The sequence below is a fragment of the Delphinapterus leucas genome, chromosome 7 (assembly GCF_059928025.1).
Source record: "Delphinapterus leucas isolate spDelLeu-1000000601 "Yukka" chromosome 7, BTC_Dleu_Yukka2, whole genome shotgun sequence".
Taxonomy (NCBI): Eukaryota; Metazoa; Chordata; class Mammalia; order Artiodactyla; family Monodontidae; genus Delphinapterus; species Delphinapterus leucas.
The window spans coordinates 75,273,507-75,417,685 of record NC_143135.1 but is presented as its reverse complement, the minus strand read 5'-3'; positions in this window follow the sequence as shown (position 1 = coordinate 75,417,685).

The following is a 144,179-nucleotide window of genomic DNA, read 5'->3' as shown; positions in this document are numbered from 1 at the left end:
CGGGATTAACAGTATTCCTAGATTTCAGTTAGGATTTTAGTCCTGGATTTTAGTTCTTTTTTGTTTCTGATACCTGGGATAATTTTGTCTTTCCTGTGAGCTTGGCTGTATATTGAACTTTATTTATTATTTCTAAATTTTGGGAAAGTCTCTGGGTTGGCTCTGTCTATTGTACTGATTGAATGTCTAGGTTTCATGGCTTTATGCAGTGCAGACTTTCATCATCACAATTGCTGTAATTGATTCGGTGTCACAAAGCAGATTACCCTGCCTTTGCTCCCTTGACACATAAGATGATTACTTAAATGACATATTTCTACATCTATAGGGTATAAAAACAGTATTAACCATATGGGCAATGATGTTCATTTCTTATAACTGTAGTGCCATTAATTTAAAAAAAGAAAAAGGGTGAGAAAGGGGAATGAAACTGGATACTGCAGTCTCTGAAGTCTTTGTAAACAATTTCAATGAGTAATCATATGCAATTCATTTCAACATTCTTTAGTATAACTACAAGTTAGAAAATAAACATTTTTCTTCCTAATAATGTGTGTTATTAGGAACACACATTATTCTGCTTCTGTTACAGAAGAAGCTTTGGGTCAAAAGATTTGGAGAGAACACGATGGATGTAGCAATTGATTTGTTCACCACCCAATTAATAATGCAACTCTCCCAGGGAACCTAGTTTCTTTATCCTTGACAGCTATAAAAAGGAAAACCTAAAAATCAGAACCTTCCCTATTTTTAATATATGCTCAATTTCATGGTTTATAGTAAAATTTTCACCTAATGGGCTGTACTTACCAAAATTCCTGGTCTTTTCCATTTTTGGTTATTCCTGTAATGTGAGATTTAATGTTATATCTGTCAAATAGCTATAATTATGATTTATTCTTTATTATACAAGTGTAACTTTTTAGTTTGTTTTTTAAATAATTTAAGTTTTGTACTGTAGTTTGATATATTTTTTGTTAATTTTTACTGGCTGCTGCTTAATAGAGTGTATGTCATAAGCATTTTAATATTTACTAATTGCTTTGTAATCATTTTTGTTTTTACAATTCCATTAACCGTTATGACTCCTTTGCCTCCTGTTTTGATGAATTAATTGATATGAAGATACTTAAATAGTGGAAATTAGTAAGTTACTGGCCGAAACAGTACTGCTTTAAAAATTGGTACTATGATTATTTTGTTTATATAAAACTTTTAGCTGATGGCTAGCTACCATTTTGAGTTTTGGAATTAAGGACATCATGAAGGAAATTTTAGAGAATTGTACTATTAATTATCCATTACTACTGAGCATAAGGGGATACATCTGAAATTAGAAGGCAATATTTTTTTTACATTGTTGATTTATATCTGCATTGTGATAGAAAATGTCACTATTAGCCACATTAAGTACTCTTGGCAGGGTAGAAACTAAATCTACTGTCTTCACCACCATATCCTTAGACCCCAGCTGGATGCCTGGTGTGTGGTTGCTTAATACATATTTGATGAAAAAATAAATAGAATAAAATATCTATACATGTATTTTTATAAATCTTTCTAAATTTAAGAATAAGAATAGATATTTTTCACTTTAATGTTCTCATTGCAAATTTTCTCAGCTCTACATGAACTTATTTTGGCCTTTAGAATATGAATCTAAGATTATGTTTGTAGTTGAGCTAAAAACAGGCATTGAGAAGTAATGCAGGCAGTTCTAAGAATCTGGAATGTACTGTCAATGGACAAGAGAGAAAGCCTTGCTTACAAAGTTACTATGAAGTATTTTTGTGATTTATTCTATTAGGTAAATTGGACAGAGATTGAGGGGAGCATTAAATTAAATGTGATCCAAACTCCCTCTCAGGTTAACAGCTTCCATGGTGGTCAGTCATTTAGCCTCTGCTTGAACATGTCACTGACACTGTTGAGGAAGCTGATTTGGCAGCTCAGGTTACTAAACAGATCATATGTAAAGATTATTTTGGCTGCTGGCTTTAGGATGGGGACTAAGATCAAGACAACTGGGAGTATCAACAAGTAGGTAGTGATACATTTTTATATGCAAAGCACTGTTTAAGATATTATGGAGATGTAAGGTGGGGTTGGGAAAGGAACTAACTTGAGAGCTTACTATGAGTCACACACTTTGCACATTTTCCCACTTCTCCCAGCCACACACATACACAGAGATTAGAAGGCAACATTGTGAGTGAATAAGACCATGGACTTCAGAATCACAAAGACCAGAGTTCCAGAGATGGCTGCATGATCCACTGACCTATGTACCTTTGGGCAAACTATTTAAATTAGTCTACTCATCTGTAAAATGCAATTTAATGGAGGAAATTGTAGGTTAAATGAGATATTACATGTAAGGTTAGTATTACAGAACTTGATGTAGTTATTACCATTATTACAATCATCTTCAACATTAAAGGTCTGAGGCACAAACAGGTGAACCAGTGGAAAATTATAGCTAATAACTTTCAGAGGAAAAATTCCAACTTGTCTGACTCACTCTAAGCCTATATTTTATCATTGTATTATTCTGCTTTGATTATTATATTCTAATCTTGCTGAACCTCAATTTCAATATCCTTAAAATGGAATAGTAATATCTATATGATGTGATTGTGCTGGGGATTATAGATGCCACTTAAATGAGAGTGTTCAACATGCAGAAACTGCTCAGTAAGGATAGCTATTGGCTTAAGATAAATTACCTAATATATTGCAGTAGTATTTGGTACAATTCAGATTCATCTTGAACCTTGTACAGTTGGGTTTAATTTCTACATGTGTCAAAAATTTCACCTCTAAAACATAGCCAGAAGCAAGGATCCTGAGAGTAACAACAGAGTAAAGCTGTCTAACTGACACTTGGTTAGCACCGGGAGAATCAAGATACTTTAAAAGATGTTGTGAAGAATGCAAGAGAGGACATTTGTATGTTTTAAAAATCAAATTACCTTAATACAAAGGCAGGCTGTATTATTACATTAAATTTCAGTTATCTTGGTTGAACAAAACAAAGTACTAATTCTTCTTTTTTATAAGTTTTTGAGACATGTATTTTCATATGTTTATTACCTAGAGTCAGAAACAACAGAGTTCTGCTTAAAAATTATAATATGTCACTGAGACAAAATAAAATTTTATGTGCCTATAATTCAAAACACCTTTAGTAAAACAAAAGATAAAGAAAAGAATATTTATAATAGAAACAGTAGTAAACTGGCATTCTCTCATGATCCACAACTCAAATGACTCCAAGTAAGTGAATTCCAAGTTCTAGAGTTCAAGTGATTATACCTACTGAGTGACAGTATCTATTTTTATTTTCCTTCGGGAATGTTTCACACTACAGAGGACTTTTTTTTTTATCCCAGGATCCCTGTGCCTAGATGTAAAGGTCATTGCTAACTCTTCTCAAAATGCAACCTAAATTTCTTGCTCTGCTAATTGGTTTTAAAATTATTTTTATTGAACTGCAAACTTCATCAAGTCAGAGACCAGCATTTTCTCAGCAGGGTGTGATGGTCCATGGCACAAGTTCACCTTAGGCTTCAAACTTTGCATTAAAAAGCATTCATGTTACACTTCTGACAATTCCTTGTTAAAATACACAGATCTCAGCGCTTAATGAACAACAGAATATCTGTTTCCTAGAATCTTGCCAAGAAATATGACCTGGCATTTTGTGCCTATCAAAATTATGAAGAGCTTAGCTGAAAGAAAAGATGCATGGAGAATTACTGGAAGACTGTGTAGTTAATCAATTATATATGACCAAGGTAATCTAAAAGTTTATCCTCATTAAATCAAAACATTAGACAGCTTAATGATAACAACAACAACAGTAACAGTGAACATTTTATGGTCTTAGGTCAGTTTCCTAGAAACAGAATCTGAGAAGGGGATTCTTTTGAATGTGATTTATTGACAGTGTTCCCAGGAGAAGGAATAAGGGAAGCAGGATTGGGTAAGGAAAAAAAAAAGAAAAAAAAAAAAAACTAAGCAAAGATGTGGTCCCCTCCAGAGATTGGTTTAAGACTAATCCCACTTACGGCTCAAGAATACAAATTTCACTGTAGATTTGGTAAGTCAACAGAAGGTAAAGAGAACCAGTCTTTTATACTCACCTCCCCTGCATCAGTTGGTTATTGTCTACCAGGTGGGGGAAGTGAGGTGCAATTAGGGCAGGGAGCATAATTTCCTAGGTAAGGAAAACTCTGGAGAAGGTGCAGCTGCCCGATGGGTGCATTAACCAGATGAGAGAGAACTGGGTGTAACACCAATAGGATCTAGTAAACCTCCATAGCACTTTAATGGGCTCCAGACAGTGTGTTCTATGTATATTAACTTATTTAATCTCTACAGGGATAAGTAACCCCATTTTATGAATGAGGGAACTAAGATACAAAGATCAAAAACTTGACCAAGAAGCCTTGCTGAGCACAGATCTCTATTTGAAAAAAGAAAAATCTGATTAATAGTTATTTCAAGTATTTATTAAATTGAGTTATGTATATTATGGGGTCTAATTTTGCCAATTTAAACTTTGATGCTTCAAATAGCAACTAATCAGAGCAGTGTCTAAATCACCAGACAAAAGCAGGTTTCTAGATATTCCTATTAACTACTGAGTCGCAATTGAATTAAACTGTGGTCAGAGCCTTAAGTATGTAAAAAGGTAAGAATGTGTCCTGCTAGCATAGAAACCTACTGTAAAATGGAAGGACAGTTTGCCTTACATGCAGATGTTCCTAGGGATAAAAGCAATATTATTGTACAACTGCCAACAAGGATATTTATTCCTGCTCCCCTCTTACATTAAGACTTAGAGTTTTCCAAATATTTAACCAAAAAAAAAAAAAAATCCCATACATAAATAATCCAATATTTTCTGGAATTAACAGGAGCCCACAAGATGGCAGTGCTTGATGAGTAGAAAGCATTAATCTTGGGCAATATTCCAAAGGGAGGAAAATGGAAATCTTGATTAGTAAAAAAAAGTTTACTCATTTTTCTGTGTTTTATTTAGTAAAATGTTTTTTATCCAAAAGGTATTTGTCATTTGTACATAAAATAAAATAAAATTTAATTTAGCTATAGGCATTGAAAGCAAAAGAAAATTCATAAAGTACATATTCAAAACACTCAACATTTTTCATTGACAGTGAATATTTTAAGAGATATCTTTACTTCTTTTAATTTCATGCTATGCAAATTTTATAGTTAAATTTGAAGATTTATTGCAGGATAAATAATAACAGGAAACAAATATGAGTTTAATAAATTATCTCTCCTTTAGGTAGATGAGTTCACAGAAGACAAAATCCTCTAGAGTTGTGATTAGCCTAAGCTTCACATGTTAAATGTGGAACTTTGGTTGCTTTGGGGTTACATTTATCATATAGGTGCAGTAGAGAATATTTAGATAAGATAAATTATTATAATGAGATTCTCTGCTGCTCAACTTCTTACATTCAATGTAATTTTTCATAAACATTTTTGTGCTTTAACTGCTTAACTAATGCTCATTAATCCTTCATGCAAATCTTTAATGAAGGTAATTTATTTGTCACATTGCTATGCATCATATAGAAATAGTTGATATTATCTATTTATCAAGAGGCACTGAAATGTTATATTTTCTGCTCTGGGGGTTTGTCCCTATGGTTCACCTGCTTCAGAAAAAAAAATCCTAATCATAAAATACATATTTATACCTGTTGATATGTAATCACTGTAATAAATCTTCAAATTCCTACTCATATGAATTCACATAGCATAGAACTCTGGCTAGAACTTTTTTAGTTGATTTCTTTGAAAAAAATAGAAAAGTTGGTATGAGCTATACTAATAATACAAATGGTATAAAAAAACTATTTAGAATTTATTCTTTTTCTAATTCTACAAGAGATTTTTCTGCAAAAATCAGATTGTTTTTGATTTTTTATAATTATGTTTATATCTTTCCTGTCTTATAATTATTATCAAAATAAACTTAATGAACTAGAAATTATGATAAAGTCCAGTAATGATTAATAGAGGTTTTTGAACAATGAAAGTACACATTAAGAAAGAAGAACTATGCCTTTGAAATTGATATATTTACAGTAATTAAGAGTGGCCATTATTTTGAGCCTAATATTCATGTTAAATATGAATGTTAGGTGTTCAGAGATATGTAGTACGTATCAACTATGAAAATAAAAGATTTCAGTGGAAAAAAATATGTTGGTTCTCCCTGAGTCAATTATTTTTTCATGTTTGCCTTGTTCTTTTTTTTAATTTGCCCAGAAATTTTCCAGACTTCAGTTTCCTAAACTGGCTATTCTTTGGTCAGTTCCTATATTGCCTGAATCTTTAACACTTTTTATAATTTCTGGATACAGAGGAGTTTACTTCTTAAAAACCAAACTTATTCAGACTTCTTTATTGAGTATCAATTACTTAGATGTATTCTGAGTATTCTCCACAAGTGTGGGCTCTGTGATGTATCTTTCCCGATAAGCCTCTATTCCTAGTTTGTTGGTCAATTAAGGTTTCTGATGATTGATTCAAGATATTTTCTAAAATCACAAGACTACTAGGAACTATAATAGCTAAAATTAAAACACTATAATAATTTTCTTGGAACCCGGGAGGATTATTCAATATTATAGTTTTAGAAATAGGAAAACTGTATGTTTGTAGGGATTACTGTAAATCTCAAGAACGTAAACCAGTTGTTAGATAGATAAATTTACTCAGAAACCACTGATTAAGGAGCTGATTGTTAAAGGTGAAAAATGAGGGATTCTGATTTATAGGGATCACCTAAAGAAACTGGATGCACACAAATTGTTTAACTGAAAATCAGGAAATATCAGGATATACCACATCAGAGACTGGGTAGAGCAGGAAATTTGATTTTTTTTTTAAATAAATGCTAAGTACTTATCCCTTATTCTTAGTTGAAGGAAGTGCTTAAGACACCAGTGATACTAGCATGAATCCAAATATAGTAGAGTGACATGAGATGTGTACTAAGTACCCAGCTTCCTATTCCATTTGGGACCTCTGTGCAAGAACTGAGCCACATGGGGTTGAACTCAGTGAGTGCATGCATAGGTGTAAGGTAAGGTGGCACCATGAACAAAATCATGGAATTCATACCAATGCAAAACTGCGTTTGAACTTTTGCATCTAGCAGCTATGCAGTCTTCAGCTAATTACCTGACTTCTTCAGTTTTGCTTATTCATCTGTAAAATAATCAAAATAGCACCAAGCTCTTAGGATTTGGGGGAAACATTTACAAAAATGTTAACATAATTTCAGGACTATATTGAGTGTTCATAAATTATCATTATTATCTAAAATGCTAACATGTATATATATATACACACACACACATATATATACACACATGTATATAATTTTTTCTATGTTTACCATCTTTGTCAAATCAATCTAGCAGTCACTAAAATCCTCATAATGTGTCTCTTTACACACATGCATAAAAGAGTGGTTTGACTTTACATGTCAGTAACATACCCATATGCTATTCTTGTTCCAATTTATCATACAACAATATATAGATTATGCAGAATTAAAATATCTGTACATTTTATAATATACGTGGCTCCATAATATTCTCATCTGACATCAAATTGGAGTTTAGGAGTATTTTTACTCTATGCATGCCACATGCTTACCAATAGACCTTAAGTGATTCTCTTGTATGAGACTCTTTTTCATGGAACTTAAAATATATTATAGTCTGCTCTGCTTTTACACCTCAACACATCTCTTTTTTAACCATCCAATATTATCTCTCACTCTTTATAATCATTAATGCTTCATCTTAGATAGAATGATTCTCATATCGGTATGCCTCATAATGTCTTTTCCCTGGACTAGAATGCATTCCCACCTTCCTTCTGCCCAGTCACATGCCTACATACAAGCCAAGTGCAGGTGCTATTTTCTTGAAGAAGGTGTCAGGAGTCACTTTTAACTCTTCTTTTCTGAAATTCTATGGACATATCATTAACTTGTGTCCCGATTTGCTTGAAACTGTGACAAATTACACTATTTTTTCCCAGCAGGATTATTAATAGTCTCCCCTTTAACTTTAAAAAATGTTCCAGTTTATATATTAAATATAATATATGGTCTCCCACCTCCCCACACATCATCCACAAAAGAAACTCCTCTTGTATTGGTACTGACTATGCTCTCTCATTGTTCTCTGTTCTATGTGGATTATATATTCATCATAGAGCAGGGGCTGTGTCATATGCTTACTGAACAAATGTGGCATCAATTAAATTAATTTAAAAAAATAAATTAAAAATAAAATTATTTAAATTAATTTATATTTAGAGACTTTAAAAAGAATGTCATGTTGCCACTAAAGATACTTGGGGATATCTTGAGTGGCACCAGAGTATTCTTGCATGTCATTTTCCAGTTGTCTAAAATAGTGTCCAACTCACTATAGTGTCCAGTGAGTAGTTTATAAATCCTTTTCTGATGATGAATGTAGTGTTATGTCATTTCATCATTAGTAAAATAAGATGCTTTCTTATATTATTTATTTAACCCTTGATAATAGAGTATTTTATAAATCCTATAAGGCCCTATATGATTTTGCCCCTGGATATCGCTTTACCCTTAACACTGTCTTTCCTTTCTTCACTTGACCCAAGCCGCACTGGCCTTCTTGCTGTTAATTTTTAACCTAAGACATGCACATTAATTTTTACCTTAGCCTGAAACATTCTTCCTCCAGATGCTTGTGTGGCTCACTACTAAACTTCTTTCAGGTCTCTGCTCAAATAGCTTCCTCTGGGCAGTCCTCGCTAACCAACTCACCTAAATGAGCCCTAACAATCCTCTCTCTCTCTCTCCCTCCTCATATATATATATTTCTTATTGGTTGTCTTCTGCACCAAACTATGAGTTTTCTTACAGTGGGAACCTTACCTATTTTGTTCACCACCATACTCAGTATTGTAAAAAGTGTGAGGTACACAATAAGTAATGACTGAATGAATAGAGAATGAACACAATAGTGAAAATGTTTTCTACTAAGTGTCGTAACATAAATCTCTTGGAAATTAAGCTATTGGGTACAATTTTCCCTTTTATAAGATAATAAACAAAATATTAAAATGATTTATGAGGAAATTTTTTAAGAACCCCTGGGAATGTATGTATTTTATTATACATGTAGACATGTTATGATAAGGACATGAGACTTGAATAAATACCAACATTCTAACCATTTGGCTGGGTTTTTTTTCCTTTATTTTATTATGTATTTATTTATTTATATTAAAGTATAGTTGCTTTACAATGCTGTGTTGGCTAGATTTTATAGGAGAAATTTGGTTGATACAAAGTAAATAAAATTTATAGAAGTAACAATATGATTATTAGTTGTTTTCACAAATGTTAGAAGTGGAAGAGAAAATGAAACTAGAATTTTAAATGATGAATTAGGAGAACCTGTAAGCACAACTCTGTTATATTTCTTTTGTGTTGTTTATTTCATTTGAGGCTACTGATTCAAAATTTGTTGTGAAGACTTGTTAATAAAAAACATGTCATCCTTTTTTTTAAATTAGTTCTTTTGCTATCAGACCAACATTTTGGGATTTTTGCCACTTTGTACAGTTTTTGCATTATTACTTTTAACTCAGCCTGAGCTTTTACTTTAATCATAAAGAAATGCCACCAGAATGAATGTTTTAATCTATCTAGGGAAAAAGCACATGCTTTCCAGTGGTGGGTCTTTGCTATAGAATGACAGCAACACAGCACTGATTTTATTAACTCTTTAATGAAGTCCTCAGATAGAATTGCCAAAATTTTAAAGCTCAGCCTGATAGCTATGCTTTACAAGTGGTCAAGCACTATCCTATACCAATATTTCCATCAATGATTGCATCAGGGGAAAAAAGGAAAATGCATATGTGGAAGGTGACCAAGGAAATCCTAATAATGTTGACATTGTTGAAATACTATACCTAATAAATATTTATGATTAGATAGTGTCATAGTATCTTTATGAGAACACTAGGGTGCTGGCCTATATGGGGCCATTCCAATTTTAATAACTTTGAAATACCATACTCTTTTTTTTACTTATCCCCTTTGGCTTTCTTTTCCAATTGTACTTTTGTCAAAGAGTAGTTCATTAGTTTATTCAATATCTTTATTTCTGAGAGTGAGTCCTCTTCAGTAATACTGATATTTTGAGGATCTTAAAAACTAAAGAGTATAAACTGTATAAACATATTACCAATGTAAAATATTATCTTGATGCAGTAAGTTTCCTGTTATCTGGATCTAGGCTTCTGCATCTCAGTACCATTGGTATTTGAGGCCAGATAATTTTTGTGAGAGACAGTCCTGTGCATTGTAGGATGCTCATTAGCATCCCTGGCCTCTACCTTGTACCCACTAGTTGCCAATAGCATCTTGTCCCTCTCCACTGCCTGTCCCTACTCCAGTTATGATGATGAAAAATGTTTCTAGACATTGCCAAATGTCCCTTGTGTGGGAAAGCATTCCTGTTTGTGAATCACTGCTCTAGATTAATCTAGAAGTGATGTATTCTGATTAACCAACCATTTGAGTTATTTGGTAATTATTGTATTTAGTTCTACTTCATTTTATAAATTATTAGATAGATAGATAGAGAGATAGATAGAGAGATAGAAAGATGAAAGCTAGCTCCTTTAATTTCAGTTTTATTTTTAAGGGCAGAGTACTATGCCTCCTTCATGATTTTAGTTCTACAATATATATATGTAGACTAGGTAATCAGCAGTTTGCTGAATTGAATTAGAATTAGGAAACAATCATATCCATAGCACAGAACGATGAGAAACTATTGTTTACTTTTGATTGAATATAGCAAAATACATCAAAAATTTTGATACTGTTCCAGGTTATTTTTTCCCTATTAACTGTCAAAATAATTTTAAAAAATGTCAAAGACTGGGTTGACTATATATTGACTCAATGACACAATATAGACACTATCAGATTGTCATTTTTCTATTCCTTATATAAAAGGTAGAAGGGTCTAGAAGGAAGTTCAGTTTCATAAGCAGTCCAGTTGTTTGATTCTGCATAAATAATTCACCTTGCAAGCATACAGACTTGTAAGTTGTGTGTGAAATCTGAAACAATGCATTTAATTTACTTCTTTTTACTCAGTCATTTGAGATTACTTTTTCCCCACATTCAAAAAATAATGAAATATGTATTTCCAGAACTTATTTGGTTGTATTAAAAATGAAGCCCATATAAATTAATTCAAGATAATGGAAACAAAATGCAAATTTATAGTAGAAATAATATAAAAGGAGGAAAGAGTTTGCATGAATATTTAAGGTACATGGGGTCTGAACTAATCAGAGAAGAAAGAAATAGGTTTCTTATATTGTTAGAGAAATTTCCAGATCATTAAATCACTGTTTTAAGGCATTTTATTGGCATGACTCATAAGATCCCGTATTTTTTACATTTTTTTGAATACAGAAATTACTGTAGAAATTCTGGATGGCTGGTAAATCAGTTCAGTTGAAAGTAGTCTACTCAAGGCAAAGCTACACAAATGTCTGTGTTTACCAGAGGTAATAAATCCTAAGAACTCACAATCTAGAGTGAGTCAAATCAAGTACACACTAACTCAGAGACAAGACAGATCTTTTCTTTCACCTAGGTTTCTAATTTTTGATTGTTTAAGCCTTGCCTTCACCATTTATTCTCTGTGTAACCTTGGGCAAGTTACCAAATATTCCTCAGTCTTTATTGTCCTCTTTTGAAAATGGAGGTATACGTCGCTTCATATTATTTTGTAAAGATTAAATAGAAGTAACTTAAGCAAAGTACATAGCTTCATGCTTGGTGCCTAGAAAACATTTAGTAAATGAAATTATGTTATTAATTCAGAATGTCTTTTAGCTAAAGAAGATTTTTGAGACAGGACAAATCTATATACAAGGACAAAAATTACAAGGTTATCCTAACTCAATTGGTATTGAATTAATAACCTATTTTTTTCCCATTTGGCTTGGCTTAAAATAACTCAGGGATTATTCCCCAAGGAGACACAAGATCCTATTGTTGCAAAGAATGAAATTTTCTCTTAAATGTCACGTAGTAAGTGTTTTAGTACCTATAAATATATTAAGCACTTACTATGTGCCAGGCATTTTGCTAACCATTCTCTATTATTTGTAATAATATTATTGGTTATCTCAGTTTTATAGAATTGAAACTGAGAATTGATAAAATTAGTTTGTTTGCTTGTTTGTTTGTTTTGTACAAGACAGACAGAAAGGGATATAGTTCCAACTAGAATCTTCGGAAGTAACTGAAACTGTGAAGACTTCTGTAATTTAGGGAGTCCCTCGGCCTACGTGAGAGCAGTTTTGCAAGCTCTAATTAGCACAGAAACTATATTAGCACAAATCACACCCCTCCTCCATAAAATCATTCAAAATCTGAGTTCTTTGTTGATTTCTTTTCAGTACCATCCTCCTCCATAAAATCATTCAAAATCTGAGTTCTTTGTTGATTTCTTTTCAATACTGTTCTTAGAAAAAGGTGACAATATTTATTTTAAAATCTTTAGAGACCAATTGCATGATACCAGCTTACCCAAAACAGAAAGCAAAATTCTATATCTTTAACAATAGGTTTTTGGAAATTTTTATTTATTAAACACAAGGAAAGATATAAAATGAATGGTATGTATTTTCAGTGCAGGATAAACCTTCTGCAGTTTACTGCTGCCTGGTTCAATTTCTAGATTAAAGACATTCGATTAGTTAAACTTCAGACTGAAGCACTGTAACATTTAGGAGTATCAGTTTCCATTGAAAAAGCTGTGCTGCTATTATAGCATTGTCCTGTCTTCCTGACCTGTTTGTCAAGCTTCAGACTGCAGCTGCACACAGGTTTAGAAAGAGCTCATTTCCTAAAGGAAAAGCAAAGTTCTCAAGTACATTAAAAAAAAAAAAAAAGTCCATAGTTTTCCTTTGTCTTTTCCCCTTCTGTCTTTCTCTTGTGTCCAATAGAGAGCCGCTGAAATGGCACCCAGAATGATGTTGACGTAACCTGGATTACAGACCAGGAACATACATCCCTGAAGCACAGCCCTGTCACTGCCGGCCTGTTCTGCCTGCATCGGTACTGTGTTAATTGGGCGAGGTCAGCCAGTTATCTCTCTCTCCAGACTTTCATTCTCCCCAAGGGGAAGAATGGTTCCAATGAATGATCTGCCATGTCTAAGGGAACGCATTTTTGAGGCTTGTTAGCTTAATGCCTCTTTGCAATATGTAAGAACAGCGTAAGAGAAACCATTTATATCAGTAACCTCCAGACCAGCTTTACAATTTTGGGACTGCAGCTCTTATCAGCTGACTTGTCCTCTCCCCAACATACATGGGCATATTCTAATTAGAGTCACACTGCTTATTATATTTTTATGGGTCTAAGGGAATTCTCCTTAATAAGATACTAAAAAAAATTGAAAAGTTTATCTTAAATACACAAATTTAAAAAAATCATAGAACTAGCTAAAGAATTATTTTACCCTTTTCTCCTCATCTACAAAATAAAATAATAATATAAAGACCTATTTTATAGGTATTGTTTTAATTTGATTAATCCATGCATGAGCTTAGACTCGTGCCTCTTATGCAGTAAGAATTCTATAAATATTGTTTTCTTTTGCTTGTTTTTAATGAAGGAATAGTTTTCTACATTTCCCTGCCTAACATGTGCTTAATGTTTAAGGAGAACCCCACACTTAAGACAATGGACTTCTATCCCAGCCTAGGCTGTTTTGGTTATTTACATGGTGAGACAACAATGACAGCAGTGCTTGAGATCTTACTTTCTTCATTTCCTTAGTCACATCTGGCTGCTGATCCATAGAGACTATCATCCTCCATATTCCCTGACCCTGGCTGGGATGCCAGCCTACCAGTGGGCTAGAGAGAAATAAGGCTGTGAGATCTGATATTGTTTGGACTTTTTAACAAGGTTCACATATAACCCTTTCACTGTTACAGGAGAGTCTGGATTTCTTCTCATCTAGTCCAAAAATGTTATTTGCAGCTAAGCACCTAGCAGCAGGCAGTGTCCTTTTGAAGAAAGGAAAAAGAAAAGTTGAAGGCATTCAAAGGACTAATTAGATAATGCTTGCCTAACTCCTATTACTCTCTGAAGAAAAAAAAAAAAGGAAACTAGATATAGTCTTAGAACTTTACTAAATGGAAACTGACAATATGTTTGCTTAGGCAAAGTGCTAACTGTATTTTAAGTGAATCAGCCAATGGGCAGGAGAATGTTTATTTCCTCCCCCCCTGCTATTTCTCATCCTTGGTAAAGATTTTTTTTTTAACCTCTGCAAATGTGTTCAGCAGGAGGTAAAAATAATGACGGTGCCTCTGAACAGTGAAGAGAGACTGGAGCTGTGAAGTTGGAGCCCTTCTACTTTGTAAAGTATCTTTCTTGAAATGGGTTTGATGGAGGAATAGGAATCTTTATTCCTGTTAGAAGGACAAAATGAAACTAGAGAAAGGCAGTCAGAGCACATGTGAGGGAAAGGCAATGAATGCCCTTTACAAAACTAGGAGAGAACTGAGTTCCAGCCAGCCAGGATGAAAGAGGGGCCAGGGAATATAGCTGTACCTTCTGCTCCACACAGGACATACTCTACAGAGGTCTAACAAAGGCCAACAATTTGAAGTTCAGAGGTTTTGCAAAGAGTAATACTAAATAGAACTCAAGTGGACTAAGGAGAGAGCTTTACAACTAGTGCAGGGGTGACTAGATGAAGCTAATTTACATTGTTGCAGTATTTTTGGAGAGCATTTTGACGATACTTGTCAACCACCTTACTGCTGATTCTCTCACAAGGAAATTCCATCTCTTGGAATTCAGTGTAAAGAAATAATTTAGAATATCTGCAGATATCTATAACTGTTAATGGCAAGGCTATTTACAGCAAAAATAAATATTTTTATAAAGCTCAAATGTGAAACATCAGGGTAGAGGTTAAACAAATTATTTTTTGAAATACTGTGCAGCTATTAAAATAAAAATGGAGATTAGACATGCCATGATGTTTCCAATATATTGCTTATTAAAAAATCTAATCTCTAATGCCCTAAGTCATGTACTGTATATAAAGAATTAACTTCTATCCTATTCATTAGAATTATACTAGCTATGTACTATCCTTGAAAGAACTGAGAAAACAGCCATTCAAATCATCTTCTGCAGAGTTTAATTTCCTTGTGGAACTCTGATTGAAAAAGGCTAGCTTTAATACACTACTTCCAGGTCACATTTTTTTATAAACTCTAAAGAATATCAGGAAGTTGCTGATCTGTTAATCTCCTTATATCTTAAATAAATTATAAAGATACTGATATAGATATAAATATAGATATATATGAAGGTAAATATGGGTTGGAGATGTAGTTTATCCTTCTTGATATTATGACTTTTGCAACATAAACATTTGTATGTTTTCGGGATTTACAACCTTTACATTATTTATCCTTAGTTTATTTTTCAATTTCATCATAGATTATGGCAGTTTTGTTTGAACCATTATTTTGTCTACTTCTTTGAAAGGAATGGAGGTAGGGAGGAAAGTGCTAATAATAATTTAGATAATGTTTACATGGGACGAATATAAATTCTGATGTTTTATGTCATGTATGCATGGTGCTCTAAGATAAATTGGGATTTTTACTAATTATCAGTTGGTATTCAAACTGAAAGATATACATATATCTGAAATATGTGCAGCTGGTTAAAATTTCAAATGATTCTGTCTGGAGACTGCATAGATATAGCTAAAACACTCTGGGTTCTTCAGATTCTTCAAAAGATTCTTCGAATAAAAGAAAGAAAAAGAAATACAACCACTGTTATTTTTATAATCATTTCAGTGACATCAGCATTAGTGATCTTCTATTTTTTTTACAGACGTGGAAAGGAATCTTAACTCTGAAAGGAAGCAAATATGTGTGTTATAAAGACTCCATATTTACAGAAAAGACAAATGTATTTATCATTCCAAAAGGAAAGAAACAATAGATACTAGCATTAAAATTATGTACAAATTTTCATAGAATGATAACAATATAACAAGAGTAGGAACAAGATTTTCATACAGCTACATATATATATATACATGCTAAAAGCAAGTTACATTCCTGGAGAAAATGAAGATTATGTATGTACCTGTAATATGAAAATTTAAAAAATCACACGAGGACATATATTCTTCACTCAAAGATTTATACTCCAATGCTCACAGCAGATTCATTCGTAATAGCCTAAATTTGAGAACAGCCACCATCATCAACTAGTGAATGGATAAACAAACTGTGATACATTGAAACTATGCAATACTATTCAGCAATCAAAAGGAACTAGTTACTAACTCAGTAACATGTATGGACCTCAGAAACATTATGCTAAGTGAATGGAGCCAGGCTTATAGACAACACACTGCATGATTTCCTTTAAAAGAATTTCTGGAGAATACGACATTTAAGTATATAAGGTAGACATTAGTGGATGCTAGGGATGGGCATTGGGGGAGGAAAGTGATTGGAAAGAGGCATTAGGGAACTTCCTGTGATAATGGAAATGTTCTATGGCATGATTATGACTGTGTTTATATGACTCTATTCTTTGTACACTCTATTCTTTGTACACTAACTGTACACTTAAAAATGCTAATGTTCATTATATGTGAAGCTAATTTAAAATCATATTTAATAAGTGATATAAAATAAAAAGTATTAATGATTAAAATGTTAATTTTCCAATATAGAGCATTATTTAAATTCCTAGGTGAAGATAACATTTTCTATTTATTTCTATTCCTCTACAGTAAGATTTATATTGTGTGATTAAATAACTATATCACTACATTTAGTTCCTTGAAAATAAAATTATAAAGAATGATCTTTTATCTTCTGAAAAATATAGAAATGAGCTATTTAAGATGGGTTTGTTGGACAACATTATAAGTTGTTTTAATAAGATTAATTAGCAGTATTTATTGAGCAGCTGATACATTCAGGACTGTGTTAGCAGATTATAAAAGATGCAAGGACTACCTCCATCAAGTAGAAAAGTTAAAATGTCAGAAATGACTGTCACGCAGTGGAATATGTGATAAGAATTAGACTAGAGAAGGAAACTTGTTTGTAGGCACTTAGGAAATCTGATAAGAGAGTGGGAGTAGAGAAGGGTGAATCGTTTCTTAGCTGATCAGAAGATAAAGTGAGGGAGGTATCATCATCAGAATCACTATTATGGAATATTTACTATTTATCAGTTACCAGGTTAAGCACTTTACTTGCATTATCTCATTGCATCTTTTCACCTACCATACACATGTAGAATTTTGAAAATAGGAATTAGAATAAGAGCAAGTTGTATTACTTTGCCAAAGTCACACCGTTGGTAAATGACAGAGTTGAGCCTTTCTGACCCCAGAGTGCAAAAGTTAAAAAAAAAAAAAAAAAAAGGTGTAGGAAGGGAATTTGGGGTTAGATCAGGGATTGACATACTCCAGCCCACAGGCCATATCTGATTTGTCACCTGATTCTTTTTTTTACTTTTTTTCTTTTCTTTGTTTTTTTTTTGCGGTACGCGGGCCTCTCGGTGTTGTGGTCTCTCCCATTGCGGAGCACAGCCTCCGGACGCACAGACTCAGAGGCCATGGCTCACGGGCCCAGCTGCTCCGTGGCACGTGGGATCTTCCCGGACCGGGGCACGAACCCGTGTCCCCTGCATCGGCAGGCAGACTTTCAACCACTGCACCACCAGGGAAGCCCTGTCACCTGATTCTTTATGGACTGTGAGCTAGAAATGGATTTTATGTATTTAAATAGCTGAAAAAAATTGAAAAGATCAATGAAAAGCATATAGAAATCAAATGCTAGTGTCCATAAATAAAGCTATATTACAACAGAGCTACCCTCATTCGTTTTTTGCATGGTCAATGGGTACTTTTATGTTACGGGGCAGAATTTAGTGGCTGTGACATAGGCTATACGACCCACAAAGACAAAAATATTTACTATTTGGCTATTTACAGAAAAACTTTGCTGAACTTAGATTGAGAGGAATTTAAGTTTGGTGAGATAATGCTTAGGTAAGTAAGCTAAATTCAATGCAAGTAGGAAGATTTCTCAGAGTAGGAAGCAAAGATCTGGACTATGGCATTGTTGACCCTATTATTTTCTGTGATGATCAATTTTCATTTTAAAGCCAGCACCTGCTATTTACTTTCCTTGGCTTTTCTGTTTTGAATTACTGTGATTGCTGTCTGTTTCTCTCAAAGATCTATGGTATTATTTAATTACTTGAGAAGAAGTTTGGGAAAAGTAATACCAAAATATTACTTTAAAGTATTATATTAGATCAGAGCTCTTTGTATTCCTATTTTTAAGGGTTGAAACTGAGGCTAAGATAAGTTGTATTTCTTGCCCTGTAAACCAACATTCTAGTTATGGTATAGTTAGGATCCACACTCAACTACATGACTCCATTATGTGTGTTTTTCTTTTTATCATCTTCTTTATTGGGTCAGAGTCAATGAGAAAATATTGTTTCTTTGGTATATCAAAGCATATGAGAGGAAAGAAGTATTAAATTTTTCAAAAAATATGAGGAATTTTAATTTGTAAGCTCATCAATTCAGTCTACCTTGGCTGCATTTTACCACATTAATTTAACTCGTTCAACTGCCTTGCCCAAATCAAAGTGGGAATTTATATCAGCACAACATGAAAACACGAGTTATTTCCAGTAAAGTAATAACCAAAGGAGTGAGCAGCTTGATTTCCTGGCCCACTATTTCCCACACTCTTCCATGTAGAGTAACTTATAAAAAGGGGGAAAAATAGACTATTTTAAAGGAGCTGGAAAACATGGTGAAATTTAATTAAACAACCAAAAACCAATAAACTTGGGCTGCTATATGTAGAAACCAAACTCAATATGATAAGAGAAAAAGAGGGTCATTGCAATGTTCTACATTTTTTTCTCTTCTACTGTGTCTAAATATTCTAAAACAAACTCCAGGTTGAGGTGTTTGCTTTGTGATATTTAGCTTTCTATGTATAAATTTTGTCAGATGGAGTTTAAAAAAAAAAAACACCAAATATTCCAAAACACGTTGAGCTTACCTTTCCAGTGACATCTAGAGAACACAGTACAACAGAGTGCATGATAAAAACATATATTTTAAAACTGATTTGTAAAGATTTTAAAAGAATGTCAAAATTTATCTGTTGATAAGAGCCAAGTTCAGAAACTATTAAGCAACCAGGTAAAGCTTTTATTATAAATGTTTTACTGGCTAGCAGTGTTTGGGTGGAAACAGTCTTTTTCTGTATAAATTTAAGGGTATAAAATATGTATTGTTATTTATTTGACTCACATAGGAAAGCATGCATAGTAAAAAATACATGATTCCTTTATTTCTCTATCGTTTCATTCAATATGATTCTATTATCACGTATCCAGATACAAACTTGAGCATTGTATTATTCTGTTTGGTAGAAATATTAAAATTTCTATATTTATACTATTTACTTTCATATATTGTTTATACAGTTGATTTTGGCAGTGCTGAATGTTCAATTCAGTTAACAGTTTGGTCAAGTCGGTAAAAATAATTGATGAAACTACTTATTCATTTAAATTGGTGTAACAAACAGGTTGACCAGTGACCAATATATACACAAAATAGAATTTTTCAATAAAATTTCAGAATGAAGCTGTGAAAAGCCCATATTATGTAAACAAAAGGACACTGGGCTTGGGATTACACAGGGGTGAATCTCTGTCATGTTGTTTATTAGACATGGACTTTAGAGAAATTTCTATCTGAGTTTCAACATCCCTATTTATAAAGAGGAGGTAACAATAATAAACATACAAAGCAGTGATAAAGAAGAAATAAGATACTATATAGAAAGTGTAAAATATTGGTTTCCTTTCCTTCTCTTTATTCTAAAGAAGTGGATGACACTCATGAGAACTTGACAATGTAGTTCTCTGTGTCTGTGTCCAAATAATGTAAGTCATGCCCCCTTGATTACAAGAGATTTTAGGGAAGAAAAATCATAATCACATAACAATAATGACAAATTAATTCATCACTTTAAAAATTAGTCCCAACAATATTCTTTCCTTCTTAGTACTAAAATCTACCTTTTTCCATCTTGCCAATCTCTTTTTCTTGTCAGTTATTTATAACAAATGAGGATACAACGTTCATATATTGCAAAGTGAAACTGCAAATCTTGAAAAAGTTGTGGATTTCAAGGCAAATTTGAAAAATGGCTTTGATCATTAGAGCATAGTTACTAACAAATGAAGATGTGATGAAGTGCCCAGAAACTGCAAGAATGTGGACGTTACATGATTGAATATATAGTGATTTGAAATTGAATATTGATAGAGGCCTTGGGAAGATTGCTGAATTCCTCAAGTATTTGGGGAACAATTATTTTTTGTGATCTTTGTAGGTACAAAAGTTAAATATGGAGCATGGGGTGTCATGCTATCTTAAAATTTTGTAGGAAAAAGATGCTAAAAAATACCTTTTTGAGTATTTTTTTCCCTCAGAGTTGTAGTTATTGCAGAATTTTTAAGTTATGAGATTCAGATTTTAAAATGTAAAATTTCATTTTTTAAAGAATAAATATCAACCAAAATATTTTGTTTTCAACTCTGTGAAATTGTGTTCCTGTTTTATATAGAGTTGCTTTAAGTGAGTAATTTCTGGTACCAACTAAAGATGAAGAGGCCCCCTGAATGGGGTTCAAAATCAATATACAAAATGATGTTACATTTCTATATACTAATAATGAACTATAAGAAAAATAAATTAATCAAACTATCTCATTTATAATTTCATTAAAATAAAATACCTAGCAAAAAATTTAACCAAGAAGGTGAAAGATCTATACAATGAAAACTGTAAGATACTGATGAAAAAAAAAAAAGAAAAAGGAAAAAACAAAGAAGTGAAAAGATATTCTGTGTTCATAGATTGGAAAACTAATATTGTTAAAATGTCCATAATATCCAAAAAACCTACAGATTCAAAGAAATCCCTGTCAAAACTCCTATGGCACTTTTCAAAGAAATGGAACAAACAACCCTAAAATTTGTATGAAACCACAAAACACCCTGAATAGCCAAAGCAATTTTGAGAAAGAAGAACAAAGCTGGAGTCATCACAGTCCCTGATTTCAAACTATAAAACAAAACTATAGTAATCAAAACAAAATGATAAAAGCATAAAAGCCAACTCATAGAACAGTGGAATAGAAAAGAGAGCCCAGAAATAAACCCAGGTATATATAATCAATTCATTTATGACACAGGAGCCAAAAATATACAATGGGGAAAGGCAGCCTTTTTCAATAAGTGATGTTGGGAAAAGTGGACAAATATATGCAAAAGAATGAAACTGAAACACTATCTTAAACCTCACACAAAAGGTAACCAAAAGTGGATTAAAGACTTGAGTATAAGACCTGAAACTGTAAAACTCCTAAAAGAAAACATAGGGGGGTAAGCCCCCTGACATAGGTCTTAGAGATGATTATTTTTTTGGATCTGACTCCGAAAGCAAAGGGAACAAAAGCAAAAATAAACATGTGGGATGACATCAAACTAAAAAACTTCTGCATAGCAAAAGAAACCATCAACAAAATTAAATGCAACCTACTGAATGGGGGAAAATATTTGCAAATCATATATCTGATAACGGGTTAATACCTAAAATATATAAAGAGCTCATAAAACTCAATAGCAAAAAAAAAAATCTGATTAAAAAATGGGCAGAGGATCTGAATATTTTATTTCCAAGAAGCCATACAGATGGACAAAAGGTACATGAAAATCTGTTCAAAATCACTAATCATCAGGGGAATATAATCAAAACTGCAGTGAGATGTCTCTTCACACCTGTGAGAATGGCTATTATAAAAAGACAAGAAAGAACGTTGGCAAGATGTAGAGAAAATGGGGGCTTCCCTGGTGGTGCAGTGGTTGAGAGTCTGCTTGTCGACGCAGGGGACATGGGTTTATGCCCCAGTCCAGGAAGATCCCACATGCCACGGAGCAGCTGGGCCCGTGAGCCATGGCCGCTGAGCCTGCGCGTCCAGAGCCTGTGCTCCACAACAGGAGAGACCACAACAGTGAGAGGCCCGTGAACCACAAATAAAACCCCAAAAAAACAAAACAAAACAACAACAAAAAAAAGATGTAGAGGAAAGGAAACCCTTGTGCATTTTTGATAGGAATGTAAATTGGTGCAGCCACTATAAAAAAACAGTATGGAGGTGCCTCAAAAAATTTAAAAATAGACCTACCACATGATCTAGCAATTCCACTCCTGGGTATTTATCTGAACAAAATGAAAACACTAATTCAAAAAGATATATGCACCTCCATGTTCATTGCAGCATTATTTACAATAGGTAAGACATAGAAACAGTCTAAGTGTCCATTGATGGATAAATGGATAAAGAAAGTATGGTACATATACAAAGGAATATTACTCAGCCATAAAAAGAATGAATCTTGCCATTTGCAACAACATGGTAGGACCTTGAGGGCATTATGCTAAGTGAAATAAGTCAGACAGAAAGAAAATAAATACAATATGATCTCACACTTGGAATCTAAAAACAAACAAACAAAAGCAAGCTCATGGATATAGAGAACAGATTAGTTGTAGGCTGAGGCGGGGGGTGGGTGGTGAAATGGGTGATGGTGGTCTAAAGGTAAAAAATTTCTAGTAATAAAATGAAGTCATGGGGATGTAATGTACACCCTGATAACTATAGTTATTAACACTGTGTTGCATATTTGAAAGTAGCTAGGAGAGTGGATCTTGAAAGTTCTCATCACAAGAAAAAAATTTGTAACTATATATGGTGACAGATGTTAATTGGACTATTGTGATGATCATTTTGCAATATATACAAATATCAAATCGTTATATTGTACACTTGAATCTAATATAGTGTTATTTGTCAATTATAACTCAATTAAAAAAAAGAGACAGAGGTCCTTTAAAGATAGAGGTCCTGGTGACCTTTTGCTTCATTGACAGAGTTCATTTTTCCATTCATTGATTCCTCTCCCATTTCAAACCCTCAGATTCACATTTCCAAGTGCCACTCATCTTCTAGTTACCTTGTTGTCAGTTTGATGTCAATAAATCCCTGCAAACTGGTACTTAATGTTAGTACATAATGATTTGAGGTGTTATCTCTCTCACAGGCATTTTCATTCTGAAGAGGATTCTTGAGGACAGATCCACAGGACAAAATTGAATTGAACGCTTACTATCATCCAAGCATTGGGCTAATTGCTTTACATAAACTATCTCTTAATTCTCACAATGATCCTGTGACGTAGTTTTTATTACCCCTCTTTACAGGTAAGATAAGACTTACTTTAACAAAGTCAACAGTAAGTGTCAGAGCCAGGCTGGGAATCCCTGGCTGTCTGAGTTTAAATCCTAGGTGAAATATTCTGCTATAGTATAGTTATTTGGAAGTAGAGACTACCTAGTAATTCCTTTATCATACTAGATGGCCACCTAGTTGCATTCTCTGGATTTGTTAACTTATACATCATCCAGTGCCACAGTGGATTTGAGGCTGGTGACCTTGTCTACTCATCTTAAATTAAGTTGAGATCAAAATATTTTCTATCTAAAGAACATAAAAACAAAAATTCTTTTTTTTCTTTAATACTAATTGCCTCTGCTGGAGTTTTACAGCTCAGACTTAAGTACTAAAGGCCTCCTTTGCTCTATCCTAATTAAAACTTCACAGAGGAGTCACAGAGCTAGAGGAAATGCAGGGTTGCTTTAGCAACCTAGTTGCTAAGTTGACTTAGCATCTGGAATAGGACCAGGGCCCTTAGTCACTCAGCATCCATTGCTGTTTGAGTACTTTTCTGAAATGAGTAACTTATTTACTAGAGAGTGTACAAAGAGAGTGTTTAAGGGGCAATGAAGTATATTACTCTCTTGTGTTTGCTGTGTGCCAAGTCATTAGCTTTGTTATAGTTCATTAATTATAAATTCACCTATATTCTATGATGATTCAAAACACACATTCAGACATAAAATATTAGTCTGTAAATCTTCATGTAATGCCTCTAATCCAGTTTCCTTGGCACTTCCTATATAACCAATTATTATATTTTATTCTCCTTCACTTTAAGACTCAGGATACATTCAGCACTAGTATTCCCCATTTCCCCATGAGTGTCATGGAGTCACCACAATTCTGTGATTGAAGGAGGGACGGTAGAGGGATGAGTAGGTTTGGAGAGCATGTTTGGGGGAACTGGACCTGTGTCTATGGTTTTGAATTTGTAGGGAGCCAGATATATCAGACCAGGCATTTACTTTGCCTGGGACTCAATCACACATAATTTTACAAGATTACCAAGGCAAAATGATACTAGGCTAGTAGAATTGAGAATAAGCTAAGGGTCTAGGCAGTAGAATAAGGAAAATGATAAAATGTTTTTGGCAAATAAATTTCTTAATTATTATGCTTTTTATCTAGATGCAGGTGACTTTATATACTGTGGTGTTTCTCTTATTTTAAGTCAAGTTTGTTGGGACTGGGCTTGCATCTTTTAAGCTCTTCTTACACCTGTCTCAGGACTTATTAGAGATTTTTGCAAGTAATAGAGATGCCAAATAATGATTCTGGTTCTCTTCTCTTGAGGATATAAGTTCTTCTCTTTTTCAACCATTGAGTCTCTGGTGTTCCTGGGCATATAGAAGGTGCATTAAACATTGAGTATTCTAGATCTTATATGTTTGAAAACTACAGCAATGCAGTCTTTAAATAGTCAGTGAATCTTCTGCATCTAAGCAGTTAACTTAATCCTTACAAACATTTGGAGGTAAAAAGTGTGAACTGTAGATATTTTTAATTTCAAGTTAATCTGTTGAAATTGTGCCAGTAAAATCACAAATTCTGTCAGTAATTCACAGCTATTTAAACTGGTTGGTATCATAGAAACAGAGCAACTATTTTTTGTTTGTTTTATTAGTTTTTTCCCCATATTGTTTACTATAGCAAGAGAAATCATGCATTCACACTGCAAACAATCTCCCTGAGAGATCCTAACCAATCTCATAATCAATCCTGAGACAACTATGCTGATTATGCCTAAAATTATAGTCTCCTGCCCAGACCCCTTTCCTAGATTTCAGACTTATATATGAAGTTTTCTGTAATATCTATACGTACCTAACACTTCATATATCCACGACTCAGTTAAACGTATTCTATTATAAAACACTTTTATATCTTAGCCATACACTTGCATTCAGATTCTGTTTGACTAGTGAATGAATGAGTGAATCAATTAATCAGCAAAACAATCATATATAAAGTGATCAAAATAATTTTAAATAGGCATATTAACATTTTACACATAACTTCTGAAATAACAGAAATAAAATTGTAATTTTGAAATGAGTAGAAGGAAATATGCATTTAAAAACCTTCCATTAATTAAAAATAAAAAAGCCCATGAAAGTGAAATGAGGGCAAATAAATCATAGAAAAAGCAGGGTAACTAGTATAAAATAAGATAGTAGAAATAAATATAAATAGGCTAAATTCATTAGTTAAAAGATAGTGATGCATCTCCTAGAGTAAAGAAAATAAAAACAAAAATAAACAAATGGGACTGAATTAAACTTAAAAGCTTTTGCACAGCAAAGAAAACCATAAACAAGACAAAAAGACAACCCTCAGAATGGGAGAAAATATTTGCAAATGAAGCAACTGACAAGGGATTAACCTCCAAAACATAAGGATAGCTCATGCAGCTCAATATAAAAAAAAAATCAAATAAACAACCCAATCTAAAAAGGGTTGGAAGACCTAAATAGACATTTCTCCAAAGAAGACATACAGATGGCCAAGAAGCACATGAAAAGATGCTCAACATCACTAATTATTAGAGAAATGCAAATAAAAACTACAGTGAAGTATCACCTCACACCAGTTAGAATGGCCATCATCAAAAAATCTACAAACAATAAATGCTAGAGAGGGTGTGGAGAAAAGGGAACCCTCCTACACTGTTGGTGGGAATGTAAATTGGTAGAGCCACTATGGAGAACACTATGGAGTTTTCTTAAAAAAATTAAAAGTAGAGCTACCATTTGATTTGATTCAGCAATCCCACTCCTGGGCATATATCTGGAGAAAACCATAATAAAAAAAGACACATGTACCCCAATGTTCATTGTAGCACTATTTACAATAGCCAGGTCTTGGAAACAACCTAAATGTCCATCAACAGATGAATGGATAAAGAAGATGTAGTACATATACACAGTGGAATATTGCTCAGCCATAAAAAAGAATGAAATTGGGTCATTTGTAGAGATATGGATGGAACTAGAGTCTGACATACAGAGTGAAGTAAGTCAGAAAGAGAAAAACAAGTATTGTATATTAATGCACATATGTGAAATCTAGAAAAATGGTACAAAGGAACCTATTTGCAGGGCAGGAATTGAGACACAAACGTAGAGAACGGATGTGTGGACATGGTAGGGTAGGGGTGTGGGATGAATTGGGAGACTGGGATTGACATATATACATTACCATGTGTAAAACAGATAGCTAGTGGGAACCTGCTGTATAGCACAAGGAGCTCAACTCAGTGGCCTGTGGTGGGATGGGGGAAGTGGGGGGAGGGAGGTCCAAGAGGGAGGGGATATATGTATACCTATAGCTGATTCACTTAATTGTACAGCAGAAACTAACACAACATTGTAAAGCAACTATACCCCAATTAAAAAAAAAAAACATAGTAGGCACTCAGTAAGCATTCACTGAATGAAAAACTAAGTACAATATTTGATATAATAAAATAAGCATTTTTTGAAAGGCTGATAATTCCATTGTTTAAAAACAACCTCTTGTTTGTGTTCATGGTATAAAAGTTTTAGTATAGCTTTATCCAAAATATACATTATATGGTATAAAATATAACAAAGACTGAAATTCTGGTTCCATGATTTATTAAAGATGAGAGCTTAAGGGTTTCACTTAATCTTTCTAAAGGGTAGATTCCTCATCAATACAACAGGGATGATAAATAATTGCTAACTCTCAGATATTTTGCAAAGATTACATGATATAGTAAATGTGAAAATGTGATTGTTATATTGTAAAATGCTATATTCATATATATTTTTAACTACAACCTAACTCTTTGTACAAGAATTTTAAGTTCCACTTTGATGTAAACTTCTGAGATAATGCTTATGGACAAAATAGGATAAAAAAATATTTAAAGTAAAGTAGTAATTACTGATTTTTTATTTAAAAGTATCTATGGTGATAACCTCTAAACCTTAAAGTATTTCTGTATTTGGTTACAGGTTTTATGAGGCTTATTTTTACATTTTCACAGAGCTTTTTTTTTTATAGTATAACCCTGAATTTCAAAATTTCTAAACTGACAAAGGTGGTTTTTTGGCAACCAGAATCATTTTCAACAGATTTGCTTAACAGTCTAGAAATATATATCTATTTCCTGGTAGATGAATAACTACTTCAGTATCCAATCAAGATGTTTTTATTCACAGATGTTACTGACAGGAGTTAATATTGCTCTCTTGGGAAGTAAACAGGGGAATTTAGCAAATGAGTCAATCCTAGCTCTTGCTTTTATTCACAGAAAAGAAAATGTGCATTGTATGTCCATTTGAGATAATGAGTAAATGGATTTTGGGGCTATTTCTGAATATTATTTAATCTTCTCTGATGTATAAACTATTTACAATTTCATATAGTTGCTACTAAATCTTAGTAGCTGTTATACTTTGTAATAATATTTGAATATGATATTATGTGACCCAAATATCTGTCATACATGTGAGTTGGTTATGATAAACTAATCACAGGAGGCTAATAGAAGCTGTCTTGTTAGAATCAGCACATTTATTCAGTTATTGAACATGCATTTACTGAATACTTACTAAATGTCAGGTAGTGCACTAAATATTAGAGATATAAATATGAGGTGGAAAGTTTCATACTCTTAAGGAACATATAATCTACTAGAGGAGATAAAAATATTAGGAAACTTTTACTTCCAACACTTTACTTCACTTAATAAAGCTCTGATAAAATAAAATAATAAACTAATTATGATTTGAAAGAAGGAAGTAAGATAAGAGTGGGGAACAAAGCAGAATCAAGCATCAGTTAACCAGGTATGCTGTGATGATGTAAATGGCTATTTGAACTTGACAGAAATTTGGGTCTCAAATTCTAGTACATCTCAGGATATTTACTCATTTCACAGTGCACAGTCTCATCCCACCAAAACAAAGGCAGTTGTCGAGGCTGTTGCTAACTGGCGCCAGACCCGGGATGCAATCATAAGGCCTCTCTCACTGAGTAGCCCTGGCTTATTCTTTCTACACTCACCCTGCCTCTTCAGCAAGAATTTTTGACTTGACTTCCCCAAGACATTTTCAAGGTTCTCCTTTTAATTGATTAAGCAAAGCATTAAGATTAGTTCACTATTTCACAGTGTGATTGTGATCTCAACTAATAAATCCAATCATTCAGGTTACAGTTTGTTCTTTTGACAAAAATATAAAATGTTCCATTTTATTCTTCCATATTGATGATGTGAATCATGTTTCATTTATCTGTTCTACAATTCACAACATCATTAGAGAAAAAGATGAATGGTAAGAAAAGTTTTCTTACTATTGAATACATGGCTGATCTATATTTACTTCTTGTTTATGATTTCTTTCTCAAGGTTTCTGAGAGTTATGTATGGGTTAAAATCCTTGGCTAACTTATTTATGAATGTTATGTATATATTTACTCAACAAATAATTTTTGAGCTCCTACTCTGTGCCAGGCACTGTTCTAGGCATGGAGTTCAACTCTGAACAAAAACTACAAAAATTCTGTCCTCATGGAATTTACATTCTAAATCAAGGAGACAGTGAATAAATGAGTAAGTAAAATTGTGCAGTATATGGAAAGTGATGAGCATTATGGAGAGAAAGAAAGTGGAGGAAGAGGAAAGGAATTGTGGAGGTGCAATATCAAAAGAGGAAAATCAGGAAACTGTTTTACCAAGAATGTAAAATTTGAAGGAAGATATGAATGTGAGGGAGACATTCATATGCCAAGCATAAGAGGGATCAGGCACAGGGAATAGCAACTGAAAAGGCTTTGAGGCAGGACCATGTGTAGTTACTTGTGGAGCATCAGGGAGACCATGACTACATGTGAAAAAATAGGAGGGAGAATAGTAGATAAGGTCAGAGAGATTACATGGAGTCAAATGGTAAGGACTCTCTAACCCACTGTAAAGACTTTGGCTTTGACTCTGAATAAAATGGTGTATTAGACAGCTTGGGGTGCCATAACAAAATACCACAGACTGGGTGGCTTAAACAACAGAAATTTGTTTTCTCACGATGCTGGAGGCTAGAAGTCTGAGATCAGGGTGTCAGCGTAGTTGGTTTCTGGTGAGAGCTTGCTTCCTGACTTGCACATGGCCATTGTCTCACTATGTTGTCATAATGAGGAGAGAAAGAGTGAGCTCTCTAATATCTCTTCTTATAAGGACACTAATCCCATTATGAGGATCCCATCCTCAGGGCCTTCTATACACCTAGTTACTTCCCAAAGGACCCATCTCCAAATACCATCACACTGCGAGTTGGGGCTTCATATGAATTTTGGGGTAACTCACTTCAGTCTTTAGCAGAAGTTTTTGGAGAGTTTTAGGCAGAGGGGTGACATGATACAAATTAGTTTTAAGGAATCACTCTTAGCTAGTATGTTGAGAATAGATTGAAAAAAGGTAAAGGCAAAATGAGGGAGCTTAGTTAAGAGGCTACTGCAAAAACCCAGGTAAGAAATGATGGTAGTTTATACTAGAGAACTATCAGTGGAGGGTATAAAAAATGGTCAGGTTTTGGATAAAATTTCAAGTAGGGCCAATAAAACTGATGGTTTCTATGTGGGGTGTGAGAGAAAGTGAGAAGTTAAGAATGACTCTAAGGCTGATGAATTGTAAGAAATGAAATTGCCATTAATTGAGGTGGAAAAGACCTCAGATTTGGGGAAGATATAACCAGGAGTTTAGTTTTAGTCATGGTTAAGCTTGAGGTGCCTGTTAGCCATCCAAATGGAAATTTTGAATGACAGTTGAATATACAACCCAGATTCCTGGTTGGAAACATATGTTTGGGAGGTGTCAGTACTTAAAGATCATTGTGAGGTGAAACCTAAGGGAGTGAGGGTATATTAAGGAAAGAAGTTCAAAGACAAGCACTTACTTGGGGGACTGCAAGATTAAGAGTTTGAGAAAATGGGGCAAAGTCAGCATAGGGGATTACGAAGTAAGGTAAGGGGAAAGCAAGAGTGTGTGGAATCTTGCAAGAAAGTATTTTATAAAGGAAAGAGTGACCAACATGAAAACTGAAAATAAGCCAAATGCCATCAACTGAGGAATGGATAAACAGAATGGAGCATATCTGCACAATGGAATACTGTTCAGCAATATAAAATAACAAACTACTGATAAATGCCACAATACGGATGAAACGTAAAGAAACATTAAGCCAAATAAAAGAAGCCAAACTCACACACACACACGTGGCTGCACATTGTATGATTCCAGTAAAATAAAATTTTTAGAAAACGTAAAATTATAGAGACAGAAAATAGATCAGTTATTAGGGACATGGGCAGACATGCCTTTGTGAAATAATGGAAGTTCTAAGACTGGATTGTGGTGATAGTGACACAACTGTATTAAATATATGAAAACTCATTGACCTGTACACTTAAAATAGGTGAATTCCCTGGGATATAAATTGGATCTCAATAAATCTGGTAAAAAAATAAAGAAAAAGACAGAGAAAGAGGGCAGAGAGACAGAAAGAGACAGAGAGACCGCACTGGAGTTAAATTGGATAGTGCATGTACAGACAGAGCTTTTGAAGAGTTCGCTATGGAGAGGAGCAGGAAAATGAGGTAGTAGCTGAAAGAGGACAGGAGTCAGGAGACGTTTGCTTTGCTTTGTTTTGTCTTTAGATGAAGTAGGGGACAGCATGGTTGCACCCTGTTGGGAATGACGCAGAAGAAAGTAAACAATCTCTGGTAAAAATGTAGAAGAGAGGAAAGAGAATTACTGAAGCGATTCTTTAAGTAGATAAAAAAGGATGAACTACAGTGCACAAGTTGAGGGATTGGCCTTAGAAGCACAGCAATGCATCTATACTAAAAAAGAGAAGTTAGAGTGTGAATACACATGTTAATGAGTGTGTGACTTGGTGATGAAGGCTTGTGGAAGTTACCTTCTAATCGCTTTCCTTTTACAATGAAATGGTTATCAGCTGAAAGTGAAGATGGGAGAAAAATTGAATGATGGGAGACATTGAAAGTTTGACAAAATTACAGTGAAAGGACTAGGTTTGTTTTTTTTCCCCCCTTAATTTCTGGTCATCATAAGCGCACTTGAAATTCATAGTTTGTATTTTAAATTTTGACTAGTCTGCATAACTCTCTATTTTTTCTACAGTCATATTAAGCTGAGTAGTTTCAGGCATGCAGTAGGCTGAAAAATGGATTTACATCAGGATCAGGGTTTTGCTGACTGTTGAGTCAGTGTGATGAAGCAAAGAGAGATGAAGAAAGCAAGCCTGTATGCAAGAAAATGATAATGATTGAAGGAGAAAAGTAAGGATCAAAGGAGGGGAAGAAGGGTGAAAAGGAGGTAGGATCAATGATTTGTAGATTTCAATGAGGTTAAAGGATTCCTGGAATCAGGGTACTATAAGCAGTGGGCAGAAGATAGTTCATGCTACTCAGAGAATAGATGCTTGCAAATGAGGTAATTATGAGATTGTAGCTGTTGGTCATAACAGATAAGTGGCTGAGATTGGTTGTAAAACAAGACCATGGGAATGAAGAAAAGAAGGTAAAATCTTCAGGAAATGAAGAAGAATGACAGCAACAAGAAAGTGTAGAGTTTGATGACTTGAAATTTTAAAAATTGAGGGGTCTTTTTTTGTAAGGAGGAAGAAAGGAGAATGGGCAATGAGGAGAAGGGAGGATATATGTTCCAATCTCACACTGAATGGCACATACAATTTGGTAGAATAAACAGTCATAACTTTAAAGAGCTGCGGTGGAAACCATGTCTTCAGGGATTTCAACTGGAGCCAGAATGTAAATGCCATGTTCAACAAAAAAGCTAAAGATATGCTATAGGATTTGGCTGATCAGAGGATAACTACCCATCTGGTAAGTGTTAAACATTGGTCTAGATGCTGAGCTACTCCTGTTATTCTGTGTCATGCATGTGTCCCTCAAAACTTTGCTGTGCTAACACTGATGTTTGAGTAGGTCATTCGGCATAACACTTCAACATGAGTACTTGGTAGAATATAACCTCTCCTACAATTTTAAATTATATAATCAGTCTAATATTTCTTATGATGTATACAATAGCAATCAGCTGGTTTTTCTCTTGCCGACTTTATTCTTGTTGATCTCAATCAGATATCACATTTTTATTTATTTAATCAATTATTAATACATATTCTTATCTTATGCTTATCATGTATGCAATTCACTATACTATTTTTTCCCATTAGAAAGCTTCTGTATATAGTTTTCTCTGCCAATTGGATAATTTGTCTATGTGTAATCTTGCAGCTTTGTTTCTTATATTATCCTCTCTCATTTCATTTTTTAACACATGTTCCAACAGCCTTGCAATATAGATTGTACCTCGGAAAAATCTTACTTTTTCTCCACAGGGGTCACTGCATATTGTTAACCCCTGTAAGCCTGGTGATGAACAGCTTCATCCTCTGTAGAGCCTGTTGCTTTCTCATCCTCCTTCTTCTCCTCCTCCTTTCTCTCCTCCCCCTCCTCCATCCCCCCCTCTTTTTTTTTTATCTCTAACACTTATTTATCTAATATTTCTCTTCAAACAAATCTAATGACCCAACATTAGACATAACATGTATTAATTCTATAGGAGTCTCCTAAACCTACTAAAATCCTTTTTAAAAAGGTGAAACAGGGCTTCCCTGGTGGCGCAGTGGTTGAGAGTCCGCCTGCCGATGCAGGGGACACGGGAAGATCCCACATGCCGCGGAGCGGCTGGGCCCGTGAACCATGGCCGCTGAGCCTGCGCGTCCGGAGCCTGTGCTCCTCAACGGGAGAGGTCACAGCAGTGAGAGGCCCACGTACCACAAAAAAAAAAAAAAAAAAAAAAAAGGTAAAACATATAGGTAAGACTAGATATGCTTTCTGTAAAGTTCACAAACTGCTCACAAAAGGATTGGAGTGACTGAATTGACATATAAGAATTAGGTTGGTACAACTCAGAAATTATTCCTCATAGTGATTCCTCTGAGTTTCAAAGCAGAATGTTTTCGAAAATATTTTCCTGTTGAAACATCGTTTACTTTTCTTTCAATTAAAGAGAAAGTTAGGAGGGTAAGATAAAGATGAGAAATTTTAAGAAAACTGATTGAGGTCTAATCATAATTTATAAGGATTATCTATGGTAGAACAAAACTGAGCCCAAACACTACACTAATAATACAACCTAGAAACAAATATGGCTTTCACGTTAAACAAAGAAGAAAAATTGGTTGAGTTACCAGGATCCTGAATTCTGTTTACAGTTGTTAACTCTAAAATCTTCATAATTTCTCAGGTAGAAATAGATGTTTGATTCTCTCTCTCTCTCTCTCTCTCTCTCTAATTGATGCTGTCCTTTCTTAAATTGTATTATAGGAAAACTATACTGAGGTACAAAGAGGCACTCATCTCAAATTATAGGACTCAAACATAATGGGTGTATTTTTCTGTGAGTTGGCAAAAGGTAAGATAATTAACCTGAGCACTGTTTACTATTCTGTTACTCCAAACCCCAAGAAGTACTTACCTATTACCATGACTTTTACAAACAAAAACTCAAGTAGCAAGAAAAGAACAAGTAAACTATAGTTTTGTATGAACAAAAAAATTTCTTAGCAGTTTTTGTTCCAGTGTGAAAAACTACGCCATAAACAACCCAGTTTCCAGCTTATCTTCTGAAACAAGATGCACAGTGGTATTTAGTTAACTCAACTCTGACATTCCGAATAATTTTGAATAGTTTTTACTCTCTCAGCTTATCACTTTCCTTGTACTCCAAGCAGCATATTCCTCACTGGTGGCAGGCAGAGACATAACCAGGACAGTCAACACTTAGAAAGACAATGAAACAATCTTATCACAGGAGCTAAGTCTCCTGCCCAATGACATTGACATTTAGACTATATGGTCTTTAATTACTCATCTGGTACTCTGATACATGTCACGAAAACCATGCACATTTCACCTGAATGTTCCCCAGTCAATACCCTGTCTAAAAGAATGAGCATATAGTAAAAGAGAGCAGCAGCAATATAGAATGGGATCCGACTGTACCTGGTGAATGAGGCGGAGGAGAGCACATCAGAACAACCCCCTGGCCTTCCCTCACAGAGACTGCACTTCTTGTCCGGCCACTAAAATTTCCCAGATCTGTCAACATAACACAGCATTTAGATGCAAGGCAAAAAGGAGCTTAAAGTATTACTATTTTGTAACTTGTACATACTTTTCTCTCATTATTCAGTGAAGGTTTCTTTTTGTTTGTCAAGCAGTGATAGGAAGGTTTTGACAATAAATCTCTACCATCCAATTTTAAATACCACGATTTTCAGTTTATATGTACACTCCTAATGTCTGTGTGTAGTGCATACAAGTTGCCAGTGTAGGAATAAATTAAACAGTACCTTTATAACTCATTAAGTAGTTATTTTACATCTTTATAATACTTTCTGCATATTAATTTTTCTACCACCTATTGAACCCATTGATACACAGTAAGAACAGAAATAGAAGTGGTTGGAGTGCCTGGTGTCCAATCTGCTGCTTCATTAACTGTCGTGCTAGGAACGGTGTGTAAAGCCAAGCATGAATTTGCCAAATTAGAAAGACTTGTGCACTCAAGCAAAACATAATGAAGATATAAGGTGTTCTTCTCAATAAATGTGAGTTTAAAAAATCATGTTACTTTTATTTTATGGAAGCCTGGAATAGTGTGTACAAATTAATTATACTCATCCATTTTGATTATTCTAGAAGTATTATAGTTATTGAAACACTCACTTGTATATATGGAGGATTGGGGTTCAATTGTCTTCCCTTAAATTATGTTGCATTTGCACAATTTAAAATATTTTCCTAAAAATAAAGTGGCCTTAAGAAAAGAATGATAGGCATTATTTATATTTATTTTATCATTTATTAATCTATTCATAATTCAATACATATGTACCTTTCCTTTTTTATTGGGCTAGGCTGATCAAAGAAATGATTTTTAGTTTCTTGGAAATGGTAGGAGTTCAATATTTTTATAAATAAACATTGTCCCAGAATTCCCAGTTTGTAAAACCATGTTCTCCTGGTGAGAAATGCTTCTTGAAAATGTTCTGCCTTTCCTGTCATTATTTACCAATCATAAAAGAGATTTTTTTCAAACTTTTCATCATTTCATGCTAAAATAGTATATTTCATAGTAATACAATGTAGATCTTAAAATTTAATGTCTGTTAAACTGACGAATGATGAAAGTAAGCAGTTAAGAAAATATACTGAATGGATATGAAAGAGATAAATCATTAACTTTAATATTATAAGAGGGATCGTATAACTTATTTTTTTTTGAGATATGGGTTACAATTTACTTATTTGCTGAATTTACAATCAAACCTTTTAAAATACTTTCAAAGTCATTAAGGACTAATAAACAGTAAGGGCATAATGAATAAAAAGAGAGGAATTCATTATTGAAGAAAGTGTTTAGGAATTTACACACAATTCTGCATTTCACTGTAGTTAAGTGTATAATAGTTAATATAAATAATAGATAAAGTGGCAATACAAAAGAGAAAGAATAATTCTACTTTTACTTTTTTTGGTGGCTTGAAAAACATACACACTAACTTCTAATAAAAGTCAAGTTCATTCATTTTCAAATTTATATGATTCATGGCTTTAAACTAATGTGCATTGACCTTTAGAGATAGAGGCTGCCTTTTTTTCCAACAAATGACCTCAGTCTGATAACAAAGCATGGCAAGGTTTCCCATTTAACTTCCTTTGACTACTCTTAGAAACACAGCACAGTGAGGCAGTGGGGCTGTTATATCTCTTTAGAGATTATATGGTTTTATTGTCCTCTTTTCATCTTCATTGAATTTATAAATTCTGAAAAGCGATTTGGATATCAATTTATTTTAACTGAGTTTCTTAAATGTTTTCTGAAAAGTATATATGTAGCTTCCAATACATTTACTACAAGTTTATATTGTGCTTATTATATTTCAAATCAACCTATCGTAGTTAAAAAATATTTTAATAGCAAACAGTCCTAAATGAAGGCCTATTTCTGATAAATTGAAGTACAGGCATGGCCTAGAAATTAGACACAAAAAAAGAAAAGAAGATTATACAATAATTATGACCTGAATTGTGTTTTGAGATCACAATGACCCAAAAGATAACACTCAGCTCTAATTGCTTTATTTTGTATCATCAGTTAATACAGGTACAATTAACATTTTCTCATGGAATTTTCTCTGTGTCATTATTTCCTAGGAGCTATAGCACCAGCAGTACAAAGGTAAATGGATTTTTTTCAACTGTGCATAGATTTTTTTTTCATAAAGACATATAGAGAAATACTAAAAAGATGCCTGCACTTTGAAGGAGAGTGTTTTCCTCATTTAAATCCTTCCTCTTAGGAAAAAGAAAAAGGGTAAAACACTATTATTTATAATGTAAAAGTGGTCCTCGTGTCAGGCAAGATTCTGGTTGATCTGAGACCAGACTGATGTGAAAAAATTCTTGGTTGGAGTGGGGATGGCAACTAGAGAGAATAGTCTGAGTAAAAATACAGCCAGTTATTTTGATCTCAGTGTGAACAGAAAGCAGTTGGTTTCTTTGGAGGTACTCATCATAGAACTTAGTTTGAGTGCTTATCACATTATTTTAGTAAGCATTCTATTATATCTAGGAGAGAAATGAAAATAAAAAGAACAAGAGATTTTATGGATGTGACTTTGATTATTTTTTGTCACCTACAGAAGGGAAAAAATACCTGTTCCTGTGTTCTATTTTTGATCTTTAAGGGAAAAAAATGAGTAAAAATAAAAATCTTAATACAAGGACTCTAAAATTCAGTTTCAAAGTATAAACTGAAGTAAACTTCTTTCTGGACTTAGTATAAAACACATGGACAAACGGACAAGTAAAAATCTGGAGGAGAAAGTTTATGATCAAGAATCACAGGGCCTCAGGCCTTGTCTTTTCTCTGACCCTTTTTCCAAGTTCAGAAGCTCATGCAGAGTTTGAGAGTGGAGCTTTAACTAGAACTGTGGCTTACAGAATTATAACACCTATTCATCCTAGGTAAACCATACAAAGAAAAAGAGGTATACAATTAATGATGTGACTGAGAGACTCACATGACAGAATATAGAGTTGGAATGTGTGATTGGAAGCATATTGACCACACATAAGACAAATCATTTCCTTTATTCATTTAACAAATATTTTTTTCAGTGCAAACTATACACCAAATACTGTGTTAGGTACTGATGATACAGAAAAGCTGTAAAGGAAGGATGTATATAAATGAACTAATCATACTTACTTGGGCCAACTGTCCATAGACCCAGATCAGATGAGTCTATGCCACCAAATAGATGCATGAGCCCAAACCATCACTGCTTCAGCTTGTCACAGCCATACTTATGGGTAACTAGTATATACCATGTGCTTGTACCATATAGCACTTCATGCCATTCCCCTAAATGTATGTTGCAAACATATGCACACCAACACATACACATACATACACTGCACATACACTTTGGGTTCCTTCCTTCCTTCCTTCCTTCCTTCCTTCCTTCCTTCCTCCCTCAAACCTACTTGCCTACCTGCCTGCTTTTCTGATTTCCATCTTTTCTTTTCTTTCCTTCATTATTCCACAAAGGGTTTGGGGTAGCTTAGATATATATGTATATAATACAAAATATAAAATTTGTAGTTGACAAATTCCAGTTGAAGGCAAAATGGGTATGGCAAAAATCCTGTAGCATAACATGAGGACTTAAGAAAATATGTCATAGACTTCTTTTGTAAATTATTGGAAGTTGGCCATAAAATTTGACTCATAAACTTAAGAGGGTCAAAACAAACATGGATATGTCCCCAGTCTTAGAATTCATGATTATTTTAAGATCAAAACTTTCTAGTTACTCAGGAGAAGTACAGTGTTGCTGGATATTAAGGTTCAAGAGGGATTTCTTCTGCAAGACTTCATAAAGATCACAGTGGGTAGTATAGTAGGCTGAGCAAGTTTTCAAGTCAATTAGAAAGGTTCTTCACCCACTGAAACACTTTAAGTAGGTGTAGCGTGAGCTACACACACACACACACACACACACACACACACACGTAAAAATATTTCAGAAATTATTCCCTAGAATGGTGAATTATTTTAAAGTGTTGGAGAGTGACAGGGGTTTTGGATACTAATTTTACGATTATGTATGCTAAATATAAGAGATTGGTTAATTATTGGGGAGAAGTGAGGGAAAATGGTCAAGGCAAGAAGATAAATCTTATATAATTAGGAATGAAGTGCTGAGGTTCACCTTTCTTCTGGTTTTTAATTTCCTAGTCTTAGATCTGTTCCAAATAAATGGCAATCCTTGGCTTATGGGAGTCATGCATTTGGAAGAAGGAATGGAAATGGGGTGATCATTTTGAATTGCACTCAGTTATACATTCACCCTATAGGTGGGGCCGTAAGTTTTAGACTGTCAATGCTCCAGGCATGCTCAATTGATTCTCTAATGTTAAAAGTGCTATGACTATAGAGATAATTCATTATGAATTCAAAAATTCTTAAAGTTGAGTTTGAATTTTTACAAAAAGTGAAACCATTGAAAAAGACAAAACACTTTAGACCAGGTGTCAGACACGAGCTTTATTAAATATTACTAACTTTTGGGTATCAGATTCATATGTAAGATTGTTAAGACTGAGGAACTAAGATGAGTGATATATCTGAGGGGACTCATGGATTTAACTTCTACGATTTCTACAAAAATGACTGATAGATTGCATATTGAAGTCTTTCGTCAGTTTTGTTCTTGTTATTATCATCAAGATAATTCAGATTATTGTCAGATTTTTTGTGTATCCAATGTAAATATCCTGTAATAAAAATTGGTCAGACCTCATTCAGAAACTATCTTTGACATTGTAAAATGTTAAAAATATAAGGGCAAATAAAAGAATGGATGGATAATAATTACACTAGCTACTAGCATACTACTGTATGCCAAGTTTCCTGGAAATGAAATAGTAATTTCTCTGTTTTAAAAATTACTAAATGTATGTGAAAAGAAAATAAACACTTGACTTTGGTCATACAGTTAATAAGTAGTGAGCTGGCAAATCAAACTCAATGTGGTTGTTTTTAAAAAATGTATTAGGAAAAAAGCAATTCAATATTTGGAAGTTAAAACCAACCAATAGATGGTTTTAGGAATTCAAAAATAATCTTCATGAGCACCTCTTATTAAAAATCATTTTCTGACAGATATAGAGATGAGAAAATTAGTGAAAAATTGATAAAATATTTCATACATTTATTTTGAGGGATAATTAATTAATAATAATTAATAATATTAGCATTTTAATACATAGCTATTTGTTTGCATGAAAAGTCTTTCATAAGATACTCTACAACAAGCAATATTCTTAATAATAGTTTAAAATTAAACTAAAATAAAAATTAAAAATAAAAATTTGATTATTGAATGGTACCTTGACCAAAAGCCATAGAAACATGAAGTTTTGTGGGTTTTTATTGGCAAGTGTGAGTTCATGAGCTTGTGAAAAGCCATAGAAACATGAAGTTTTGTGGGTTTTTATTGGCAAGTGTGAGTTCATTAGCTTGTGATCAATTTGTATGCAGATTGGGCAGGGCTTATTATCCCCAGTTATTGATGAGGACACTGTCATTCACTAAGGTTAAGTAATAAGAATAAAAACTCACAGCCAATAAGGATTTGGGCATCCAAGATGAAAAATTCATTTTGGGAACTACCATGTTTTTAATCTAGAGTTGTTCTGATATTCTTAATTTAGAATATTTTGATCAATGTGATTTTTAAAAACATTTTCCTATTATATCACATGAAGTAATTCTTTAATATATTTGTTATAAGTCATCTGTAAATGGGACAACATATCACCTTTTGAAAATGTTTATTATTTAATAAAATTAGTCTTTTGAGAATATCAATGGAGCTAATTAGAGGTATCTCAAAAAATACAGTCCCATCTATTACACGGAGATAAGAATTGAATTAAGATACAGTTGGAGACATGGTGAGGTAAATCTACAAGAGACCTGTAGATTTTATAATAATGAAATTTTCCTCATTCCCATTCTTTCTTTGGTTATATATAACAGGTCAGTAATCGCTTGCTATGGATTACAATTTTCACTTTACATATTATCACACCCAAATCATCCAGCCAAAGGGTTCACTGATTAAGAGAAAACCAAAGCACACCTGTGTATGTGTGCTTTGAAAGAGATGATTTTAACTACATTATAAGTGAAATAGTAAATTGCAAATGCTTTTGTAAAGAGATAAATTATCCAAAGAATGTGATAAAAATGTTTTTGATTTTAGGTCCTTTCTTTGGTATCTTGATGTATGTTATAAAAAGCTACTTCAACTGTGAATAACATATATGGTGAAATAATCTCAAATGTTAAAGTTGTATATAAATTTGTTTAACTAATGTGATGATAGTCTATGAACCCTGGCAGAGGGTTTTTTACTTAATTTGACTTAATTTTCTCCACTCTGGGTAAACAGTTACATAAATAATCCTTATTTGCTTGCTTCTAAGTTTACAACTTTTCCAAACTCAAATTAGTCTTAATTCATTCTCAGGAAATTATAAGGCTAAGCATTAGAAACTTATATATACAACGGAAGTAATAGAGCATGTATAGGGATTTTGAGTGTTATAGACCAATAGAGATGTGGCCTGTGTGCCACTTAGTAAAACCAGCAAGTCATTTAGTACATACATTAATTCCTAAAACTATTAGATCTTTTTATTGTCTCTCAAAATTTGCAGCCCAACTATCCTCTTCAGCTATTTTGCATTTTATAATATTTAAATAGATAATCACTTCCTCATCTACAACCATGACTCCTTACCCCTTTCTCCTTCCATTTTATTCAAGTACAACTTCAACTTTGGTTAAATTGAACTGTCTTCCTATTCTGCTCTGGGTAAGGGAATGGATAAAACATTATCCATTTGAGTGGATAAAACATCAACAATGATGACTAGTCTTGCTCTAAATTTATGACCATTAATCTCAAACAAGCCCTTTGTTTTGCCTGGTAATTCCAGTACATTTATGGAGTCCATTTTCTCTTAATCCTCTAGACAATAAGTTTACAATTACTCTCTTTCAAAACAAACTCCTGCCCCTTCCCCCACTTCTCCCCTTATAATTCCTGAAGAAAATAGAAGTAATCTAAAAACTGCATGCATGTATTCCATCTATGGGGGCACTGCAGTGTGTACCACATATTTCCCTTCCATGAAGGACTTGTCTGAACTGCTGGGAGTTACATTGACAGACAGCTTCCAACTTTCAGCTCTCTCAGGGACTGCCTTTGTTACAGAGAATCAGCTCATCTGTGGTTATATCCCTTCCTTGGGTAGCACAACAGCCAACATCCAACAGTTGCTTGATGAGAGCACTGACCACCTCCGCCCAACTCCAGACAATACTGACAAGCCATTCTAGCTTTTGACATCATCCTTAGTGTTAGCTGGGGCTGTTGCTGGGCCTGTATCACAGCTCGAATTATTCTCTTCCCACATCTGCTCCTTCCTCTTCCCTTCTGTTGGGTGATTTCAAAGGCACTTCTTAAAATTATCATCTACACTAAACTTCATCTCACCAAGTCTGATTCCCAGGGAAGCCAATCTGTAACACTACCACAATAGCTATTGATTTATCTGTATCTATATTGTGTCCCATCTTCTTATCGTAACTATCTGTGATCTAATCAAAGACCCATCTCTACTTCAGACATCATCAGTAGCACTCATATGGGTATTGCTCCAAAGTTGACAAAAAAAATGTGGAAGGAAAAATTGTATCTCTTTGACCCCATTTTTCCCTCTAGGTACAAACACATTTTTTTCACCCCTTCCTCAAAAGAAAAGAAACACACACAAAGAAAAACTCCCATTTTTTTAAGCTTCTCAAATCAAGCTGTCTCTCTACCACTGTCCAAATGTTACTGTGAAAGTAATAACCTCAACATTGTTTCATTTAATGATCAATTGCTCAGTTCTCATCTATTTGACCTATATTCAGTAGTATTGATAGAGTTGATCACATTTTTCTTCTGAAAACAATTTCTTCACTTGCATTTCTCCTCCTTCACTGTGCCCTCCCCTTCACTTTCATTAGCTTGTTCTTCCTCATCTTACCAATATCTAGACATTTCATGGCCCCTCCTTGGATCTTTTCATTTCTCAGTCCATACCATTCCCAAGTTTATCTTACCTAGCCCTTGTATTTAAAAATCATGTATAAACCAAAAAATTACCAAACTTATTCCTGCCTGGACACCTCCCTTGAATGGCAGCACACACACACACACACACACACACACACACAATTTGACATTTCCATCTAAATGTCTAATAAGCATTGCAAACATAACACATCCTATTGGGACTCCCATTTTCACCTGCCAACCTATCATTGCCATAATATTTCCCATCAGAGTAAATAATCATTCCGTTCTTCCAGTTATTAAAACAAAATACAAAAATAATCTGTAATTCAGTATGTCTCTCACACCCTACATACAATTCATGAGCAAGTCCTACTGATATTATTTCATAATATATCCAGAATCCAACAACATCTAACTTCTTCTACAGCTTTCATCTAGGCCTCTCTCACCTTGATTGTTGCGATATCACCCTACTGGTGTCACTGCTCCTTCCTTTGCTCTCTTTCTATTTATTAGCACTGTAGCCAGAGCTGGTTATTTTAAAATAAAGTTATATATATATACCAAATGCTTTAAATGGCTTTTTATCTCACTAAGAGGAAAAGTCAAACTTTCGAGACTTACGATGCCCTACAGGCCCTAGACTATCTAGACTTTGTTTCCTCTTTGATGTCATCTCTTACAACTACATACATCTTCCCTCCCTCCATTCTAGCACACTAGCTTCCTTGCCTTTTATCAAATATATCAAGTATTATCCTGCCTTAGATCCTTTGTACTTGTTGCTTCCTCCATCTAGAATACCTTCCCCCCAGATATAATAATGACTGTCATCTTTCCCTCTTTAGGTCTTTATTTTAATGTCACCTTCATGGAGAGATCTTTCCTGGATAACTTATCAAAAAGTATGACCTCTATGACCCTCTACACATCCTTTATTCCATTTCCCTAATTTTTTTTTTATTTAGCACTTATCTGCTAACAAACTATTTACTTGTTTTGTCTATTGTGTCCCCCACACAGAGAATTTATGGTCTATGAGAGAAGGGATTTTTGTTTGCTATGTTCATTGTAATATTCTTAGGCCCTTGCCCTAGCTGTTCTCTCTGCCTGAACTACTCTCCATCTAGAGTAGAATCCTAAAAATATATTTTAAAATATTGCTATAAAAAATGAGATTTTTGAAAGCAAAAGACCAAGTTTCAAATTCTAGTATCCCTATTTATTAATGGCCTCCTTGGGCAAATTATTTTACTTCACTATGCTTTACTTCCCAGGAAAGATGAGATAATTAATTATATATATGTTATAAGATTACTGTGAAAAATTCCCTGACATATAAAATTATGTTACATAACTGACCAATTAAAAAGCACTTAATCACGAGTATTTCCCTCTTTAAATTTCAGAAAGATATATCTTATCAACTTCTAATTATAAACCTAAATATTTCTTTTTCTAAATACTTTGAGCTATAGTATAAGAGGTTCTCAAATTCTACTATTTGAGGACAATCTACAAAGTTATACAAATTAAAAGAGGAAATAACACTCATTAAGTAAAAGAGGCAGCTGAGTGGAGCCAAATTTAAACAAGCTACTTCTCTGTTCATATCTCAGCTTCTTTATCTGTGAAATGAAGGCTAAAAAAATTATCTCATAAAAATTTTTAAGACTTAAATATAATAATGTATACACAGCAATTAGTACAACACATGGCACAACACAATAAATTAAAGCAATTATAACTGTTATTATTATTTTTGTTATAAAATATCACTGTTGTGAGAATCATGAGATTAATGCTAAACTTAACTCTTCTATTATTTAGCTATGCAATTTTCAGCAATAGTTTAACCTTCCTGTGTTTTCTTCTTCATCTCTAAATCAGGGATTTTGGTCACTCAAGAGAAATAAGCTCAAATGCCTGTGCAGTTGAAAGTATAAGATATTTAAAGAACAACTATTGATGAGAAAGAACATAAGACTTGCAGAAAATATCTTCTACAAATAAAAAATTTAAAGAAGAAAACAACAAGACAGGTAGGAGAGGTGAGACACAATGTAGTCAAGACTTATACCACAACCTACCCCAGCACTACCCACAAGCATCTGGCAGCCTCTGCACAAATCAGGGCTTGGCAACCAATGAGACCAAGGACCAGCCATGCCTACCAGGCTCCCCACATAGTCATCCTGCCGCAACAGCAGGGCAACCCTAGAGCATATAATTCTGGTGACCAGAATGAGTGCACTGCCAGGAAGCATAAGACATCTCCTATAAAAGGCTAATTTTCCAAGTCTGGTAATATAGACAACCTACCAAATACAAAGAAATAAAAACAGCAAATTAGGCAAAATGAGGTGACAGAAGAATATGTTCCTAATAAAGAAGATAAACCCCAGAAGAAGAAATAAGTGAAATAGAGATAAGCAATCTATCTGATAAAGAGTTCAAGGTAATGATCATAAAGATGTTCAAAGAACTCAGGAGAAGTTTGGATGAACAGAGTGAGAAGTTAGAAATTTTTAACAAAGTGTAAGAAAACATAAAAAAGAACCAAACATAGTTTTGTTTTACCTTTGCTTGGTATTATTTACCAAATGTAGGTAAATAATACAATAACTGAAAGCAAAAATACACTGGAAGGAATCAACAGTAGATTAGATGATAAAGAGAAACAGATCAGTGGGCTAGAAGACAGAGCAGTGGAAATCACTGCAGTGAACAGAGAAAGACAAAAGAATAAAATGAAATAAAGACAGTTTAAGAGACACTGCAACAACATCAAGCATGTTATTATCCACATTATAGGGGTCCCAGGAGGAGAATAGGGAAATAAATGGTCAGAGAACATATTTGAAGACATCGTAGCTGAAACTTCCTTAATCTGGGAAAGGAAATAAATATCCAGGTCCAGGAAACAGAGTTCCAAACAAGATTAAACCAGAGAGGACCAGACCAAGACACATTGTGATTAAAATGGCAAAAATTAAAGATAAAAAGAAAATATTCTAAAGAGCAATAAGTTATGAACAAGGGAACACCCATGAGGCTATCAACTGACTTTGCAGCAGAAACTCTGCAGGCAATATGGGAGGGTGTTACTATCAATTTCTCCCTTTATGTCTGTTAATATTTGTTTTATGTATTTAGGTTCTCCTATATTGGGTTCATATATATTTACAATTGTTATATCTTCTATAGTAACAACAATAAAAGGGGATTTTAACACACCACTTACATCACTGGACAGAAAATCCAGACTGAAAATCTATAAGGAAACACTGGCCTTAAAGGACACATTAGACCAGATGGTCTTTATATATCTATATCAAGATATAGATATAGATATCTTCAATTTCTGTGTTTCCTGGGCCCTACAAAAAACCCAAGCATGTGAATGCTAAACAATATGCTACTAAACAACCAAAGGTTCTCTGAAGAAATCAAAGAAGAAATTAAAAACTATCTGTAGATAAATGCACTACAACAAAACAATCCAAAAGCAGTTCTTAAAGAGAAGTTTATAGCAATACAAGCCAACTTCAGGAAATAAGAAAAATGTTAAGTAAACAACTTAAAGTTACAACAAAAGGAACCAGAGAAAGAAGAACAAAGAAAATCCAAAGTTAGTGGAAGTAAAGAAATCATAAAGATCAGGGTAAAATTAAATAAAATAAAGACTAAAAAAACAATGAAAAAGATCAATGAAACTAAGAGTTGGTCCTTTGCAAAGATAAATAAAATTGATAAACATTTAGCCAGACTCATCAAGAAAGAAAAAAGAGAGCATGCCCAAATCAATAAAATCAGAAATAATAAAGAAGTTGCAACCAAAACCACACAAATAAAAAGGGATTATAAGAGGATAATTCTATGCCAATAAGCTGGAAAACCTAGAAGAAATGGACAAATTCCTAGAAAAGAACAAGAAAGAAATATGAAGAGGCAAATTACTAGTACTGAAATTGAATCAGTAATAAAAAAAATCCCATGGCAAACAAAAGTCCAGAACCAGATTGCTTCACAGTTGAATTCTACAAAACATTTAAAGAAGACTAAATGCCTTTTCTTCACAAACAATTTCAAAGAATTTCAGAGAAAGGAATGTTTCCTAACTCATTTTGTGCGGCCAGGATCACCCTGATATGAAAACCAGACAAGGATATCACAAGAATATAAAATTGCAGGCCAATATCCCTGATGAACATAGGTGCAAAAATCCTCAACAAAATACTTGCACACCAAATTCAACAATACATAAAAAGGATCATACACCATGTTCAAGTGGGTTTTATCTCAGGGCTACAAGGATGGTTCAATATCCACAAATCAATCAATGTTATACTCTACATTAATAAATTGAAGAATAAAAGTCATCTGATCATCTCAATAGGTGGAGAAAAATCTTTTGACAAAATTCAACATTCATTTATGATAAAAACTCTTCACAAAGTGAGTATAGAGGGAACATACCTCAACATAATAAAGGTCATATATGACAAACTCATAGCTGACATAGTTATGAAAAGCTACAATCAAGAACAAGAGAAGGATGCCCACTCTTACCACTTTTATTCAACATAGTATTGGAGTTCCTAACTACAGGAATCAGATAAGAAAAAGAAACAAAAGGAATTGAACTTGGAAAGGAGAAGTAAAACTCTCACCCTTTGCAGATGACATGATACTATACATAGAAAATCCTAAAGACACCACCAAAAATTACTGGAACTCATCAATGAATTTGGTAAAGTTTCATGATACAAAATTAATATACAGAAATCTGTTGTGTTTCTTTATACTATCAATGAACTATCATAAGGAAAAATTAAGGGAAAAAAACCCATCTACAATCACATCAAAAAGAATAAGGTACCTAGGAATAAATCTAACTAATGAGGTAAAAGACCTGTACTCAGACAACTGTAAGACACTGTTGAAAGATATTGAAGATGACACAAACAGATGGAAAGATATATTGTGATCATGAATTAGAATTAATATTGTTAAAATGACCATACTACCCACAGAAATCTATAGATTCAGTGCAATACCCCTGTCAAATTACCAATGGCATTTTTCACAGAGCCACAACAAATAATTCTATAAATTGTATGGAAATGCAAAAGACTCCAAAAGCCATAACAACCTTCAGGAAGAAGAACAACACTGGAGGTACCACACTTCCTAATTTCGAACCATACCACCAAGCTACCATAACCAAAACAGTATGGTACAAATTCAGATACATGTATCAATGGAACAGAATAGAGAGCTGAGAAACAAGCCCACACTTACATGGGTAATTAATATATGATAAAGGAGGCAAGAATATACAATGGGGAAAAAACAGTCTTGTCAACAGCCTCTGCAATAAATGATGTTGAGTAAACTGGACAGCTACATGCAAAAGAATCAAATCGGACTACTCTCCCACACAATGCAGAAAAATAAATTCAAAATGGCTTAAGACTTAATGTAAGACCAGTGATCATAAAATTTCTAGAAGAAACAAAGGCAGTACTTGCTTAACATTGGTCTTAGTAATTTTTTGGGATACATCTTCTCAGGTAAGGAAACCAAAAGCAAAAGTAAACAAATGGAACTATGTCAAACTAAAAAGATTTTGCACAGTGAAGGAAATTATCAACCAAATGAAAATGCCACCTACTTAATGTGATAAGATATTTTCAAACAATTTGAAAATTGATAGGGGGTTAATATCCAAAATATATAAAGAACTTATAAAACTCAACATCAAAAAACACCAAAAAAACAAGCAACCAGGTTAAAAAACGGGCAGAGGATTTGAATAGACATTTTTCCAAAGAAGACATACAGATGGTCAAATGGTGCATTAAAAGATGCTCAACATAACTAATCCTATGAGAAATGCTAATTAAAGCCACAGTGAGATATCAACTCTCACCTGTCTGAATGGCTATTATCAATAACAAATAAAAAGTGTTGGAGAGGATTTAGAGAAGGCACTGTTGGTGGAAATGTAAATTGGTGCAGCCACTGTGGAGAACAGTATGGAGACTCCCGAAAAAAATTAAAAATAGAACTACCAGCAATTCCACTCCTGGGTATTTACCCAAAGAAAATAAAAACACTAATTAGGAAAAATATGTGCACCATAGTTCACTGCAGCATTATTTACAATAGCTAAAGTATGGAAGCAACCTAAGTGCCCAGCAATAGATGAATTGGTAATAAAAATGGCATATATATATATATATAATATATATATATATATATACACACACACAATGGAATATTACTCAGCCATAAAAAAGAATGGAATCTTGCCATTTGTGATAACATGGATGGACCTAGAGGGTATTATGCTAAGTGTAATGTCAGACATAGAAAACAAATACCGTATGATTTCCACTTATATGTGAATCTAAAACAAAACAAAACAAATTGACAAGCATAACTGAACAGAAAGAGTCATAAAAGCAGTGAACAAAAAGGTGATTGTCAGTGAGGAGGGGCTCAGGAGAGGGAAGGAATAGGTAAGGGAAACTTACAGGTACAAACTTTCAGTTACAAAATAAGTGAGTCACAGGTAGGAAATGTACAGTGTGGGTAAAAGTTGATAATTATGTGATAACTTTGTATGGTGACAGATGACAAGTAGACTAATCATCATGATCACTTTTTAATGTATAGAAATATCAAATTACTATGTTGTGTACCATGAGGTTAACATAATGCTGTACTTCAATTATACTTCAAAAACAAATGAACAAACTCATAAAAAAAAGATATCAGGTTTGTGTTTACCAAAGGCAGGAGTGTGGGGCAGGGGAAATTGGATGAAGGCAGTCAAAAGGTATGAACTCCCAGTTTTAAGATAAATAAGTATTAGGGATGTAATGTACAACATGATAAATATAATTAACACTGCTGTCTCTGTGCTATACACCAAAGTTTTTAAGATGGTAAATCATGGGTTCTTATCACAAGGTAATTTTTTTTTCTATTTCTTTAATTTTGTATCTATATGAGATGATGGTTGTTCACTAAACTTGTTGTGATAATAATTTCATGATGTATGGAAGTCAAATCATTATGCTGTATACCTTAAACTTATACAGTGTCGTATGTCATTTATATCAATAAAACTATGTAAAAAATGATAATCATGGTGGGACCTAGGTAAAATGGAGAGAGTATGCACACAAAGTCATTTACATGTGTTTAATAAACACTGTGTAAACTAAAGGAAACACTTGTGTGTAAGATTTTTCCTGGAGAACAGCTTTTCAAGTTTGGTTCTGATGATCTCTAAGATGCTAAACACTCCATGAATTTAACTTACCGCCTATGATTCTAACTTCAAGCTATTATTCAGAACCTTTTTTTTTTTTTCAGAACCTAATTTTTATGTGTAGTTATATATTACGTATCATTCAGAACTTATTTCAATCTGCAAACATATTTATGAAATAAATACATATATAAAAAATAAAATATATATGAATGAATACTCCTAACTAGTCTCCATTACTACATTGAATATCAAATGAAACACTTTTTATAATTTATATTTTGATGATTGACTTGATAATCAACTGAAATAAAATATTGTTACCAGCGTAAAATTGTAACACCATTTACTTACAAGGCTACAGTTTTCTGTAGTTTTATCATGATTGATCTAAGAAAAATAAACATAGAAAAAAGTTGCTGAAATGAACATTCTGCCATTATAATTGCTATAATGTGTCATGTTTATCTTCTAAATTATACATTAGGAGACTATATATTCAAGTCACAATGAATTATATTTTAAAGCCTTTTATATAGTGTCTGACACATAAAAGACGATATGTGTTTTAAAATAGTAAAGGACTTCCCTGGTGGCACAGTGGTTAAGAATTCACCTGTCAATGAAGGAGACATGGGTTCAATCCCTGGTCCAGGAAGATCCCACAGAGCAGCTAAGCCCATGAGCCACAACTACTGAGCCTGAGCTCTAGGGTCTGCAAGCCACAACTACTGAAGTCCATGTGCATAAAGCACATGCTCCACAAGAGAAGCCACCACAATGAGAAGCCCGCACACCGCAACAAAGAGTAGCTCCCACTCACTGCAGCTAGAAAAAGCCTGCACGCAGCAAGAAAGACCCAATGCAGCCGTAAATAAATAATAAATAAATAAATTAAAAAAAATAAAGTAAAATGTATTTTAGTGTGTACTTATGAAGCTCCAGTCATTGTAGTGTAGAAGATAATAATTAGAGGAATTATTCCAAAGTTATATTTTTGGTAAATGATAGGCCAGTAGACATCATGATTTCCTTCCTCATTTGTAGAATATGAAAACTAGATTGTAATAATACCCACAAGCCACCAGATGTCTTTATGCAGTTTGTAGAACTGTAGCAGAAGTTAGGTTTTACAGAAATGTCTGCTCTTCTACTTTGTGCAAACTCAGGATGACTCTTATTTTAAAACTCTAATTTATTTCTATTAATATCAAGAATTTCTGAGACCTTACCATATTTTTATAGAAAAACTCCTCTCTATTGTATATCTCTCCACTCCTACAAGGCAATTTTTAGCTCTACTAGCTCTTACTTAGAATAGCTTCAATGGACAACACAATTATTTCTTTTCCATATATCTACTGAAAATATATAATTAACTGGTGAGTATATTTTTTTAAACAATTTTTTGACTCTAAGTATAAATTATACTTTTGAATCTGAGCACTAAACATTTCAGCAAGGCAATAGATTTTCCCCTCCTAAATCCAACCCAGTCCCAAACTGCATGAGAAAGTTTGTATTGGTCTCTTTTGAATTTTGCTTTGGTTATACCAGTTCTTTCCATAATTGACTAATGTGTGTGTTCGAGTGTTTTGCTCTGCCAAATTTGTTTTCAACTGCTGTGCATATTGCAGAGCACTTAGAACAGTCCTGGCCCCCTGAGCAAATTCTTCAAGATGTAAATTGCTGGCTTTTCTTGATTCCCTTAGCTCATTTGCTGTTGTAGAGTTAAATCAAGTATCATGGATTTGCATTTTTTTACAAGCTATAACCTCACTAGTTCTATTTAAATAACTTACACCCTATTTAATTAAAAAATCTTAGGGAGCTACTTTATTTCATAACTCAGCTGACTAGTGATAAATTTTCAACCTATCTTAGATCTTTGTGAAAAACCTCATGCCTTGCCTTAGACTAAATGTCCTCTGACCTTGTAGCAGTTCTTTTGTTTTGTTTTTTTTTTCCTTTTTCAGCATTCAGTTATCTTAGGAAGTTTTAATTTGTGATCTTCACTTAGGCTGAACTAATATGGCAAGTGATTTTGGGTAATGCTCAAATTTTAGGGAGGGTTGATTTTACTATGTGCAGCAACTCATATTATACAGCAAGTCAATGGTGAGAAAAAAATAAATAACAAGTTATTTCAGGTCAAATCTCAGGTCATTTGCAGTATATCACCTATGCTTAGTAAGTCCAGTGCCTGGCATTCAAAAATTATTGGCTGAATGAATGAATGAATAAATGATGCACACTTAAAAGGGCAGTTGCTACAAATTGATCTCTGTAAATGTCAAACACTACTCTCTTCCTATTTGATTTATTTCCATGAAATGAGAGAAGAGTTATTTCTTTTTCTTAAGGCAGAATACACATTTAAATAATTTATTGAAAACACTACTTTTGTGTAGAAATTTCCATCAATTATATGAAGAAATTCTTGACAGAATGAAATCACTTTTCACATTAAGCATCAGTTCAATATACTAGTATTCTCATGATTTTTTTTCTGTTTTGTAGTTGCTCTAGTTCTTTTGAATTAAAGTACAAGAAAATACTTCCCAGAAATTTTGTAGGGCTAAGATGACTATTTACTCATTGTACATTTTTCTTTAAATCTGCTATGGCATATGCATTGCTTACATTGCTGAAAGGCATCCCACATAATCTAGTCCAAGGCTCGCAGACATTTTCTGTAAAGTGTCAGATAGTAAATATTTGAGGCTTCATAGGCCAAAAGGCAAAACTGAGCATATTATATGATACTGTCATATAATTTTCATGTCACAAAGTATTATTGTTTTAAATTTTTCAAAAATTTAAAAATGTAAAAATAAATCCTTAGCTTGTGGGCTCTGTAAAAACAAAGATTTAGCCTGTGGCTGTAGTTTATTGACCCCTGGTCTAGTCTGATGAAATTAGTAGGAATAGGAAGACTTAATAAATTTCTACTGCTACAGAGTCAATGACTTTTCTACATAGCCTGTTCAAGTCATTTTACAGAAGTAAGATATTTGCATGGTAGAAGAGCTTGGCCTCTAGAATCAGAAAGGAATGGATTTGAATTCTCTTCCACTTATTGCCCATGTAATGCTGGACAAGCTTCAGTTTCCCTACCTGTGCAATAGGAATAATAATACTACAAAATTAGTATCAGGGGGACAATGCTTGCAATTCATCCAGCAGCAGGCCTTAACTTATAGTTAATCCTCAGTAAATGTTAGCTATTACTATTTTATATGAAGAGTTAGCACATTCACCCTATATCCAGCATCTAGCACTATGTTTACTAAATAGCAGTTCAGTTTTTTATTCATTCATTTTCCTTCATTAAACAAATATTCATTGCATGTCTACTATGTGTCAGGCACCATGTTATGTACTTAATAATTATTGTTGAATGAATAAACCTTGACCAGTGAGCTGATTATAGGTATAGGAAAAAGTAAGTCATTCTATGTTCTTGAACAGAAAAGACATACCAATAATAGTTCTCAGAAATATTGTGATTATATTAGCAGCTTATAGTTCAAATGGCACCTCAAACTGAATCTTTAAAAAATATGTAAAATGGAAGTATGCTAACGATGATGGCGATGATGATGATGACAGCTAACATTTACTGAATATGCACTACCTGTTAATCACTGTACTAAGGGCTCTATATATGTTTTCTTTTTTTTTTCCACGTTATATTTTATTTTATTTTCTTATGTCTTTTCTTTTTATTGAAGTATAGTTGATTTACAATGTATTGCCAATCTCTGCTGTACAGCAAAGTGACTCAGTTTTACACATACATTCTTTATTTTATATTTGTTTCCATTATGGTTTATCCCAGGATATTGAATATAGTTCCTTGTGCTATACATTAGGACCTTATTGTTTATCCATTCTAAATGTAATAGTTTGCATCTACTAATCCCAAACTCCCAATCCATCCCTCTCTCTCCCACGTTCCCCCTTGGCAACCACAAGTCTTTTCTCTATGTCTATGAGTCTGTACCTGTTTTGTAGATAGGTTCATTTGTGCCATATTTTAGATTTCATATATAAGTGATATCATATGGTAGTTGTCTTTTTCTGACTTACTTCACTTTGTATGATGATCTCTAGTTGCATCCATGTTGCTGCAAATGGCATTATTTTGTTCTTTTTTATGGCTGAGTAGTATTGCATTGTATATATATGTATCACATCTTCTTTACCCATTCATCTGTTGATGGACATTTAGGTTGTTTCCATGTTTTGGCTATTGTGAACAGTGCTGTTATGAACATAAGGGTGCATATATCTTTTTGAATTATAGTTTTCTCTGGGTATATTCCCAAGAGTGGGATTGCTGGATTATATGGTAATTCTGCTTTTAGTTTTCTGAGGAACCTCCATACTGTTTTCCATAGTGACTGTACCAACTTACATTCCCACCAACTGTGTATGAGTGTTCCCTTTTCACCCTACCCTCTCCAGAATTTGTTATTTGTAGACTTTTTAAAAATGGCCATTCTGACTGGTGTGAGTTGGTACCTCATTGTAGTTTTGATTTGCATTTCTCTGATATTTGGTGATGTTGAGCATCATTTCATGTGCCTGCTGGCCATCTGTATGTCCTCTTTAGAGAAATGTCTATTAAGGTCTTCTGCCCATTTTTCGATTGGGTTGTTTGGTTTTCTGTTGTTGAGTTGTATGAGCTGTTTGTATATTTTGGAGATTAAGCCCTTGTCTGTTGCATCATTTGCAAATATTTTCTCCCATTCCATAGGGTGTCTTTTTGTGTTTTCTTTTGTTTGTTTGGTTGTTTTTTTCATGAATTTTATTTTTTTTATATACAGCAGGTTCTTATTAGTCATCAATTTTATACACATCAGTGTGTACATGTCAATCCCAATAGCCCAATTCATCACACCACCACCACCACCACCCACCTCTGCTTTCCCCCCTTGGTGTCCATATGTTTGTTCTCTACATCTGTGTCTCAATTTCTGCCCTGCAAACCGGTTCATCTATACCATTTTTCTAGGTTCCACATATATGCATTAATATACAATATTTGTTTTTCTCTCTCTGACTTACTTCACTCTGTATGACAGTCTCTAGATCCATCCACATCTCTACAAATGACCCAATTTCATTCCTTTTTATGGCTGAGTAACATTCCATTGTATATATGTACCACATCTTCTTTATCCATTCATCTGTCGATGGGCATTTAGGTTGCTTCCATGACCTGGCTATTGTAAATAGTGCTGCAATGAACATTGGGGTGCATGTGTCTTTTTGAATTATGGTTTTCTCTGGGTATAGGCCCAGTAGTGGGATTGCTGGGTCACATGGTAATTCTATTTTTAGTTTTTTAAGGAACTTCCATACTGTTCTCCATAGTGGCTGTATCAATTTACATTCCCACAAACAGTGCAAGAGGGTTCCCTTTTCTCCACACCCCCTCCAGCATTTGTTGTTTGTAGATTTTTCTGATGATGCCCATTCTAACTGGTGTGAGGTGATACCTCATTGTAGTTTTGATTTGCATTTCTCTAATAATTAGTGATGTCGAGCAGCTTTTCATGTGCTTCTTTGCCATCTGTATGTCTTCTTTGGAGAAAGGTCTCTTTAGGTCTTCTGCCCATTTTTGGACTTTTTTTTTTTTTTTTAATATTGAGCTGCATGAGCTGTTTATATATTTTGGAGATTAATCCTTTGTTCGTTGATTCATTTGCAAATATTTTCTCCCATTCTGAGAGTTGTCTTTTCGTCTTGTTTATGGTTTCCTTTGCTGTGCAAAAGCTTTGAAGTTTCATTAGGTCCCATTTGTTTATTTTTGTTTTTATTTCCATTATTCTAGGAGGTGGATCAAAAAATATCTTTCTGTGATTTATGTCAAAGTGTGTTCTTCCTATGTTTTCCTCTAAGAGTTTTATAGTGTCTGGTCTTACATTTAGATCTCTAATCTAATCTCAATTAATTCTCTCAAAAATATCCTTTTATTTAAATACACTTATTACTCGAAATTTTGCTTATTTATTTTGTAATGAGGACTTGAGGCTCAGAGACTATACAGTTGCCCAACATCACACAGCTAGTAAGCAAAAGAAAATCCCTGGAGATTAATTTGTATATTAATATTATGAACTTTTAATTAATTTGATAAACTGTAATTGAATACCTAGAATGTAGGATCAATAACACAGTCCTTGCTTCAAGAAGCTCATTTATTCATTCACTCACTCACTCACTCTTTCTTTCAAGTGTAAATTAAATGTCTACTATCTTCCAGGCACTTAAAGGCACTGAGGTTATAGCAATGAGTATTGAATTTGCCTTTCAAATAATATTCATTGTTTTTATTTTGTTTTATTTTGTTTTTAAAGAATATTCTGAAGAATTGTATATTTTCCTTGTGTAGTGACAATCATTTCCTTTTCTTTTACAATTCTTTCCTAGCTACCATATTAAATCTTATACATTTTTATCTTTATTCTGATTGTTCTGAATTTTCTAGACATAAAGACATAACATTTCAAAATACTGTTAACTTTTGTCACTTTTTAACAATATTATATCTTAAATTTTTCTTATTTCATTTGTTTTAGTGTCTCAATTAGAATTTTAAGATCACTATTATGTTACATGATGGCAAAGTAAGAAATCTTATCATTTTTGCTTCTTTAATGGAAATGTCTCAGAAGTTTCTCTATTAAATAATATGGTAATATTTGCTTCAAATTTGATAAAATAAATGAAACTAAGAGAGTTTCACTAAAAATTTATATTTCACTCAACTGTTTTTAAAATTAAATATAGACTTTTCAGTATTTGATAAGAAAATCAAATTTAAATGTATCTATTTCCATGCTACATTATGTTAAATAGATTTCCTAATGCTAATTTATTTTTTGATTCCGAGAAATACAAAAGACTAGAAGATATATGATAAAGTTGTTTACTTCTGCTCTTTTACCAGTTTCTTCTTGAGATCCCAATAGTGCTTGCTTTTTAAATTTAATATTAATGAATAAATGTTTACAAGTTTTATATTTCCATTATTGACTATACCTTTTATAAATATATAATCACTAGCTCCTTTCTTGCTTGGAGCCTTCACTCTTATTTCCTTTGCCTGCAGTGATGTTATTTCTCACCAACCTATCCCCCAATACTCACATACGTGTGCACAAATGATCAAGCACAACACACATAGACTAGTATATGTATATGGAATTTTTAATCTTTTAGCTATTAGCTTAAATATCACTTCTTCAGCCATGCCTCCACACAAATCCAATCTCCCAAAATTATAGGTTCACACACTGACTATTTCTCTCTTTGCCTTTATCTTAAGTGTAAATAACTTTGTGCAATTACTTTTTAAATACTTGGCTCCCTTCAATAAGCTTCGCAAGAGCAAGTACCAAGTTTGTGTTACTTAGTGTTGTGGCCTGTTATCTAAAAGAACACCTTGGGGCTTCCCTGGTGGCGCAGTGGTTGAGAGTCCGCCTGCCGATGCAGGGGACACGGGTGTGTGCCCCAATCCGGGAGGATCCCACATGCCGCGGAGTGGCTGGGCCCATGAGCCATGGCCACTGAGTCCTCGCGATCGGAGCCTGTTCTCCGCAGCGGGAGAGGCCACAACAGTGAGAGGCCCGCGTACCGCCAAAACAAAACAAAATAAAACAAAACACTTTGCACATAATGAGAACCCAGTGAAGGAATGTTCGTCCTTTTGTTTGTACTTTATCTAACATTACTATTAATCAACTCTGCGGTATTTTTGTTGTTGTTGGAACATATTTTGTCTATTCTTTCACATATAATCTGTTTGTATTTATATGTGTATGTGTAACTGGACATAAAAATTTCATATACATAGAAAAAATTTAATAATCTGATATTCTTTGAATTTAGTAATTTAGTGCATTTACATTTGTCATAGCTGATATGTCTGATCTTATTTTTCATTTTATGTGTGATTTCTGTTTTTAAGCTTTCATAGTGATTCTTTTTTTTCTGTTCCCTTTAATATAGCAAAATTTTATTTGTCTTAACTTTGTTATAATACAATATATTTGTATTCTATATAGTTATATCTATCTGGCTAGCTTTCTTATCTATCATCTATATTCTTTTAAAAACCTACTTATGTTTTTCAAGAGAAAACATAACTGCATTCTTATTAATAAAGAGTGGTGTGAGAACTTTTTAATCTCCTCTCTATTCAAAATGAGAAACTTAGTAGGTGTTTTAATCATTACTACTCATTTCCTTTTTGGACCATTATTAATATAATCTGGTTTAGAGCCCAAACTGTTTTTATTAAGTTGTTATGGTTTATAGTATTAGATATCTCCACTTTCAACATTTTTGACATTCTTCTCAAGTAATTTTTATGACTAACTAGCTTTAAAAATAAATATTTAACTCTTCACAGCAAAACTTCAACACTTATGTGATTCTTCTCTTGAACTTTGAGTCCATGTATGTGATAAATCTCAGAACTTTTCACATTTGAGGTATATTTTTGTCACATCCAGATATGAATATTAACTCTTCTGGTTTATATTTCTTTGGTTACAATTTTCTTGCAAACTGGAACATTGCTCATGTGAAGATTATGTCTCTTTCTTACGTTAGTTACCATAGGGAAAGTAAATGTTTACAGGACTTTTTCCAATTCCCAGGCCTAGGAGACATTCATTTGGGGTACCTCTGTTGGACTAAGGTGGCATCTTTTATATTGGCTGGCTAGTTCTGACTCTGAAATGATTGGGAGCAGAAAACTGACAATTCTTAATATCCAATGTTATCAAGGTTCATAATATTCTTATGTCCCATCAAAATCACTTTATCCTTAAGACTGTATAATTCAGATACAATGTACCTCCTCTAGGTCTACTTCTACCCTAGACATTTACAGAAGATGCTGTCTACGAATTATTGTAAACTCTTGGGGTAGAAAAATATCCTGATAATTTTGGACAGCAGTACCAACATAGTAACATTATGCCATGGGAAAGGGGCAGCATGTCTTCCTCTCTTATTCTCACTGAGAAGGACCACTTTACTTTATGAAATAAAATTTAGGTTTTCCTAAATCCAACACCATGTTGCTTATATTTCTTATAAATTTCTCTACACTTTGACATTAGGTTTTCAGGTTATTATGGCATTAGAGTTATAGCTGGCATTTGTGTTTTTCTACATAATAATGAGTTTTTTACTAGTAATGTGAGAAAGACTTTTCAAGAAATAGCTAGTAAACAGTTGTTTTCAACATTTGTGTCTGTTTATAAATGTTCAGTTTTCAAGTTATTGATCCAACTGCTATGAATACAAGCTTTTTTTTGCTGCCAGTGCCTGTCATAATACACTGGAATTCTCTTCTTTTTCGGTTTTAGTTACATTTTTGCAGGTGGTGAACACAAAGAAAGGCTGGGAAAAAAACAACCTGTAAAATTTGAAACTCCCTACTTGTTTCATTAGGTTTTGGATAGCCAAAGCTATTCATATCACATTCATGACTCTGGCACCTTTACAGGTCTCTAGATTAAATGGAGATTAACAACATTGAAATTAAACTCTGATACTTCGATGATCGATGTTGCTGAGCCTAAAACCTTGTTTCTTTGAGAGTAAGGATAAAAAAGATCACCTTGCTTGTAAATATTGAAAAGTTAACTCGTGAATGAAGCATCTATTTTAAATGTGAAATATGCCACCATGAAGAGTATATCTGGTCTATCTGGACTCCAGGAAAACCTTCATACTACCCATTAGGTGGTGGGTGGAAATGGTAAGTACAGCAGTCACTATAGCAACAGCAGTAGGAAGAGGTAATTTTGCTTTCATCTCGCTTAATAATAGAATGCCACTGGCTGGCATCAAAGTTACCAGCACTTCCCTCCTAAAAAAATTCCTGGCAAGGCAATGGCAACAGCTGCACAAATACCAGAAAACAAAGAGAAGTGTTCTCTCTCTTGATCTCCAGCCCCAAATGTTTAAACTGTGTAAAGCCATACATATTTTTAATGGATTATATGCTTTAGGAAAGTAAATTTAAAAATTCTTTATATATACATATGTTTATATACACCAACATATATATTGAGATGTATAAAACAATGTGATGTTGGCTAGCTTGATGTGAAGGAATGGCAAGAATGTTCCTAATTTCATTATCAATTATGAACCATAAAGAATTTGATGTACTTGTTCATGTCTCCCTGTGTCCTTACTACAACAATTTGCCTACAAAACTGTTGCACTAGCTTGTGGGAGATTCCCATTCCTTATTTATCATTGTAGTCTCTGTGCCTATGAACTTTTCTGCAGTATAGTATGTGCTTAATAAATGCTTGTTGAATAAAGGAATATATTAGTGTGATGTTATCAAAAAACAAGGAAAGTATTATTATTGATAATTTTTATTAAGATTCACTGAGGAGAAGTATCAAATTTCACCATCTTTCTTGATGTAGTCCAAATTGTCCAGCTTTCATTTGCACATTCACTTAAGCTTTAGTTTGCAATATTAACAGTAATTTTATAGTAATGCCAAATAAGTGTGATTGCTGTTTCATAAGGGTGCCTTGATATGTAGTTAGGGCAGAAAGTGGCACTTTCGTATTTCTTGCTCAGATTGGAGATGCCACCATGAAAAAATGGGATTTAAAGGTCTTCTGATGTTCAAGAGTTCACCTGTTAAAATGCAAATCCCAGTGAAGTGGCCCAATCTTCAATAGCTCCAGTAACTTTTGCCAAGACTGGGAGCTGAAAAGACTTCATTCTTCCTCCGAATACAGCACTTAATGCTCATACCATGTATTTAGTACTTGTATTGCTTTTGTAAATAAAGTATATTTACAAAAGCAATACAAGTTTGAGATATATAGAAAACAGTTTGATATATATAGAAAAGTTGAGACGCTATTAAAGAAAATTCCTGTATATTCCACACCCAATTTCCTCTACTGTTAATATCTTACATAGGTATGGTGTGCTTCTTACCATTAATAAACCAATATTTACATATTATTATTAAAAAGGCCATAATTTTTTTCAGATTTCCTTAGTTTTTACCTAATGTACTTCTTCTGTTCCAAGATTCCATCTAGGACACCATGTTTCATAGCTGTCACATCTCTGTATATTCCTTTTGACTGTGAGATTTTCTCAAATTTTTCCTTGTTTTTGATGACCCTGAGTTTTGAGGGGCACTGGTCGGGTATTTTTAGAAAGTCCCTCAACTGAGATTTGCCTGTCATTTTTCTCATTATTGGACTGGAGTTATGGATTCTGAGGAGGAAGACAGCAGAGCTAAAGTGTCATTTTGCACACTGCATATTAATTATACATATTGCCATGATTTATCGCTGCTGATGTTGACTTTAATCTCCTGACTGAGGTGGTGTTTGCCAGGCTTCTCCTCTGCGAAGAGGAGCTTCCCTTTCCATACTGTATTCTTTGGAAGTAAGTCACTAAGGACAGCCCACAATTAGGCAGTGAGTAGTTATGCTCCACCTCTGTGAGGGTGGATATCATCATAAAATACTTGGAATTCTGCATGGGAGATGTGTCTTTTCTCTACCATTTATTAATTTATGAAATGAATGAATATATATTTATTCATAAATTATGAATATGTATTATATATAATATGGATGTATATTTATTTTATACTTTATAACCCAGTACTATATTATTTTGTTGCTCAACATATTCTAATTTTTGCAATTATAGCTCTTTCAGTTGAATTCTGTACCTTGCTGAGAAACTCCATTACTGTGGATTTTTTCTTTTATTTTTAACCACTTTCTTGCACTTACATTGCCTTTTTATTTCTGTATTCAATTTTTCATGTGAAATATATTGTACACTGAGATAAGAATGAGACTATATTTTTCTGATTCCCTGCACATAATAGGTGAGCATTAATTATTTGTTCAATTATGATGATCTATGCTAAGTGAAAGGTTGTTTATGAAAAAACTTAAATGTGACCATTTAATTGTGGTCTTTAATTGTAGTCATTGTATTTGGCAATGGAAAAGAGTTATAAAGGTGAAGATCAATGAATTAGTATATAGAATGTGACTTGAAAAAATATATATTTTTATTTATTTATTTATTTTTTTGCGTTATGCAGGCCTCTCACTGCTGTGGCCTCTCCCGTTGCGGAGCACAGGCTCCGGACACGCAGGCCCAGCGGCCATGGCTCACGGGCCCAGCCACTCTGCGGCATGTGGGATCTTCCCGGACCAGGTCACGAACCCGCGTCCCCTGCATCGGCAGGCGCACTCTCAACCACTGCACCACCAGGGAAGCCAAAAAAAAATATTTTTAAATGAGGTATTTTGTTATTGTTATTGCTTCAAAAGACCAACCTCAGTATTATGTTGGAAGTATAAAATGTCTAGTGAAATTTGCCAATATATCAAACATTGTTTTGAGCTTGATGGACTTCTTTTATGGTAGAAAGGAAAATCAAACATGTTTCCAAGTTCAGAGTTTCAAATTTTGTGTCAATATTTTACTGCTTGCTGTATATTTTTTCTTATGGTTTTTCGAATATCTATCTCTATCTTTGGGAAAAGAATCAGATTACGATGGGAACCCATGCTGACATCATCCAAGCTTTCTTCTTTTAGAGAATATAATGTATGCAGGTTATATCAATGCCCATAGGCTTATATTCAGATGACATTTCAAATAATATCCACTTATTCTCTCAAGTTGCTACATAAGAAAAGATTTTGCTGGACAAAACGCTTTATTTTTTTCTGTTTTATATTTTTGTAAAATTCTACATAAATCCGTTAAAAATACTGACTGAAGATGATGATAATAACAAGGATGACTATAATGATATCTAAATATATTCAATGCTTGTTTTTGCCAGTGACAGTGTTAAGCTTTTTACATGAATTATCCTCTCAACAATCCCAAAATGTAAGCACCTTCCCCAATTAAATAAATGATCCAGTGGAAACGTAGAGACATTAAAAATCTTGCTTTGGGTCACACAGCTAAATGTGTGATGCAGGCAGAATTCAAACCCAGGCCCCTCTGATTTCAGATCACACATACTCACACCATAACTCCTCATCTCTGCACATTTAGAGATAATGCCCTTTTAGGTATTTTTTCCTTTATCTCTGTTCTCTCCGCAGGTTTTCTTTCCTACGTGGTGTCTGTTGCTGAAAGCTCACAACTACGAATGAATCAAAGCCTAACAAATGTGATTCAGCTTCAGGGTCTTTGAACTTAGAAATAAAAATAAGCCTATTCTAGCTCTCTTTCCTGGTGCCCCAGATGTTTCCTTCACTGTGCCCAGCCATGTTGTCACCAGTGCCACGGGCTGATTAGGCAGCCTGCTGTTGTCAGTTGACTGTCAATCATTTTTAACATCTGAGTCTCTGGGCTCTTTTGAGGCATCTAAGTTAACATATTGTTACAGAAATATCAAAATTTCAATCTTGTCAAGTAGTGTTAGTTGAAAAGAGAAATGAAAACTTTGCAGCTGCGCATTCCTTCCCCTTAGCAATTGAGGAAAAGAGAAGAGTAAGCATCTCTCTTTTATCATACGATAAATTAATGCATGAAATGATGATAATGATACCTGACATCTACTAAGTATGATTATGTGCCAGGCACTGTGCTTGATGCTTTATATGCATTATTTCCTTTAGTCTTAAGGACAGCCCTGTGAGGTAGGAGCTATTGTGAACCGCATTTTAAAGAGGAGAAAACAGAGAATGAGGGGAAGAAGGCGGAAGAGTAAGACGCGGAGATCACCTTCTTCTCCACAGATACACCAGAAATACATCTACACGTGGAACAACTCCTACAGAACACCTACTGAACACTGGCAGAAGACCTCAGACCTCCCAAAAGGCAAGAAACTCCCCACGTACCTGGGAGAGGGATTAAGAGTGCTGCTTAAAGGAGCTCCAGAGATGGGCGCAAGCCGCGGCTAGGAGTGCGGACCCCAGAGACGTGCATGAGACGCTAAGGATGCTGCTGCCGCCACCAAGAAGCCTGTGTAAGAGCACAGGTCACTATCCACACCCCCTTACCGGGGAGCCTGTGCAGCCCGCCACTGTCAGGGTCCCGGGATCCAAGGACAACTTCCCCGGGAGAACGCACGGCACGCCTCAGGCTGGTGCAACGTCACGCTGGCCACTGCCGCTGCAGGCCCGCCCGCACTCCGTGCCCCTCCCTCCCCCCCGGCCTGAGTGAGCCAGAGCCCCCGAAGCACCTGCTCCTTTAACCCCGTCCTGTCTGAGCGAAGAAAAGACGCCCTCCGGCGACCTACACGCAGAGGCGGGGCCAAGTCCAAAGCTGAGCCCCTGGGAGCTGTAAGAACAAAGAAGAGAAAGAGAAATCTCTCCCACCAGCCTCAGAAGCAGTGGATTAAAGCTCCACAATCAACTTGATGTACCCTGCATCTATGGAATGCATGAATAGACAACGAATCACCCCAAATTGAGGAGGTGGACTTTGAGAGCAAGATTTATGATTTTATCCCCTTTTCCTCTTTTTGTGAGTTTGTATGTGTATGCTTCTGTGTGACATTTTGTCTGTATAGCTTTGCTTCCACCATTTGTCCTAGGGCTCTATCCGTCCGTTTTATTTTATATATTTATTTAAAAAAATTTTTTTTCTTAATAATTATTTTTTATTTTAAGAACTTTATTATATTTTACCTTCTTTTCTTTTACTTTATATTCTTTCTTTCTTTCCTTTCTCTTTCTTTCCCTCCTTCCTTCCTCCCTCCCTCCCTCCTTTCTTTCTTTCCTTCTTTCTTTCTTTCTTTCTTTCTACTTCTACTAATTCTTTCTTTCTACTTTTTCTCCCTTTTATTCTGAGCCGTGTGGATGAAAGGCTCTTGGTGCTGCAGCCAGGAGTCAGTGCTGTGCCTCTGAGGTGGGAGAGCCAACTTCAGGACACTGGTCCACAAGAGACTTCCCAGCTCCACATAATATCAAATGGTGAAAATCTCCCAGAGATCTCCAACTCAACACCAACACCCAGCTTCACTCAACGACCAGCAAGCTACAGTGCAGGACACCCTATGCCAAACAACTAGTAAGACAGGAACACAACCCACCTATTAGCAGAGAGGCTGCCTAAAATCATAATAAGGCCACAGACACCCCAAAACACACCACCAGACGTGGACCTGCCCATCAGAAAGAAAAGATCCAGCCTCATCCACCAGAACACAGGCACTAGTCCCCTCCACCAGGAAGCCTACACAACCCACTGAACCAACCTTAGGCACGGGAGACAGACACCAAAAACAATGGAAACTAAGAACCTGCAGTCTGCAAAAGGAAGACCCAAAACACAGTAAGATAAGCAAAATGAGAAGACAGAAAAACAAACAGCAGATGAAGAAGCAAGATAAAAATGCACCAGACCTAACAAATGAAGAGGAAATGGGCAGCCTACCTGAAAAAGAATTCAGAATAATGATAGTAAACATGATCCAAAATGTTGGAAATAGAATAGACAAAATGCAAGAAACATTTAACAAGGACGTAGAAGAACTAAAGATGAAAAAAATAATGATGAACAGCACAATAAATGAAATTAAAAGTACTCTAGATGGGATCAATAGCAGAATAACTGAGGCAGAAGAACGGATAAGTGACCTGGAAGACAAAATAGTGGAATTAACTACTGCAGAGTAGAATAAAGAAAAAAGAATGAAAAGAACTGAGGACAGTCTCAGAGACTTCTGGGACAACACTAAATGCACCAACATTCAAATTATAGGGGTTCCAGAAGAAGAAGAGAAAAACAAAGGGACTGAGAAAATATTTGAAGCGATTATAGTTGAAAACTTCCCTAATATGGGAAAGGAAATAGTTAATCAAGTCCAGGAAGCACAGAGAGTCCCATACAGGATAAATCCAAGGAGAAATACTCCAAGACACATATTAATCAAATTGTCAAAAATTAAATACAAAGAAAACATATTAAAAGCAGCAAGGGAAAAACAAAAAGTAACACACAAGGGAATCCCCATAAGGTTAACAGCTGATGTTTCAGCAGAAAATCTGCAAGCCAGAAGGGACTGGCAGGACATACTTAAAGTGATGAAGGAGAAAAACCTGCAACCAAGATTACTCTACTCAGCAAGGATCTCATTCAGATTTGATGGAGAAATTAAAACCTTTACAAACAAGCAAAAGCTGAGAGAGTTCAGCACCACCAAACCAGCTTTACAACAAATGCTAAAGGAGCTTATCTAGGCAGGAAACGCAAGAGAAGGAAAAGACCTACAATAAAGTACCCAAAACAATTAAGAAAATGGGAATAGAAACATACATATCGATAATTACCTAAATGTAAATGGACTAAATGCTCCCGCCAAAAGACACAGATTGGCTGAATGGATACAAAAACAAGACCCATATATATGCTGTCTACAAGAGACCCACTTCAGACCTAGAGACACATACAGACTGAAAGTGAGGGGATGGAAAAAGATATTCCATGCAAATGGAAATCAAAAGAAAGCTGGAGTAGCAATTCTCATATCAGACAAAATAGACTTTAAAATAAAGACTATTAGAAGAGACAAAGAAGGACACTACATAATGATCAAGGGATCGATCCAAGAAGAAGTTATAACAATTGTAAATATTTATGCACCCAACATAGGAGCACCTCAATACATAAGGCAAATACTAACAGCATTAAAAGGGGAAATCAACAGTAACACAAACATAGTAGGGGACTTTAACACCCCACTTTCACCTATGGACAGATCATCCAAAATGAAAATAAATAAGGAAACACAAGCTTTAAATGATACATTAAACAAGATGGACTTAATTGATATTTATAGGACATTCCATTCAAAAACAACAGAATACACATTTTTCTCATGTGCTCATGGAACATTCTGCAGGATAGATCATATCATGGGTCACAAATCAAGCCTTGGTAAATTTAATAAAATTGAAATTGTATCAAGTATCTTTTCCGACAACAATGCTATGAGATTAGATATCAATTACAGGAAAAGATCTGTAAAAAATACAAACACATGGAGGCTAAACAATACACTACTTAAAAACGAAGTGATCACTGAAGATATCAAAGAGGAAATAAAAAAAATACCTCGAAACAAATGACAATGGAGACACGATGACCCAAAACCTATGGGATACAGCAAAAGCAATTCTAAGAGGGAAGTTTATAGCAATAGAAGCCCACCTTAAGAAACAAGAAACATCTCGAGTAAACAACCTAACCTTATACCTAATGCAATTAGAGAAAGAAGAACAAAAAAACCCAAAGTTAGCAGAAGGAAAGAAATCATAAAAATCAGATCAGAAAGAAATGAAAAAGAAATGAAGGAAATGATAACAAAGATCAATAAAACTAAAAGCTGGTTCTTTAAGAAGATAAACAAAATTGATAAACAATTAGCCAGACTCATCAAGGAAAAAAAGGGAGAAGACTCAAATCAATAGAATTAGAAATGAAAAAGGAGAAGTAACAACTGGCACTGCAGAAATACAACAGATCGTGAGAGATTACTACAAGCAACTCTATGCCAATAAAATGGACAACCTGGAAGAAATGGACAAATTCTTAGAAATGCACAACCTGCCAAGACTGAATCAGGAAGAAATAGGAAACATGAACAGACCATTCACAAGTGCTGAAATTGAAACTGTGATTAAAAATTTTCCAACAAACAAAAGCTCAGGACCAGATGGCTTCACAGGCGAATTCTATCAAACATTTAGAGAAGAGCTAACACCTATCCTTCTCAAACTCTTCCAAAATATAGCAGAGGGAGGAACACTCCCAAAATCATTCTACGAGGCCACCATCACCTTGATACCAAAACCAGACTAGGATGTCACAAAGAAAGAAAACTACAGGCCAATATCACTGATGAACATAGATGTAAAAATCCTCAACAAAATACTAGCAAACAGAATCCAACAGCACATTAAAAGGATCATACACCATGATCAAGTGGGGTTTATTCCAGGAATGCAAGGATTCTTCAATATATGCAAATCAATCAACATGATACACCATATTAACAAATTGAAGGAGAAAAACCATATGATCACGTCAATAGATGCAGAGAAAGCTTTAGACAAAATTCAACACCAATTTATGATAAAAACCCTGCAGAAAGTAGGCATAGAGGGAACTTTCCTCAACATAATAAAGGCCATATATGACAAACCCACAGGCAACATCATCCTCAATGGTGAAAAACTGAAAGCATTTCCACTAAGATCAGGAACAAGACAAGGTTGCCCACTCTCACCACTCTTATCCAACATAGTTTTGGAAGTTTTAGCCACAGCAATCAGAGAAAAAAAGGAAATAAAAGGAATCCAAATCGTAAAAGAAGAAGTAAAGCTGTCACTGTTTGCAGATGACGTGATACTATACATAGAGAATCCTAAAGATGCTACCAGAAAACTACTAGAGCTAATCAATGAATTTGGTAAAGTTGCAGGATACAAAATTAACACACAGAAATATCTGGCATTCCTATACACTAACAATGAAAAATCTGAAAGTGAAATCAAGACAACACTCCCATTTACCATTGCAACAAAAAGAATAAAATATCTAGGAATAAACCTACCTAAGGAGACAAAAGACCTGTATGCAGAAAATTATAAGACACTGATGAAAGAAATTAAAGATGATACAAATAGATGGAGAGATATACCATGTTCTTGGATTGGAAGAATCAACATTGTGAAAATGACTCTACTACCCAAAGCAATCTACAGATTCAATGCAATGCCTATCAAAGTACCACTGGCATTTTTCACAGAACTAGAACAAAAAATTTCACAGTTTGTGTGGAAACACAAAAGAACCCGAATAGACAAAGCAATCTTGAGAATGAAAAATGGAGCTGGAGGAATCAGGCTCCCTGACTTCAGACTATACTACAAAGCTACAGTAATCAAGACAGTATGGTACTGGCACAAAAACAGAAAGATAGATCAATCGAACAGGATAGAAAGCCCAGAGATAAACCCACGCACATATGGTCACCTTATCTTTGATAAAGGAGGCAGGAATGTACAGTGGATAAAGGACAGCCTCTTCAATAAGTGGTTCTGGGAAAACTGGACAGGTACATGTAAAAGTATGAGATTAGAACACTCCCTAACACCATACACAAAAATAAGCTCAAAATGGATTAAAGACCTAAATGTAAGGCCAGACACTATCAAACTCTTAGAGGAAAGCATAGGCAGAACACTCTACGACATAAATCACAGCAAGATCCTTTTTGACCCACCTCCTAGAGAAAAATGGAAATAAAAACAAAAATAAACAAATGGGACCTAATGAAACTTCAAAGCTTTTGCACAGCAAAGGAAACCATAAACAAGACCAAAAGACGACCCTCAGAATGGGAGAAAATATTTGCAAATGAAGCAACTGACAAAGGATTAATCTCCAAAATTTATAAGCAGCTCATGCAGCTCAATAACAAAAAAACAAACAACCCAATCCAGAAATGAGCAGAAGACCTAAATAGACATTTCTCCAGAGAAGATATGCAGACTTCCAACAAACACATGAAAGAATGCTCAACATCATTAAACATTAGAGAAATGCAAATCAAAACTACAATGAGACATCATCTCACACCAGTCAGAATGGCCATCATCAAAAAATCTAGAAGCAATAAATGCTGGAGAGGGTGTGGAGAAAAGGGAAGACTCTTGCACTGCTGGTGGGAATGTGAATTGGTACACCCACTACGGAGAACTGTATGGAGGTTCCTTAAAAATCTACAAATAGAGCTACCATATGACCCATCAGTACCACTACTGGGCATATACCCTGAGAAAACCATAATTCAGAAAGAGTCATGTACCAAAATGTTCATTGCAGCTCTATTTACAATAGCCCGGAGATGGAAACAACCTAAGTGCCCATCATCGGATGAATGGATAAAGAAGATGTGGCACATATATACAATGGAATATTACTCAGCCATAAAAAGAAACAAAATTGAGCTATTTGTAATGAGGTGGGTAGACCTAGAGTCTGTCATACAGAGTGAAGTAAGTCAGAAAGAAAAAGACAAATACCGTATGCTAACACATATATATGGAATTTAAGAAGAAAAAAAAAATGTCATGAAGAACCCAGGGGTAAGACAGGAATAAAGACACAGACCTACTGGAGAACGGACTTGAGGATATGGGGAGGGGGAAGGGTAAACTGTGACTAAGCGAGAGAGAGGCATGGACATATATACACTACCAAATATAAGGTAGATAGCTAGTGGGAAGCAGCCTCGTAGCACAGGGAGATCAGCTCGGTGCTTTGTGACAGCCTGGAGGGGTGGAATAGGGAGGGTGAGAGGGAGGGAGATGCAAGAGGGAAGAGATATGGGAACATATGTATATGTACAACTGATTCACTTTGTTATAAAGCAGAAACTAACACACCATTGTAAAGCAATTATACTCCAATAAAGATGTAAAAAAAAATAAAGAGGAAAAAACAAACTTAAGAAAATAAATGATATTTCTTAGGATGCTCAGCTGGTAAATTACAGAGCTGGAATTCCCCTCAAATTTATTTGATTCTTTTCCATTCTCTTAATCATTATATAACACTCACTTAATCATTATGTATCACTCACTTAATCATTATGTATCGTTATCACTGCCGGAACAACCGTTTTAAAGCATTTATAAATCTCAATTCACATTTTGAGAATTTCCTCCTCTGCCAGTCTTCAAAAGTCATTGTCTCTGGTCCCATTATCATAGACTACAGCATTGGTCAAAACCATGGTGAGAACCTCAAGAGCTATGTTATCAACTGCCCTGGTAAAAACAGGATGGATTTGAGAATGTGGAGATGAATGTCTAATTCATATGAATGTCAAAAGAAATAAAAAATTTGATGTTTTAATCACACATTAATTTGTTATATTTGGTATAATCAAAATTATATATAAATACATTATATATATAACATAACTATGAGTTTAAAAATATCAAATGAACACCCATATACCAACCACTAATTTAAAGAAGCAGAACTTTAGATTGTGATTGGGCTCTTCTATTCCTTTCCCTTCCTATGCCTTTGTTCCATTAATGCCCCCATCATAATACGTATTTAAATTTTTGTGCTTATCATTCCTTCCTTTAACAATCTTCCTCACATATACTTATCATGAGATATATTATTTAATTTTGAATTTTATAGAAATGATTTAAAGTCAGCTCCCCTATAAATTCTTTGTGCTCTGTTTTTCATGTTCCTCTTTTCCCAGGAACCATTCCAAAGTTTTGCCTTTTTCCAGAACATCATATTTTTGCATTCATACAATATGTAGCCTTTTAAGATTGGTTTCTTTCACTTTGTAATATGCATTTAAGGTTCCTCCGTGTTGTCTTATGGCTTTAGAGTTCATTACTTTTTAGTGGTGAATGAAATTCCATTTTCTGGATGTACCACAGTTTATTCATCCATTTACTTACTGAAGGACATCTTGGTTGCTTTCAAGATTTGGCAATTATAAACAAAGGTGTTATAAGCGTCTGTGTGCAGGTTTTTATGTAGACTTGAGTTTTCAACTCTATTGGGTAACCACTAAGAAGAACAATTGATGAATCATTTGGTAAGAATATGTTTAGCTTTGTAAGAAACTGCCAAACTGTCTTTCAAAGAGGCTCTAATATTTTGCATTCCTATTAGCAATGTATGAGAGTTCTTTGCCGTTGCATATCCATCCCAGTAATTGGTATCGTCGGTATTCCAGATTTTGTCCTTTCTACTAAGTTTGTAGTGGTATCTTATTGCTTTATATGTCCTTTTTTTCATTAATAAGATCATATATTTTACTTTATCTCTTCTTTTGTTCATTAATCCTGCTAGGGGCTTATATATTTTATAATTCAAATAATTATATGTTACCATTGTTATTTTGTACGGTAATGTACATTTAACTGATTATCAGTTTACCAACATCTTGCTCACCATTTATTCCTGCATCTTAGATCTTCCTTTTGAGTATATTTTCTTTTTTCCTGAAATATACTGTTAATCCTTCCTTTAGTGTAAAACTACTGGTGGTAAATTCTCTCAGTTTTTGTTAAGTTACAAAGTTTTTTTTTTTTTTTTTTCTAATCTCCTATTCTTGGTGGGTAATTTTTCTGAGCACACAATTCTAGGTTGACAGCTATTTTTATGTTTAGTACTTTGAGGATTTTATTTTCCGGCTTCTTTTGTTGCTGTTGAAGAATTTAGTTGTCATTCTTCCGTTAGTGATTTGCCTTTCCTTTCTGTTCTTAAGATCTTTGTAATACATGCTCTGTAGTTTCACTGCATTGTGTCCAGGTATGGAGTTCTCTCTTATTCATGCTGTTCTGTATATATCCCACCTTTGGTATTCTGGTGTCTGTGAAATCATAATTTTCATGAATTTTGGAAAATTCTCAGCTACTGTATTTTCAAATATTTGTTCTTTCATTACCATTTCTATTCTCTTCTATACTTCAGTAATGGCAATTCTATACTTTAATCAATTCACCGAATATATTTCATTTAAAAAAGTCATATTTAATTCTTTTTAAAATCTCTTTGGTCAATCTGGATAGTGTACGGATTCTCATTTATTTTTTATTATATTATCATTTTCTTTAAAAATGTAAATTCATAGTTATTTTATATTCTGTATCTGAAGTAATCTGTATTATTTTAAGTTTTAAGGGTAAAAATCTGATATTTTTCCTATTTGGCCTTTTACTTGTAACATTTTCCTCTGTGGTTGGTGATGTTTGATTGTTAGTTCATGTTAAATTTTGGGACTCTGAAGGACTATATTCAGGATGGTTTCCTCCAGAGAGATTTCCATTTGCTTCTGTTCTGAACCAAGAGGTAATCCGGCTTTGGGGTCATTCAATCCGGCTTCCAAGTTATTTTAGTGTTAAAACAACTTGGAAGAGGGGTTAAAATGTAGCAGGACCATTTGAATTTCAGATATTACCTGATACCAACCTTTGCCAACAATTCAAACAATATAAGTAATATCCTGCCAAGAATTAGCATTTCCTTCTGGAAAAGCATGAGTATGTCAGACACAGTTTCCTATTAATATCATCTCTTTTCTTCTTCAAAAAGACATCTATGATTTCTTATTAACAGACTGTGAGTCTGAAAAATGTGTGGAAACATTGTTCTTAAAGGAAACTGATTCATTTTGGGGGTTCCCCAGTCTTACGTTCAATGGCACAGTTGGAAAATATTGACTTTTCTCATTCTTCAGCCACCCGTGCTTCAAAAACACAGAAATTCCAGGTTCATTTATAATAAATAACTTAGAAAGACCAGGTATATCCTAACTGATTAGACACCTTTTTGTTTTTGTTTTTGACAGGTACTCTCCATCATCTTTCTGTTAGTAAACACCATAAGCATGTTTACAAGGAAGCTACGTCCAGGTAGGTCATTACTTTTAACATCCCTTTATACAGGAATGAGTAAGTTACAGGCTGTTCTTTCTCAAAGTTTTTTTTTTTTTCTTCCCAGATTTCTTCAGGAGGTCTGGCTGTTGGGCCGTAGTTATGAACATATTATAGTTTTGAATGTATTACTGACTGCGGCATTTGCCTTCAAGCCAAATCTCTGTTATTAGTTGCTTAATGCTCACAGCCTAGCTCTTGTTTTTAGCAGTCTTTCTTCCTCCTTTTTTTCATAGGGGGGTGCGTGGCTTAGAGGGAATGCATTCTTAGAGATTTATCCCACTTTATGCAAGTCCAGCATTAATTATATTTTAGGAAGAGTACTTTATCTTTTAATGTGAGAGTTTCTTGGGAGTGTCTGGAGCACTTATTGACGAAAACTCTTATCTAAACTATAAACTATGATGATTAAGCGTGTGATCTATGTATGAAGTCACTTTACAGTTAAAATTATCTTCAGCACTGGACATTGTTAACATTATGTTCAGGGACTTCACAGTACCTAAATCATCTTTGCTAAAATAAGCGAAGCCATTTCTGATGACTTTGTGTCAGGTTGTATGCCCATCTACAATTTCAGTGCTAAACTGTACCATCTAAGCCTATACGTCAGGGTTCTGTTGTCCCCATTCAGGCTCAGCAGAATGATGACAAACTCAGTGCTGTGTTTGATCACCAGTAATAACTGGGACTGTGATCTCTGTGATGAACAAGATGAGATAGAAGGAACTTAAGTGGGAAGCTATAGAACGTTATGAGACAATGCTGTGCATCTCTCAGATAGGAGTCTGTGAAATAAACTGCAAACTCTGCAATACATGGCTGGAGGGGGATCTGCCTTTGCTACAAATCACAGTAATGACCGAAAACCTAGCACCAGCAGCTTCTGTAACACTAAAAAGTCACTGCCTCAGGGCAGATTTAGTTTATACCCAGCACTTACCAAGCAAGTTTCTCCTTTATTTTCTTTTAAAAATAATGACATAGTATGCCCTACCCAAGGAGTCAAGATTTTTTTTAGCATCACTTAAATCCTTTTTGACACAATGTACACTATTGATTGGAGAACAGTGATGCTGTAATTCATAATAATGGATTTCAATGAATTTTAAAAAAGCATAACTAATATAGAATCAAAGTGACTTTCCCTGGGAAATGCACCATGAGCTTTCCCATGAAAAAACGTAAATAGCGGTTATATAAATCATTTCCTAAGGACCTAAAAACATTCTCCTTTCTGGCTCTAATTTTTAAAAGTTTGGGGCAGGAATTTTGTTTTGAGTAATCATTGTAATTCAACAGTTGAAATTATAAAAAAAAATGGTTTCATTTATTGTGTTTCCTATTTTGCAGTGTCTGGAGCCTGAAGATCAAATCCATGTCTTCCAGCATCTTTTGTTTCTAGACAGCTTTTTGTGCAAAGGGCTCTCACTAGTCACACCTACAATTCCAAGAACTTGGCCATATTCCTGCTGCTGCACAGTCTGTCACAATGTCTGATAAGTCACAGATGTGTGCTAAATAATTACTGCCGGTTGTAATCAAAACTAGCTTGCAACTCTTAAACTCAATTAATACCTTCATAGATGGCCTTAATTTCTCACTGAATAGCTTATAATGAAGCATGACAATTTTTAGGTGTACTTTACAAATTTTGTTTCAAAGAGTGAGACTTTTTCAACATTAAGAAAAATTCATAAAGTTTCCTTCCGCTCTCTCACAAATAGATGGTTGAAATAATTTGTTTCTATCTCTGAAATAACGTTTTCCATACTTAAACAGAGAGGACAATTCTATTATTACTAATATTGTATAATAATGTCCTTGGAATTCTTGACTGAGAAGGCGATTTAAGCAAGTGATTACATGTCACACCAGAGAACATTTGGCAAAAGTCAAAATCAATTCATAATATTATACAAGATGCTGCAGTCTAATTTTTTATAAGCCTCAATTTCAAGTATTTTTGTAAAGTTGAGCAAACAGCTCAAATATTATTCTCTTGAGACATGCTTCTGGCATGAAGTAAGGATGTCATCAACTCTGAAAAAACTTTGAAGCTTATTTTAATTGATGTTATATCACTTATGGTGCCAGTCTTTTGGGGCCTTGTTGTTTCTGTTTTATTGGTCATGAGTGAAAAGAATACGAATGCAGTAAAAGAGAGTGATTCTTCTTAGTGTTTACATTGAATTTTCTCATTCCATGAGTATTATTGCAGAAAAAAATGTTACCTGAGTACATTTCCATGATTTTTTTAAACTTATTCTTAGAGGAAAAGAGAGCCAATAGAGCAATGACAATATCAATGCTTTATCTCATCTATTTATATTTTGAGTTAATAGTTTTTCATGATTGACAATATATTCAATTACTTCATTGATCTTATTTGAGAAATTAATAGACACATGCAATGCATATGTGGGGAAATGTAATATATAACCAAGTATAATGAACCTGAATTTAAGAACAGTGCAAAGAAGAAGGGGAAAACTGGCTGGCCAGTAAGGAACGTACATTATATTAAGATAAGTTCTCACGTATGCAATTAGTTTTGTTTTTTTTGTTTTTTTTGTTTTTTTTGTGGTACGCGGGCCTCTCACTGTTATGGCCTCTTCCGTTGCAGAGCAACAGGCTCTGGACGCGCAGGCTCAGTGGCCATGGCTCACGGGTGCAGCCGCTCCGCGGCACGTGTGATCTTCCCGGACAGGGTCACGAACCCGTGTCCCCTGCATCGGCAGGCGGACTCTCAACCACTGCGCCACCAGGGAAGCCCTACTTTTGGTTTTTACTTTTTATCCTTAAGACGGTCAGGAAGTTAAGCAAATAAATATTGCATCCGCTGAAAGTGTAGTTACCAGTGGTTGCTGCCATCATCTGCAGCTCTGTGGGGTCAATAAGAGCATAAACTTCTGCTAAATGCACTGAGCATCAAATCCCAGCTCCCACACTTACTAGATCTTGAGCTGGTTTCTTAAACTCTCTCATCTATGTAATTCACTGTAATATATAATTTTTACCAGCTCACGTAAAGTTGTCATGAGCATTACATGGAATGAAGTGTTCATAGTATTAAAGTACAGCTAGCACATAAATAAACTCAAAAAAATGGTAGCTAGTTGTATATTTTAAATTTAGGACACAGAGCCATGAGTTAAATAAAAGTAAAAAAACAATTCTTGCCAAGTCGGTGTGTGGAAATAACCCAGAAGTCTCTTAAATCTGCAGCATCTATAAACCTCTGGATGGTGTCAGATTTCATCTATGTTTATCTGTCCTGTCCAATTTCAAAATTCGCAACATCCCCTAAAAGCTACCAATGTGCACTATCTGGTCTGGTGACATATTTCATCAGTACCAAGAAAAACTGAATTTTATAATGACAGGGCAGAAGAACTTTTACAAATTTTTTTTTTAAACTTTCTTTTAGGAAGACTTCTTACTGTTCCATTTAGCTAGGTCCCTGCTTTTCCTCACTGCTTAATCAGCAATCATCATCACCAGCATTTCTGGAAGTATTATTTCAAATAATCGCAACCAAAATATTGGATTGGGGCAGAAAGGTGTTTCTTTGTGTGTTGGGTTTTTTTATTTTTCTTTTTTGATCATGTTTCCCTTGCTCTTTTACAATGCATAGTCACTTATTGTATGTAAGTCATCACTAGCTTGCACTGTTGTTTAAAATTTGAAAACATTCTAAGTTGTGTAACAATAATTCATCCCTGCTTTTGGTTCTTTTCCACCAGGTCATTAATAGCTTTCTCTTAATCAGAGTAAAATCAGCTCATTTATCTTTTACAACAAAACACAGAGGAGAGGCAGTGTAAAAGAAAAAGCAGAAAGCAGACAAGAATAGGAGCCAGGAGATTTGACTCTAATATCAAAGCTCTCACCAGTCAGTTCTGTCATCTTAGAAAAGCATTTCTTGGATATAAGTTTGTTTACCTCTAAAATAAGGGGTTGGAAGAAGAAATCTCAAAGTTCCTTTCCGTTCTATGATTCTAAATGCCATCATATTTTGGTGCAATGTATAATGTATGCTACTTACTTAACAGAAAATAACTGGTGTGGAACTTGTGGAACTCCTTGATAAGTAATTATTAAGGTAGACTGCATTGAAGTAGACTGCTCAATATGAAGTTCATTACCATGCAATGTCACAGAATCCTACCCTCCAAAGTAATAAAATGGAAGATGAGAATTTTGTGCATATTCTCAAGACTCTTGATGGCAAATGGTGAAATAAATTCATATTTTACAGACATGGAAAAGGTGCACATTATTTATAAAGTCAATAGGCAATTTGAACAGATTCAATAGTCCTGAGATGAGTTTAATAAATAGGTAGATTAAAAGTCTGAAATACCAATGCAGATACTGTACTGTATAATGCTGCATATATAATGGTGTTTACACTACTACTGCATGCAATTTTAAGCAATTAAGCTAGCCTCAGCTATGTGAAAAACTACCTTCTCTCTGTGGTAAAATAGCACTGTCCACATTTTTTAAATAATTAAGGCTATTAAAAGATAAACATACAAATTAACTCATTTTGAACTGTTGATTAGAAATGCAAATATAAAATTACCTTGATTTTAGATATTTTTAATGCTGCCAAATCCACAGAAAGGAATTTGTCTGTCCTTTAGGAGCAGAGAACTTGGTTTCAGTAAGTTTAAAAGGCAGACTAAATGAGCAGAACTAGTTTCCACTTGGTCACATGACTATTGAGCCAGTGGACCTGAATTCAGAAACAAAATTTCCAATGGCTTTGAAAGACTAGATTTTTATTTCCAATGACGTCTGTCTGAGTAGTTCAATTGTCCACTGGCCAAACGATCTATTTAAACCATTGCCTACCCTTTTAGATTTCATGAAACTTGAGCATTTGCTATTATAAAGAATTTCAGAGTCAGTGAGAATAAAGTTCCTTTTTTAGTTATAAAAGAAGGAAAACACTTTTTCAGGTTAACTTCCAAAGGGTATTAAAAATCCATATTAATGAAAATATGGAAAAATTTTTATTCCATGAACCTTTCAACTCCATTTAGAAACATCTATAATACCATGGCATCAAATTATCACTCCTACAGCTCTTTTTTCTCTCGGGAGCTCAAAGCAGTTTACATTAGTTAAGTCACTTTAACAGAGAAAATCATTTAACAGGATAAAAGAAACTGAGGCATATAAAAGTTAAGAAGTTTGGTCACTATTATATAATTGGTGATGAAGAAATGAAATTTATTGTTTGATGTAGGAATAAGGTAATGAGGTTCAATCATATTCTTCCACTTATATTCTGTGCGATCTTGGAAAATAACTTAATGTCTTTGAGTCTCATTAATTCAGTGTAAAACTGAATAATCTTCCTTATTTGGGGTTACTACAAGTTTCAGGGGCATTGAAATAATTTATATTGGAAGGTTTGTTAAGTTATCAAATGCTACATTTATAAAACATTGTATTCTTAACTCTTCTACTGCAGTCTGTCAAGAAGGATAAATTATTTATCTGATACCTGGACCAAAATGTTTGAATGTTTCATGCTTATTTGTATAGTACAATTTAAATATATGTGTATTCAGACCACCTCCCCATTACATTCCTTATGCAACTGGGACCCCAGCCTTAAGAATAGTGTGGAGGATAAAGCTGAATAGGTCTCATGTGTTGCCTAGAGCAGAGAAGAGAACCACATAGCCTGTGTTCTAAACACAATCACTGAGGGGAACCAAATGTCAGGATTAGAATAAAATCAATCATAAGATATCAGGAGAGAGAATAAAGGCATAGTTAGGAGATAGAGCAATAGGTCAGGACCTGAGGGTACTAAATAATAATAGTGAGAAAGAGTGCAAAATACGGTGAAGAAATAGGGTTCCAGATGCAGGTCCTGAATAAGAGGGCAGGAGAATTTCCACGGAAGTTGGCTGCATAGTACAGGGATCCTGCACTCAGTTAAAGGTACAGGATAGGCTAGACGAAAGCAACTATGATTATTAAAACCAGAGAAGGGTGTCAAAACTTATTAGCTTTCTTTCAATGAGGGATCATATGGAGTCTTTCACTATTCATAATTTTGTCAGGGTATTATTGATACCTTATCAATGTCCAGCCTGGAGGGGTGAAAGGGAGTAGTGTTAATGGACATCAAATAAGAATATGTTAAACTTTTATTTTTTATTTTTCTTAGGTGAAAAATCACTTAGCAAATATTATATATTTGTATATAGGAATGTCTTTGTGTAATAGTGCTCGTTAAATACAGAACTAAGCTAATATTTTAACATTTATTTAAAACATGAGGAAGCTGCTTCATTTATTCATTCAATCATTCATTCGGTAGATATACAGTGAGTATCTGTGCCAGGTATGTATTCAAGAAAGATAATCTGAGTTTACAGCCTTTTAAAGAGACTACTTGGAATGAATGATTAGAAATGTGTTGAGTACTACATGCAGCACGTTTTTGGAATGTATAAAATAATGCAAGAGGTCAGAGAAGTACATATACCTGAGAAAGCTGAAGCTTGGCAGGAGCAATATTATAAGAATATAGTGCAGTTAAAATTAGGAATACACATGGGGAATCACCTGACGGTCCCATGGTTAGGACTCAGCCTTTCACTGCCATGGTCAGGATTCAATCCCTGTTTGGGGAACTAAAAGTCCACAAGCCACGTGGCATGGCAAAAAAAAAACAAAAAAACAAAAAAACCCCTTGGATTACACAGCCATAGTTTTTAATCCCTTATTGCTATAGGAAAATTTATGACCTTTTTGTTGTTCAGTAGTAATAAAAGAAGCACATGAAAATAATCAAATAGAAGGAAATTAATAGTTTGCTACTTAGCTCCCCTTCAAATGCAGAAAGTTCTCTAATAATCAACTTTCAATATATGAATAAATCTAGATTCAAACTAAACTAAACTATGAACTAAATCAAAATTGAACCAACATATGAAAAGAAAAATTATTCGCAGTAATTATTTTTGAGGGTCAATAGCATTGTTATTCTGAGACTCTTGTGTATGATATGGGATGAAGTAAATGAATAATTAGGAGTTATTCTAATTCTATCATCCCCAGTAGCAGTTAGAATTGGGATTCTCAACGTGGAAGAAGAGATAAGATGTTGTTCAGAAAAGGCTAAGTAAAAAGCACTACAATCCTGGATTTGGATTGTAAGTATCAGTATGATCTACTCATGAGACATTTTATGCTTACTAGTACTGAAGCAATGAGTGATTCTAGTAACCTATGTTTTTGTTTTTTTAGGTTATAAATCACATTTATCAGTTCATTCAGTCCCATGTACTTTTAATTCCCATTGATGTGGATGAAGTCATCAGGTTTTCCCATTTCAGTGGTATGATCTAAAAAAAATTTTTAATTGAAGTATAGTTGATTTACAATGTTGTATTAGTTTTAGGTGTACAGCACAGTGATTCATACATATGTATATATATATATATATATATATATATATATATATATATATATAGAGAGAGAGAGAGAGAGAGAGAGAGAGAGAGAGAGAGAGAGAGATTCTTTTCCAGATTCTTTTCTCTTATAAGTTATTACAAAATATTGAGTATAGTTCTCTGTGCTATACAGTAGGTCCTTGTTGTTTATCTATTTTATATATTTTATATATAGTAGTATGAATATGTTAATCCCAAACTCCTAATTTATCCCTCCCCCACCTTGTGTTCCTGATATATCATTTCCAGTAAAAGAAATCAGAGCACCTAGGAGAAATGATCAGCTCCAGATCTGGGGCTTGTCATACCAGGTGGTCACAATTAGGATCATATTGAAAGACGCCAGGAGCCAACTTAAGGGGACTTCCACTAGCCAAAACAGGGAAATTTGAGGTTCAAAAATGATAATAATTGCAATTGGTTGAATTATATCAATATGTTTAAATTCATTAATTCCTTTGTTATCAAAAAACTAATTGTTTATCTTCAAAGAATGATAGAGAACCAATTTCTTAACTTGGAATTTGGCAATTAAACAAAGGCAAAGAATCAAATATTTACCCTGCTTTGTCGGTATGGATTCTACCATTAGGTAAGCTAATACCAAAGAAGAAGGACGTGTCTCCTTATTAAAGCATTCCAACTAAAAAATAACATATAAATGATATATTTAGAATATTATCATTTTGCAAATTCAGTGTATTAATGGATATAGAAACCATTCATCAAGAACTACTAACAGCACAAAAGGCTACCAAACATGGTTTACTTTCTGTGGAAAGAATGCACCACCACCATCAAAGGGATCAAACCTCAGTCTGATCAAGCCTCTGGATCCAGCTGCCAATTTGTGGGAAACACAAAAGGTCCAGCAACATGTTGAACTGCATTGTGAGTGTGCAATCAGAAAATTCCAGACTTTAGGAAACTCTGCAGGTCAAATGACCTAGATTTTTCAGCAGCTGAGTTGTAAGTAAAGGAAAAGGATGAAAAGAGAACTAAAAAGACATATCTTCTTTAAAGATATGCAAAACCAAGCTATAGGGATAAATACATGGGTGATAAAACTAAAGTAACTCAAGGAAGTAAACATTTCATAATGTTTTTTTTTATGTGTACAGAGAGAGAGGTTTGAAACTGGTATGAGGCACAGCTTCTGGAATCACAAAGTTCTAGTTCTTGTTCTGGGTGATAGTTACAAGGGAATTCACTTTATAATAACTCATTAAGTTATAATGTTCTTTGTTGCCTTTTGTGTCTGTATTTTATTTTATAGGTTTAAAAATAAAATAGAATATCAAATTTACATAGCATACTACCAAAATATGCTATTAAGCCAGACTATATTGTTCCTTAGTATATGGTTTGTTATTTTTGATTACTCTCCTTTTTTAGGTGTTTTATGAAAATCTTTAATCTCAAATATATGATAATTTTAAAAAGGGCACAGTATTAAGATTGTTTGTAAGAGTCATATGACAGACATAAAAGCAGAAATAAGACTTTAAGTTGAATGTTTTGAGAAATTGGTACATGTTACTTGTATACTGAATGTTACCTGGGGTATATACTTGTTCAAGACCCAACTTGTTTATTAGTAGAAGACTATATGTAACCAAAAATCATGATTCCACCAGAAAGCCCACCGACCCTATGAATTACCTCTGCTCTTTCACAAAATGAGATCTACTGATAACAGTTTAGAGATCTCATCTTCAGAGAGCTGAAGGGCAGGACTTATTTTTAATTCTATAAGGTACCTTCAGTTGTGATATATTTTACTTAAAATTGTTTAGCAAACTCAGCTGTCCTTAGAGCATGAGGCAAGAAACTTCCTTTCAAATAGATGTTTAATATTTTAATATTACAGGTCATGGCTCTATTTGTTTTATATATTTTTATTACATGTTGTGCCTTTGAAATCAGAATAGAAATTTATAAATCAAACGCATACTATAATAGTTTTATTGCAAATGAAAAATAACTCAGATAGATGAAACCAGTCAGCAAACATATCTACATTAAAGCAGAGAAATAAAAGCAAAGTTTCAAGTTATTTTTTCATTCCACAGTGTATTTGTCTATCAGTTTTTGGGGGTTTTTTGGTAAATAATAAAATCACTTACTATATAGACGAGTGGAGACTTTTGTGACTATGCAGATGACAGGCTAATGAGAATTTTAAAAAAAGACAGTACTCACAAGTATGTCCTTTAAAATGTTGTCCTATCTTACTGTGTGTAACTACTGTTTCAAGTTTGTCTCTAAGTACTATGTATCTTTCATTAGTTAATTAAATCACACATTAAGTAATTTATTTAATGATATTATGCCATCTTTCATAGTAATATTATTTTTATATTAAATATATAAAGAATGGTATTTACACATCAAGGCAAGATCAGAAATATAACTATTATGTTAATGTGTAAGCCAACAAAACTAATAATTTCAATCACTAGGTTTATTCAGAAGTAAACATCAGGTATGTAGACATATATCTCTTAATGAGAAAATCAATGCTAAATTTCAACGGCAATTTTTTCCGGGTGATTTTTTTTTCCATTGGTGGAAATATCAAAAGCTGTCCCAGACGGAAAAAAAAAAGGTAATAAATCCACAAAAGTTTTATTGTATTTCCTCTCCCCTCAACTTTATGTATATGTCTTCTTTTTTTTTTCTAGACCATAAATGTGTATGAAACATGTTTCCCAGTGCTTGACATTAAGCTCATGATGGATAGTTGTGGCTATGATAGAAACACCTCTGTATTTGTTGCACCAAGATCAAAATTCCAGTTCTTAACACCAGGCTGATGATCAATTTTGAAAGAAGAAAATCTTTTTCTAAGTTAATAGCAATTAAGACCAGCAATTATTTGTAATTTAAGCAATCCAGATCCAGGCTGTCTAACGTTAAGATCATCTGAATAATGATTTTATTAATCAGGTTCTGTATTTTAATCAATCTACACTGCTCATTAAGGAATTGAAGATGCGTGATTTTTAAAATCTCTACTAGTTGCAAATTCAGTAGGTTAACAGTGTTCTATAAACTAAAAACTATTCTCCTTTGTACTTATATTTTCTTTAAGAATTTGAACCTATTATTTAATGTTTAGAGAGTATATTCTCTTTTGTTCTGTTCTCAAGGAATTAATATTAATGGCATATAATTTAAAAATTCTTTGGTAGCTTCTTATACTCAGTAGTTTTAAGGTTGCTTTGTTCCTGTTGTTAGTAAATTACTACATACAAAGAAATTAGGCTTTATAACCTGTGTTCCCATGTTTTAAAGACAATCTAGGCTAGTTTTAACTAGAGTTAGGTCAGTCCCTAAAGAAATAATGCAGTTGGCCATTAAGAACCTAAATAATCATTCCAAATACATTCACTTCAAATTTATATGTTATTGCTATGACACTGACAAGTTTGAGAAACCAGGTAAGCCTTGTCGAATATAATAAAGTCATTGAATCTCTTCTAAAAGTATAGGAGGTTAACAGGTAAGTCACTCCTGTTTCTATACTTACAGGGAAATAAGTATGAAAGGTTTGGTAGAATCATCTTTTTTTTTTTTTTGTCCTGAAAGGAGCTTCCCATTTGTTTAATTACTGAAAAAAGGCTGGGAGAAAAATTGCCACTTGAAATTTAAATTCAATTTTCTGACTCAGAGATCTGTGCCTAAACACTTGATGGTAGCATGTTCACTTCTGACTAAACCTGGTGATTAACAGTATTAGTCTGATTGCTTACAGAGTAACAATAAATATATATCTGATTTTGCCATGAATAAATTCTGTTCTTTTATCAGTTTAGCCATATTTTATCATATCTAGTTAACATTTAAAACATTCAAATTACATTAATAATATCCCAAGGTGGCTTCCTCTAAAAGAAAAGTGTCCTTTCTATTATACAGATTTAATCATTGTTGTCAAACACATATTGAAGGTCTTTGGCTGGGGGTAAGCAGTAAGGATTGGAAGAGTAAGGTTACCTCTCACAGATGAATTATGAACTTGGAGGTTGAATGATTATACTTTTCACTCTCTGTTGGGAACAAAAAAATGTCACCTCTCCCCTTCCTGCTACAAAGCCATTTACTATGCCATTCCCAGTTCCACTGGCAAAATCACTTATTAGCGTATCTACCACTGAGAGTGCTGTCTTCCAATTAGGTAGCATGGCAGGGGGTGAGGGTAAATCAGCATTTCCATTTCCAGATAGCATCCTGAAGCTAACAGCACTGCTCAATATTTTGCATCAGCCCGGAGGCTAAAATTACTTGAAACTTTCTGGAAAATTTTAATTGTGACATTTAAAAATAGATCCCTAAGGGAGTAGTTACACTTTTCTAATCATCTTTGCCACATAGATCTGAATTTAATAGCTTAAATGCAGAAGAAAACTGAATAGAGATAAATTCTATGAAAATCAAGGAGACATAGTCTAAGCTCCACTCTGCTCTATCCAGATCAATTGATTATGTATTATTAATACCTCACGTTTTGCCCTGTCAGGAAGTTACAGCTGCTAATCTTGTTTTCTGGTGTGTAGTTTGAAGAAATGAGTAGATTTCAGCTCTGTATTTATAATAAATGTTTCTGCTCTGAGGAAGAGAATAAGATAGCAATTTTGGCAGATGGAAAAGAGATTTAAGGAGTAGATGTTTGAAGAGGTAATTTTTAGGCTTGCTAAAGTTCTTATGTGAAGAATCACAGTTTAAGATTATGCCCATTTCATAAGAAAGAAATAAAATTCAGGATCTCTCTCATGTAAGATATACTAATATTTAAATTTTTTAAATTTGTATTTATCTACTATCCAACATCTGTAGAAGAAAGAGCAAGGTCTTTGCAATAAGTCAGGATTGAAATCATCACTGGATTTTGACAAATCAATTTCTCAGTTTCAATTATCACTCTATAACCTCTATGACACACTGCACTTCATTGAATTCACAGGCCCAGATATGAAAATGTATGTGGAAATACTTTGTAAACATTTAAAGGCCTAAACCTAGAGAAAATTATGAAGAAAATTAACCTCTTAAATTTCCTTCAAACAATGTTTTATCAGGTAAAATAAGAGTTTTCAAAATAAGTTTCCAAAATATTAAGTTTGAGATGTTGTGTAGATAAATGAAGTCATGCTCAATAGAGGCCGTTGTAGGGTGATTATTGGTCACCGGACCCTTGCTCTGAAAGTCCCATGTCATTTAGTGTTGAAATCACCACAACTGCTTATTGGCATTTTTAACTCTATTTTTACTCTGCTCTTCTTTCCTGATCATCCTTCATATTGTTCAAACTAAAGTCCCTAAAACATGATCTCATCATGTTTCTCACTTATTTAAGAGCTAAAGGTGTCCCCTCTTGTTTGTCAGTTCAAGTGTGTGCTCAAGAGATTTCAGAACAGCCAAAATCCCCGTTGTTTGTCCTATGAATATTTATCTCCCTGGCTCACCAGCACAATCACATGCCCCAGGACAATTGATCTCCTTCTCCACTTCATATTGTGCCACTTATCTCTTCCTGTGATGACTACTTTATCTTCATCCTTTTTAGCTGGCCTTCACTGTTTTTCTGCAAACTACATATTAAGTGCATTTTTCAGCACTGTGTATTGACTTGGAATCATCTTGCTATAAATCCTGCTGCATGATATGAATATTCTATAAATTGGATCACAGACTTTGAAATTAGAAACCTAAATTTAAATCTCATTTCAATACTTATTATCTGGGAGAACCTGGGCAAGCTAAGTCTGTTTATCTTTATCAAAATAGGATCAATATTTCTTGCCTTTAAAAGTTGTTTTGTAAAGTTAAACACTGTATGAAAAGCACTGAGCAGAGTGCCTGGTATATAATAAATTTTCACTAACTGTTGACTTTAGCTATGACTTCTTACACGATGCTTTGTTCTCTGTTTCATGTATACTTCTTGAATGTTATCTTGTATACCATGTCTGGTGTATCTTGGGTGCTTTCCTCTTTCTCCATGTGGTAGGCAGAATAATATTCCCCCAAATTTATCTTTATGTGAACCCTGGAATTTTTGAATATGTTAGGTTACATGGAAAAGGGAATTAAAGTTGTACATGTATATGGTTGCTCATCAGCTGACCCTAAAATAAGGAGAGTCTCCTGGGTTATCCAGGTGGGCGCAATGTAATCAAAAGTGATCTGATAAGTAGAGAAGGAAGGCAGAAGCAGAGATTCAGAGGTGATGTCCCAAGCAGTCAGAGAGATGCTGTGCAGCTGGCTTTGAAGGGGGAGGAAAGGGGTCACAAGATAAGAAATTTAGGTAGCCTCTAGAAACTGGAACAAACAAGGTAACTGATAGTTCCTTAGGTCTCCCAGAAAGGAATGCAGCACTGCCAGTGCTTGATTTTAGCTCACTGAGACCCATGTTGGACTACCCTACAGAACTGAAAGATAATGAATGTGTGCTATTTAAGCCACTAAATTTGTGGTCATTTGTCACAGAAGGAAAAGAAAACCAATACACCAGTTCTCCATAGCAGCAACCAATATGACGCTGGCACATAGGCGGTGCTCAATAAAAGCATGTTTATTTAAAACCCCACCCTTATGCTGCTTCCTCACCATGCTAAAAGCAAAAGTGTATTAAGGGTGGGAAAGACAAAAGGGCAGTATCTTTTCATAGCTCTTGGATTTAGAAAATGGTGATCCTGACTGCAAGATGGAAGACGTGTATTGAATTGTTTTTAGAAGAGGGAATTAGTTGAAAGGATACAAGCTTTGGAGTCACCAAGATCAGGGGTGGAATCCCAGGTTTACTTCTAAATATCTGTATGACCTTTGGGATTGGAGTCCTCTTCAATATGTTCTATGTGGCAATTGCATTGCCTTATGTGGTTTCTACCCACATAAAATTGTAAAAGCCCCCAAATATCTGCACAATTCCCAGTGATCTGTGAATTTCTGTCCCACCAAGCAACCACATTCCTTTACACAGATGCTACAGGAAGCTGTGGTGGGGGCTGATAAAAGCTGCACTACCATGTGCCACTGGGGGAAGAGACATGTCCACAGTGGAGGGGAGCCCAAGCAGCTGAAATACAACCTGGCCTTAGTACCCATGGGCTGAATCCAACTGGTAAGACCCCCTACAAATGACCATGGCAGCAAATTAAAAGTCCTGATTCTGATTCACAGAAAAATAGAAAATTGACTCATTTTAGTACTAGCTCCTGAACTTCAGCTCTGATGGTGGTATTGAGGGGTTAGGAGGCACAAGACGTATGTATCAGGGCCAAGTGTCCAAGAAACTTAAATCCACCAGGATGACAGGTACCCTGAGTTTGGAGGAGACTTTAAACACCATGGGAAACAACCTAGACTTCTTTGAGCCTCAATTTTCTCAGTAGCAAATTATCTATATAATAAAAATAGCTTTCTTGCAGAGTCATACTGAGAATTAAAATTATATATGTTAAACACCTAATAATGTGCCAGGCACAATGTAGGTAATTAATAAATGATAAGATTTTACTTTAAATGGAGCAAATACTAATAACCCAGGAGAAGGAACCACTACCCTTACAAAATGTGCAAAGGAAATTGTTGAGCTGTGCAAGTCCCTAAATTTTTTGAGTTCCTGAAAAAAGAACAGTTTATTGGTTTTCTATTCTCAGAAGTGCACTTCACAGCAAGACCACTAATAACAAGCCACTTGGAAACCACCTAAATAGTCTGTGAGATCACGTTGCTTTTTAATAAAAATTATATTGTCAGAACATTCCCAAAGCTAGAATATCCACCCTCATATATTCTTAGATGCTGCTAATGTGTGAAACTACTGAACCATAGTTCATAGTTCACTGTAATGTGAAAACCAGTAGCAAATTCTCAAGAAAAACTATTGCATTTTAATAAATATATAAATAAGAACAATAATAGTTCCACTATGGTATGGTGCAGGGAAAAAACATCAAACCTTGAACCCATATGGCTATTGTCTTAAATAATCAAAAAATAATTAAAACAAGTGAAACCAAAGCGAGCTACAACTACATATAAGCCTAGATTTAATGAGTTGTGAAAAATGCAATAAACTAAACAAACACACATTGCTGTTAATTAATGGGCTATAAAAGACTTCCCTTCATTGTAAATGATTATTCAGATCACTTAAAATACATATTTTCTCAATTACTTATATTAAATTATATTTACACATCATTTCTCAAATATTTTATATCAGATTATATTCATTTTGATATATAAATATGGTTATAATTATAAACCTCTAAGTCAAAAATTTTCTCCTGGTAAAATAAAATAATTTGTTTAGAGACTATATTACTATAATTTTCACTTCTTCAATATATAGAGAGGTTATTTGAATTCTTCTTCTAGTACCTTGCATTTTTTTGTTAATCCAGTATATGTTTATTATGTCCTAGTGACAGTTTTTATTCTTAAGGATTCAAAGATATTGTCTCAACCTTTTAGGTATTCGTATTCTTATAGTGAAAATGTATAATAGTCCATATGAAAATTGCAACAATACAGCAAGGTATAATATACTACTGAAGGACAGAGGTGAGAAGAGTACAGAGAGGGTATAAAAGTAAAAGGGACATCTGAAGACCAATAAAGAGATGGAAGGACGCCTACTGCAATACCTGGCACAAAATTGATTTTACTAAGATTTGTTGTATAAACCAAGGTAGAGGAAGCTGATTCCACTTGTTGTAACTGGTATTCTCCTATTAACTTAATGTATGTTTATTTTATCCCAATGATTGTGTTTATTCTTCAGGATTCACATATATTCTCACACTATTTGAAGCATTTATGTCTCAGTGGAGACAAACAAAAATTGTGGTGTATGAAACTGCTTCAAGAGAAGAGCGTACACTTTCCCATGTGAATCATTGTATAATAAACACAGATGATATTCTTTTGCTTTTTTTCATTAGTTTGCTAATGTATTGATGTGATATGCAATTCCAGAAACTTCGAGGAAAATGACACACTAATGTCATAATGGAAAATAAGTACATTTTTAAAATTAATCAGTTACAGAGTTCAGAGTAAGCTTCGTTGAGGAAAATATCATCAGAGCTGAGAAAGAGGGAGATTTGGGAAGATCCAGAGAATGAGCATTCTAAGCAAAAAAGATAACAAGACCCTAATGAGGCTTTGTGACATCAAAACCATCGTCTGTGTTTTTTTTCCTATTTTACACATGAGAAAACAATCTGTAACTTGCCCCAAGTTTTTCTGCTAGGAGTTTGTATTTGAACTCAGATTTTTGGACTTCAAGTCACATAAACAGAGTACAAAGAATCTGTCATTGTAGAGAGGTCACTACACTCTGGGAAAAATCAGGAAAAAACTTTTTGGAGAACATAACATGTAGTTTATAACTTGAAGGAGAGTTGAGAAGTCAATAATCAAGAAATAAGAAGGCACTCCAGGTCAGCATAACTGTATGAAGCAAAGAGAAGAAGGGATATTACAGATTCCCTGCAGTAAAATAGCAAATATGTACAAAAGTGGGAGAGTAGGTGTCTGGAAAGATTGCCTGAGTCCAGATGTGGTGGCTTTTAATTTTTATTTTAGGACTCAGTGGAACATTGATGGTAGCAGCAGAGGGGAGTCTTGATAAGAATTGAGGTAGGAACACAAAGGGTGATTTGAGAGGATGGAGATGACAAAACGAATCAGGAAGCTACCACAATAGTCCAGGTAAAAAGTACATTAAAGACTTCAACTAGGGTGGCTGCACTTTGGTAAGAAAATGATCAATGTGTGACAGTTAGTTGGAAATTGATTGGCTATGGGGATAAAGGATAATGAGGAGGGGCAATCAGAGATGGTCTCAAGTTTTCTAATTGTCATCATTGGTACAATTTACAATAGAGAAATTCATAGTCTAGAAGATTTTTATAGAAAAGAGGGTGAATTAGAATTATGATGCTGAATGAGACATTCAATAAATGATGTAGTACTAGATATTAGAAATAAAGTCAAAAATAAAGACATGGATTTAGGAGATATGAATTTATCCTGCATAAGGAAAATAGTTAAAAAAGAGACAGTGTCTGAGGTAGTTTATGGAGATGGGAGAGAGAGAGAGAGAGAGAGAGATTGAAAGAGATAGAGATGAAGTTGCCCAAAACTTGGGAATACCTACACATAGTGAAAAACAGGACAGGGACAGAATAGGGACAAAATAGGGACAGAACAAAGAAAACACATACTGAATAAGAAATGAGGTAGGCAGCAATGACTTTAAAGAATGTGTTATGTAAAAGTAAATTCTCTCCAACTAATGAGGCACATATAGGTGAAATGCTCATCTAGGGATTAAGTGCTGTTAAGCTATCTGAGCATCAAATCAAAAGAAATGTGAGGGTAGGGCTGTAAGTGACATTGTCAGGCAGTTGGTAAATCAAATCACAACCAGCATTTCTACTGTGGCTCTCTCTGCAAAGATAAAATTTTGAGCTATCAGGGATATTTTAGTAAGCCTCAAATGAGATGAAGATGAAATGTTTGTAAATTTTGGCATTGGCATATGAGTATAATTCAAAGAAGGACCTATCCTCTGTACAGTACTGACACTGAAAGCCTATTTCAGGAATAAATGCTCAATTTAGATATGGTCAGGAGACTCTGATGTTGTTAAAATTAATTGGATGTAAAAGGAAGAGAAAGATGAAGCTAGAAGAACACCCGTGCATTTTACTGTTGAGGAATAAAAGCCATTTCAAATTATTTTTTTTCAGTAGAATATAGGATTTACTATGTGTACCTTCCGACCCTCTTATCATTATAAATTCCACTATCCATCCACTGCCTAACATTTTTTTTTTCTTTTTCTTTTGCGGTATGTGGGCCTCTCACTGTTGTGGCCTCTCCCGTTGCGGAGCACAGGCTCCGGACGTGCAGGCTCAGCGACCACAGCTGACAGGCCCAGCCGCTCCGCGGCATGTGGGATCTTCCCGGACCGGGGCACGAACCCGTGTCCCCTGCATCGGCAGGCGGACTCTCAACCACTGCGCCACCAGGGAAGCTCCCACTGCCTAACTTTTAAAGAAGCAAATGTTTGTGTCCAATTTCTTACCATATGCTCACTTCTTGACATCCCATATACTAACTTCTACTTCACTCCTGTGATGGAAGTACTGTCCTTATATTCAACAGTGTTCTCTTAATTGACAGATGCAGTTACTTTGCCCATTTTACCTGCAAATAACTCAATGGAATTTGATGTGGTTAACAAACCCTTGATAATCTCTCCTCCATGTTTTCCATAACTCTACTACTCAGTTTCTCCACTTCCAACCCTGTAACTGCACTCACTGACTTAGTTCTTCTAAGCAGAGCAAAGAAGCTGTTTTATCCCATCTCTCTCATTGTATAAGGCTCCACTTTGATGAAAGAAAAAACAACTAACAGACTTTCTACCTTATCCTTTTCTAGGAGAGCAGTCGTAAAAGGATAGATATATCTCAAACACAACAAAGGGCCCCCAGCTAACCTAACCCTCAATTGTCTTTCTTATGCTAATGTTGATTGCTAATTTTTATTATGATTAATACTTTATAATAAAGTAGTACAATTTTATGGCCTTGATGAGTATTCAGTCTTTTTAGTGTAAGCAAAACCACTTCTTAACCAAACACACATATCTGCACATCAACATTTAGCATTCATCAACATTAAGGTAAATTGAATCACCAGGTTACATGCCTTTATTATGTTATTGAGAAAAAACAGTTCATTTGCTAAATTAGGTCTTAGAGGGTGAAAATTTCTCTAACAAGCTATTATATTTGTGTAAGAGTAGAATGTCCATTGAGCTGCTTTTCTCTAAAATCGTTTTAAAGGATTTGAATCATCTGTCTGCCCCTGTGTTTTTTCTGTCACTGCCATTTACTAGTGACTCATTTACTAGTTATATATGATTAATAATTAATCAATAATTATTTTCTAAACTAAATAATGAAATATATTTTAAATTTCATTTTAAAAGAAAGATAATTAGAAAAGTTAAAATTTAGTACGGGGTTGTGTTAAAATGTACATGAGTTTTTTTGTTCTTTCTTTTCTCCTTGTGCAAGGTTGTAAATTTTGAGAATGAGATATGCCTACAAAGTCTGCATAATCTATGAATAAGGAAAAGCAATTCTGTTTTGTAGTTTTATAGAGAGATGATAATTTGTCTCCATGGCAGAGGCCAGGGGTAAAAAATAACATCTGCTATAAGCAAAGATGAAGGATATCATTTTGTGGCAGAGGAGTTTCAATGGATCCTGGGCAAGGACAAGTATTTCTAGTTCAACAAGACCATGTAAAAAATGTATGTATTGAAATATTTTATTTGTCCTGAGCTATTTATGCTGAAATATATTTGGCAACATCAACAAAAATCTCATTATTCAAAATGATGAAGAAGTGTCAGGGTTGTAAAGGTAAACAAGATTAGGTTGACAGTTAATTTTTATGCTTTATATTTAAATGCTCATTTAGCCTTATCCATATTTACAGTGCCATCCAGATTATGTTAGGGAAAACGCATTGTATGTAACTAAATTATGTTATAGATTTTATATTACTAGTACTTCTAAAATATGAAAACTCAAATCATAAAATTTTGACTGCAGTTAAAGCTTGCATCTAAAACTAATTTTGAAAGTAGAAAAATACATCTTGCTATTGCTAGTTATTCAACTGATTTTACTTTAGGCCTAGTAACAGTAGCTATAAACTTCAGGTGCTAGAAAACAGTTTGAACTAAAGTAGAATATCTGTATATCCCAAATTTCTAAGGCTAGGCCTTCTAAGGTGCATACAATTGCAGTAAGCTGAATTAGGCTTATTTTAGAAGATAAGCCCTAGACCACATTACTGAAATCTCCATGGTCTCCATGTATCTTCTGATCAAATGTGACCTGATAATATTGATAGTAGAAGTGAGTGAATACAATTTTTTTACCTCTCTTATAATTAGGGCTATTTTGAGTTTCACCTGGACATTAATAAAAACCAACATGAAGTCCTCAATATAATATGAAATTATACATCACTTGATTTATTGAAACAATAACATTAGAGTAAAAGCAGTTGGTGTTCATGTTCTCTGTGTGGCATTGTTTTGGAATAATCAGTGTGAATAAATAAGCTCCTAGGACAGAATAAACCAAGGAGTGGTCTTGTGTGAAAACACTGCAGTATAAACTAAAAGCAAAGATGATATGAATGTGCCTAAGTACATGGCTGTATCACATGTATGAAGTTCATTTTTAATCTGGGCTGTATGGCCACAAGTAGGATATATGACCTTTATCATTTCAATTTTCTGATCTCAAAATTAGAGGTCATGAGACCACCCAGCACAACCTCAGTATTGTTCAGGTGATTCAATGTGATATCACATGCAAAACTCTACAAACATTAGGGGGTTATTATTCCTTTTATTTTATTAAAGGATCTGGTTCTATAGTCAGATAAAACAAGACTTGAATTTCAGTTTCATCTCTTATTAACTATGTCAAGTGAATTACCTCCTTCAGTTTCCTAACGTTCAATACATTTAAATGTGGATATGCCTAACTTACGGGATTTTTGTTTGTGATTGAATAATCAATAAATCTTAGCTATTATTATTATTAGCATTGTCACTAAATGCTATTAATATTTATATAATTAAATATCAATGTAAATACTATACAGATATCTATCATTTAAAGTAAATTCTTCAAATTTGTAAATACAGTTATTTTCATTATATTATTTATTTTATGAGCAAATACAGCCTTGATTTTTTTAATCTCTGAAAGTGGGTGAATCTACTAAGATCAAAAATATTTAGAGAATATTTTAAGAAGTAACTTTGGAAAAAATCTCTAAAATACAAAATACACAAAATTAAATGAAAAAAAACACTGCCACAGAGTATTCTATACAAGAAATGATGTAATGTGACAGATTTGATTCTTTTAAAATGTTATTTAATTTCCTGTGAACTATTTAAGGAAGATAATTCTTTAAACTCACTTACGTATTAAGAGTTGGTAGGTAAGCACTTTTTTCTTATGGTGGGCTGAAAAACAAGATTTTTCAAAACTGACTGAAAAAGTAAACTACTATTTCTATATCTTTTGACATGAGTAATAGCAGTGGCACTGGGTAGACACCTTATGTGTTGACAACTGAAATAGAGTAACATTTGCACATACATTCTCAAAGAACTTAAGAGCAAGGTTTGTTGCTTAGGTTGACAAATTCTATCACTATATTCTTGACTATGTTTGCAACCCAATGAGGCTATGAAATAATTAGAAAACTTTCTTTGCTACCAGGATCAGTAGAGAAATATTGCTAGAATTCTAGAATCATGTTTAGAAAAGAAAGTCAGAATTTTCTTCTGTCTGCAGTCAGGGACATATGTAAAGTTACATTTAAAAGGGCAACTTTTCAATATTTCTCTGAGATACTTCAGTTTGTCTTAGATATCTATTAAAATATGAAATGTAATACCAATAGTAAGCAAAATAGTATATAAAGATATTACTAATTTTAAAATGAGTATCAGTACCTGTTTTGATATTAATATCAATTATATCTCTGAATACCCTTATAGGTATTAATATATATTTTAAATTTAGTAATAATCTCACTAACTACAATCTATGTAGACCTTTATAATTTATAAAATGTTTCTGCATAAACTGTCTTATTTGTTTTGATTCTCTATTGCAATGTTAGGGAAAATGTGTATGTATCTCCTAAGAAATAATTCTTATAGTCTCAGAAGGGGATCCTTTTTTTTTTAATTTTTTAAAATAAATTTATTTATTTATTTTTGTCTGTGTTGGGTTTTTGTTTCTGTGCGTGGGCTTTCTCTAGTCGCGGCGAGCGGGGGCTACTCTTCTTTGCGGTGTGCAGGCTTCCCATTGTTGTGGCTTCTCGTGTTGTGGAACACAGGCTCTACACGTGCAGGCTCCGTAGTTGTGCCTCACGGGTTTAGTTGCTCCGCGGCATGTGGGATCTTCCCAGACCAGGGCTCGAACCCGTGTCCCCTGCATTGGCAGGCAGATTTTTAACCACTGTGCCACCAGGGAATCCCAGGAGGGGATTCTTTTTGAGGGTAGTGGCCACTGTGGTGCTGGAGGGTGTTCATTAATTCCCTTGCTCATTTGACAAACATTCTCTGAGTGTTGACTATGAAATTGCATGTTAGCAGTTGGGTATTAATCTAAAAAAATGAATGAGGCATGAAATCTGACCTCAATGAATTCACAGTCCTGTAGAATCAATGGTGTGCTCAAGTTTGGAATGGCTTTTGGGAACAAAAGATGATAGTCAGAAATAGTTGCCATGCAATGTATCAAGAAACAAATACAAGAAGGAACATATGAGAGAGAGAGAGAGAGAAAGAGAGTGAGAGAGAGAGAGGTGATTGAACAATAGCCCAGAAGTCAGGGTGAATATCACAAGTAAAAATATGATATCATGAACAAGAATAAAATGTTTTGAACACTGTATATAGTTTAGTATAGCCTGAGAATTAGAAAGAAAGCTGGAAAAGCAGGCAGAATCTAAATAATAAATGGCCCTTGTAGTCATTTGTAGGAGTTTGCACTTTATTCTAGAATGGATGGGAAGACTTTAAGTGTTTTAAGAAGAAGGGCAGGCTTATCATATTAGTGTTAGGAGGGTAGGAAGAAAAGTGAAGAAAATAAAGAATAGTAACTTTTTGTCTAAACATGAAAATGTCAGCATAAAATGAGACACATAGATCAATGGAACACAAGAGAGAGCCCAGAAATGAACCCAGACATATATGGTCAATTCATTTATGACAAAGGAGTCAAGAATGTACAATGGGGAAAGGATAGTATCTTCAATAAATGGTGGTGGGAAAACTGGACAGCTACTTGCAAAAGAATGAAACTGGACCACTATCATATACCATTCACAACAACTAACTCCAAATGGATTAAAGACCTGAATATAAGACCTGACACCATGAAAAATCCTAGAAGAAAACATAGACATTATGCTCCTTGACATCAGTTTTGGCCATGATTTTTTGAATCTGATACCAGAAGCAAATGCAACAAAAGCAAAAATGAAAAGTGACACTACATCAAACTAAAACACTTCTGCACATCAAAGGAAACAATCAACAAAATGAAAAGGCAACCTACTGAATAAGGGAAAATATTTGCAAATCATATATCTGATAAGGGGTTAATGTTGAAAATATACACAAACCCATACAACTCAATAGCAAAACAATCCCAAACAATCCAATTGAACAATGGACAGATCTGAATAGACATTTTCTCAAAGACATACAGATGGCCAGCAGAGACATAAAAGGATGCTCAACATCACTAATCATCAGGGAAATGTAAATCAAAACCACAATAAGATATCACCTCCCAACTGTTAGAATGGTTATTATCAAAAGGATAAGAACTAACAAGTATTGGCAAGGATGTGGAGAAAAGGAAACACTAATGCCATGCTGGTGGGAATGTAAATTGGTGTAGTCACTATGGAAAACAGTGTGACGTGCCCTCAATAAAACCAAAATAGAACTATCATATAACCCAGCAATTCCACTTCTAGTATTTATCTGAAGAAAGTAAAAACACTAACCCGAAAAGGTATCTGCACTCCTATGTTCATCGTAGGATTATTTACAGTAGCCAAGACATGGAAGCAACTTAACTGTCCACTGATGGAAGAATGAATAAAGAAAATGTGATGTACATATATAATGTAATATTATTCAGCCATAAAAATTAATGAAGTCTTGCCATTTGTGACAACACTGATGGGCTTTGAGGGCATTGTGCTAAATGAAATAAGTCAGACAGGGAAAGACAAATAGCTTATTATGCCATTTATATATGGAATTTTAAACAAAAACTGAGCTCACAGATACAGAGAACAGATTGGTGGTTGCCAAAGGCAGAAGGTGAGGGGTGGGTGAAATGGGTGAAGGGGGTCAAAAGGTACAAACTTCCAGTTATAAAATAAATAAGTCATGGGCATGTAAAGTACAGCATGGTGACTATAGTTAATAATAGTTTATTGAATATTTGAAAGTTGCTAAGAGAGTATAACTTAAAGATTCTCATCAAACAAAAAAAAGGCTTTTTGCAAGTATGTAAGGTGACAGAGGTTAACTAGACTTATTGGGGTGACCAATAAGTATACAACATATACAAATTTTGAATCATGTTGTACACTTGAAACTAATATAATATTATATGTCAATTGTACCTTAAATTCAAAAATAAATGAAATTTTAAAAATTATTTAAAAGAAAGGCAAATACATACATACATACATATATGTCCATAGAGATAGGCTTAATGGTTTATGAAGTGATCCCCATGACCCAACAAACTCCATGCTTGGCCCTTAAGTCCCACAGAATGGACAGAACATAACCTTGACATAGAAAAATCATCCTTATCCCACTTTAGTGTAAACTTAGACTGTAAGCTCAATAAACATACCTCAGAGATACAATCTTATCAAACTTACAGACTAGCTTAAATGTCCAACGTGTAAGGATATCCTAAACAAAGTTGTGGAAGATGCTTATCATGCTTTAATATGGGATCCAACACAGATCATACAGCATCATTTACAGTTGAACAAGACTTTATTGCAATAAGTTGAAGAGGCTTTTAGTTTAAAAAACTCTTGTTTCAGATACGCAAGTAGGCCTGTTAGGATTTACAATGAGAAACCCATGTGGGCTTCCATAATTTTCCCAAAATACTAAATTTTGACTAAAAACAAAAACGAAAAAAGACATAGAAACACTGCAGAAAGCTCATATAGAAACCAGGACCATGAACTCACAGGTGCGGAGCCCTTCTGAGCAGCACACAGCTAACTATTTGGTCTTGCTTAGGGATTATCCTCTTAGTTCCTCTTCTTTACATTCTTTGGGAATGGGAAAAATACCAGTTAAACCTAACTACCATGTGGTTCTTCCACTGAGTGTTACAAATTTATGGCGGTAGTAAAGTTGTTTCTACTTCTCTTGAGATAATAGTTGTGTTTTATTGGAAAAAAATACGTTTTTTTCTAGTCCCACATACATTTACAACATTGGGTATCTTCTGTGTGGCATAATATTTCCCTAGAAGCAAATTAAAATCTAGAGGAAACCTATACCTTACTTGGAAAGCAGAAATTCGTTTCACTAATTAGACACTCTCTATTTTGTATTTTCAGCATCTTCCTCTACACTGACTCCCTTCTTTCTACTACCAAATAACACTATGTTTTACTATCATGTCATGTCAACAAAACTCTGTTAAACATGCTCATTACTGTTATGGTCAAAATCATAATCCACTATAATATCTTATACTTAAATGCCTTCAATTCTGATTTCTGTCTTGATCTTTACTAAAATTGATTTTTAAAAGACTCAAAATCCTAAGGTCTTTTCTGAGTGTTACAACATTTGACGTGAATGACAGTTCCTACCTTAAAATTCTGAATATCAGTTCTATTTTACTCTATTTTATTGGTTTCTGCTGCACCTCTCAGATCATTCTTTTCTTATCTTCTTTACTAACACCTTTCTTTCTATCTTTCACTATCTTTCTATCAGAGAAATGTGTATAATCCTAAAGGTTAATCCTTAGTCCTGTTTTCTTCCTAATATAATTTCTCTTGATGAACCATCCCTATGGTTTCATTGAGTCTCTCAATATGTTCTGTTCCTGTCTGCCTTTCCTGAGGGTTAACTAATATTTTTACATGTTGGGTATTTTCTTCTGAAAATCAGAATAAAACTAGCTCATCTGAAATCACTTTGTTCTCCCAGAAACTTGTTCCTCTTCTCTGTGTGACTTTATTATTGCTCAATTGAATTGATCAAAGCTCAGAATTTTGGTATTTTAACTCCTCCATATTTTTTACATTTCCATCCCTTTCTATTCAGCCATTTGCAAATTCTCATTCATTTTGGAGCCTCCTACAGATATCTATCATATCCAATACATCAGGGCCTTCAAATCCTTTTTACCTAGGTTATCAAAATGATCTCTTAATTTGGCTTTTCCTACAGAGTTGTCTGCATACATATTTCCAGAGCAACCCCCTGATTCTCTCTGCCCTTTATGCACTTAAAGGGTAAGTTACAAACTTCTGTTTAATTATGGTAAAACATCAGGGATTTATGCAGGGGCAATATGGTCATAATTGTGTTTTATATCATTTCAGAAAACAATACAGAGGTATTTTAGTGGTGTTCAGGTAGGGTGGAGAAGGGAGATGTTAAGGAGTAGAAGACGTGGGTAGGAGTTCCAAGTAGGCAATTTTTCTGGTAGGTCAAGGTGAGATACTCATTACGGGCTCCTTCACTTCTAGAACAATGCCCGAGAGAGTAGAGATTGAGTAAATGCTCTATGAGTAAAACAACTACAGATATTCTGAACAAAAACTGCATGGTGTAGGGTAGAACAAGGTAGATTATAAGTATGAAGTTTGAAGTTAGATATGAATTGGAGCTGCTGTTCTATATTTTACTAGCTGTGTGACTTTGGGAGAATAACTTGACATTCCTGAGCTTCACTTTTTTTCATTTATAAATTAGGTCAAAAATAGAACTTCCGTCATAAGGTTGATAGGAAGATTAAAGAGGGTGATAATGCATTAAATGCATTTAACAGTTTGCCTGGCTTTTAAGTGTTCAAGAGCTATTGCTGCTTATTCCTGTGTTAGTGTTATTAAATTTATGTACAGACAGACAGACAGACATATACATACATACATATACACATCTATACATCCACATCTCTATTTGTCTATGTATCTATCCATCCATCTATTGTTATACATGAAGAGTAGCAATGTGTGGAAATGGCAATGAGGTTACGAGAACGCTAGACTGTGTAATACATATTCACTTGGACTTGTCCCTCAATAAAAGATTTTTTGGAGTAAAATAAATTTAGAAAAGACTCATATCTGCCCCTTTGTTTATGCTTCTTGTTGTATATTAGTATCTTTCTATTCATCAGGACTATAGAATGTCCTGAGATGGAACTGCTATTTTATCAAGTAAAAGGGGCACTGGTAGTGAGATTTAAATTCCATTGTACTTTCATGCCATGGATTTTTTGTGCTGGGAAAAGATCTCTAAAGACACTCTGCTAAGGATTAGGGAACAATGAATTAGGTAAATGGGCTTGAGCATTAAGGGTCAGAGGATTTATATGCTCCCTGAACCTGGTCTTTCTGGGTTACTTCACAAAATGTGAGTGAAGAACTGCCTTTCTGAATTTCTAAAAACTAGAAGCAGAGCACTGAGATCACTGAGAGGAGCTCTTGTACCCGACGTCAAGCCACTTCACTGTATCTCTCACATGTGGCCAGAGTTATTCATGATTTCCATAAATAATGAAAATATGTGTTTGGATGAACTTTAATAAACACAACTCTTGCAAATTTTTAAATAAAATTAAGAATTAGTTATTTGAGGACAATCGGCCATAGATTTCCACTTTGATTCACTCATAACTTTCCTTTAAAGCATAAAATTAAATATTTTTAGATTTTTTTTGATGGGGACTATTTTTAAAGTCTTTATCGAATTTGTTACAATATTGCTTCTGTTTTATGTTTTGGATTTTTGGCCACAAAGCATGTAGGATCTTAGCTCCCTGACCAGGGATCGAACCTGTACCCCCTGCATTGGAAGACAAAGGCTCAACCACTGGTCCCCCAGGGAAGTGCCTATGGATCACCATAAGGGGAGGGTGGTGTAGTCGGCAGGATGTGAAACTATTTTTAATTAAAATTTTTTTCTGTGATCTCAGTCAAAGAATTCATACTACAGTTTGTCAAGGGGTCATATGGTACCATACCCAAGGGGTATATGGTACAGGTACCATATCTATTATGATCAGAATAATTGTCATTTTAAAGGAAAACTTAAACCATATTCTTTGAGTAATGGTTTTATAAAAGTAAAACAGTGTTACTTTGTTTATAGAAGGCAAAATTACAAACTAATAACTTCTCCTGTAATAAAATCAGATAATTTTATAATTAGTAAAATCATCCATGCCAGAGTGACTCATTCAGGTTAATATTCAAATAATTTAATAAATTTATTATGAACTAAACCTCATAGACTAATGGGATAAAGCTTCGAATATACTGTAGAGTTAGCAACTATTCAAATAATTTCATTAGATGTTAAATGCTAGTAAAATGTAATTTTAAAGTCTAGGATCAATTTTACTTTAGGGGAAAAAGTTAAGAAAAAACTAGAGAAGTAATTTTTGAGTTTTATATGAAAATGAAAGGTTGATTTAAACTGCTTAAATACAAAGTCTACAAAACTCATATAATCTCTCAAAGAGTTAAGGGGGTTATTTTAATCAACTGCTTCAAGGAAAACTAATGGAATATTCTGGATCTACATCATCTTAAATGCCCTGAAAAGCAATATGTTTGAATTTAGATATGAACTATCAATTTACTGGATGGCATATAAAGATCTTTTTGAAGCAAGAAACAGCATAAGGAGATTTTATTCTTGATTCATTTTATGTTTGACTTGCTGGTATGAATTATTTCTAAAAATCCAAACTGGAGAAACTGTTATGAGCCTTAGATTTCTGAAGGATGTTTGAGAAGTGTGTAGTGCCACATTATCAATTCAAAATTCTCATCAGCATGGTAATAAGCTAATAGAGTGGCAAAGTTTTTTATGGTGTATTCTTGCTTGTCACTGAAGAAAAATCACTATACTAGGTGAGGAAATTATACTCATGATGAACATAAGCTACAGGAGTAAAATATACTCTGTCAAAAATAATCTTATTGATAATCAGTAACAATCATTACTAGCAATAATACTCCAACTTTGTGTTTATTTATGTCTTTCTGAACTTAAAAATCAGTTCACAGACATGACTTCTCCACCTCATTAATTTTTACTACACCCTTATGAGATATATATTTATTAATGCTAATGTATATTATTAACATTAACTAAGCTGAGCCATGTTTATAAATATTCATTTAGGGAGAGCTTAAATTGAAAGATCCTCATGGGTAGACATTTATACATGTGAGAGGTGGGTTAAAAGGAGCAGCAGCTGCTCAAATCCATTAGCTGCTCAAATCAAAATTTAAAAAAAAAAAAGATTTTTAAATGAACAAAGTGAATAGCTTCATGATTAAATTCTAGTTACATTTTAAAAATTGGTTTGGTTTTAAGTCAGGCTAATTAAATGTGCTATTGAGTTGATGTAGAGATGTTAAAATCTGTATATAAAGCCTCAGGTGAGAAATTTCTATGAGAATTAAATGTCAAGAAAAAAATTTTTTCTCAAACAGACATCCTTTAAATGTTTGTATTTCTCCTTTTTCTCTGACTACTGGGAGTCCCAAGGAAATATTTGTGTCTTGACCATAATAATTATGAGACATATGGCTTATACTATCTTGACCTCTTATGATGAAATGTACATTTTTCCTGGTGTTGTATTTACTAATTTATATATTTATCCTTTATGGTATATGATTTTACATGGCAAGTCAAATAAATCACCTTTGGAATGAGGTTAAGATCAAATATATTAGTAAATTAAAATAATTATTATATAAATAAACACTTGATATGTTGAGTGACAAGTGAATAGGAACAAAACTTTAAAGAAACTAAATTTGTTTTACACTTAGTGTACATTAGATATATCCTTTATTATTGCTACATCAGCAGGTAAAAGTGCCAACACTCATTTCCTAATCACCATTCTCTTCAAAAGCCAGGATCTACGATGATAGTTTCAGTTTTTGATAACAGCCACAGTCATCCATGTCCTGTCTCAAGATTATTTAGAAAATGTAGTTTTCCAGGTCCTAACTATAGATTGTCTAATAAATTTTTTAAATTAAGAGAAAAAGGTATAATAAAAGAGAAAATATGGGCTTCCCTGGTGGAGCAGTGGTTGAGAAACTGCCTGCCAGTGCAGGGGACACGGGTTCGAGCCCTGGTCTTGGAAGATCCCACATGCCGCGGAGCAACTAGAAACGTGAGTCACCACTACTGAGCCTGCGCGTCTGGAGCCTGGGCGTCTGGAGCCTGTGCTCCGCAACAAGAGAGGCCGCGACAATGAGAGGCCCGCGCACCGCGATGAAGAGTGGCCCCCGCTCGCCGCAACTAGAGAAAGCCCGCGCACAGAAACGAAGACCCAACACAGCCAAAAATAAAAAATAAATACATTTATTAAAAATAAAAGAGAAAATATGGTAAGAAAAAAATAATTACATACCAAAAGTACTATAAATCCCCAAATTCTAGATCTAGAAGGAGACTTAATGTGTCTTAAGCTCTTAAATTTCCATAAGGAAAATTAAGCAAGTGATTTATTAACTAATTTAAACAATGAGAATAAATGCAGAATGATTATATACTTATTTTTTATCCCAGTATTTATTTTTGTTTTACACATAGGTATTAATATATTGATTATAAAATGATGGTTGATGAAGCAAACATAAAAGTATTTTTTGAAAGATTACAATATAATTATTGTTTGAGAAAGGAATTAAAACAAAATGGGTATGCCATAAAATGAATATAATACATATTTATATAAGGAAAAGACTGAGTACTATTAGAGTTAAATAAGAGGTGTCATCTGTAAAATGTGTTTACATTTAACAGCATAATACTTCATAGGTTGGTTATGAGGATGAAATGAGTTAACATATTTTAAAACACTTAGAACGTTGTCTGCCATAGAAGTAAGCATTAAATAAATATAAATTACTTATATGAACTTGAGACCCTACAAGTTTTTGTTTTTAAAAATCTTCTTTTTACTAAACTGGTTTGGCAATAATGTCATCCTCCTCAGCACCAGAACTTATTTGGATCAATCTTATATGCACCTCTAACACCTAGATTTTAGTCTCTATGAATAACATTATGCATTACGGTCAATGAAATGTAGCTGGATCTATACTTGGGGGGTGGGCACAAGATCAAGATGTTATTGGAGGAAAGCTAGAATATTTTAAAATATATTTCTGGTTAATAAGAGGACAAAGAAGCTAACATTCAGGGATTCCCAATAGTCAAATTGTGACAATTTATATATGTATATGAATAAGGTAAATCTGCAAAATCTCATGCAACTTTAATGATACTCAAAATTGGAATGTTTAATATGATGCATGTGTGTATATAATATATATAATTTCATACAAAAGGAAGATAATTCTAGTAGGATATGTTTAAATTTTATTACTTTTAATAAGTATGGAATTGTTAATATATGTATATCTTGATTCTTCATTTAAATATGTACCTATTTATAAAATATAGATCAGTACTTTTTTCTATGAATATAATCAGGGAAGACACGTTTAATGTCTATTTAACATTGTCCAATTAAGTCTTAAAATCACATTATTTTAGGCAAATATGTCATATTTCAAAAGGTGAAAACCTATGCAAAAGCTATAAAGTATTATTATTATTATTTAAAGTATTATTAGTTAAAGTATTATTTATATAACAAAAATAATGTTCGAATTATAAAAGAGGTTGTCTGTTAACAGTCTCACTTTGAAAGGAGCAACCTGAATTCAATTGGTTGATAACTCAGAAACTACTCTGGATTAGGTAATATGATCCTCCTTTCTATTTGATTTTAGATCACAATTGCACTACACAATGTAGAAAACCATAGCTGATAAAATTATTGTGTAATACATGATAAAATTAAGATATAAAGGTAAAAATATTTATATAATAAAATAACTGTAAACTGAGTTCATAAGTTTGTAATCATTTTGATAATTTGTAATTTTGTCTAATTATATAACATTTAAAACATTGAACAGACTTGTATTAGATTTAAATATTTAATTTAATCTGTTTTAATAATTATCTAAACTTACTAAATATACTTGTTTTGAAATATTAGTTATGTAATACATATTTAAATTTTTGCATAAATAGTGGCTGATGGATATAGATAATGATTTCAGCTTCAAAATGTATAAAAAGTAATCAGAGTTCCTGTAGCCACAAAAGTCCTTTGGACATTCTATGAACAACAAATAGTGAGTTCATTCTCTATCTCGGAGGCTGGTCATAGAAAATCATGATGTAAAGGAAAGTTGCCACCAAGTTTGTAGTCTTGCTTTACATTTGTATGCTCTCACTTCCTTTCAGAAGCCCCTTCTTTTCTTTCTCCCCAGCATCCTACCTCATTTTCTCCCCCTAATCATAAAACTACCCTGATTCCTAGAGCATAGGTGACTCCTAGCACCCATGCTCGCACCCAGGTATACTAGAAAGCAAATTGATTGTCTTCATCCTATCTTCTCTATCACCTGTATTTGCATTTTTTTCCCAAATATCACCTGGCAAAAAATAAAACTAAGCCTAACAGACTTAATTTTTATATCATCAACACAGACATAATGGAATCTAAGGGAGCAATTTTGAGGCAGAAGTGGCCTTCCCTATGTAAGCGACTGACTGCTTCAACCAGGCATCTTACAGGCTCTTATGCATATGTATGGCCTCCAGAACACAACAGTGAGTCAGGTGGGGTGGGTTTGGGGTAAGGCAGAGTAATAAGACACTACCAATGATTGCATATGTCTGTCTACCCATACATTTAAGTTAAACATAAAGCAAATATTGCTCTAAATTAAGTTCAGGACAGCTTGATGTGGAATAGATAAGATAATTAAGTAGGTAGGTAGGTTGATTGAGAGATAAAGCTTCCCTTGCCTAGTCATTGAACTGTAAATGCTGGTGCCAACTTGCTCATTGTAGGTGGAATTGACTATTTGATAGCTGTGACAGGTCTTTGCAAAAATCTAGAAAGGCACAATCATATAGACATCTAGGATCTTTCAGTAAATAGATTTCTGTTCTGAATAATGCAGAAAACTTTGCATATTTTGCCACCACTGTTGATTTGGGAGAAAAACAACTGATCTACAGCCTATTGAGAATTAGCGTACTTGTGTTAGAGAGTATAGGCCAAAGAGAAAGGTATAAGCCACTAATACTAGTACATCGTGTTTTCTGTATTTGCTGTATCTGTCTTGAAAAGACTGCTCTATTGAAGAGAGGAGCAATTAGGAGGGTTGTTTATTTGGTTTATTAGGATTTTTTCAATGTACATACTGAAAAGTATTAGGTTCTGTGATACACCACATAATATTTTCAAAAACAAAAGGAGTATAATTAGACCCCTATCTTGGTATATTAGGTGTATGTAAAGTACCAGTCTAAACTCCTTAGCCAATTATACTTTAAAAGATAATATTTTGATTTTTCTAGTACCTAACTCGATGTTCTCGAAACTGAATCCATTATCATTCCTTTATTCTTTCCTTTTCTCCTTCACACTCCTTTAATAGGGTGCCTGGGTTCTGGGTTAATTAGACATAATACATGAAGATTATACAGACAAAAATCAATTATTCCATTCTTCAGGGTGTAATTTTAACTTAAAAATTCTTTTTGTGACAAATTACATAGCCATTATAGTTACATATGAATTATTAGCACAAAGATCACTGGCCCTTCTATTTCTTAGAGATTATAATCCTCAAGAATTTAATTCAAGTAGGATTACCTACTAAGAAATGATCTCACCCAGTAGCCTACCCTTAATTTGGTGTAAGACCCCATCATAAATGAAATGATTTCAAGAGTTTTAAGAAATCTCTACAGTTAGTTAATTAGATATATGATCTATTTTTTTTAATGTATATATTCTAGTATACATGAATGATTACATGTGGTGTCTTTTTTCTAATAAAAAAACCTGGGACACTTGGGAGGGAAGTTATAATCAGAATCTGAGATATTAGCATTTCAGAGGCATTTCTTTGGTTACCTGACTACAAGCAGAATTTTTAGTGTATGCTATCTTATGTCCAGAAGAATCTATAGCAAATAGTGACTATAATAGACAGTGGAAGAATAAAAGCAGTTAAGTGTATATTTTAAAGGCAGAGAGAAAAACTTAAAAATCTATTTCTTACTAGATTTCAAAGGATATTTCAATTCTAAAACTTTATCTGCTTTTATGAACAGAATTTTTAACCTCCCCAGACTACTATTTATGTGAAGAGGGCAAACATTTCACGGAATTTGAAAATATCTCAGGAAGAAACACATTGTTTTCATACTTCTAATCGTTACCAGTTTATACCATGATTTTAAAAGTTGAAGTCATAAGCTACTGCCTCACTAAACTTTAAAGTTTTATATATATGTATATGTATATATATATATATACACAAACACACTATATATATGTATATGTGGAAAGAGCAATACTTTACTCACAGGCAAACTGAAGCACAGCTTCTCTACTAAGAATACTTCCAAACGTGTTGGCTGCCAAACACTGATAATGGCCAGAATCCTTTGCTTCACTTGGATTGCTTATAATGAAGGCCCCATCTATCAAACTGTAGCGATAATCACTTTCCAAATCTATTTCTGTTCCATTTCGAAGCCATCTTAGGAAAAATCAGAAGACAAGTACATAAAAATTACTTGAGACATTATAATACTCCCAGGGAGCGTCAGAATCTCATTGAAAGAAATTTTTAAGACTTAAGAAAAATGATTAACATTGAATTTCTACCTGTAATTGGGAACTGGGCTGCCACGAGCTTCACAATTCAGTGCAAGTTTCTTTTCATCAGAATCCGTCGGGAAAATTATATCATCTGGTTCTTGCACAAACACTGGCCCGTAGTCCACACTTTCTGTAAGAACCAAAAGGAAACGAAATTTCTCGAAATATCATGACATTTTTTCTCCACTATGTTCCTACTCAAAATTCTTGCACTTTCCTCATAATAAACAGGCATATTACCAAAGACAGGTATAGCTAGCAAATTACATTGTTTTAGAAAATTGCAGAGACTTAAATGGATTTTTTCTGTCATTGACCAAGACTGCTTTTAAAAACATGATATATGAAATGAAAAACCACATCTCAAACATAGATGTTGTACATTTTAAAATATATATCTTTGAATTCACCAAAAGAGGAGCTAAGGAGAATAACGTTAAACAAAAGCAGTATTTTAAAAAACCCAAATTTTGTAAAACTCTTAGAATGTTAAAAATAATATATGATAAAGGAAAATCATGAACTAATATAGTGTTACTACTTGGGTACTACAGACATGAAAATGTTGGTCTTCATGCATTTTTCACATATTCCTTTCTTCACTCATTCAATCAAGGACTTTTAGTGCTTAATGATGCTGGATTGTAAGGGGAAAATGATGTAATGCAAGTACACACATTCTCATGAAATAAATGAGACATGTCCTCAAAATAAGTCAAATAATTGAATAAAGATGACAAAACTGTATACAATTAAATGTTTACCAGCTGGTAGAGAAAGTGAATAAGGAAATCAGAAGAGAAGAAGCATAAAAAGGAAGGCAGCTTTTTCCTTAGCTACAACCAAAAAAAATTACATGAAAATAACTAAAATGTATTATTGTATACCAAATTGTATTACTGTTACTTAAAGTTTTATTTTAAAAGAGGAAAATAAGTGATTTGATAAATAAATAACTTGAGTAAGTTATTGTCAAAATATTATACTGCATGTTGTTGCATCATAATGAATTTTTTAAAATTCAGAAAAGCACATGAAACCTTGTCAAAATCTCAGTTAGAATTAAACTGCACAATCAAGTCATGAAAAAAGAATTCCTTCTGGTCTTTACTCATTAAAATACAATTATTTAAATTAATATTATAAATATCTATGATGCATAAGATTAACTTTTAATAAATATATCTTATATTTTTATATATATTTTAAAATTCTTGAGCTTTAGAGTCAGACACTTGGGTTTAAATTCTAGTACCATCATTTTCTAGCCTTGAGCCAACTACTTTCATCCTTTGCTGCTTCATTTATTAATTGTGGATAACAATGTCTCCTTACAATATTGTTATGAGTATCGATCAACATTTGTAAATACTTAGTATGTCACAAGTACTCAGTAAATTATAATTAATAAGGATAATAACTAAAGTTTACTTGTGTTATAATTACTATATGTCAGACATTATACTGAATAATTTATATGCAATATATCATGTAACACTCATAACAGCAATGCGACTAGAATTAATTTCCTTGTTTTATTTTTATTTCTTTTATAGAGCAGTGATTTTTAATTTTTCTTTTTAGCAGTAGTGCCCTTTATTTTTTAATTAATTTTTATTGCAGTATTGTTGATTTACAATGTTATGTTAGTTTCAGGTGTACAGCAGAGTGAATCAGTTATACATATACATATATCCACTCTTTTTTAGATTTTTTTTCCCATATAAGCCATTACAGAGTATTGAGTAGAATTCCCTGTGCTATATGGTAGGTTTCTCTTAGTTATCTATTTAATTTTCCATTTTGTAGAAGACAAACTGAGGCTGAAATCAATTAAGTAAATTTGTATAGTAAATAAATGATAACTTTGGGACACAAATCCAGGGCTTTGGAATATAGAACCTGATTACCACTACCACTATCGCTACTACTACTATTACTATTATTTATAATAATTATTATTATTATTATACATTTAAACAACATTTACAAACACTTTCATATATTATTATTTAATTATCTGAGTTGAGTTTTATTATTATTTGTAATTCAAAGTTGAAAATGCTGAGGTTCTGAGAGGAGACTTCCACAAAATTAGTCACGTAGTAAATAGTTGATTTTAACTAGGTTTCTATGGTTCCAAATCTTATATTCTGAAAATTGTCAAAACAGGACAAGAGAAATAAAGGCTTCCCAGACTGGGGAAAAGCAAAGAGTTAAGAACTGGTAAATCACAGACTGGAAAATAAGGGACTAGTCTGAAAAACATGTATTCTGACTGCCTGTACTCTGTTAGATATCTTTGTTCATTGTCACTTCAAAAGCATCTTAGTGACTCAGTGAGCCCTCTTCCTCTCTCTCTCTCTCTCTGTCCCTCTCTCTCTCTCTCTCTGTCTCTCTCTCTCTCTCTCTCTGTCTCTCTCTCTCCTTCCTCTTTCTCTTGGTTTTCTCTTAGAAATAAAGTTCACTGTAAGGGGTGGAAAAGCCTGGGTCTATGTAGAGCTTTCCAGTCCCCAGCAAAGAGTAATCAAAGATGATTCTATCTCTGAAGGGATTCGTTTTTAAAATTCCAAACCAACAAGGTATGATTATAGACAAACTCAGACAGATTATTTGATACATACACCTGTAGTAGTAGACTCCATCTATTGATAAAAATGATGCATTGCAGGAGACCTTAAGATGGCAGAGGAGTAAGATGTGGAGATCACCTTCTTACCTACAAATACATCAAAAATACATCTACATGTGGAACAACTACTACAGAACACCTACTGAATGCTGGCAAAAGACTGCAGACTTCCCAAAAGGCAAGAAAATCTCCACATACCTGGGTAGGGTAAAAGAAAAAAGAAAAAAACAGAGACAAAATAAAAAGGATGGGACCTGCACCTCTAGGAGGGAGTTGTGAAGGAGGAAAAGTTTCCACATACTAGGAAGCCCCTTCACTGGCAGAGACAGGGGGTGGGTGTGGGGGAAGCTTCAGAGCCACGGAGGATAGCGCAGCAACAGGGGTGCAGAGGGCAAAGCAGAGAGATTCCTGCACAGAGGTATGGTGCTGACCAGCACTCACCAGCCTGAGAGGTTTGTCTGCTCACCCGCCAAGGTGAGTGGGGGCTGGGAGCTGAGGCTCGGGCTTTGGAGATCAGACCCCAGGGAGAGGACTAGGGTTGGCTGTGAACACAGCCTGAAGGGGGCTAGTGCTCCACAGCTAGCCAGGAGGGAGTCCGGGAAAATCTCTGGACCTGCCTATGAGGCAAGAGACCATTGTTTCAGGGTGAGCAAGGAGAGGGAATTCCTTCCCTGTCTGCCCACAGAAGGCAGGGGACCACCAAAATGAGCGCCAGAGACAGGAGTGAGCCACGGCTATCAACTCAGACAACAGAGAAGGGTATGAAACGCTAATGCTGCTGCTGAAGCCACCAAGAATCCTGGGTGCAAGCACAGGTCACTAGCTACAACCTCCCAGGGGCCTGTGCAGCCCACCATTGCCAGGGTCCTTTGACCCAGGGACAACTTCCCTGGGAGAACACATGGCATGCCTCAGGCTGTTGCAATGTCACGCCAGCTTCTGCTGCCGCAGTCTCGCCCTACATTCTATTTTTAACTACCATACGCCTCCCTTCCCCTTGGCCTGAATTAGCAACAATACCCTAATCAGCCTCTGCTTTAACAGGAACTGAAGCCTGGGGGCAAGCTACACGAGAGGTGGGGCAAAAAACAAATCTGAACCCCAGGGGCTGTGTGAACAAGGAGGAGAAAGGGAAATTTCTCCGTGCCTCAGGAGCAGCGGATTAAATCCCCACAATCAACTTGATATATCCTGCATCTGTGGAATACCTGAATAGACAACAAATCAACCCAAAATTGAAGCGGTGGACTTTGGGAGCAACTGTAGACTTGGGGGTTGCTGTCTGTGACTCACTTGTTTCTGATTTTTATGTTTATCTTAGTATAGATTTTAGTGCTTGTTATCATTGTTGGATTTGTGCTTTGGTTTGGTTGCTCTCTTCTTTTTTCCTTATTTTCTATTTTTTTATTTTAATTATTTTTTAATTTTAATTATTTAATTTTATTTTTCTTTCATTTTTTCTCACTTTTCTTCTGAGCCGTGTATCTGATAGGGTCTTGGTGCTCTGGCATGGTGTCAAGCCTGAGCCTCTGAGGTGGGAGAGATGACTTCAGAACATTGGACCAACAGAGACCTCCCAGCCCAACATAATATAAATTGATGAGAGCTCTCCCAGAGATCTCTGTCTCAACACTAAGACCCAGCTCCACCCAAAGGCCAGCAAGCTCCAGTGCTGGATGCCCCATGCCAAACAGCTAGCAAGACAGGAACACAACCCCATCCATTAGAATAAAGGCTGCCTAAAGTCATACTGAGTTCACAGACACCCCAAAACACACCCCAGAATGCAGCCCTGCCCACAGAAAGAAAAGATCCAGCTCCACCTACCAGAACACAGGCACAAGTCCCCTCCATGAGGAAGCCTACACAAACCACTGAACCAACTTTAACCACTGGGGCAGACACCAAAAACAATGGGAACTAAGAACGTGCAGCCTGCAAAAAGGATACCACAAACACAGTAAGTTAAACAAAATGAGAAGACACAGAAATATACAGCAGATCAAGGAGCAAGGTAAAAACACACCAGAGCAAACAAATGAAGAGGAAATAGGGAGTCTACCTGAAAAATAAATCAGAGTAATGATAGAAAAGATGATCCAAAATCTTGGAAATAGAACGGAGAAAATACAAGAAACGTTTAACAAGGACATAGAAGAACTAAAGAGCAAAGAAACAATGATGAACAACACAATGAATGAAATTAAAAATTCTCTAGAAGGAATCAATAGCAGAATAACTGAGGCAGAAGAATGGATAAGTGACCTGGAAGATAAGGAAATAACTACCACAGAGCAGAATAAAGAAAAAAGAATGAAAAGAATTGAAACAGTCTCAAAGACTTCTGGGACAACATTACATGCACCAACATTCGAATTATAGGGGTCCCAGAAAAGAAGAGAAAAAGAAATGGTCTGAAAAAATATTTGAAGAGATTATAGTTAAAAACTTCCCTAACATGGGAAAGAAAATAGTCAGTTAAGTCCAGGAAGCACAGAGAGTCCCACACAGGGTAAATCCAAGGAGAAACACACCAAGACACATATTAATCAAACTATCACAAATTAAATACAAAGAAAAAATATTAAAAGCAGCAAGGGAAAAACAACAAACAAACAAAGGAATCCTCATATGGTTAACAGCTGCTCTTTCAGCAGAAACTCTGCAAGCCAGAAAAGAGTGGCAGGACATATTTAAAGTGACGAAGGGGAAAAACCTACAACCAAAATTACTCTACCCAGCAAAGATCTCATTAGAATTTGATGCAGAAATTAAAACCTTTACAGACAAGCAAGAGTTAAGAGAATTCAGCAACACCAAACGAACTTTACAACAAATGCTAAAGGAACTTATCTAGGCAGGAAACACAAGAGAACGAAAAGACCCACAATAATAAACCCAAAACAATTAAGAAAATGGTAACAGGAACATAAATATTGATAATTACCTTAAATGTAAATGGATTAAATGCTCCAACCAAAAGACACAGACTGGCTGAATGAATACATAAACAAGACCCGTATATATGCTGTCTACAAGAGACCCATTTCAGACCTAGGGACACATACAGACTGAAAGTGAGGGGATGGAAAAAGATATTCCCTGCAAATGGAAATCAAAAGAAAGCTGGAATAGCAATTCTCATAACAGAGAAAATAGACTTTAAAACAAAGACTGTTAGAAGAGACAAAGAAGGACACTACATAATGATCAAGGGATCAATCCAAAAAGAAGATATAACAATTATAAATATTTATGCACCCAACATAGGAGCACCTCAATACATAAGGCAAATGCTAACAGCCATAAAAGGGGAAATTGACAGTAACACAATCATAGTAGGGGACTTACCCCGCTTTCACCAATGGACCGATCATCCAAAATGAAAATAAATAAGGAAACACAAGCTTTAAATGACACATTAAACAAGATGGACTTAATTGATGTTTATAGTACATTCCATCCAAAAACAACAGAATACATTTTCTTCTCAAGTGATCATGGAACATTCTCCAGGATAGATCATATCTTGGGTCACAAATCAAGCTTTGGTAAATTTAAGAAAATTGAAATCGTATCAAGTATCTTTTCCAACCACAATGCTATGAGACTAGATATCAATTATAGGAAAATACTGTAAAAAGTACAAACACATGGAGGCTAAAAAATACACTACTAAATAACCAAGAGATCACCGAAGAAATCAAAGAGGGAATAAAAATATACCTAGAAACAAATGACAATGAAAACATGATGACCCATAACCCATGGGATGCAGCAAAAGCAGTTCTAAGAGGGAAATTTATAGCAATACAATCCTACCTCAAGAAACAAGAAACATGTCAAATAAACAACTTAACCTTACACCTAAAGCAATTAGATAAAGAAGAAGAACAACAACAACAAAAAAAAAAAAAACAGAGTTAGCAGAAAGAAAGAAATCATAAAGATCAGATTAGAAATAAATAAAAAAGAAATGAAGGAAACGAGCAAATTTCAATAAAACTAAAAGCTGGTTATTTGAGAAAATAAACAAAATTGATAAACCACTAGCCAGACTCATCAAGAAAAAAAAGGGAGAAGACTCAAATCAATAGAATTAGAAATGAAAAAGGAGAAGTAACAACTGACACTGCAGAAATGCAAAGAATCATGAGAGACTACTACATGCAACTATATGCCAATAAAATGGACAACCTGGAAGAAATGGACAAATTCTTAGAAAAGCACAATCTTCTGAGACTGAACAAGGAAAAAAGAGAAAATATAAAGAGACAAATCACAAGCACTGAAATTGAAACTGTGATTAAAAATCATCCAACAAACAAAAGCCCAGGACCAGATGGCTTCACAGGTGAATTCTAGCAAACATTTAGAAAAGAGCAAACACCTACCCTTCTCAAACTCTTCCAAAATATAGCAGAGGGAGGAACACTCCCAAACTCATTCTACAAGACCATCATTAACCTGATACCAAAACCAGACAAAGATGTCATAAAAAAAGAAAACTACAGACCAATATCACTGATGAACATAGATGCAAAAATCCTCAACAAAATACTAGCAAGCATAATCCAACAGCACATTAAAAGGATCACACACCATGATCAAGTGGGGTTAATCCAGGAACTCAAGGATTCTTCAATATATTCAGATCAATCAATGTAATACACCATTTTAACAAACTGAAGTATAAAAACTGTATGATCATCTCAGTAGATGCAGAAAAAGCTTTTGACAAATTCAACACCCATTTATGATAAAAACTCCCAGAAGTAGGCATAGACGTAGCTTACCTCAACATAATAAAGGCCATATATGACAAACACACAGCCAACATTGTTCTCAGTGGTGAAAAACTGAAAGCATTTCCTCTAAAATCAGGAACAAGACAAGGATGCTCACTCTCACCACTATTATTTAACATAGTTTGGGAAGTTTTAAACACAGCAATTAGAGTAGAAAAAGTTGATTTGAAAATGTTGAAACATCCTGTGTCCCTGGGATAAATGTGACTTGATCATGGTGTATGATCCCTGTTAGATATTATCGTATTCAGTTTGCTAATATTTTGTTGAGTATTTTTGTAGGTATATTCATCAAACATATTGGCCTATAATTTTCTTTTTTTGTAGTGTTATTATTGGGTCTTGGTATCAGGGTTGTTGTAACCTCATATGACGAATTTTGGAGTGTTCCATCCTCTTCAGCTTTGGGAATAGTTTGAGAAGGATAGGTATTAATTCCTCTTTATGTGTCTTGTAGAATTCCCCTGTGAAACCATCCAGTCCTTGATGGGCTTTGTTTGCTGGGAGTTTTTAAATTACAAATTCAATTTCAATATTAGTGATAAGTCTGTTCAAATAGTCTGATTTTCTTGATTCCATCTTGGCAGTTTGTATCTTTCTAAAACTTTGTTCATTTCTTCTAGGTTGTCCAATTTGTGGGCATGTAACTGTTCATAGCATTCTCTTGTTGTTTTTTGTATCTCTGTGATATCATTTATCATTTCTCATCTTTCATTTCTATTTTGTTTATTTGGGTCAGAGATCTCTTCAATTACTTTCATTTTATAAAATTTATTTTTATTTTTCCTGTTCTATTTGGGTGATTTTCATTATTCTACCTTCCAGATAACTTATTTGTTATTCTGTATCACTTAGTCTGCTATTCATTCCTTCTAAGTTTTGTATTTCATATACTGAATTATTTATTTTTGATTGGGTCTTTTTTATATTTTCTAGTTCCTTGTTAAAATGTTCAGTGGTTACATCAATTATTTTTCCTAATTCAGTTAACATTTTTATTACTAATACTTTGAATTCTTTAACTGGTAAATTATTTCTGTTTATTTGTTTTTCAGGGGTATTTTCTTGTTCTTTCAATTGAGAATAGTTCCTCTACCTTTTCATTTTACTTAATTTTCTCTGTCTCTATGAATTTAGGTGAAATAATTACCTACTACAGTCTTGAAGTGCTGGTCTTATGTGGGAACCTCCCTATGCAGACTGTGTATGCCTAATGCCTTTGGTAGGATGACTGGATCTGAAGTGGATGCCAGTCACATCTTTCCTCAAAGTGTGCTGGTAGCTGTCACCTTGGTAGGGAGTGGAGCTGGAGATGGAGGAGCTAAAGGTGGCCCTGGGTATGAGGCAAGACTTCCTCTCTGATCAGTGGCTATCACCACACTGTCAGGGGTAGGGTCTGATTCCAAGTTACTGGAGCAGAAGCCCTGAGGATGGAGTTCAAAGTGGCTCTGTTCCCTCAGTGTGTATTTTTCTCTCTCCCCACACCATGACCTTTGCGCTAGAAGAGGGGAGTGCTGAAGCAAGTGGGACCCATGTGCAAAGAGAGGTCCATGTGCTGCCCGTGTAGGCGAATGTGGCTCTGCTCAGATGCAACCTTGTGTGCAAGTTCCCTGTGTCTCTCACAGCCAATCATTGCCCCCTGCCTCTGTTTCTCCCATCACCCTCTCACTGTTGTGGAGTCACTTCACAGGGCTGGGAGAACCCACATGGACTCTCAGCACATGTTGGGAGATTAGCTGTGGTGGAGCAGTCACTGTCAGAGATCTAGGCAGCTTTGGGGACACTGCCTGAGGAAATGCCTACTAGGACTGCTGCCACCCTCCCTGGGCTCTGCCCTGGGACCAGATAGCTTCTGCATCCCATGGTAGAGTCCTTTCCCTGGTCAAGCTACTCCAGATCCAGCACTGCACTGTGCCATGGATTGAGTGGGGCCAGAGCATTTACTTGACTTGGGCTGTGGTATGAACCACGAGGTGGTCAGTCATGGGAAACCTGCAGCCACTAGAGCAGGACCCTCTCTGCTCTGCCTTGGGTACTAGTTAGAATGTGCACACTCCTCACAAGTGGAGTGCAGGCTTTTCCAGACATTCTATTTGATCCAAAGGTCTTCCAGCCAGCCAAGGGGGCTTGTCTCCTCTGCGTGGGACTTCAGCACGGGGACACCCAGTCTGTGGCTTGAGCTGCTCACTCCCCAGTGTGGGTGTATACCCGTGTAATCTCCCTTGTCCTCTGAGTCCCTTCCAGGGGCAAAGGTCTTGACCCAATTGCTTATCTTCCCTTCCTACCCAACTGCATCTGCATCTTTCTTATATCCTTTGTTGTATCGGAGTCTTGCTAGCTTCCAGTTCATTTTCAGTGAGTTCCACACGTAGATGTACTTTTTTGTGTATTTGTTGGGGGAGGTAAGCTCCACATATTCTTAATCCACCATCTTTATTTCCCTCCTCAAAAATTTCTTTTTTTGGAATATTTCTTCTTCATTTGTTTTATTCTCCTCATACCACTTAAACATATGTTGGCTTTTTAAAAAATTTGTCTGCCCTATCATCTCTCTAACAAGTTTTATATTTTTATTATTTTCCTATTTGTTTGACTTCTAATTTGTTTGCTATGCTCCTATCTTTTCAGTTGCTTCTATATTACCAATAATGATTGTTTCAACTCTTTAATGGTTATATTTGTCTCTCCTACTTGTTTCCTGAGCTCTAGTTGCCTTTATATTACCAATAATTAGGGTTTCAACTCTTTAATGGTTTTCTTTGTCTCTTCCATTTGTTTCCTGAGCTCTAAGGATTACTTCTTATCATTTTCTGTTATCTTGTCATATGTACTTTAATTTCATGTATGGGTTCTTTAAACTGTTCTTCCAATGTTATTGTCAGTCACTTCCTCAGAGGAAGACAGTTGTTATATCCTGAGTACAATTTTTCAGGTTATGGAGGGATCCACACAAGACAAACTGAAATCTCTGTCCTGGCCAAAAATCAACAAGAGGCTGTGGTTTACTAACAACCACGAGTGTGTTTTCAAGTGGAACTTCCTTCAGTTAGTCCTTCAAAGGTGAATGCAGCTACAATCAACAGCTTGACTGACATTTCATCTCATGAGAGAACTTAAGCCAGAACCACCCACCTAAACCACTCACAGATTCCAGACCCACAGTCTCTGTGAGAAAATGAAAGATTATTGTTTTAATGTGCTAAGTTTTGAGGTAATTTTTACACAGGAATAGATAATTAACAAACTATTTTTTTATCTCCCAATATTACTTATATGAAAAGGTGTTTAAGACAAGACATAACTATGAAATCTATGAACTTCCCAGGAAAAGTAAAGAATAAAAATATCATTTACAAATAATCATACTTGGGAGAATGAAAATGCTTTATTTAAGTTTTTTTGAGCCTTAAACATTTAGAATTAGAAGTATAATCTTTCCATTCTAATAATCTCTAGGATATTTATCCAGTTTTAGCTTCATCACTTCTAGTAATGTATGAAGTCTTAACAAATTACTGTTTTATTGTTAGGATTCTCAAAAATAAAATATGTCTTAAATAAGTAACATAAGTTTATGTCCTAGATGAAGACATCTTTTGATTCAATTCTGTTCTAAAATAAATACACTTTACTCAAGATTTTATCATAATTGAGTTGATTAGCACATCAATAATACCTTGCTTAATTTATGGAAATTGCCATTAAGATTAGAATATGAAGGCTGTACCATGAATATCTTATGTTCCTCTGATAGAATATTATGTAGAATAAGAAATTAAACAAAATGATATTTTTAACTTTAAACTTTAATTTATCGAAAAACAAATTTGTTTTAATATAACCAATAGACTGACCTTAAACGATTTGAATCATAATCAATTAATAAATGAAGAAGAGTATTTTAAGCATATACTTATACTCAATGTCAAAATGTTCATCTACAGTGAACTTTTATGTCATCATTAGCACACAATTATATTTGATAGGTTTTGTCTATTCATGTGTGACAGGAACTGGTTAGATGCTCAATAATCCCACTTATTCTTCCTAAGAACACTGGAATACTTTTGTAACCTTTCTTATGATTGGACTGGGACTCCAATGTGACTTGCTTCTGGACTGAAATAATATGTGTGAAATTCAGGACTCATCACAAAAATCATACATGGCCCTCACCCTCTCTCTTCACCTGTAAATTAGCTGAAGGTAAAAAAGCAGTAGGTGCCAGCGAGATCCTAATAGATATCAAAATATTAGATGGTTCCCAAACTGTCCACGTGGAGAACTATTCATTGAAGAATGAAGTGGAATGGGATGTGAATAGAAAAGAAACATTTATTGTGTCAAATTATTTATTATAGCATACAGAATTACCTTGCCTTGATTAATATTACATTTAAAAGCAAAATAATTTTAAAGCTCTTAATGAAGATATAATTTGATTAGGAAGCAATGGTCACTGAAGTATATATCATTAGATTATAGAGTCTTGCTTATATTCTCCTTTCCAAGTTCAGGCCTTTGGATTACTACTTAGTTAAGTACAGTCTCAGGCCATGGGCCTATGACAGGAGATATTCAACCATTCCACCCCATATCTAGCTATATCAGGTTATAGTACTCCAGTTTTTATAACTAGTTTTCTGCTTAATCCTTTAGTCCCGGTCCTTCTTCACATGCCCAAATTCTGAAAATGGGTTTTCATCCTGTGTCTCTATTTCTAAATCCTATATCGTTAACCTTTCTAGAAGGTCCAGTGTTATTATTTAGACATTTATATTATATGGATGTTATGCTTCTTGTTTTGCATTTTTACATGGTTGACTTGCACTGTACAGTCATGTAATCAAGTCAGACTTCATTTTTGATCTTTGACTGTAGATGGCTTTCAAGCCCCACCAGTCATTTTTTTCCTTTTGCTTCACCTCAGGGAAAGATGATATGCATCCCTCCCTTGACTCAGGTAAGAAAGTTCATAACACGAAAACCCAAGCCCACATAAGAACTCTCACCCCAGCCCCACTCCCCAACCACAACAAAAACTAATGCAACTCATTCCTTGCTCAAGCCATTTTCCTACCAGCCTATCCTGCTCTCATCAGAAAGCTTCATGATGTGAATAATAAACACTTTTTGGTATATGTATAGCATTATTAGTCTCTGCATTTGAACCAATTTTTTGTTATGGGATATTGATCTTGCCCTCTGTAGGAAAATCACATGGCAATTTAAGGCTCAGTTACCTGGGTAGGTGACAGTCTTCTATAAGGGAAGCATATATTCTTTCCAAGTGTTTTGCATCCATGGAAGCAATATATCTTCAGACAGTTAACTAAAATGTGTAAGGTAGGCATGTGAGAAAGATAACTCCTGAGTTTCTCTAGATAGCTTTCTCTTAGGTTTATATCAGGAAAACAAGATATGCTATGAGATCATCCAAATTATTTGGGCAAGATGGCATTACCTATGGGGGGAAGCCAGGGGCTAGGTTTGGAGACACTTATGTAGAGTAACGTAAATTGCAAATGTTTAAATTATACTTATAAATCATAAAATCATATATATGTTTTTTTTTCTTTCTCCTTTTCCCTTCTGTTATTCCTGAGCCTTAGTAACAACTCCATCCTTTCTGGTCTCACCATGTCCAGAAAAACAATATAGAATTTAGGAAAAAGTGCTGCACATCCATCTTTAGGTTTGTGGTTATCAAATTCTTTTAATAACAAGTATTTTATAATTTTTCTCTTATGATTCTTAAATTAATGGATATTCTAGCCTACCTATATGCATTTTTTAATCTAATGAAGGGATAAAATAAAAAATAAGTAACATTATAAAACAGTATTGAATTCAATATGTAAATTCTTAAGAACAATTGTAATAGGACACATAAAGAAGTAATCAAAGTTTGTTTTTGTTGATAAAACCGTCATGAATGTAGCAGCTACAAAGGCAAACTGATCTAAGTGTAGTACAGATTAATCAAATTTTATGAGTGTTATTGGTGTTAGGTGTTGTGATTTTCTAAATGGTCAACAAATTCTGTTAAAGCTCTTAACAAAACTAAATATAATCTTGCTGTAATTTACATGTTTTTCATTGACATTTCCATTATGTACCAAAAATACCTTGCATATAATAAAGTACAGAGTTAGATTCTTGCCTCAGAAAGTTTTAAAGAGAATTTTCACCAATGTGAAAGTTTAGAAGGACATTTAAGAGTACTGTAATTATAGGTCATTTAGCACTCCTATTCTCCACTTTCTAAATTAAAGTAGCATCCTTGAATCAAAATTAAGACAATCAAAACTACACAAATTTTAAAAACACCTCTAAAGTGGAGGTACAACCCCTTCTTAGAATCAGACCAAAGCAATAAACCAGAGCCTAAAGTTAGCACTGTATTGACAGTAGTCTTTCATCAGAGATGCCTATATAGGAGGACAAAGTTCTACTGTGAAATGATGACCCTGGAGTCCCTCTACCCTAATTCCAGTGGAGCTTTTGAAGCACTGGTATGTCATTTTGTTTATGGAGACATTGGTTTCCCTTGTAGAGTCCTGTCTTAGGATCAAGCTGATATCTCATTTCTTCTAACCCTTTTTGAAATTTCTGTCACTTATTGATAGGCTACCCAGATACTAACTTTCTTCCTGCAGGAGTGTTTTAAGTATCACCTTATCTGAGACTTCTACAGCCAGGTTCCCTAGGGAAGCCTTGCTTCTTGGTATTGAAACACTATGTTTTCAATTGTTTCCTGAATCATGACCAGCCTAGATTACCATGTCTACCTAGATTCTAAACTTGCCTTTCTGACTTAAATCCTCTTTTAAACAATTATTTCTGTGTCCATTTTTCTCAAAGATTAGGCCTAGTGCCAGACCCAATGCTCTCCACCTACTGGTTACCTCTAATTAATGGCTTCATCTGGCTTATTCATGTAATGTGAACTAAGCATACTGTTATTATGGTCTAGAGGAAATAACAACCTGTCATGTCCAATACAATTAAACCAAATTCACTTTTAATGATCATCGATATATTTTATGTGATAATTTCCAGAAATTTTGAAATGTTTAATTAGAAATTGCATTTTATGATGACATCCACAGTTACAATGTGAGTAAAACTTTTCACAGTTTGTGAGAATATAAGATGAATTCTTAACAAAAATATCCAAACCTTTCTTTAAGTTGCCTTTTAACACTGAAATTAAGTTTCTTTATGGAAGGTAAACAAGTGTAAACTGTCATTATAAAACTTTCAAGTATTCCTAAGATTTGAAGAGCATGATTTATTAAAAAGCTTTGTGATGAATGTTTCATGAGTAGTAGTATTATGTTGTGCACATACTATACATTGAGAGTCTAATAGATGTTTTCATCATTTTTAATGTGGCTATAAAAGAAAGGTCAGCTGATTCAGAGATGCTATCACTTATGAGAACAGTCAAAATGTACTGACCCCATACAACATTCAGAAGGTGTCAAACCACAAAGCCACCTTGTCAACAGATGGAAGACATTGTTTTTCCCTCTTCATTTGTAATAAAAATAAACACAGTTTACCTTAAAAATCTTCAGGTAAATATTCTGTCATGGTGTAAAAATTTAGCCTAAATTCAGATTTCAAATTCCTCAAGCACATGCCTCTTTAATTAAACAATATTTGTTAAGCTCCAACTAAGCTTGCACTGCTCTAAGTGCTGAAAGAGAAAAAAAGAGGAATATAGAAGATGGTCTTTCCTCAAATGGAATATAGTTAAATTGGAGAGAAAAGCGTACTAACAGAAACTAATAGCAATAGCTCTAAAAATTAAGAAATCATAAAACAATAAAATCAAAGTTTCAATGAATAGTCATGAAATGGTAAGTCTTTTATTAAAAGATGGTTTTTAAACTGAAAGAAACTGGAGTCATCTGATTTATATAGGAGTATATCATCCAACTAAAATTCCTCTTTCCCTGCTCAGAGGGAACTCCTATTCTCATAAAAGATCATTTAATTTTTTTATTTAGTCCTCCAAGACAATTTATCAGCAAAGGGTACTTTGAGGAAACAACAGAAAATTGTCAACACAGAGACCACTTTGAGTCATGATGCCATTGCTCACGTTCCAAGTCTAATCTGGAAATAAGCCACATCAACAATGAAATTCAACCAAAGGTATTGAGAATGTGAGGCAACAAATCTGGTAGGTTGCAGGGCTTTTCCAGACGTCAGAAGCCAGTGGTAGAAACTCCAAAGGCTGGGTAGACTCAGAGTGCTACATAAATTGCAGGTGGTACTTATCGAGGGAATTAAATATATCCAAAATTATGTACTTAAACTTAGCGAAAAATAACTTGCTTCAGCTACTTTTAAGAACCACATTGTTTTTTCACCTGAGGTAGCATTTGTAGTCTCTGAATCTCAGGAATGGGCTTCACCAGTAAAAGCCTAAACTTTCTAGTAAGAATCACTCTTAATCCTGACTGTCTCTCTGCAAGGAAGATAAAATATCTTACCTAACCATCTCATCACATATGGAAGAATAAAATGCACCCTACACTTAGTTTACTCCCACTAAAACCACAATAACAAGAAGAGATTAAGTCAAAGACCAAGTTATTGATGTTCATTTATAATGGGAGGAACAGGTATAGTGTCAGCCGTGGTTAATAGCCCTTGTCTACATTGCAAAATCCAAAACTAGGACATGTTTTGCAGGTGTTTGAGGTGCTGACTCACAAGGGCTTTCAATTAACCTATATTACCATGAGAATTTCCAATTTAAACTTTAGTCAATTTTTTAAATCAATTAAATGACATTGCTTGCATTCAAACAATGACTTTAGAGTAACTATTAACAACTAAATTTTTTAAAACTACATAATACCTCTTGGTATAGGGAATATTTCACTGGCATAATTTGAAGTGATCATAGTCATTATCCAAAATAACAATATCAGGTTGAAAGAAAAATGACAATCAGATGACTTCTCTGATTGCTAAGCTCCAATGAACAGCATTCTCTCTTTCAGGTACTCTCCATTTCTCTTCTCCCTTTCTTGAGTCCAGCTCAAATTTTTTAATTTATTTCCCTGGCTCTACTTCCTCACCTCAACCAAATTTCAATGACTCACTGTTGTACTTTTCTGGTAGCCACCTTGTTTGCCTTCTCTTCTGACTTGCTCCTGCTGTTGGAAATCAGCTACCATGCTTTGCACTACCCTATAGAGAGGCCCCCTGAGAATGACCTCTGGCCAAAGCCAATGAATAATTGAGACACTCAGTCCAACCGCCCTCATCAACCGAGTCCTGTGAACAATTATGTGAGGTAAGTGAGCTTACAAGTGGATCTGTACCTATTTGAGCCTTGAGATAAAACAGGAGTCTCATCTTGTGAAAGACGCAGAACCAGAGGACAAGTTAAACTACATCTGTCTTCCTGACCCACAAAGGTTGTGAGATAATAAACATAGTTTTTGTTCATTTTGTTGATGTCCTCACCATACTTCTATATTTGCTACAGAGCATTCTTCTCACAATATTATGATTTTAAGGTTTTCTTTATAAGTTTCATCTATTTTATTTTTCTGTGTTATCTTGCGATTATTTTAACAGGTTGGTACTCTTTTTAGGCATCTAGTCCCTATAATCAGTCAAGCTTTGTTTACTCAGGCCCAAATTAAGCATTTTCCTTTGGAACAGAAGTCAGATGAAAACCAGGGTCTTTTGTAACCTAATGTTGGAAGTCATATAGTTATATTCCATTACTTTTGTCATAATCTATTCTCCAGAAGCAGGTTACTAGCTTCAGCCCACAGTAGAAGAAAAGGGATTACACTGTAAATACCAGCAGGTGGGAATCACTGTGACCTGTTTTATAGTCTACCTACTACAGGTGTCACCATATTATTTTCATATTTTATATTTTAAGAAATAAATTATCACACTGTTGAGGTCGTCTGTCTTCCCTATCCTGGTACCATTTACCTGCTCTCCTTTCCCGTTTGTCCTCAGAGGTAAATGCTATAGTCACTTGCTCTCTCAAGTTCATATATTAAAAATTGCATTATATATAGTTATCCATGAATATTATATTTTAATTTTTTTACATAAATGACATCATATGTAATATTCTGTAAATTTCCTTGCTCACTACTATATTTTGAGGTATATCCATTTTGTTTCATAAAGATATGGTCTATTCACTTTAACAGTCTTAATTTTTCAATGAACGAAAAACACAGTTTATGTATCCATTCCCCTTCTGATGGACATGTGAGTTGTTTTCAACTTTTTGCTATTAAACTTACATTGCAGTGAAGTACTTTTATACTTCCTTGTGCATGTGTGGGAGAGTTTATCCAGGTTTTGCATACAGAAGTAGAATTGCTTTCACAAATTGATCTGCAAACAACACTTTTATGTTTCTCAGAAAAATCTTAACTCTATCTGGGGTACTTTGGAGCTTCACTCTGAGCAGAAGTGGGATAACTTTCTATTCAGGCTCTGTTAGTTTTCTCAATTTTCACAAGAGCATGTCAACTCCAGCTTTACTCTCTATTAAGTCTAAAGGGAGTTACCTGACAAAAGCTGTATGTCAGGCTCTTGTCAGAGAGAACAAACTCAAAGTCACATCTAGCCAAGATCTATCAAATGCTCAGATGGGAAAACAATACTTATGGAAGATTACTTGGAAAATACTCAGACTATCCATTCTGCCTTATACTCTAAATATGGATTAAACTAGAGCAGCAAAGGACTTAAATTATATCAAACTGGTCCCTAGCCTAGAGCCTCGCCACTCAAGGGATGGTTCACGGACCAGAAGCATCACCTGGAAGCTTTTTATAAATGCAGATTATATGGCCCTCCCCTCCTGATCTGTTGAAAGGGGACATATTTTAACAAGACTCTCAAGTGATTGTATGTATGTTAAAGATTAAAGGAAGAGCACAGTCTTAGATAATTACTTCTAATTTTGTTGTTGATGATTGGGTTTCATCTGCCTTTATTGAAGCAGATGAAACTCATTGTTATGTATACAATAACAATAATGTTCAGGTCATTGACCATTACATCAAATATTAAACTGTTAATGAGGACCCGCCAGAAAAATTTGTCTAATCTAGCATCAGAAATAGCTGCATTTCTACTGAGTAACTGATTCATTTTCATCCTTGAAAGAGTGGGAAATGTGTAACTGATCAGAGTTTCTTTTTCTTTAACTAATTACCACAAATGGGACTAACCTATGACAGGCATACAGACACTTTGAATTAGTCTCAAACTTGGCTCCATTTTATGTCTCAATATTTGCTGTTTTCATCATTTTCATATGTTTTAATTCACATTTTCTAGCTGTATTCTATGTATCATTGTGAACCACATTAACTTATATTTGGAACAAGAGAACAAAGAAGTAGAACACGAGGTGATACCAAATTATACCAAATACAATAGTATCCCATAGTTCTGATCACTCAGTCAATACATTCTTTCTTGGTGTCATCCTATAAAATAATGAATAAGGCCTAAAGAAGACAAATTCCAACACATCTCTGCCTGATGAGTATGACATTAGAGTTAATGTAATGGATTTTTAAAAAAGAATTTATTTTTTAGAGCAATTTACAACAAAATGAGAAGGCAGAGATTTCTCATCTACCTCCCTTCCCCCCACATGTATACTTCTCCCATTATCAACATCACTCACCAGAATGATTCATCACTCACAGAATGAAGATCACTCACATTTTTACCAAAGATGAACCTACATTAACACATCATAATCACCAATAGTCATAGTTTATGTTAGGGTTCACTCTTGGTGTTGTACATTCTATAGATTTGGACAAATGTATAAGGACATATATCCATCATTATGATATCATTCAGAGTATTTTCACTGCCCTAAAAATCATTTGTACTCTGTTTATCCATCTCTCCCATATGATAAGAGTATGTTTAGTTTTATAAGAAACTGCCAAACTGTCTTCCAAAGAGGCTGTATTATTTTGTATTCCTAACAGCAAGATATGAGAGTTCCTGTTGCTTCACATCCTCAACAGCATTTGGTGTTTTCAGTGTTCTGGATTTGGACCCTTCTAATAAGTGTGTAGTGGTATCTCATTGTTGTTTTAATTTTCATTGCTGTGATGACGTAAGATGTGGTGTACCTTTTCATATGATTATTTGCCGTCTGCATATCTTCTTTGATGACATGTCTGTTAAGGTTTTGGGGTCATTTTAAACTCATGTTGTTGAAGTTCTTATGTTGATTTTTAAAAGTACTTTGTATATTTAAATAACTGTCATTTATCAGATGTGCCTTTTTGCAAATCTTTTCATCGAGGCTGTGGCTTGTCTCCTAATTCTCTTGATTTTTTTTCACAGAATATATTATGGAAATTTAAAAACTTATAAGTACGTTGAAAAATAAAACATTTTAAGGAACGAACACCATACTTAAATAAAATTTAAATGCCAGCACTATGAGATGATGCTCCACATGGCAACAATTGGCATAATCATGAGGGATGAGTTTGCCTGGGTTTGGTACCACAACCTAATTTGAAATTTCTAGGATTTTTCCAAGTAGTTTAGTTCTTACAAAATGTTTCTCTAAATATTTAGTCTTTTATCAATCATAATTGAAATATAGCCCAAAGTGTATTGTACTTAAAATCAGTAGATATATGAATGAAATTGTTTACTTATTAGAAGTGTGACCTTGTCAAAGATACTTATCTGCCCCCTGAGTTTCCATTTCCGAAGAAGACAGTAATGATATCCATTTCAAATGTTTGTTGACAGTATTATTGATATAAGCTATGCAAAAGAGACTGGCACAGAACCTGGTAATAATCAAGCGCTAGTGCTTCTCTCTGTTAATTAGCCTTGTACTGTTTTGTTGATATATCCAAAAATGACAAAGTTAGAGAACATTTAGAAAATGTTGTTCAAACCATAATGTTAATAGCTGCATAGTCATCCTGAATTTAACTGATTTCTTAGTGTTGGACATTTGAATAATTTCTTATTTTCTACTCATAAATGCTAAGTATATGCTGATATCTCTGTGTACATTGTTTATTATTTCCTTATGCAAAACACATTTCTAGAAATAAAATATGAGATTGAAGGATATGACTATTTTGAGGCTCTTGATTTTCATTGTCAAATTGTCCTTCAGAAACTTAATATTTTTGCTTTCAGTATATGAATTTATTTAGTCTTAATCCTAAATCAGAATTGGAAGCAATTATAATTAAATACATAAAAAAATTTTTGAAATAGGTGTGGAACATAAGACTAACTTATGACCAAGATAGCCTTAACATTTTCCTCAGCTTCACTTAACATTTGACAGGTTTCTTCCTGACTATGGTCCCCTAACCTCCATTTTCTTAGAGCATTTACTTTATAAGAACTGCAGTTATAAATTCCTTCTTTGCTTCTGTGAAATGTAAATCTTTACCCAGTCTCTTACCAGTTTTAAAACCCAAGAATGTCTTTCTCAAGGACCTGGGAGCCATTTTTTTTTGAAATGTAATCATCAAAAAAGAGAGGGTCCCTATTTCCCAGACTCTATAAGATGGAAAGAGGCTAACTTCAATAAGCACCAATGGCCTTATCACACTTGCCAAACTCCTCCTTAATGTCCTCCACCTTTCCAGATCTTAAAAACTCACTTTCTGTTTCACAGGTGAGTTTAACCTCTCTCCTCTATTGCAATAGGCTTAACTCCTACTGCAATGGTCTTGAATTAAGTCTTTTTTCCTTGCTTAACTCCAACAGGTGCAATTTTCTTTTGACACTTACCTTCTTGTTTGAAGTCATCTGAGGAATGATAAAGATTAATGGGGGAATAATAATGTTGAGCTGCCCCTCGCCAGTTCGGTGAAGAAACACTCAGTGTTCCTAATGGAGGACTGCTGTATCGTGGTCTAGTCTTTGAACCATAGAGGGATGAAGATGAACTCTTCTTAATTCTTAGCAAAGTAGCATATGAAGTAGAGAGACCAGGAAGACTTCCAGAGTATTCTGTAAAATAATAATAATAATAATGAAAAGTGAATTCTGAGGAAACTGGGTTTTTTTTAATGAAAATTTTTCTTCTGAAGACATTGTTGAAAATCTCCCTTGGAGATGCAATGAAATGCAAACTACAGTGGGAATGGAAAAAATAAAATATTAAAAATATATTTTAAAACATTTTCTGAAAACTCTACTAGTTATAAAGTTGGTGTTTTGCAAGAAATAAAGAAAGAGAGAAAATAGACATGAAGGAGGAATGAAAAGAAAGGAAAGGAGGGACTTCCCTGGTGGCACAATGGTTAAGATCCACCTGCCAATGCAGGATACACGGGTTTGAGCCCTGGTCCGGGAAGATCCCGCATGCCGTGGAGCAACTAAGCCCATGTGCCACAACTGCTGAGCCTGCACTCTAGAGCCTGTGAGCCACAACTACTGAGCCCACGTGCCACAACTACTGGAGCTGGCACACCTAGACCCCGTGCTTGCAACAAAAGAAGCCACCGCAATGAGAAGACTATGCACCACAACGAAGAGTAGCCCCTGCTCGCTGCAAGTAGAGAAAGCCCACGCACAGCAATGAAGACCCAATGCAGCCAAAAATAAATTCATTAATTAATTAAAAAAAAAAAAAGAAAAGGAAAGGAGGAAGGAAAAGAGAAAAAGGAAGGAAGGAAAGGAGGAATGAAGGAAAGAAGGAAGAAAGGAAGGGAGGGAAGAAGGATGCAATCTGTACAAATTTTATTACTTTTATTTTCTTTGTCAGGATTTTTTGGTCTTAATATTAAAATATCCATTCACACACATTAAATCAGTTCTTTATTATTTAAAAATGAGAAAAACAGGAAAACAGCATTATCAATTACATTCTACAAATATAGATTGGATCTTCATCACCTAAAATTTATCATATAGTAGGAAATGTGTCTAACGAAGCGTATATATTTGCACTAGACTGTAAGTTGTGCCTCATGTTCTTGAAAAGCAGTCAAATCCATTATGGAATGTAAAAAAAAAAAAATAGATGGAATTTGTTTTGTAGAGTTTGTTATATATAATCTATATAACAATATTATTAAGTAGGAATACTATTATGAAATTCCTACCTTTAATGATTATTGAGAAACATATTGCCCATATTTTATTTTAATCTCCAAGGTTTTTCATTAGAAAAGATATGCATAGTGCCTGAAGTAGATTGTACTGACTCTCCTTTACGACCACAGGGAAGTCAATTTGGTATATAGAACAAATGTTTAAAAACACAAACTAATTATGATGAATTCTAAAAAACAATTAAGAATTGGATTTTTTCTATGTCTAATATCGGCTGTATTCAACAATTCGTTGATTTTGGAGGTACCCTTAGGAGTCAGACATTTTTGGTCAGGGTATTTGACATTTCAACTTAATGGATGTTAATTTAATTTTGGATAAAAAATAATTTATATTTGTGAGTAAGCTTTCTCACAATTAAGATTATTTAGAATCATTATCCTGTCTCATAGAGATATTTTGGAATGCATGAAGCATTTCTGTGATTTGAAAATAACCCTTTAGGTGTTAAGCATCAAATCAAATTTAACATTTTCTGTTCTATGAAATTGTAAATATGATTTCTCTGAAACTCAAAAAGGTATATTTTTAGATGTACTCCACCTTTAAAATGAGCATGATATGTGTAGTCCAATCCCATCAGGAGCTGTTAAGAGATTCATGTCCTTTAGTCTTTGTGTTCAACCACAAGTCTGGTAAAGGTGGATCAATTTTAACTGAAAATAGCTAGGCTCTCCTGGGCAAACTATATGAGAACAGATTATGGGTAGACATAAAATCTCCTTTAAAACCTGAAATTAAATGCAAGTTTTGGCACCTAGAGGTGTAAGGTAATGAAAAGAGAATGAGTTTCTTTAAAGTATTTTGTAGTTGTAGTCTCTGAAACTACTCATTTCTCTGTGTAGCCTTTTGCTTTTGTTTTAGCTGCCTACCTTGCTCATATACAAAAGAAATAAAGAACTGTCCCATGCTAGTGTTTAAAATTAAAATGGAGTATGAGAATGTGGCTTATAGTTCTTAAAGCTAGATAAGGATAATCAACGGAAAACTAAAAAGGCCACAATGAGGTTCAAAAAAGAGAGTATAATGCTTGTAAAACATATATATATATATATATATATATATATATATATATACACAAAATGCATACTGTCCAAGTGGTACAATAATTGGCTTATGACACTCCATGTAATTAGAGATGAACCAAATTAGGATTTGGTTTTTGTGTTTCACAACAGGATTTCACTTGTTATGTAATCAGTTGCATCTGTTACTGTAGAAATTACTTTTTCATCAATTAAAGTGACTCCAAAGCTGCTACTAGAAATCTAACAATTTATTCATTCATTCATGTATTCAAAAAGCGTGTAATGAGAACTCAGTAGGGGATAAGTGCGAGGGATACAAGGATGAACAAATATAGTTGTCCCCTCATATCTGCAGATTCTGCATCCAAAGATTCAACCAACCACAAATCAAAAATACTCAGGGAAAATAATTTCCAGGCAGTTCCAAAAAGCAAAACTTGAATTTGCTGCACACCAACAACTATTTATATAGTACTTACATTGTACTAGGTATTATAAATAATCTAGAGATGATTTAAAATATTCAGGAGGATGTGTGTGAGTTATATGTAAATACTAAACCATTTTATACAAGGGCCTTGAGCATCCTCGGATCTTGGTATCCAAAGGAATCTTGGAACCATTGCCCCATGGATTCTGAGAGAAAATAGTATTGCATCAGCCTTCAAGGAGCTTATGATCTAGTGGAGAAGAAAGGTAACTATGTGTGCAACTTTAGTGTGAGAATAAAGTAAATTCAGGAACCTATGGACTCTCATCCACAGCCACAGAATCCTCTCATTCAGCCTAGGGACATCAGAAAATGATTTTCAGATGAAATACTATCCAAACTGAGCCGTGAAACCCTGTTAGTGATTAACTCAGCAAAACTCTGTGTAGGAAAAGAAAGATATTCTATACAAAGGGGAGAAAGTATATGAAGACCTGGAAAGGAAAGGCAGCATGTCATACTTGGTAGATTAAAATAGTCTGGAACCCAGGGTTAGAGGCATACAGGTGAGAGAAGAGGTAAGGCTGGATAATTAAGCAAGGGACCAGTGATGAAAGGTATGTCATGCGAAAATGGAAAGAAAACAATATGCATTTTAGAAAGATCACTCTGGCTAAAGTGCCATTTGGACTAAGACAAAAGGAAAAAAGACTACCCAAGAGCCTAAAACTGTAATAAAAGCAAAGATTAGTCAGAACTGAGAAGGTGATCATCTGTATGGGAAGGAAATAAATAAAATTACTGACAGATTGAATTGAAGGCAAGGAAGGGAAAGTAAGAAACTAAGGATGGTCTGTGCTACAAGAAGATGGATAAAAATGCAGGAAAAGCATGTGCTTGAGATGAAAGCTCAATAATTCAGTTTTGGGCAGGTAGAGAGCTAGAGGTGCTTCTAGCACATTTATGTTAATTATAAAACTCTGTAAACATAAAGGCTCATGAGAGATTATTAAATGGTAAACAAAGAGGTGGTTATAAAAACTATGAGAATTGATAAATTTGCCAATGAAATAGGTAAAATGAAAACTTGAGTGTTTAAAATGGTAACCTGAGAAGCACCAGCATTTCAAACAAAAGCAGAGGTAGTAGAACCTGGAAATGAAAGAGGAAAAGCAGAAAAGTGGGATGTCATTGAAGGGAAGCGAAGGGAAGAGAGTCTTTCAAAGCAAATGGGAGAGCAGTAGACAGTGTTTAAAGATCAGTGTGGAGAGGCTGCCCTGCAAAGAGGGGATGCCCAGCAGTATCAAAGCTGCCCTACTGCTCCACATACAATGCACAGTTGTACGTGAAAGTGGGGTCAGAGTCAGGAGCTGAAGAGGGCTTTCCAGGCTCTGGAGAGAGTCTCAAACCCCTAAGCTGCCATTTCCATTGCATTAGACGTAAAGATCCTGGACTTAGCCAGTAGCCTCCATTAGTCTCCTGGTCTGAGAGAAACTGATTATTAATTCAGTGAGGTATCCCTCTCTCAAGGGCACTTTTAGTTCTTCTACCTGATGCCATTCTAGCTGCCCAGGCTTTTCTTCTGACATCTCTGAGTTTCCCACTCTGCAATCCCAGTTCTGAGGATCCTCAGCTCTGGAAAATAGATATATTAGCATAAATAAATGGGAAATGGTGTTTCAATTACAGGACTTTTATATTTACATCTTATCTTCTGTCCTCAAGCTCCATACCTTGTTGGATCTCCTGATGATGGTGCTTCCTATTTCACTGAGAAATTAGAAGAAATCAGAAGAAAGTGTCCTTCACATGCTCCCACCACCTGTATGTACACTCACATACCCTGCCTTGCATTCACTTATATGCTATGGATAAATAGTCTGTGCACCTATTAAAGGCCAGTTGTGTACATTGAATCTCATTACATCCTATCTTGACTCCTGAAGGACATTGTTCTAGAAATTTCCCTCTGTCTCTCTTTCAGCATCAATCATTGTCTCCCTGTTAGATCGTTCCCATAACTGTACAGAAATTCCTCTAACCTTAAAAAGGCCACCTTGACCTACCATTTCTTCCACTTATTTTCCTTTACATCAAGACTTCTTGAGAAGAGCTATGGATGGTCATTGTGTTCAATTCCTCTCCTCCCCTTCTCCCTTGAGCCTATTCCAAGCAGCCTTGCCTGTACCACTCCACAATAAAGACTCTCTTCCAAGTTAATAGTGACCAGGTCACTGCTAAATGTAAGGATCAATTATCACTCTACTAGGCATATCAGCCATGTGCAACATGGATAACCATACCCTTTTTCTTTAAATATTTTCTTCATGTGATTCCGGGATACTGCAATCTCATGTTTTTATTCCTATTTCATTGGATACTCCTTATTTCCTTGCCAGTTCTTCTTTGTCTCTTCAACTTCTAAATGTTGGTGTACTATAAAAAAAAAGTCTTCTCCATTTACACTAGCTCTTAAATGCTCTTGTTCATGAACATCAACTCCTTCCCAGATGAATGCCACGTTTACTCTAGTCTCAGTTACTTGGTCCCCGCTCCAAGTCTTTGATATTCCGATATTTCCTACTCTTAACTCCTTCTCCTAAGTAATGTCTCTTTGCTCACTCTCCTTTAGTGGTTCTGCCTCAGCTCCTAAAAATTTCCTGACCTCTGTCCTAAAAGACACCTCTCAAAATAGATCATTTAGTAAATATTACTCAGAATTCAGAATCTGTTTTTAGTCATCACTTCAAGAACTGTTATTTAAGAAATAGGAGAGTAGGTTGGGTCTAAATTCTGAGCCCAGGATTTCAAAGAAGCTTAGTGAAATATAAAGACTAAGTGACAATCCAGTGGCCTCTGGACTGAATTCCTTCCACACATAACTCCTTGCTTGCTTTCAGCAAGCTCAAACATCATTTTCTCCCAAATTCACTATTTTCTCACTCAGCATTCATTGACTTTTTCAACATTTCTTCATTGAATTTCTACTAAGTGTTGGGAACTGGGGATACAGTTGCAAGTAAATCACATGTGGTTCCTGACTTCATGGAATTTACAATCTGGGAGTATTGGTAGAAGATTACACTTGAGTAAAGCATTAATAGAGGAATATTAAATAAACAAACAAAATTATTCTTAAAATATATAAAACCAAGAACCATGATACATATAATGAAGAAAAAGGAAAACAAAGAAAGCAGAGTGCCCCGGGAGGAAGCATTTAGTTTTCTTTGCTGACATCATGACTGAGTTACTGGGAACAAAATCTCTTCTCTTGGCTGTGGTGTGTACATCTTCCTCCTACACCTTGGCCACTCGTTTTATTGAATGAGAATTCTGGATCTTTCAGTAAACCTATCTGTGGTATAGGCTCCGAAGTTAGATGGCCTCATTTAATCTGGACTCTACCTCACAGCAGCTCTGTGGCTTTGGGCAAGACATAAAGAGCTCTGTGCCCCAATTTCCTTGTCTTTAGAATGGGGGATAACAATAGTACTTCCCTCACAGGTTGTTGTAGAGATTAAATAAATCAATACACATAAAGCACTTAGAACTTTAGAGCTTTATCTGGTTCACAGTAAGAACTCAATACATGATAAATATATTATCTGCACTTTTTAACATATGATATCTATCTATCTATCTAGATATATATATATATATATATGTGTAATCTGCACTTTAGTTAACACCCTGTATTACTTTCTGGTGGACATTTTTTTTCCAGTTTTATTGAGATATAAGTAGCATGCAGCACTGTATAAGTTTAAGGTGTACAACATAATGTTTTGACTTACATACGTCATGAGATTATCCCCACAATGGGTTTAGTGAGCACCCATCCTCTCATATAGATACAACATCATATAAATAAAAAAAAACTTTTTTCCTTGTGATGAGAACTCAGGATTTACTCTCTTAACATCTTTCATTTATAACATACAGCAGTGTTCATTATCTTTATAATGTTGTACATTCTATCCCTAGTACTTATTTATCTTATAACCAGAAGTTTGTACTTTTTGATCACCTTCATTCAATTTCCCCTCCCCCAACCCACCATCTCTGGTAACCACAAATCTGATCTCCTTTTTTATGGGTTTGTTTGTTTGTTTGTTTGGTTAGTTTTGAAGTATAAGTGACCTGCAATACTGTTAGTTCTTGGTAGACAAGATAGTGATTCAGTATTTCTATATATTTCAAAATGATCACCATAAGTCTAGCTGTCATCTGTCACCATACAAAAATATTACATAACTGTTGGCTATATTCCCCACCCAGTTCATTTCATACCTGTGACTCATTTATTTTTTAATTGAAAGTTTATACTGCTTAATCTTCCTTACCTATTTCTCTCCTCCACCTATCTCCCTCCCGTCTGGCAACCACCTGTTTTTCCTCTGTACCTATGACTCTGTTTCTTTTTGGTTATGCTTGATCATTTTTTTCATTTATTTTTTAGATTCTGCATATAAGTGAAATCACACAGTGTTTGTCTTTCTCCTTCTGCCATATTTCACTTAACATAATATCCTCTAGGTCCATCCATGTTGTCACAAATGGCAAAATTTCATTCTCTTTTAGGGCTGAGTAATATATATATATATATATATATATATATATAATATCATATTTTCTGTATCCATTCGACTCTTGATGGGCACTTAAGTTGTTTCCATATCTTGGCTATTGTAAATGATGCTTCAGTAAGCAGAAGGGTACATATATCTTTTCGATTTAGTGTTTCATAATGGCTGCACCAATCTACATTCCCATCTGGTGGACGTAATTGAATATTGGGCTTACTCCTTCCAGATTTGATTGGGTTACAAAGCGAAAGTATAAATACCAAATTTTAATACTCACTTTACTCTGAGGAATTAAAAGCATGAAAAATGAAAGGGGAATAGTTAGACTTCTATTACCCTGACAGATGTATTCCCACAAGTGAGTTCCTAGGAAAAAATTGTGGCCACTGATGGAAACCATAGATCTACAGAAAACTCAAAGTCTATAAATTATTGTGTTTATATCGGCTAAATCAATACTTATCTATCTTTTTTCCCTATTCCTGTCCAGGGTTTGGAAGGAAAAGTGACTCATAATTTCTTTTGAGAGAAATCTTCATCAGTTGCTCAAACTTTTAATGAATATCTATGCTGAAAGTGTCAGCAGAATCTTTATTATACATTAATGAATAATGATTAATGAATACATTAATCATTTTTTCTTCTATTTTCCCACTTCTTATAGATCAGACCTTAGGGAATGTGCATTACAGTTATTAAGTGGTCTAGAGATTTTGTGATAAAACTCAATTAACCTGGTGCTCTCACACCATGGAATTGCAGCTGGAGTTTGGGTATGAGTAAATATTAATACCTTTATTAAATATTTCCTAATAAAATGACCCTGAATATTATCTGATCCAGGACAACTGCACTTATATTATTTAATAAAATTGTAGTCTATTAAGTCAGAATGACATTGCCACCACTTCAGTCTTGGAACTAGTAGCACTGTTTTTTACACTAATTAAAAGGTCAGTTTATACATGTAACATTGCTATTGAATGTAAGTAATATTCAAGAAATAATAGATTAGAATTAGCAGGACTAGAATTTTATGGCAATATTTATAAATAAATAAAAATGAAAATGCCAATATGATAAAGGATACATTTTAAAATATTTAACCTCTTACCATATTTGAAATTTCCTGAATTTTCTGGTACCAACCATACTTCAGAATTCTATCTCTATTACTAAGTGTGAAAAATATATGTACCAGGAACTTAAAGCACTTAAAATCTTAATGAAAAAACTAGACCATCACTATTGGATTCTGTATTTGAAAGTTTTCTGTCCATTATCCATACAGTGCTATTAATTTTTATAACCAAACAAGGGTAAGCAAGAGCAAAAATTTATGGAATGACAGGTCTTTATATAAATTTATTTATTTCCTATAGTTCTAGTTTGATTTTAAATATTTATTTAAACTCTTATAAATATAAGTAAACTATAGCAGCAAGTGATATGTGATGTTCTGAAGATATTAATGCTTAGTCACTGGCTCATAAGTCAGAGGATCAAAGAGTGCCACCATCTACTGATGACACTGTGCACAGAAAGAGCAGAAGTCATACAATATCTATGCCCACAGTGTGACTGAATTTGGCAACAAAGTCAGTATAAAGAAATTTCATATCTGATCTTTTTCAAGGTAATTGCTAAGACTGTCCTCTCTTCGAAAAGAATTAATGTTAATTGTGCAACTTTAGCCTACTACTGTCTTATGAAACTTGCAAGGATGGTTGTAACACCTCAGTGAAGCCAGTCATGTGAAACATATTTAGAACTGGTTAATAATTTATAAATAATGTGCATCATTTCAATTTGGTTGTCTTCATCTATGGCAGAGGACAGTCTGATAGAGCTTGAGTCACATGGATTCTATGTCTCAACTCAGCACTTTCTTCAAGAAGTGTATTATGTGTAAATTTTACAGTGTTTTAGCTGCAGGAGTAAGAAAGGAGTGCAGAGGATGAAATTCACCATTTTTAAAGACCAAAGTATGACATCAAAACTGTAGTACTTTTCTTACTGACATAAGAAAAAAATTTTAACAGCATTGCATTTCTTGTGTTCTCTACATATGAAGGAAAAACAGACATACTTACAGGGTAAAAAAGAAACATAGCTCTAAATTATTTCTACCACTCTTTTTTAGGGACACTGTGTTCGGATTTGAGGTCATAATGATTTCAAATTTGGAGAACTTTATTTTCTTTTCTGAATATTAATTCTCAGCTATATGCACAGATAGATCATGAAAGCTGTTACACCTTAATCTGGGAAGTATATATGCTTTTACTGCAAAAAAAAAAAAAATAGAGAGAGAGAGAGCTTCTTACAGTTCTCGTGTAAATTTTTTTCACTACTGTCAAAAGTTTGTCAAAATCTATAGTATTTAGAGGGCAGACAGCAGAAGCAAGAAAAACGACAATCTTGCAGCCTGTGGAACAAAAAACATATTCATAGAAAGATAGACAAGTTGAAAAAGCAGAAAGCTATGTACCAGATGAAGGAACAAGGTAAAACTCCAGAAAAACAACTAAATGAAGTGGAGATAGGCAACCTTCCAGAAAAATAATTCAGAATAATGATAGTGAAGATGATCCAGGACCTCGGAAAAGGAATGGAGGCAAAGATCGAGAAGATACAAGAAATGTGTAACAAAGACCTAGAAGAATTTAAGAACAGAGATGAACAATACAATAATAGAAATGAAAAATACACTAGAAGGAATCAATAGCAGAATACCTGAGGAAGAAAAACAGATTAGTGACTTGGAAAACAGGTTGGTGGAATTCACTGCTGCAGAAGAGAATAAAGAAAAAAGAATGAAAAGAAATAAAGACAGCCTTAGAGACTTCTGGGACAACATTAAACACAACATTCTCATTATAGGGGTCCCAGAAGGAGAAGAGAGAGAAAAAGGACCCGAGAAAATATTTGAAGAGATTATAGTTGAAAAATTCCCTAACATGAGAAAGGAAATAGCCACCCAAGTCCAGGAAACACAGAGAGTCCCATACAGGATAAACCCAAGGAGAACCATGCCGAGACATCTAGTAATCAAATTGGCAAAAATTAAAGACAAAGAAAAATTATTGAAAGCAGCAAGGGAAAAATGACAAATAATATACAAGGGAAGTCCCATAAGGTTAACAGCACATTTCTCAGCAGAAACTCTAAAAGCTAGAAGGGAGTTGCATGATATACTTAAAGTGATGAAAGAGAAGAACCTACAACCAAGATTACTCTACCCAGCAAGGATCTCATTCAGATTCGATGGAGAAATCAAAAGCTTTACAGACAAGCAAAATCTAAAAGAATTCAGCACCACCGAACCAGCTCTACAACAAATGCTAAAGGAACTTCTCTAAGTGGGAAACACAAGAGAAGAAAAGGACCTACAAAAACAAACCCAAAACGATTAAGAGAATGGCAATGGGAACATACATATTGATAATTACCTTAAATGTGAATGGACTAAATGCTCCAACCAAAAGACACAGGCTTGCTGAATGGATACAAAAACAAGACCCATATATATGCTGTCTACAAGACACCAACTTCAGACTTAGGGACACATACAGTCTGAAAGTGAAGGGATGGAAAAAAATATTCCATGCAAATGGAAATCAAAAGAAAGCTGGAGTAGCAATACTCATATGAGATAAAATAGACTTTAAAATGAAGAATGTTTCAAGAGACAAGGAAGGACACTACATAATGATCAAGGGATCAATCCAAGAAGAAGATATAACAATTATAAATATATATGCACCCAAGATAGGAGCACCTCAATACATAAGGTAACAGCTAACAGCTATAAAAGAGGAAATCAACAGTGACACAATAATAGTGGGGAACTTTAACACCTCACTTACACCAATGGACAGATCATCGAAACAAAAGATTAATAAAGAAACACAAGCTTTAAATGACACCATAGACCAAATAGATTTAATTGATACTTATAGGACATTCTATCCAAAAGCAGCAGATTACACTTTCTACTCAAGTGCACATGGAACATTTTCCAGGATAGATGACATCTTGGTTCACAAATCAAGCCTCAGTAAATTTAAGAAAATTAAAATCATATTGAGCATCATTTCTGACCACAACGCTATGAGATTAGAAACCAATTACAGGGAAAAAAGTAAAAAAACACAAGCACATGTAGGCTAAACAATACATTACTAAATAACTAGGTGATCACTGAAGAATTCAAAGAGGAAATAAAAAAATACCTACAGAAAAATGACAAAGAAAACACGACAATCCAAATCCTATTGGATGCAGCAAAAGCAGTTCTAAGAGAGAAGTTTATAGCTATACAAGCCTACCTCAAGAAACAAGAAAAATCTCAAATAAACAATCTAACCTTACACCTAAAGGAATTAGAGAAAGAAGAACAAACAAAATCCAAAGTTAGCAGAAGGAAACAAATCATAAAGGTCAGACCAGAAATAAATGAAATAGAAACAAAGAAAACAATAACAAAGATTAATAAAACTAAAAGCTGGTTCTTTGAGAAGATAAACAAAATTGACAAACCATTAGCCAGGCTCATGAAGAAAAAGAGAGAGAGGACTCAAATCAATAAAATTAGAAATGAAAAAGGAGAAGTTACAACAGACACTGCAGAAATACAAAGGATCCTAAGAGACTACTACAAGCAGCTCTATGCCAATAAAATGGACAACCTGGAAGAAATGGACAAATTCTTAGAAAGGTATAACTTTCCAAGACTGAACCAGGAAGAAGTAGAAAATATGAATAGACCAATCACAAGTAATGAAATTGAAACTGTGATTAAAAATCTTCCAACAAATAGAAGTCCAGGACCAGATGGCTTCACAGGTGAATTCTATCAAACGTTTAGAGGAGAGCTAACACCCATCCTTCTCAAACTCTTCCAAAATACTATAGAGGAAGGAACACTCCCAAATTCATTCTATGAGGCCACCATCACCCGGATACCAAAAGTTGACAAAGATACTAAAAACAAGAAAATTACAGACCAATATTATGGATGAATACAGATACAAAAATCCTCAACAAAATACTAGCAAACAGGATCCAAAAACAGATTAAAAGGATCATACACCATGATCAAGTGGGATTTATCCACGGGATGTAAGAATTCTTCAATATATGCAAATCAATCAATGTGATACACCATATTAACAAATTGAAGAAAAAAAACAGTATGATCATCTCAATAGATGAAGAAAAAGCTTTTGACAAAATTCAACACCCATTTATGTTAAAAACTCTAGAAAGTGGACATAGAGGGAACCTACCTCAACATAATAAAGGCCATATATGACAAACCCACAGCAAACATCGTTCTCAATGGTGAAAAATTGAAAGCATTTCCTCTAAGATCAGGAACAAGACAAGGATGTTCACTCTCACCACAATTATTGAACATAGTTTTGGAAGTCCTAGCCATGGTAATCAGAGAAGAAAAATAAATAAAAGGAATCCAAACTGGAAAAGAGGAAGTGAAACTGTCACTGTTTGCAGATGACATGATACTATACATAGAGAATCCTAAAGACGCCACCAGAAAACTACTAGAGCTAATCAATTAATTTGGTAAAGTTGCAGGATACAAAATTAATGCACAGAAATCTCTTGCATTCCTATACACTCATGATGAAAAATCTGAAAGAGTAATTAAGGAAACACTTTCATTTAGCATTGCAACAAAAAGAATAAAATACCTAGGAATAAACCTACCTAGGGAGAAAAAAGACCTATATGTAGAAAACTATAAGACACTGATGAAAGAAATTACAGATGATACCAACAGATGGAGAGATATACCATGTTCTTGGATTGGAAGAATCAATATTGTGAAAATGACTATTACCCAAAGCAATCTACAGATTCAATGCAATTCCTATCAAATTACCAATGGCATTTTTATGGACCTAGAACAATACATCTTAAAATTTGTATGGAGACACAAAAGACCCCAAATAGCCAAAGCAGTCCTAAGGGAAAAAAACAGAGCTGGAGAAATCAGACTCCCTGACTTCAGACTATACTACAGAGCTACAGTAACCAAGACAATATGGTACTGACACAAAAACAGAAACATAGATCAATGGAACAAGATACAAAGTCTTGAGATAAACCCATACACATATGGTGATCTAACCTATGACAAAGGAGGCAAGGATATACAATGGAGAAAAGACAGTCCCTTCAGTAAGTGGTGCTGGGAAAACTGGACAGCTACATGCAAAAGAATGAAATTAGAACACTCCCTAACACCATACACAAAAATAAACTCAAAATGGATTAGAGATCTAAATGTAAGACCAGACACTATAAAACTCTTAGTGGAAAACATAGGAAAAACACTCTTTGACATAAAGCACAGGAAGATCTTTTTTGACCCACCTCCTAGAATAATGGAAATAAAAACAAAAACCAACAAATGGGACCTAATGAAACTTAAAAGCTTTTGCACAGCAAAGGAAACCATAAACAAGACGAAAGGACAACCCTAAAAATGGGAGAAAATATTTGCAAATGAATCAACAGACAAAGGATTAATCCCCCAAATATATAAACAGCTCATACAGCTCAATATTAAAAAAAAAAAAAATAGAAACCCAATCCAAAAATGGGCAGAAGAGCTAAATAGACATTTCTCCAAAGAAGACATGCAGATGGCCAAGAAGCACATGAAAAGCTGCTCGACATCACTAATTATTTGAGAAATGCAAATCCAAACTACAATGAGGTATCACCTCACACCAGTTAAAATGGGCATCATCAGAT